Here is a 104,692-nt window from a genome sequence, read left to right as displayed (position 1 = left end):
AACCCTTCCTGGTCACTGTGTAACCCCTTCCTGGTCACCTGTACTAACCCTTCCTGGTACATGTTACTAACCCTTCCTGGTCACCTAAGCGTCTTGTCACCTGTACTAACCCTTCCTGGCTCAACCTGTACTAACCCTTCCTGTCTCTGTGCTGACCCTGTCACCTTGCTACCTCTTCCTCGGTCACCTGTACTAACCCTTCCTGGTAACCTGTAGCTAACCCTTCCATGGTCACCTGTAGCTAACCCTCCTGGTCCACCTGTACTAACCCTTCCTGGTCACCTGTTAACTAACCCTTCCTGGTCCCTGTACTAACCCTTCCTGGTCCCCTGTAACTACCCTTCCTGGTCACCTGTACTAACCTTCCCTGGTCACCTGGTACTAACCCTTACCTGGTCACCTAGTACTAACCCTTCCTGGCAGTCACCTGTGCTACACCCTTCCTGTCACCTGTACGAACCCTTCCTGGTCACCGTGTACTAACCCTTCCTGTTCACCTGTAGCTAACGCCTTCCTTGGTCACCTGTAGCTAAGCCCTTCACTGGTCACCTGTAATAACCCTGTCCTGGTCACCATGTAGCTTAACCCCTTCCTGGTCACCTGTAACTAACCCTTCCTGGTCACCTGTGCTATCCCTTCCTGGTCACCTGTCTAACCCTTACGATGGTCACCTGTACTAACCCTTCCTGGTCACCTGTACTACCCTTCCTGGTAACTGTACTAACCCTTCCTGGATCACCTGTACTAACCCTTTCCTGGTCACCTGTACTAACCCTTCCTGGTCAGCCTGTACTAACCCTACCTGGTCACCTGTATACCCTTCCTGGTCACACTGTAGGCTAAACCCTTCCTGGTCACCTGTACTAACCCTTCCTGGTCACCTGTGCTAACCCTTCCTGGTCACCTGTACTAACCCTTCCTGGTCACCTGTACTAACCCTTCCTGGTCACCTGTACTAAGCCTTCTTGGTCACCTGTACTAACCCTTCCTGGTCACCTGTACTAACCCTTCCTGGTTACCATTACTTACCCTTCCTGGTCACCTGTACTAACCCTTCCTGGTCACCTGTGCTAACCCTTCCTGGTCACCTGTGCTAACCCTTCCTGGTCACCTGTACTAACCCTTCCTGGTCACCTGTACTAACCCTTCCTGGTCACCTGTACTAACCCTTCCTGGTCACCTGTACTAACCCTTCCTGGTCACCTGTACTAACCCTTCCTGGTCACCTGTACTAACCCTACCTGGTCACCTGTACTAACCCTTCCTGGTCACCTGTACTAACCCTTCCTGGTCACCTGTACTAACCCTTCCTGGTCACCTGTACTAACCCTTCCTGGTCACCTGTACTAACCCTTCCTGGTCACCTGTACTAACCCTTCCTGGTCACCTGTACTAACCCTTCCTGGTCACCTGTACTAACCCTTCCTGGTCACCTGTACTAACCCTTCCTGGTCACCTGTACTCACCCTTCCTGGTCACCTGTACTAACCCTTCCTGGTCACCTGTGTTAACCCTTCCTGGTCACCTGTACTAACCTCTGGTCCTGTACTAACCCTTCCTGGTCACCTGTACTAACCCTTCCTTGTCACCTGTACTAACCCTTCCTGGTCACCTGTGTTAACCCTTCCTGGTCACCTGTACTAACCCTTCCTGGTCACCTGTACTAACCCTTCCTGGTCACCTGTACTAACCCTTCCTGGTCACCTGTGTTAACCCTTCCTGGTCACCTGTACTAACCCTTCCTGGTCACCTGTACTAACCCTTCCTGGTCACCTGTACTAACCCTTCCTGGTCACCTGTACTAACCCTTCCTGGTCACCTGTACTAACCCTTCCTGGTCACCTGTACTAACCCTTCCTGGTCACCTGTGCTAACCCTTCCTGGTCACCTGTACTAACCCTTCCTGGTCACCTGTACTAACCCTTCCTGGTCACCTGTGTTAACCCTTCCTGGTCACCTGTACTAACCCTTCCTGGTCACCTGTGCTAACCCTTCCTGGTCACCTGTGCTAACCCTTCCTGGTCACCTGTGCTAACCCTTCCTGGTCACCTGTGATAACCCTTCCTGGTCACCTGTACTAACCCTTCCTGGTCACCTGTACTAACCCTTCCTGGTCACCTGTAATAACCCTTCCTGGTCACCTGTACTAACCCTTCCTGGTCACCTGTACTAACCCTTCCTGGTCACCTGTACTAACCCTTCCTGGATACCTGTGCTAACCCTTCCTGGTCACCTGTAATAACCCTTCCTGGTCACCTATACTAACCCTTCCTGATCACCTGTACTCACCCTTCCTGGTCACTTGTGTTAACCCTTCCTGGTCACCTGTACTAACCCTTCCTGGTCACCTGTACTAACCCTTCCTGGTCACCTGTGTTAACCCTTCCTGGTCACCTGTACTAACCCTTCCTGGTTACCTGTCCTAACCCTTCCTGGTCACCTGTACTAACCCTTCCTGGTCACCTGTACTAACCCTTCCTGGTTACCTGTACTAACCCTTCCTGGTTACCATTACTTACCCTTCCTTGTTACCATTACTTACCCTTCCTGGTCACCTGTGTTAACCCTTCCTGGTCACCTGTGCTAACCCTTCCTGGTCACCTGTGTTAACCCTTCCTGGTCACCTGTGTTAACCCTTCCTGGTCACCTGTACTAACCCTTCCTGGTCACCTGTACTAACCCTTCCTGGTCACCTGTACTAACCCTTCCTGGTCACCTATACTAACCCTTCCTGGTCACCTGTACTAACCCTTCCTGGTCACCTATACTAACCCTTCCTGGTCACCTGTACTAACCCTTCCTGTTCACCTGTACTAACCCTTCCTAGTCACCTATACTAACCCTTCCTGGTCACAGGTACTAACCCTTCCTGGTCACCTATACTAACCCTTCCTGGTCACCTGTACTAACCCTTCCTGGTCACCTGTACTAACCCTTCCTAGTCACCTATACTAACCCTTCCTGGTCACAGGTACTAACCCTTCCTGGTCACCTATACTAACCCTTCCTGGTCACCTGTACTAACCCTTCCTGGTCACCTGTACTAACCCTTCCTGGTCACCTGTACTAACCCTTCCTGGTCACCTATACTAACTCTTCCTGGTCACCTGTACTAACCCTTCCTAGTCACCTATACTAACCCTTCCTGGTCACAGGTACTAACCCTTCCTGGTCACCTATACTAACCCTTCCTGGTCACCTGTACTAACCCTTCCTGGTCACCTGTACTAACCCTTCCTGGTCACCTGTACTAACCCTTCCTGGTCACCTGTACTAACCCTTCCTGGTCACCTGTACTAACCCTTCCTGGTCACCTATACTAACTCTTCCTGGTCACCTGTACTAACCCTTCCTAGTCACCTATACTAACCCTTCCTGGTCACAGGTACTAACCCTTCCTGGTCACCTATACTAACCCTTCCTGGTCACCTGTACTAACCCTTCCTGGTCACCTGTACTAACCCTTCCTGGTCACCTGTACTAACCCTTCCTAGTCACCTATACTAACCCTTCCTGGTCACAGGTACTAACCCTTCCTGGTCACCTATACTAACCCTTCCTGGTCACCTGTACTAACCCTTCCTGGTCACCTGTACTAACCCTTCCTGGTCACCTGTACTAACCCTTCCTGGTCACCTGTACTAACCCTTCCTAGTCACCTATACTAACCCTTCCTGGTCACCTATACTAACCCTTCCTGGTCACCTATACTAACCCTTCGTGGTCACCTGTACTAACCCTTCCTGGTCACCTGTGTTAACCCTTCCTGGTCACCTGTACTAACCCTTCCTGGTCACCTGTACTAACCCTTCCTGGTCACCTGTACTAACCCTTCCTGGTCACCTGTACTAACCCTTCCTGGTCACCTGTACTAACCCTTCCTGGTCACCTATACTAACCCTTCCTGGTCACCTGTACAAACCCTTCCTGGTCACCTGTACTAACCCTTCCTGGTCACCTATACTAACCCTTCCTGGTCACCTATACTAACTCTTCCTGGTCACCTGTACTAACCCTTCCTGGTCACCTATACTAACCCTTCCTGGTCACCTGTACTAACCCTTCCTGGTCACCTATACTAACCCTTCCTGGTCACAGGTACTAACCCTTCCTGGTCACCTGTGCTAACCCTTCCTGGTCACCTGTACTAACGCTTCCTGGTCACCTGTACTAACCCTTCCTGGTCACCTGTACTAACCCTTCCTGGTCACCTGTACTAACCCTTCCTGGTCACCTGTACTAACCCTTCCTGGTCACCTGTACTAACGCTTCCTGGTCACGTGTGTTAACCCTTCCTGGTCACCTGTACTAACCCTTCCTGGTCACCTGTACTAACCCTTCCTGGTCACCTGTACTAACCCTTCCTGGTCACCTGTACTAACCCTTCCTGGTCACCTGTACTAACCCTTCCTGGTCACCTGTGCTAACCCTTCCTGGTCACCTGTACTAACGCTTCTTGGTCACCTGTGCTAACGCTTCCTGGTCACTTGTGTTAACCCTTCCTGGTCACCTGTACTAACCCTTCCTGGTCACCTGTACTAACCCTTCCTGGTCACCTGTACTAACCCTTCCTGGTCACCTGTGCTACCAATATACACACACATATGTGACCAGTGACCCATGACCCCAACATTATAGTGACCCCCCTCTAGTGTACAAAACAAGTAAAAACAACCCTTGACAGACAACACATACACAAAACATATTTATTTTATTATAGGCAAGTCAGTTAAGAACAAATTCTTATATACAATGACGGCCTACTGGGGAACAGTGGGATAACTGCCTTGTTCGGGGGCAGAACAACATATTTTTACCTTGTCAGCTCGGGGATTCGATCTCACAACCTTTATGGTTACTGGCCCAACGCTCTAACCACAAGGCTAACTGCCGCTCCATAAACAGACCAAAACAGCTCCTCCCCTCCCCCCTACTGCGATGCTATTGGTGCTCCTCGGAGTTGGTCATATTAGGAGATGTGAATCTGGATTGGCTATCCCCGGCCTCAGATCAATTGAAGAGTATATGGATTGATTTTAATCTGACTCAATTGATCTCAGAACCCACACGGCTAAATGTGAAAAACCCTCTTCACTCCTCATTGATTGATTCAATACTTACTAATAACCCCCATACATATTTGTCTAGTGGAGTACTTGCATGTGATCTCAGTGATCATTGTCCCATAGTGTGCATTAGAGATTAGAAACAGCAAAATACTAATCCTCATTTCATTAAGAAGATAACTTTTTAAAATGTTTTCTCCTCAAAGGGTTTTGACATGACCTGTTCTACTGTGATTTAGCCTCCTAAATCAGTTAAGGAATTTAGTCTCCTGTATTCCTGACCCTGACTTGGCTCTAGAATCCATATTTATACCTCTGGCAGATAAACATGCCCCTTTTAAAAGATAGATCTAACCCTTGGTTTTCTTCGGGAGCTATCTGAGCTCAGTCAGATGAGAAATCAGGCCTGGGCCAAAGCAAGGAAAACTGACTGTAATGGAACTGGCAATCTTTCTGACAATTGAGAATCAGATGTACTATCTTGATTAGGAAAGCTAAATCAAGATATTTGTATTTTTTAAGCTCTCTGACTCTGCTGCTGATCCTTCTAAATGTTTGGAAAACAGTAAATGCACTGAAACGTATAAATTCCTCTTCCTCCCTTCCTGAGCAACTTCTGTCTGACTCTGGCACCATAACTGAGAAGAATGCAATAAGTGATGTTTTTAATGACAATTGTATGGTGGCAGGCTTTTTATTTGAGAGAAGCGGTGGTTTAATTGACCCTGGTCAGTCAATCTACTGGTCTTTCCACTGCCAGCCTCTAAGCTGACTCAACGGTTTAACCCGTCAACTTCTAGTGAATCTTTGTTTTCATTTCAACTATTTAATATCTGTGATGTGCCTCATGCCTTGATTAAGATTTATGTTTAAAAAACAATCCACTGGGGAGGATATGCTTGATCCATTTTTGCTGCAGCTCTCTGCCCCCGATTGCTGAATCATTAGCCCATGTTTTTTACCTGATGATTATATCTGCTGCTATCCCCAAGGTTTGGAAGGCGGCCCGAGGTGGTGAACCTTGTGACCTAAATAATTCATCTCCCTAGTTCTTTCTTGCCTCGCTAAAATATAAAAATTCTTCATAGATTCTCTAAGATCTTTCTTATCTTTGAAATGTATTATAGTCAGGTTTTAGACCAGGTCATAGCACTATCTCTGCTGCATCCCCAGTTATAAATGATGTGGTTAACTGTATGGATAAAAGGCAACATTGACCTGTCAATGGCTTTCAACACTGTTGATCACTCACTGCTAATTCAGAGGCTTTTCTCAATGGGCCATAGACCAGGCTGCATGTAACTGGTTTAAAAATGACTTGACATATAGAACTCAATGTGTATCTACTGACGAATTGAAATCAGGTTTCCTGGATATTACAAAAGGTATCCCGCAGGGGTCAGTTCTGGGTCCTGTACATTTTAGTGTTTACATTAACAATATCGACTTGTCTTTAAAAAAAATGTAACCTGCACTTGTATGCCGATGATACTGTTGTGTATACTGTCGCCCCCACGGTTGACCAGGCTCTATCTGATCTACAGTCTGCCTTCATTGTATTACAGAAAAAAATGTATAGACCTGAAATTAGTATTGAATGCAGGTAAAACTAAGTATATGTTGTTCTCTAGAGTGCATAAAAATAACTCTGATTTCAGCATATGTACTTTGGATGGTGTCCATAATGATGGTGTCCATAATGATGGTGTCCCTGCTTACAAATATCTGGACATCTGGATAGATGAAAAACTTAGTAAAGAAGCGGAGAATAAAAATGGGCTTCTTCTATAGAAATAGGTCCTGCCTCTCGCTACATAGTAGTAAACAGATTATTCAGTCGGCGTTCCTATCGGTCCTAGACTATGGCCAATCAGAATGAGTTTTTCCAGACAAAAGGGCGTTATTTCAGACATAAATACTCGTCAGCTTCATCAGCTGTCCGGGTGGCCGGTCTCAGACGATCCCGCAGGTGAAGAAGCCTGATGTGGAGGTCCTGAACTCATAGTGCACTGCGCTTTATTATGGGTAACAATTCTAGTACTCATCCCTGCATTCTCTACCAGAAAGTTGGTTGGCCCTCTGTGATGTCATCCCTGCATTCTCTACCAGAAAGTTGGTTGTCCCTCTGTGATGTCATCCCTGCATTCTCTACCAGAAAGTTGGTTGTCCCTCTGTGATGTCATCCCTGCATTCTCTACCAGAAAGTTGGTTGGCCCTCTGTGATGTCATCCCTGCATTCTCTACCAGAAAGTTGGTTGGCCCTCTGTGATGTCATCCCTGCATTCTCTACCAGAAAGTTGGTTGGCCCTCTGTGATGTCATCCCTGCATTCTCTACCAGAAAGTTGGTTGGCCCTCTGTGATTTCATCCCTGCATTATGTACCAGAAAGTTGGTTGGCCCTCTGTGATGTCATCACTGCATTCTCTACCAGAAAGTTGGATGTCCCTCTGTGATGTCATCCCTGCATTATGTACCAGAAAGTTGGTTGGCCCTCTGTGATGTCATCCCTGCATTCTCTACCAGAAAGTTGGATGTCCCTCTGTGATGTCATCCCTGCATTCTCTACCAGAAAGTTGGTTGGCCCTCTGTGATGTCATCCCTGCATTCTCTACCAGAAAGTTGGTTGGCCCTCTGTGATGTCATCCCTGCATTCTCTACCAGAAAGTGGGTTGTCCCTCTGTGATGTCATCATTGCATTCTCTACCAGAAAGTTGGTTGTCCCTCTGTGATGTCATCACTGCATTCTCTACCAGAAAGTTGGTTGGACCTCTGTGATGTCATCCCTGCATTCTCTACCAGAAAGTTGGTTGGACCTCTGTGATGTCATCCCTGCATTCTCTACCAGAAAGTTGGTTAAATCAGATTTCAATTTTCTTGCACCTTATTTGTGGAACTATCTTCAAAATGTTCTGAAATGTGATGTTCTGGTGTCTCTAGGTGAATTCAGAAAGATGGTTGAGGTCCGTATTACTGATAAATGTGATGTTCTGGTGTCTCTAGGTGAATTCAGAAAGATGGTTGAGGTCCGTATTACTGATAAATGTGATGTTCTGGTGACTCTTGGTGAATTCAGAAAGATGGTTGAGGTCCGTATTACTGATAAATGTGATGTTCTGGTGTCTCTTGGTGAATTCAGAAAGCTGATTGAGGTCCGTATTACTGATGAATGTGACGTTCTGGTGCCTCTTGGTGAATTCAGAAAGATGAGGTCCTTATGTTCTGTGTGCATTTTGTATTTATATTGATGTGTGTATTTTCTGTCATTCAGGGCTCATTTGTAAAAGACACATTGGTCTCAGTACGACCCCCTAATAAAATAAATGTCCAATTTAAAAAAATCTAATAAATTATATTTCTATGGCTAGGCCTGTGTCATGAAATGTATCATGCTCATATTGCTAAATAGTCCAATAAAACATGTGTTAATGTAATCATTTGCAATTCATCTTAATAAACAAATATCCCTCAAGTCAAAGAGGGACGGTGGCCTCCAGAGCTCATCTCACGATGTGGGCCGATATAAAAACGCTGGAGGGAGTCTGAATATACTGACACCCTGCGGCATCATCGCCAGCTCTGAGGAAACAGACAGATGTATAGCACCGGCTGCAGACAGACGGGGTGTCAGAGCTTCTCTGGAGGAGAACAGTCTATTCTGAAGACCACTAATGTCTTGACTCTCATATTCTGCATGGAAAAATGGCTCAATGTAATGAGCATAAAACTGAATAGCTGAATCACAACTGGTAATGAGAGCACTTATCCAACAGTAGTCTAAAGGATGGACATTTATTTTTGGAAACTATATATACACACACACACACACACACACACACACAAACACTGTAGTGACACGAAACGTCGCTGATCTCCCAAATGTTACTTCCTGTCTAGGAAGCTATACTGACACACACACACACACACACACACTGTAGTGACACGAAACGTTGCTGATCTCCCAAAATGTTACTTCCTGTCTAGGAAGCCACACACACACACACACACACACACACACACTGTAGTGACACGAAACATCGCTGATCTCCCAAAATGTTACTTCCTGTCTAGGAAGCTATACTGACACACACACCCACACACTGTAGTGACACGAAACGTCACTGATCTCCCAAATGTTACTTCCTGTCTAGGAAGCCACACACACACACACACACACTGTAGTGACACGAAACGTCGCTGATCTCCCAAAATGTTACTTCTTGTCTAGGAAGCTATACTGACACACACACACTGTAGTGACACGAAACGTCACTGATCTCCCAAATGTTACTTCCTGTCTAGGAAGCCACACACACACACACACACTGTAGTGACACGAAACGTCGCTGATCTCCCAAAATGTTACTTCTTGTCTAGGAAGCTATACTGACACACACACACACACACACACTGTAGTGACACGAAACGTCACTGATCTCCCAAATGTTACTTCCTGTCTAGGAAGCCACACACACACACACACACACACTGTAGTGACACGAAACGTCTGTGATCTCCCAAAATGTTACTTCCTGTATAGGGAGCCACACACACACACACACTGTAGTGACACGAAACGTCTCTGATCTCCCAAAATGTTACTTCCTGTCCAGGAAGCTATACTGACACACACACACTGTAGTGACACGAAACGTCTCTGATCTCCCAAATGTTACTTCCTGTCTAGGAAGCTATTTGAGCTTATGGCATCTTTATTAATTGCCATTATTTAATCATGGATCTGCACTGCAATTTAGGATTTAAAAACAGTAGAAATTCCACCATTTTGGACAAGATTCCTTCCTAAAAACAATCTAAACAAACAATGAAAAACGCATACAAAGATGGGATACATAGTGGAACAGATCTGCATTACAATATTTCCCCCTGACATAGCATCAGGCCCAGTCACAACATGTTGTTGGGTTATTGGACGGACTAAATGAGTGCTCCACCTGGTGGTTGATCTAAGCAATTACACATTGGTGTTTCCATCAGCGTCTAACCACATTATAAACACCTATTAACATCTAACAGCATCTCTCTCTGTCAGCAGTCACTAACAGGCAGCATCTCTCTCTGTCAGCAGTCACTAACAGGCAGCATCTCTCTCTGTCAGCAGTCACTAACAGGCAGCATCTCTCTCTGTCAACAGTCACTAACAGGCAGCATCTCTCTGTCAGCAGTCACTAACAGACAGCATCTCTCTGTCAGCAGTCACTAACAGACAGCATCTCTCTCTGTCAGCAGTCACTAACAGGCAGCATCTCTCTCTGTCAGCAGTCACTAACAGGCAGCATCTCTCTGTCAGCAGTCACTAACAGGCAGCATCTCTCTGTCAGCAGTCACTAACAGGCAGCATCTCTCTGTCAGCAGTCACTAACAGGCAGCATCTCTCTGTCAGCAGTCACTAACAGGCAGCATCTCTCTCTGTCAGCAGTCACTAACAGGCAGCATCTCTCTCTGTCAGCAGTCACTAACAGGCAGCATCTCTCTCTGTCAGCAGTCACTAACAGGCAGCATCTCTCTGTCAGCAGTCACTAACAGGCAGCATCTCTCTGTCAGCAGTCACTAACAGGCAGCATCTCTCTCTGTCAGCAGTCACTACAGGCAGCATCTCTCTCTGTCAGCAGTCACTAACAGGCAGCATCTCTCTGTCAGCAGTCACTAACAGGCAGCATCTCTCTGTCAGCAGTCACTAACAGGCAGCATCTCTCTGTCAGCAGTCACTAACAGGCAGCATCTCTCTGTCAGCAGTCACTAACAGGCAGCATCTCTCTCTGTCAGCAGTCACTAACAGGCAGCATCTCTCTCTGTCAGCAGTCACTAACAGGCAGCATCTCTCTGTCAGCAGTCACTAACAGGCAGCATCTCTCTGTCAGCAGTCACTAACAGGCAGCATCTCTCTGTCAGCAGTCACTAACAGGCAGCATCTCTCTGTCAGCAGTCACTAACAGGCAGCATCTCTCTGTCAGCAGTCACTAACAGGCAGCATCTCTCTGTCAGCAGTCACTAACAGGCAGCATCTCTCTGTCAGCAGTCACTAACAGGCAGCATCTCTCTGTCAGCAGTCACTAACAGGCAGCATCTCTCTGTCAGCAGTCACTAACAGGCAGCATCTCTCTGTCAGCAGTCACTAACAGGCAGCATCTCTCTGTCAGCAGTCACTAACAGGCAGCATCTCTCTGTCAGCAGTCACTAACAGGCAGCATCTCTCTCTGTCAGCAGTCACTAACAGGCAGCATCTCTCTCTGTCAACAGTCACTAACAGGCAGCATCTCTCTCTGTCAGCAGTCACTAACAGGCAGCATCTCTCTCTGTCAACAGTCACTAACAGGCATCATCTCTCTCTGTCAGCAGTCACTAACAGGCAGCATCTCTCTGTCAGCAGTCACTAACAGGCAGCATCTCTCTCTGTCAGCAGTCACTAACAGGCAGCATCTCTCTCTGTCAGCAGTCACTAACAGGCAGCATCTCTCTCTGTCAGCAGTCACTAACAGGCAGCATCTCTCTCTGTCAGCAGTCACTAACAGGCAGCATCTCTCTGTCAGCAGTCACTAACAGGCAGCATCTCTCTGTCAGCAGTCACTAACAGGCAGCATCTCTCTGTCAGCAGTCACTAACAGGCAGCATCTCTCTGTCAGCAGTCACTAACAGGCAGCATCTCTCTGTCAGCAGTCACTAACAGGCAGCATCTCTCTGTCAGCAGTCACTAACAGGCAGCATCTCTCTGTCAGCAGTCACTAACAGACAGCATCTCTCTCTGTCAGCAGTCACTAACAGGCAGCATCTCTCTGTCAGCAGTCACTAACAGGCAGCATCTCTCTGTCAGCAGTCACTAACAGGCAGCATCTCTCTCTGTCAACAGTCACTAACAGGCAGCATCTCTCTGTCAGCAGTCACTAACAGGCAGCATCTCTCTGTCAGCAGTCACTAACAGGCAGCATCTCTCTGTCAGCAGTCACTAACAGGCAGCATCTCTCTGTCAGCAGTCACTAACAGGCAGCATCTCTCTGTCAGCAGTCACTAACAGGCAGCATCTCTCTGTCAGCAGTCACTAACAGGCAGCATCTCTCTGTCAGCAGTCACTAACAGACAGCATCTCTCTGTCAGCAGTCACTAACAGGCAGCATCTCTCTCTGTCAGCAGTCACTAACAGGCAGCATCTCTCTGTCAGCAGTCACTAACAGACAGCATCTCTCTGTCAGCAGTCACTAACAGGCAGCATCTCTCTCTGTCAGCAGTCACTAACAGGCAGCATCTCTCTGTCAGCAGTCACTAACAGGCAGCATCTCTCTCTGTCAGCAGTCACTAACAGGCAGCATCTCTCTCTGTCAACAGTCACTAACAGGCAGCATCTCTCTCTGTCAACAGTCACTAACAGGCAGCATCTCTCTGTCAGCAGTCACTAACAGGCAGCATCTCTCTCTGTCAACAGTCACTAACAGGCAGCATCTCTCTCTGTCAGCAGTCACTAACAGACAGCATCTCTCTCTGTCAGCAGTCACTAACAGGCATCATCTCTCTCTGTCAGCAGTCACTAACAGACAGCATCTCTCTCTGTCAACAGTCACTAACAGGCAGCATCTCTCTCTGTCAGCAGTCACTAACAGGCAGCATCTCTCTCTGTCAGCAGTCACTAACAGGCAGCATCTCTCTCTGTCAGCAGTCACTAACAGGCAGCATCTCTCTCTGTCAACAGTCACTAACAGGCAGCATCTCTCTCTGTCAACAGTCACTAACAGGCAGCATCTCTCTCTGTCAGCAGTCACTAACAGGCAGCATCTCTCTCTGTCAGCAGTCACTAACAGGCAGCATCTCTCTGTCAGCAGTCACTAACAGGCAGCATCTCTCTGTCAGCAGTCACTAACAGGCAGCATCTCTCTGTCAGCAGTCACTAACAGGCAGCATCTCTCTGTCAGCAGTCACTAACAGGCAGCATCTCTCTGTCAGCAGTCACTAACAGGCAGCATCTCTCTGTCAGCAGTCACTAACAGGCAGCATCTCTCTGTCAGCAGTCACTAACAGGCAGCATCTCTCTGTCAGCAGTCACTAACAGGCAGCATCTCTCTGTCAGCAGTCACTAACAGGCAGCATCTCTCTGTCAGCAGTCACTAACAGGCAGCATCTCTCTCTGTCAGCAGTCACTAACAGGCAGCATCTCTCTCTGTCAACAGTCACTAACAGGCAGCATCTCTCTCTGTCAGCAGTCACTAACAGGCAGCATCTCTCTCTGTCAACAGTCACTAACAGGCATCATCTCTCTCTGTCAGCAGTCACTAACAGGCAGCATCTCTCTGTCAGCAGTCACTAACAGGCAGCATCTCTCTGTCAGCAGTCACTAACAGGCAGCATCTCTCTCTGTCAGCAGTCACTAACAGGCAGCATCTCTCTCTGTCAGCAGTCACTAACAGGCAGCATCTCTCTCTGTCAGCAGTCACTAACAGGCAGCATCTCTCTCTGTCAGCAGTCACTAACAGGCAGCATCTCTCTGTCAGCAGTCACTAACAGGCAGCATCTCTCTGTCAGCAGTCACTAACAGGCAGCATCTCTCTGTCAGCAGTCACTAACAGGCAGCATCTCTCTGTCAGCAGTCACTAACAGGCAGCATCTCTCTCTGTCAGCAGTCACTAACAGGCAGCATCTCTCTGTCAGCAGTCACTAACAGGCAGCATCTCTCTGTCAGCAGTCACTAACAGACAGCATCTCTCTCTGTCAGCAGTCACTAACAGGCAGCATCTCTCTGTCAGCAGTCACTAACAGGCAGCATCTCTCTGTCAGCAGTCACTAACAGGCAGCATCTCTCTCTGTCAACAGTCACTAACAGGCAGCATCTCTCTGTCAGCAGTCACTAACAGGCAGCATCTCTCTGTCAGCAGTCACTAACAGGCAGCATCTCTCTGTCAGCAGTCACTAACAGACAGCATCTCTCTGTCAGCAGTCACTAACAGGCAGCATCTCTCTCTGTCAGCAGTCACTAACAGGCAGCATCTCTCTGTCAGCAGTCACTAACAGACAGCATCTCTCTGTCAGCAGTCACTAACAGGCAGCATCTCTCTCTGTCAGCAGTCACTAACAGGCAGCATCTCTCTGTCAGCAGTCACTAACAGGCAGCATCTCTCTCTGTCAGCAGTCACTAACAGGCAGCATCTCTCTCTGTCAACAGTCACTAACAGGCAGCATCTCTCTCTGTCAACAGTCACTAACAGGCAGCATCTCTCTGTCAGCAGTCACTAACAGGCAGCATCTCTCTCTGTCAACAGTCACTAACAGGCAGCATCTCTCTCTGTCAGCAGTCACTAACAGACAGCATCTCTCTCTGTCAGCAGTCACTAACAGGCATCATCTCTCTCTGTCAGCAGTCACTAACAGACAGCATCTCTCTCTGTCAACAGTCACTAACAGGCAGCATCTCTCTCTGTCAGCAGTCACTAACAGGCAGCATCTCTCTCTGTCAGCAGTCACTAACAGGCAGCATCTCTCTCTGTCAGCAGTCACTAACAGGCAGCATCTCTCTCTGTCAACAGTCACTAACAGGCAGCATCTCTCTCTGTCAACAGTCACTAACAGGCAGCATCTCTCTGTCAGCAGTCACTAACAGGCAGCATCTCTCTCTGTCAGCAGTCACTAACAGGCAGCATCTCTCTCTGTCAGCAGTCACTAACAGGCAGCATCTCTCTCTGTCAGCAGTCACTAACAGGATTCCTCACTAACTGGAGTAACAGCATGGCAATCTGAGTGATTTGGTGGAGAGGAGACAGTCCTCCTGAACACAGTAGTGTGGAGAGAGGATGTGTGTGTGTGTGTGTGTGTGTGTGTGTGTGTGTGTGTGTGTGTGTGTGTGTGTATCAGGTGAGGTGAGCACACGGACACCCGGCTCACCACCGTCAATTAATATGAATGCTTTGTTGACTCCGGTGTGCAGAGCACCGACCGACCCACCGACCGACACACACTTCATTACCCAGACACACTGGCAGTGGGTCTCACTCTGGATAAATGAGTGGTGTGCAGAGCACCGACCGACCCACCAACCGACACACACTTCATTACCCAGACACACTGGCAGTGGGTCTCACTCTGGATAAATGAGCGGTGTGCAGAGCACCGACCGACCCACCGACCGACACACACTTCATTACCCAGACACACTGGCAGTGGGTCTCACTCTGGATAAATGAGCGGTGTGCAGAGCACCGACCGACCCACCGACCGACACACACTTCATTACCCAGACGCTGTGGCAGTGGGTCTCACTCTGGATAAATGAGTGCCCTGCCTTTCCAGCATATGTCTACATGTAACAGTCCATTCTGTACTAAGTGATTGTGCATGCTTAAATAAATGAAGGTTAAATAAATAAAAGTGTGAATAAATAAAGGTTAAATAGAGGTTAAATAAAAGTTAAAGAAAGGTTGAATAAATAAAGGTTGAATAAATAAAGAATGAATAAATAAAGAATGAATAAATAAAGGTTGAATAAATAAAGGTTGAATAAATAAAAGGTTGAATAAATAAAAGGTTGATAAATAAAGGATGAATAAATAAAGGATGAATAAATAAAAGATGAATAAATAAAAGATGAATAAATAAAAGGTTGATAAATAAAGGATGAATAAATAAAGGTTGAATAAATAAAGAATGAATAAATAAAGGTTGAATAAATAAAAGGTTGAATAAATAAAAGGTTGATAAATAAAGGATGAATAAATAAAAGGTTGATAAATAAAGGATGAATAAATAAAGGATGAATAAATAAAAGATGAATAAATAAAAGGTTGATAAATAAAGGATGAATAAATAAAGGTTGAATAAATAAAGAATGAATAAATAAAAGATGAATAAATAAAAGATGAATAAATAAAAGATGAATAAATAAAGGTTGATAAATAAAGGTTGCTCTGACTGCGGTGTTCTCTAAGGTTCTAGTTCTTTGCTCTGACTGCTGTGTTCTCTAAGGTTCTAGTTCTTTGCTCTGACTGCTGTGTTCTCTAAGGTTCTAGTTCTTTGCTCTGACTGCTGTGTTCTAAGGTTCTAGTTCTTTGCTCTGACTGCTGTGTTCTCTAAGGTTCTAGTTCTTTGCTCTGACTGCTGTGTTCTCTAAGGTTCTAGTTCTTTGCTCTGACTGCTGTGTTCTAAGGTTCTAGTTCTTTGCTCTGACTGCTGTGTTCTAAGGTTCTAGTTCTTTGCTCTGACTGCTGTGTTCTAAGGTTCTAGTTCTTTGCTCTGACTGCTGTGTTCTCTAAGGTTCTAGTTATTTGCTCTGACTGTGTTCTCTAAGGTTCTAGTTCTTTGCTCTGACTGCTGTGTTCTCTAAGGTTCTAGTTCTTTGCTCTGACTGCTGTGTTCTAAGGTTCTAGTTCTTTGCTCTGACTGCTGTGTTCTAAGGTTCTAGTTCTTTGCTCTGACTGCTGTGTTCTCTAAGGTTCTAGTTCTTTGCTCTGACTGCTGTGTTCTCTAAGGTTCTAGTTCTTTGCTCTGACTGCTGTGTTCTCTAAGGTTCTAGTTCTTTGCTCTGACTGCTGTGTTCTCTAAGGTTCTAGTTCTTTGCTCTGACTGCTGTGTTCTCTAAGGTTCTAGTTCTTTGCTCTGACTGTGTTCTCTAAGGTTCTAGTTCTTTGCTCTGACTGCTGTGTTCTCTAAGGTTCTAGTTCTTTGCTCTGACTGCTCTGTTCTCTAAGGTTCTAGTTCTTTGCTCTGACTGCTGTGTTCTAAGGTTCTAGTTCTTTGCTCTGACTGCTCTGTTCTCTAAGGTTCTAGTTCTTTGCTCTGACTGCTGTGTTCTAAGGTTCTAGTTCTTTGCTCTGACTGCTGTGTTCTCTAAGGTTCTAGTTCTTTGCTCTGACTGCTGTGTTCTCTAAGGTTCTAGTTCTTTGCTCTGACTGCGGTGTTCTCTAAGGTTCTAGTTCTTTGCTCTGACTGCTGTGTTCTAAGGTTCTAGTTCTTTGCTCTGACTGCTGTGTTCTCTAAGGTTCTAGTTCTTTGCTCTGACTGCTGTGTTCTAAGGTTCTAGTTCTTTGCTCTGACTGCTGTGTTCTAAGGTTCTAAAGACAAATAAGGAAAACAGTCAGGTAGCATCATGGATGACTTTATTATATGTGCAGCTGGTGGTGGAAAAATGCACTTTGATCAATCGGGTTTATTTGGACACCTGTGCTATGTTCAGAAATCAATGGATGGATAAAATACGACTTATTTCATCCCTTGTGCCTCAGACTGCATTCACTGTGACCTTGTTGGCTTTAAGTGGGAGGTTAAGGAAGTTCTAAGGTGGTAGAGGGGAAGAGAAGAGGGTAGAGGGGAAGAGAAGAGGGTAGAGAAGAGGGTAGAGGGGAAGAGAAGAGGGTAGAGGGGAAGATAAGAGGGTAGAGAAGAGGGTAGAGGGGAAGAGAAGAGGGTAGAGGGGAAGAGAAGAGGGTAGAGGGGAAGAGAAGAGGGTAGAGAAGAGGGTAGAGGGGAAGAGAAGAGGGTAGAGGGGAAGAGAAGAGGGTAGAGGGGGGAAGAGGGTAGAGGGGAAGAGAAGAGGTTAGAGGGGAAGAGAAGAGGGTAGAGGGGAAGAGAAGAGGGTAGAGAAGAGGGTAGAGGGGAAGAGAAGAGGGTAGAGGGGAAGAGAAGAGGGTAGAGGGGGGAAGAGGGTAGAGGGGAAGAGAAGAGGTTAGAGGGGAAGAGAAGAGGGTAGAGGGGAAGAGAAGAGTGCAGTAGTCCATAGCTTATTCCCATCACAGTACCAGTGCTGCAGGAATCTAGCATTCACCCCTCAGGACAGAAGAAAGGTCTCCACTCTCTTTAAGCTCCTGTAAAAACACAGAAAACATGTCAATACAGGTCTGATCTTCATACCAGCTGATACATGAGACAATAACAGCCTACTGGACCTGTCATGTAAGTCCCGTTCCAACAGGATCCAGAAACAAATATTCTATTGATGCACAATAACTATGTATATAGATAAAGAGAACTCCTGTCTCATGAAACGAACTATGTATAGATACACAGAGAGAACTCCTGTCATGTTATCACAATGCAGTCCTTAAAAGAACAGTGATTGACAGGTGATCTATTAAAACTGAACTCCAGCTGACTTCAATCACTAGCCACTGGTTGGGCAATACGCTGCTTTAAACCCACCCGGACTACAGGCCTAGTTTATGCAAAGCAAGGCTCTTGGTGAAATAAGTAGGTATATCTAACCGAGGATTACTGTGAGACACACCCTGGGGACTTTACTATCTCAATGTTGTGTCACCTCCCTTAGCATGGTTTAATGTAGTTCACTAAGAAACCTTGGTGTTTACATTACACCAATCTTTTCCTCTGTGCTTTTTACTACCGATGACCCCCCCCCCCCCCCCCCCCCCTTCATGCCGCATGTCTGACTGCACATGGATGAGGACATTAAGCAGGCGAAGCTAACAGAACACGGTGCTTTAGTGACACCTGGTGGAGAGTCTGCGGTACTGCTGTTGCCTCTGTCTGTGACACTGTGACATGCCTGGCTGATCCTGTAAGAGTTGGTTTCCCCAGACACAGATTGAGCCTAGTTTAGGACTAAAAAGCTATTTTAAATGGACAATCTCCATTGTGAACGGTTTATAGACATATTAAGACTAGTCCAGGACTAAGTGGAGGTAATAAGTGTAATTATGGTCTGAGGTGTAAAACAAAAATCACTTCTCACTTTCACAATGTCCAGCCCGCCAATGAGTTCCCCCTTGACATATAGCTGAGGGTACGTTGGCCAGTTTGAGTAGGTCTTCAGCCCCTGTCTAACCTGGACATTGGAAGATAAATGAAGAAAACAATGTTAACATGTAGAATAACATCTTTAGGTTTCACCAACATAGTTTTGTGACAATAATGACAATATACAATCTGCTTTTCTGAATATCACTGCTGAGAAAAAAAAGACTTCACTTAAAATAATCTAAAGCAAGTGTCATAGCCAGATACAGCCTCTTTTACCTCCTCATTTTCCAGGATATCAAAGGTACTATATTCCACTCTGCAAACAGAAAACACAGACATGATATTAACCATCACATCATATTATATTATAAACACAGACATATTAACCATCACATCATATTATATTATAAACACAGGCATATTAACCATCACATCATATTATATTATAAACACAGACATATTAACCATCACATCATATTATATTATAAACACAGGCATATTAACCATCACATCATATTATATTATAAACACAGACATATTAACCATCACATCATATTATAAACACAGACATATTAACCATCACATCATATTATATTATAAACACAGACATATTAACCATCACATCATATTATAAACACAGACATATTAACCATCACATCATATTATATTATAAACACAGACATATTAACCATCACATCATATTATAAACACAGGCATATTAACCATCACATCATATTATAAACACAGACATATTAACCATCACATCATATTATAAACACAGACATATTAACCATCACATCATATTATATTATAAACACAGACATATTAACCATCACATCATATTATAAACACAGACATATTAACCATCACATCATATTATAAACACAGACATATTAACCATCACATCATATTATAAACACAGACATATTAACCATCACATCATATTATATTATAAACACAGACATATTAACCATCACATCATATTATAAACACAGGCATATTAACCATCACATCATATTATATTATAAACACAGACATATTAACCATCATATTATATTATAAACACAGACATATTAACCATCACATCATATTATATTATAAACACAGACATATTAACCATCACATCATATTATATTATAAACACAGACATATTAACCATCACATCATATTATAAACACAGACATATTAACCATCACATCATATTATAAACACAGACATATTAACCATCACATCATATTATAAACACAGACATATTAACCATCACATCATATTATAAACACAGACATATTAACCATCACATCATATTATAAACACAGACATATTAACCATCACATCATATTATAAACACAGACATATTAACCATCACATCATATTATATTATAAACACAGACATATTAACCATCACATCATATTATAAACACAGACATATTAACCATCACATCATATTATAAACACAGACATATTAACCATCACATCATATTATATTATAAACACAGACATATTAACCATCACATCATATTATATTATAAACACAGACATATTAACCATCACATCATATTATAAACACAGACATATTAACCATCACATCATATTATAAACACAGACATATTAACCATCACATCATATTATAAACACAGGCATATTAACCATCACATCATATTATATTATAAACACAGACATATTAACCATCACATCATATTATAAACACAGACATATTAACCATCACATCATATTATAAACACAGACATATTAACCATCACATCATATTATAAACACAGGCATATTAACCATCACATCATATTATATTATAAACACAGACATATTAACCATCACATCATATTATAAACACAGACATATTAACCATCACATCATATTATATTATAAACACAGACATATTAACCATCACATCATATTATAAACACAGACATATTAACCATCACATCATATTATATTATAAACACAGACATATTAACCATCACATCATATTATATTATAAACACAGACATATTAACCATCACATCATATTATAAACACAGACATGATATTAACCATCACATCATATTATAAACACAGACATATTAACCATCACATCATACTATAAACAGCCTTTTCTCCGTCTCCATTCATTCCCTTAAGATCTGTACTCCTCAGCAGTGAACACTAAGGAATATCCCACTGGAGTTAACATGTGATTGAAATTTATCTGAATCTATATGAATAATTAACACTAAATATAACATCAAGTCATCTTATCTAAATAAATCAACAACAACATGATACAGTGGTGTTATTTTACCCTGGGCTGTTCATTATCATGATATAGTGGTGTTACCTCACCCTGCGCTGTTCATTATCATGATATAGTGGTGTTACCTCACCCTGCGCTGTTCAGTATCATGATATAGTGGTGTTACCTCACCCTGCGCTGTTCATTATCATGATATAGTGGTGTTATTTTACCCTGCGCTGTTCAGTATCATGATATAGTGGTGTTATTTTACCCTGCGCTGTTCAGTATCATGATATAGTGGTGTTATTTTACCCTGCGCTGTCCAGTATCATGATATAGTGGTGTTATTTTACCCTGCGCTGTTCAGTATCATGATATAGTGGTGTTATTTTACCCTGCGCTGTTCAGTATCATGATATAGTGGTGTTATTTTACCCTGCGCTGTTCAGTATCATGATATAGTGGTGTAATTTTACCCTGCGCTGTTCATTATCATGATATAGTGGTGTTATTTTACCCTGAGCTGTTCATTATCATGATACAGTGGTGTTACCTCACCCTGCGCTGTTCAGTATCATGATATAGTGGTGTTATTTTACCCTGCGCTGTTCATTATCATGATATAGTGGTGTTATTTTACCCTGCGCTGTTCAGTATCATGATATAGTGGTGTTATTTTACCCTGCGCTGTCCAGTATCATGATATAGTGGTGTTATTTTACCCTGCGCTGTTCAGTATCATGATATAGTGGTGTTATTTTACCCTGCGCTGTTCAGTATCATGATATAGTGGTGTTATTTTACCCTGCGCTGTTCAGTATCATGATATAGTGGTGTTATTTTACCCTGCGCTGTTCAGTATCATGATATAGTGGTGTTATTTTACCCTGCGCTGTCCAGTATCATGATATAGTGGTGTTATTTTACCCTGCGCTGTTCAGTATCATGATATAGGGCTGTTATTTTACCCTGCGCTGTCCAGTATCATGATATAGTGGTGTTATTTTACCCTGCGCTGTTCAGTATCATGATATAGTGGTGTTATTATACCCTGCGCTGTTCATTATCATGATATAGTGGTGTTATTTTACCCTGCGCTGTTCATTATCATGATATAGTGGTGTTATTTTACCCTGCGCTGTTCATTATGATATAGTGGGATCGTACCCTGTGCTGTTCAGTATCATGGTATAGTGGTGTTATTTTACCCTGAGCTGTTCATTATCATGATATAGGGGTGTTATTTTACCCTGAGCTGTTCATTATCATGATATAGTGGTGCTATTTTACCCTGAGCTGTTCATTATCATGATATAGTGGTGTTATTTTACCCTGCGCTGTTCAGTATCATGATAAAGTGGTGCTATTTTACCCTGAGCTGTTCATTATCATGATATAGTGGTGTTATTTTACCCTGCGCTGTTCAGTATCATGATATAGTGGTGTTATTTTACCCTGAGCTGTTCAGTATCATGATATAGTGGTGTTATTTTACCCTGCGCTGTTCAGTATCATGATATAGTGGTGTTATTTTACCCTGAGCTGTTCATTATCATGATATAGTGGTGTTATTTTACCCTGCGCTGTTCAGTATCATGATATAGTGGGATCGTACACTGCGCTGTTCAGTATCATGATATAGTGGTGTTATTTTACCCTGAGCTGTTCAGTATCATGATATAGTGGTGTTATTTTACCCTGAGCTGTTCAGTATCATGATATAGTGGTGTTATTTTACCCTGAGCTGTTCAGTATCATGATATAGTGGTGTTATTTTACCCTGAGCTGTTCAGTATCATGATATAGTGGTGTTATTTTACCCTGCGCTGTTCAGTATCATGATATAGGGGTGTTATTTTATCCTGAGCTGTTCATTATCATGATATAGTGGTGTTATTTTACCCTGAGCTGTTCAGTATCATGATATAGTGGTGTTATTTTACCCTGAGCTGTTCATTATCATGATATAGTGGTGTTATTTTACCCTGAGCTGTTCAGTATCATGATATAGTGGGATCGTACCCTGCGCTGTTCAGTATCATGATATAGTGGTGTTATTTTACCCTGAGCTGTTCATTATCATGATATGGTGGTGTTATTTTACCCTGAGCTGTTCATTATCATGATATAGTGGTTTATTGCCAGCAGCATACCACCCTGCATACCACTGCTGGCTTGCTTCTGAAGCTAAGCAGGGTTGGTCCTGGTCAGTCCCTGGATGGGAGACCAGATGCTGCTGGAAGTGGTGTTGGAGGGCCAGTAGGAGGCACTCTTTCCTCTGGTCTAAACAAAGATCCCAATGCCCCAGGGCAGTGATTGGGGACACTGCTCTGTGTAGGGTGCTGTCTTTCGGATGGGACGTTAAACGGGTGTCCTGACTCTCTGAGGTCATTAAATATCCCATGGCACTTGTCGTGAGAGTAGGGGTGTTAACCCCGGTGTCCTGGCTAAATTCCCAATCTGGCCCTCAACCATCACGGTCACCTAATAATCCCCAGTTTACAATTGGCTCATTCATCCCCCTCCTCTCCCCTGTAACTATTCCCCAGGTCGTTGCTGTCAATGAGAATGTGTTCTCAGTCAACTTACCTGGTAGAATAAAGGATAAAAAAAAAAAAAAAGTGGTGTTATCTTACCCTGCGCTGTGCATTATCTCCAGTATCATGATATAGTGGTGTTATCTCACCCTGCGCTGTTCATTATCTCCAGTATCATGATATAGTGGTGTTATCTCACCCTGCGCTGTTCATTATCTCCAGTATCATGATATAGTGGTGTTATCTCACCCTGCGCTGTTCATTATCTCCAGTATCATGATATAGTGGTGTTATCTCACCCTGCGCTGTTCATTATCTCCAGTATCATGATATAGTGGTGTTATCTCACCCTGCGCTGTTCATTATCTCCAGTATCATGATATAGTGGTGCTATCTTACCCTGCGCTGTTCATTATCTCCAGTATCATGATATAGTGGTGTTATCTCACCCTGCGCTGTGCATTATCTCCAGTATCATGATATAGTGGTGTTATCTTACCCTGCGCTGTGCATTATCTCCAGTATCATGATATAGTGGTGTTATCTTACCCTGCGCTGTGCATTATCTCCAGTATCATGATATAGTGGTGCTATCTCACCCTGCGCTGTGCATTATCTCCAGTATCATGATATAGTGGTGTTATCTCACCCTGCGCTGTTCATTATCTCCAGTATCATGATATAGTGGTGTTATCTCACCCTGCGCTGTGCATTATCTCCAGTATCATGATATAGTGGTGTTATCTTACCCTGCGCTGTGCATTATCTCCAGTATCATGATATAGTGGTGTTATCTCACCCTGCGCTGTGCATTATCTCCAGTATCATGATATAGTGGTGTTATCTCACCCTGCGCTGTGCATTATCTCCAGTATCATGATATAGTGGTGTTATCTTACCCTGCGCTGTGCATTATCTCCAGTATCATGATATAGTGGTGTTATCTTACCCTGCGCTGTTCATTATCTCCAGTATCATGATATAGTGGTGTTATCTTACCCTGCGCTGTGCATTATCTCCAGTATCATGATATAGTGGTGTTATCTTACCCTGCGCTGTGCATTATCTCCAGTATCATGATATAGTGGTGTTATCTTACCCTGCGCTGTTCATTATCTCCAGGATCATGATATAGTGGTGTTATCTTACCCTGCGCTGTTCATTATCTCCAGTATCATGATATAGTGGTGTTATCTTACCCTGCGCTGTGCATTATCTCCAGTATCATGATATAGTGGTGTTATCTCACCCTGCGCTGTGCATTATCTCCAGTATCATGATATAGTGGTGTTATCTCACCCTGCGCTGTGCATTATCTCCAGTATCATGATATAGTGGTGTTATCTCACCCTGCGCTGTGCATTATCTCCAGTATCATGATATAGTGGTGTTATCTTACCCTGCGCTGTGCATTATCTCCAGTATCATGATATAGTGGTGTTATCTTACCCTGCGCTGTTCATTATCTCCAGTATCATGATATAGTGGTGTTATCTTACCCTGCGCTGTTCATTATCTCCAGTATCATGATATAGTGGTGTTATCTCACCCTGCGCTGTTCATTATCTCCAGTATCGTGATATAGTGGTGTTATCTTACCCTGCGCTGTTCATTATCTCCAGTATCATGATATAGTGGTGTTCTCACCCTGCGCTGTGCATTATCTCCAGTATCATGATATAGTGGTGTTATCTTACCCTGCGCTGTGCATTATCTCCAGTATCATGATATAGTGGTGCTATCTCACCCTGCGCTGTTCATTATCTCCAGTATCGTGATATAGTGGTGTTATCTTACCCTGCGCTGTTCATTATCTCCAGTATCATGATATAGTGGTGTTATCTCACCCTGCGCTGTGCATTATCTCCAGTATCATGATATAGTGGTGTTATCTTACCCTGCGCTGTGCATTATCTCCAGTATCATGATATAGTGGTGTTATCTCACCCTGCGCTGTTCATTATCTCCAGTATCATGATATAGTGGTGTTATCTTACCCTGCGCTGTTCATTATCTCCAGTATCATGATATAGTGGTGTTACCTCACCCTGCGCTGTGCATTATCTCCAGTATCATGATATAGTGGTGTTATCTTACCCTGCGCTGTTCATTATCTCCAGTATCGTGATATAGTGGTGTTATCTTACCCTGCGCTGTTCATTATCTCCAGTATCGTGATATAGTGGTGCTATCTCACCCTGCGCTGTTCATTATCTCCAGTATCATGATATAGTGGTGTTATCTTACCCTGCGCTGTTCATTATCTCCAGTATCGTGATATAGTGGTGTTACCTCACCCTGCGCTGTTCATTATCTCCAGTATCATGATATAGTGGTGTTCTCACCCTGCGCTGTTCATTATCTCCAGTATCATGATATAGTGGTGTTCTCACCCTGCGCTGTGCATTATCTCCAGTATCATGATATAGTGGTGTTATCTCACCCTGCGCTGTTCATTATCTCCAGTATCGTGATATAGTGGTGTTATCTCACCCTGCGCTGTTCATTATCTCCAGTATCATGATATAGTGGTGTTCTCACCCTGCGCTGTTCATTATCTCCAGTATCATGATATAGTGGTGTTATCTTACCCTGCGCTGTTCATTATCTCCAGTATCATGATATAGTGGTGTTATCTCACCCTGCGCTGTGCATTATCTCCAGTATCATGATATAGTGGTGTTCTCACCCTGCGCTGTTCATTATCTCCAGTATCATGATATAGTGGTGTTATCTCACCCTGCGCTGTTCATTATCTCCAGTATCGTGATATAGTGGTGTTATCTTACCCTGCGCTGTTCATTATCTCCAGTATCATGATATAGTGGTGTTATCTTACCCTGCGCTGTTCATTATCTCCAGTATCATGATATAGTGGTGTTATCTTACCCTGCGCTGTTCAGTATCATGGTATAGTGGTGTTATTTTACCCTGAGCTATTCAGTATCATGATATAGTGGTGTTATTTTACCCTGAGCTGTTCATTATCATGATATAGTGGTGTTATTTTACCCTGAGCAGTTCATTATCATGATATAGTGGTGTTATTTTACCCTGAGCAGTTCATTATCATGATATAGGGCTGTTATTTTACTCTGAGCTGTTCAGTATCATGGTATAGTGGTGTTATTTTACCCTGAGCTGTTCATTATCATGATATAGTGGTGTTATTTTACCCTGAGCAGTTCATTATCATGATATAGTGGTGTTATTTTACTCTGAGCTGTTCAGTATCATGATATAGTGGTGCTCTCACCCTGAGCTGCTCATTATCTCCAGTATCGTGATATAGTGGTGTTCTCACCCTGAGCTGTTCATTATCTCCAGTATCATGATATAGTGGTGCTATCTCACCCTGAGCTGCTCATTATCTCCAGTATCGTGATATAGTGGTGTTCTCACCCTGAGCTGTTCATTATCTCCAGTATCATGATATAGTGGTGTTATCTTACCCTGCGCTGTTCATTATCTCCAGTATCATGATATAGTGGTGTTATCTTACCCTGCGCTGTGCATTATCTCCAGTATCATGATATAGTGGTGTTACCTCACCCTGCGCTGTTCATTATCTCCAGTATCATGATATAGTGGTGTTATCTCACCCTGCGCTGTGCATTATCTCCAGTATCGTGATATAGTGGTGTTATCTTACCCTGCGCTGTGCATTATATCCAGTATCATGATATAGTGGTGTTCTCACCCTGCGCTGTGCATTATCTCCAGTATCATGATATAGTGGTGTTATCTTACCCTGCGCTGTTCATTATCTCCAGTATCATGATATAGTGGTGTTATCTCACCCTGCGCTGTGCATTATCTCCAGTATCATGATATAGTGGTGTTATCTTACCCTGCGCTGTTCATTATATCCAGTATCATGATATAGTGGTGTTATCTCACCCTGCGCTGTGCATTATCTCCAGTATCGTGATATAGTGGTGTTATCTTACCCTGCGCTGTGCATTATCTCCAGTATCATGATATAGTGGTGTTACCTCACCCTGCGCTGTGCATTATCTCCAGTATCATGATATAGTGGTGTTATCTCACCCTGCGCTGTTCATTATCTCCAGTATCATGATATAGTGGTGTTATCTTACCCTGCGCTGTTCATTATCTCCAGTATCGTGATATAGTGGTGTTATCTCACCCTGCGCTGTTCATTATCTCCAGTATCGTGATATAGTGGTGTTATCTTACCCTGCGCTGTTCATTATCTCCAGTATCATGATATAGTGGTGTTATCTTACCCTGCGCTGTGCATTATCTCCAGTATCGTGATATAGTGGTGTTATCTTACCCTGCGCTGTTCATTATCTCCAGTATCTGAAGACTGAATCCACATTTGGCTTGCTACAGATACAGGAAGAAAAACAGACTTTAGAAATAAAACAGATAACTTAATCATACCCATGTATCTTAATAACAAAGAACATACACGTTATAATCAACATATTAACTCATTTCAGATCCTCCAACAGGTGAGTCCAACACGAAACCATTTTATTGCAGAACAAAATCACAGGAAGCAATGTTTCTGGTCATCAATTATTATTTTTTAAAGACAAAGATCATTTCAAATAGCTAATATAAAAATGGTGCTTTCTGAGTGAGTAGGAGAAATGCTTTCAAGATAACACATGGTTAAGTGGCGGCAGGTAGTCTAGTGGTTAGAGTGTTGCGCCAGTAACCAAAAGGTTGCTGGATCGAATCCCCGAGCTGACAAGGTAAACATCTGTCGTTCTGCCCCTGAACAAGGCAGTTTAACCCACTGTTCCTAGGCCGTCATTGTAAATAAGAATTTGTTCTTAACTGACTTGCCTAGTTAAATAAAATAATTAAAATAAATAAAAAGTACTACTCTGAAGCAGGAGAAGTTGGGACTTCTTCACTCCAGAATGAAAAGCACCAAACTAAAGCTTTCATTGAGCAAGTTTCAACTGCTATTGGGTTTCACAGGACCCACTTAGAAACGGTCTTTTAAGAAATGGAGGCAAAACGAATAAAAGATCCATATCTAAAAATAAAAACCCAGTGAGTGAAAAGGGAGAGACGGGATTCACAGGGGACCTGGTTTAAAGTACTCTGAAGATATCTGTTCATCTGTGAGCAGCAGCAATCAATAGGTGTATGAAGAGGTAGGAGGGGGGTACTCCTGAACCATTAGTGTGTGTGTGTGTCTCTCTGTGTGCGTGTGTGTGTGTGTGTGTGTGTGTGTGTGTGTGTGTGTGTGTGTGTGTGTGTGTGAGTCTCTATCTGTGTGTGTGTGTGTGTGTGTGTGTGTCTCTGTGTGTGTGTGTGTGTGTGTGTGTGTGTGTGTGTGTGTGTGTGTGTGTCTGTGTGTGTCTGGGGGGGAAATCGCTCTGCGCAGAACATTATTGATTTCAGATTAGCCTCATCTCTGTTGACATGTATGCAATACCAATTGTCCTTATCTACTAGATTGGCAGAGTATATAGGCCAACTGTTACCTCTTGAAGTAATGTACTGGAGTTATATTAGAATAGTATTATATAGTATTATATAGGCCGACTGTTACCTCTTGAAGTAATGTACTGGAGTTATATTAGAATAGTATTATATAGTATTATATAGGCCGACTGTTACCTCTTGAAGTAATGTACTGGAGTTATATTAGAATAGTATTATATAGTATTATATAGGCCAAACTCTTGACGTAATGTACTGGAGTTATATTAGAATAGTATTATATAGTAATATACTGGAGTTATATTAGAAAAGTATTATATAGTATTATATAGTAATGTACTGGAGTTATATTAGAATAGTATTATATAGTATTATATAGTAATGTACTGGAGTTATATTAGAATAGTATTATATAGTAATGTACTGGAGTTATATTAGAATAGTATTATATAGTATTATATAGTAATGTACTGGAGCTATATTAGAATAGTATTATATAGTATTATATAGTAATGTACTGGAGCTATATTAGAATAGTATTATATAGTATTATATAGTAATGTACTGGAGTTATATTAGAATAGTATTATATAGTAGTATATAGTAATGTACTGGAGTTATATTAGAGTAGTATTATATAGAATTATATAGTAATGTACTGGAGTTATATTAGAGTAGTATTATATAGTAATGTACTGGAGTTATATTAGAATAGTATTATATAGTATTATATAGTAATGTACTGGAGTTATATTAGAGTAGTATTATATAGTATTATATAGTAATGTACTGGAGTTATATTAGAATAGTATTATATAGTATTGTACTGGAGTTATATTAGAATAGTATTATATAGTATTATATAGTAATGTACTGGAGTTATATTAGAATAGTATTATATAGTATTATATAGGCCAACCTCTTCATGTAATGGAGTTATATTAGAATAGTATTATATAGTATTATATAGGCCAACCTCTTGAAGTAATGTACTGGAGTTATATTAGAATAGTATTATATAGTATTATTTAGGCCAACCTCTTGAAGTAATGTACTGGAGTTATATTAGAATAGTATTATATAGAACAAACACAAGCCTCAGTTTATTGTCCATCTATGTTTATGCATAGTATTTATTTACAATTAGCTGCAATTATATTCAAGTCCTAGTCTCCTTTCCTTTTCCATTTAAAAAAAAAGAATCTTTATTTAACTAGACAAGTCAGTTAAGAACAAATTCTTATTTTCAATGACGTCCTAGTGGGTTAACTGCCTTGTTCAGGGGCAGAATGACAGACTTTTACCTTGTCAGCTCAGGGATTCGATCCAGCAACCTTTTGGTTGTGATATAGTGATATATAGTGACCACTATGTACCTCTTTATTGCCCTGTTATGATATAGTGACACCTACGTACCTCTTTATTGCCCTGTTATGATATAGTGACCACTACGTACCTCTTATTGCCCTGTTATGATATAGTGAACACTACGTACCTCTTTATTGCCCTGTTATGATATAGTGAACACTACGTACCTCTTTATTGCCCTGTTATGATAAAGTGACACCTACGTACCTCTTTATTGCCCTGTTATAATATAGTGAACACTACGTACCTCTTTACTGCCCTGTTATAATATAGTGACACCTACGTACCTCTTTATTGCCCTGTTATGATATAGTGACACCTACGTACCTCTTTATTGCCCTGTTATGATATAGTGACACCTACGTACCTCTTTATTGCCCTGTTATAATATAGTGACACCTACGTACCTCTTTATTGCCCTGTTATGATATAGTGACACCTACGTACCTCTTTATTGCCCTGTTATGATATAGTGATACCTACGTACCTCTTTATTGCCCTGTTATAATATAGTGACACCTACGTACCTCTTTATTGCCCTGTTATGATATAGTGACACCTACGTACCTCTTTACTGCCCTGTTATGATATAGTGACACCTACGTACCTCTTTACTGCCCTGTTATAATATAGTGACACCTACGTACCTCTTTATTGCCCTGTTATGATATAGTGACACCTACGTACCTCTTTATTGCCCTGTTATAATATAGTGACACCTACGTACCTCTTTATTGCCCTGTTATGATATAGTGACACCTACGTACCTCTTTATTGCCCTGTTATAATATAGTGACACCTACGTACCTCTTTATTGCCCTGTTATAATATAGTGACACCTACGTACCTCTTTATTGCCCTGTTATGATATAGTGACACCTACGTACCTCTTTGATGCCCTGTTATAATATAGTGAACACTACGTACCTCTTTATTGCCCTGTTATGATATAGTGAACACTACGTACCTCTTTATTGCCCTGTTATGATATAGTGACCACTACGTACCTCTTTATTGCCCTGTTATGATATAGTGACACCTACGTACTTCTTTATTGCCCTGTTATGATATAGTGACCACTACGTACCTCTTTATTGCCCTGTTATGATATAGTGACACCTACGTACCTCTTTATTGCCCTGTTATGATATAGTGACACCTAGGTACCTCTTTATTGCCCTGTTATGATATAGTGAACACTACGTACCTCTTTATTGCCCTGTTATGATATAGTGAACACTACGTACCTCTTTATTGCCCTGTTATGATAAAGTGACACCTACGTACCTCTTTGCTGCCCTGTTATGATATAGTGAACACTACGTACCTCTTTATTGCCCTGTTATGATATAGTGACACCTACGTACCTCTTTATTGCCCTGTTATAATATAGTGAACACTACGTACCTCTTTACTGCCCTGTTATAATATAGTGACACCTACGTACCTCTTTATTGCCCTGTTATGATATAGTGACACCTACGTACCTCTTTATTGCCCTGTTATGATATAGTGACACCTACGTACCTCTTTATTGCCCTGTTATGATATAGTGACACCTACGTACCTCTTTATTGCCCTGTTATGATATAGTGACACCTACGTACCTCTTTATTGCCCTGTTATAATATAGTGACACCTACGTACCTCTTTATTGCCCTGTTATGATATAGTGACACCTACGTACCTCTTTATTGCCCTGTTATAATATAGTGACACCTACGTACCTCTTTACTGCCCTGTTATGATATAGTGAACACTACGTACCTCTTTACTGCCCTGTTATAATATAGTGACACCTACGTACCTCTTTATTGCCCTGTTATAATATAGTGACACCTACGTACCTCTTTACTGCCCTGTTATAATATAGTGACACCTACGTACCTCTTTATTGCCCTGTTATAATATAGTGACACCTACGTACCTCTTTATTGCCCTGTTATAATATAGTGACACCTACGTACCTCTTTATTGCCCTGTTATAATATAGTGACACCTACGTACCTCTTTATTGCCCTTCATGAACAGCATGACTGGACTCCTGTTGATGGTCGACTTCAACCTGGAGGTTATAAGGACAGTCCATAAGTCACACAATACAACGAGCCATCTTCAACGCGCGTGTGAGCGTGTGCGTGTGTATAAAGGTGTGTTTTACCTGTGCTACAGTGTGTGTGTGTGTATATAAAGGTGTGTTTTACCTGTGCTCCAGTGTGTGTGTGTATATAAAGGTGTGTTTTACCTGTGCTCCAGTGTGTGTGTGTATATAAAGGTGTGTTTTACCTGTGCTACAGTGTGTGTGTGTATATAAAGGTGTGTTTTACCTGTGCTCCAGTGTGCGTGTGTATATAAAGGTGTGTTTTACCTGTGCTCCAGTGTGTGTGTGTATATAAAGGTGTGTTTTACCTGTGCTCCAGTGTGTGTGTGTATATAAAGGTGTGTTTTACCTGTGCTAAAGTGTGTGTGTGTATATAAAGGTGTATTTTACCTGTGTTCCAGTGTGACAGCCTTGGGACAGGTATTCTGTAGCTCTCCAGATTCAGCTAGTTCCTACAACAGGTATCAACACTGAGATGGGTCACTGCAGAGGCCCTTTGTTCTACTGTACCTACACACTAACACACACACCTACAGTCTGAATCACACTAACACACACACACCTACAGTTTGTATCACACTAACACACACACCTAGTCTGAATTACACTAAAACACACACACCTACAGTCTGAATTACACTAACACACATACACTACCGTTCAAAAGTTTGTGGTCACTTAAACATGTCCTTGGTTTTGAAAGAAAAGCTATTTTTTTGTCCATTTAAAATAACATCAAATTGATCAGAAATACAGTGTAGACATTGTTAATGTTGTAAATGACTATTGTAGCTGGAAACGGCAGATTTTTTTATTGAATATCTACATAGGTGTACAGAGGCCCATTATCAGCAACCATCACTCCTGTGTTCCAATGGCACGTTGTGTTAGTTAATCCAAGTTTATTATTTTAAAAGGATAATCGATCATTAAAAAACCCTTTTGCAATTATGTTAGCACAGCTGAAAACTGTTGTCCTGATTAAAGAAGCAATAGAACTGGCCTTCTTTAGACTAGTTGAGTATCTGGAGCATCAGCATTTGTCGGTTCGATTACAGGCTCAAAATGACCAGAAACAAATTCTTTCTTCTGAAACTCATCAAGCTATTCAATGCGAGAAATTGCCAAGAAACTGAAGATCTCGTACAACGCTGTGTACTACTCCCTTCACAGGACAGCACAAACTGGCCCTAACCAGAATAGAAAGAGGAGTGGGAGGCCCCGGGGCACAACTGAGCAAGAGGACAAGTACATCAGAGTGTCTAGTTTGACGCCTCACAAGTCCTCAACTAGCAGCTTCATTAAATAGTACCCGCAAAACACCAGTCTCAACATCAACAGTGAAGAGGCGACTCCGGGATGCTGGCCTTCTAGGCAGAACGCCAGTCTCAACGTCAACAGTGAAGAGGCGACTCCGGGATGCTGGCCTTCTAGGCAGAACACCAGTCTCAACGTCAACAGTGAAGAGGCGACTCCGGGATGCTGGCCTTCTAGGCAGAACGCCAGTCTCAACGTCAACAGTGAAGAGGCGACTCCGGGATGCTGGCCTTCTAGGCAGAACGCCAGTCTCAACGTCAACAGTGAAGAGGCGACTCCGGGATGCTGGCCTTCTAGGCAGAACGCCAGTCTCAACGTCAACAGTGAAGAGGCGACTCCGGGATGCTGGCCTTCAAGGCAGAACGCCAGTCTCAACGTCAACAGTGAAGAGGCGACTCCGGGATGCTGGCCTTCTAGGCAGAACACCAGTCTCAACGTCAACAGTGAAGAGGCGACTCCGGGATGCTGGCCTTCTAGGCAGAACGCCAGTCTCAACGTCAACAGTGAAGAGGCGACTCCGGGATGCTGGCCTTCTAGGCAGAACGCCAGTCTCAACGTCAACAGTGAAGAGGTGACTCCGGGATGCTGGCCTTCTAGGCAGAACGCCAGTCTCAACGTCAACAGTGAAGAGGCGACTCCGGGATGCTGGCCTTCAAGGCAGAACGCCAGTCTCAACGTCAACAGTGAAGAGGCGACTCCGGGATGCTGGCCTTCTAGGCAGAACACCAGTCTCAACGTCAACAGTGAAGAGGCGACTCCGGGATGCTGGCCTTCTAGGCAGAACGCCAGTCTCAACGTCAACAGTGAAGAGGCGACTCCGGGATGCTGGCCTAATGTCTATAGACTCGTTACAACTTCAACTCGCTACAAGTGGTTTTGTCCGTCTGTGACCACAAGAAAGTGGTCTTGTCAATTCTACGAAATAGTTTTGTAATTTTTCCTGTGGAGCACTTTAAATCCACCTGAGACCATCACAGTGAGATGAAACTGTTATTGTTGCGTCCGCTGGAATCTCCCGTTTCATATGCGCCACTGCAAGCACAGCGACGAGGTTCACAGACACAGGAAATCCTTTCTTTGTCTGGATAGGCCAGAAAACGTCACGTGTCGCTCCCCATGCAAATGGCCGATTTCCTGTGTCTGTAAACCTCACAGCTGCACTTGTAATAGTGCATATGAAAAAAATATATATATATATATATATATATATATATATATATATACACAAAAAAGAAATTATTTATTTTATTTATTTATATAAAAATCGGGAAAACCAGCGCTTTTAGGGAGTGTAAAGTGATTGATGTTACGCCGTTCACAGAGCCCACTGTACTCAGTCCCCCCAATTTATTTTTTTATTTTTTTTATTTTTACAAATCGAATGATTCGCTTCGCCATTGCAGTAGTTGGGATTCTGTTCGATCGCGGTGAATCAAATGATTCGCTTCGCCATTTGCAGTAGTTGGGATTCGGTTTGATCGCGGTGAATCAAATCCTGGGAATTAAAATAATATTTTGTGAGTCGCGAACAGTAATAGGAAAACATTTTAGTAGCTTCCCTTTTTGGATTATGTTGCTGTAGAACTTGTTTGGTAGATACATCAGGTTGATCATGTATTTAAATGGGACACTGCAACTTCATAGCTGCTAGTCAGCCTGCAGTGAACACATCTAAAGGGTAAGAAAAATATGACTCAAGAAGTACACTTCCTGAAGACAATGTGATTTGATTTGTGCTTTTGCGTCAGCTATCTAAATATATTTACATGCTAGATTGTGTTAAATGTAGAATTCAAGCTGAATAGAAGCTGAAGCAGATCAATACAGTAAAGATGGGGGTCTGATTACTTTAATAGAATTCTATACATAGAACATCCATTATGAAGAATGACAGAAGTTCATTAGGAGGGTATCCTGACCAGGGCTCAAAACCCTGGTCACGGTCATTCTAAAACCATTACACCAAAAGGCTCAAATCTCTTGGTGAGGTCTCTAGGTGTTATACCAAGGTTATTTAGTATTTTTACAAGGGTTCAATTTTTTATTTTATTGTTGTCCACGTTTGTTTTGTTTTTGGCTCGCCTCACTTCTCTGGAAAATAAAAATGTGTAGGGCTAAATGTGTGTTTAACATTACTCACCTTGACAATGTCCAGTCCCCCTACGAGTTCTCCGTTAATGTAAACCTGAGGGTAGGTGGGCCAGTTGGAGAAGGTCTTCAGCCCCCCTCTCACTTCCTCGTCTGACAGGATGTCAAAACTGCTGAACTGGATAGCGTGGTCCTTGAAAAGCGCCACAATCTGACGGCTGAAACCTGGGTGATGAGGAGAACACAGTGTGTTTGTAAACCTGGTATAAGACAGGTACACGGCTGTTATGCTGGATAGCGTGGTCCTTGAAAAGCGCCACAATCTGACGGCTGAAACCTGGGTGATGAGGAGAACACAGTGTGTTTGTAAACCTGGTATAAGACAGGTACACGGCTGTTATGCTAGATAGCATGGTACTGAAATAGAACTACAATCTGAAGGCTGAAACACTGAGGAGAAATCAACGAGTTGTTAGTTACATGTTATTGTATGTTAACAGGAACAACAGAGTCAGGATATTAATCAGGTTAGTTACATGTTATTGTATGTTAACAGGAACAACAGAGTCAGGATATTAATCAGGTTAGTTACATGTTATTGTATGTTAACAGGAACAACAGAGTCAGGATATTAATCTGGATGTTAGTTACATGTTATTGTATGTTAACAGGAACATCAGAGTCAGGATATTAATCAGGTTAGTTAAATGTTATTGTATGTTAACAGGAACAACAGAGTCAGGATATTAATCAGGTTAGTTACATGTTATTGTATGTTAACAGGAACAACAGAGTCAGGATATTAATCAGGTTAGTTACATGTTATTGTATGTTAACAGGAACAACAGAGTCAGGATATTAATCAGGATGTTAGTTACATGTTATTGTATGTTAACAGGAACAACAGAGTCAGGATATTAATCAGGTTAGTTACATGTTATTGTATGTTAACAGGAACAACAGAGTCAGGATATTAATCTGGATGTTAGTTACATGTTATTGTATGTTAACAGGAACAACAGAGTCAGGATATTAATCAGGTTAGTTACATGTTATTGTATGTTAACAGGAACAACAGAGTCAGGATATTAATCTGGATGTTAGTTACATGTTATTGTATGTTTACAGGAACAACAGAGTCAGGATATTAATCTGGATGTTAGTTACATGTTATTGTATGTTAACAGGAACAACAGAGTCAGGATATTAATCAGGTTAGTTACATGTTATTGTATGTTAACAGGAACAACAGAGTCAGGATATTAATCAGGTTAGTTACATGTTATTGTATGTTAACAGGAACAACAGAGTCAGGATATTAATCAGGTTAGTTACATGTTATTGTATGTTAACAGGAACAACAGAGTCAGGATATTAATCAGGTTAGTTACATGTTATTGTATGTTAACAGGAACAACAGAGTCAGGATATTAATCAGGTTAGTTACATGTTATTGTATGTTAACAGGAACAACAGAGTCAGGATATTAATCAGGTTAGTTACATGTTATTGTATGTTAACAGGAACAACAGAGTCAGGATATTAATCAGGTTAGTTACATGTTATTGTATGTTAACAGGAACATCAGAGTCAGGATATTAATCTGGATGTTAGTTACATGTTATTGTATGTTAACAGGAACATCAGAGTCAGGATATTAATCAGGTTAGTTACATGTTATTGTATGTTAACAGGAACAACAGAGTCAGGATATTAATCTGGATGTTAGTTACATGTTATTGTATGTTAACAGGAACATCAGAGTCAGGATATTAATCAGGTTAGTTAAATGTTATTGTATGTTAACAGGAACAACAGAGTCAGGATATTAATCAGGATGTTAGTTACATGTTATTGTATGTTAACAGGAACAACAGAGTCAGGATATTAATCAGGTTAGTTACATGTTATTGTATGTTAACAGGAACAACAGAGTCAGGATATTAATCAGGATGTTAGTTACATGTTATTGTATGTTAACAGGAACAACAGAGTCAGGATATTAATCAGGTTAGTTACATGTTATTGTATGTTAACAGGAACAACAGAGTCAGGATATTAATCTGGATGTTAGTTACATGTTATTGTATGTTAACAGGAACAACAGAGTCAGGATATTAATCAGGTTAGTTACATGTTATTGTATGTTAACAGGAACAACAGAGTCAGGATATTAATCTGGATGTTAGTTACATGTTATTGTATGTTTACAGGAACAACAGAGTCAGGATATTAATCTGGATGTTAGTTACATGTTATTGTATGTTAACAGGAACAACAGAGTCAGGATATTAATCAGGTTAGTTACATGTTATTGTATGTTAACAGGAACAACAGAGTCAGGATATTAATCAGGTTAGTTACATGTTATTGTATGTTAACAGGAACAACAGAGTCAGGATATTAATCAGGTTAGTTACATGTTATTGTATGTTAACAGGAACAACAGAGTCAGGATATTAATCAGGTTAGTTACATGTTATTGTATGTTAACAGGAACAACAGAGTCAGGATATTAATCAGGTTAGTTACATGTTATTGTATGTTAACAGGAACAACAGAGTCAGGATATTAATCAGGTTAGTTACATGTTATTGTATGTTAACAGGAACAACAGAGTCAGGATATTAATCAGGTTAGTTACATGTTATTGTATGTTAACAGGAACATCAGAGTCAGGATATTAATCTGGATGTTAGTTACATGTTATTGTATGTTAACAGGAACATCAGAGTCAGGATATTAATCAGGTTAGTTACATGTTATTGTATGTTAACAGGAACAACAGAGTCAGGATATTAATCAGGTTAGTTACATGTTATTGTATGTTTACAGGAACAACAGAGTCAGGATATTAATCAGGTTAGTTACATGTTATTGTATGTTAACAGGAACAACAGAGTCAGGATATTAATCAGGATGTTAGTTACATGTTATTGTATGTTAACAGGAACAACAGAGTCAGGATATTAATCAGGTTAGTTACATGTTATTGTATGTTAACAGGAACAACAGAGTCAGGATATTAATCTGGATGTTAGTTACATGTTATTGTATGTTAACAGGAACAACAGAGTCAGGATATTAATCAGGTTAGTTACATGTTATTGTATGTTAACAGGAACAACAGAGTCAGGATATTAATCAGGTTAGTTACATGTTATTGTATGTTAACAGGAACATCAGAGTCAGGATATTAATCAGGTTAGTTACATGTTATTGTATGTTAACAGGAACATCAGAGTCAGGATATTAATCAGGTTAGTTACATGTTATTGTATGTTAACAGGAACAACAGAGTCAGGATATTAATCAGGTTAGTTACATGTTATTGTATGTTAACAGGAACATCAGTCAGGATATTAATCAGGTTAGTTACATGTTATTGTATGTTAAGAGGAACATCAGAGTCAGGATATTAATCAGGTTAGTTACATGTTATTGTATGTTAACAGGAACAACAGAGTCAGGATATTAATCAGGTTAGTTACATGTTATTGTATGTTAACAGGAACAACAGAGTCAGGATATTAATCAGGTTAGTTACATGTTATTGTATGTTAACAGGAACAACAGAGTCAGGATATTAATCAGGTTAGTTACATGTTATTGTATGTTAACAGGAACAACAGAGTCAGGATATTAATCTGGTTAGTTACATGTTATTGTATGTTAACAGGAACAACAGAGTCAGGATATTAATCTGGATGTTAGTTACATGTTATTGTATGTTAACAGGAACAGAGTCAGGATATTAATCTGGTTAGTTACATGTTATTGTATGTTAACAGGAACAACAGAGTCAGGATATTAATCTGGATGTTAGTTACATGTTATTGTATGTTAACAGGAACAACAGAGTCAGGATATTAAATCAGGACATAATTGCAGATGAGTTTGGTCAGCAGCATGTTTGTTACCCTCATATTATAGGGGTCATTTGGAAACAAATGAACAAGACATGAAGTTAAAAGGTCAAATAAAGATGGTCCCAAACCCTAGCCTGGTATCATCACATTCATTTTAAGTAATACGTGTAACACTGATAAAAGTGTATATATATATATTCATTTTTATTTGAACAGTGTTACACATATTACTTAAAATGATTGTCATATACACACACACACACACACACACACACACACACACACACACACACACACACACACACACACACACACACACACACACACACACCTTTCGGAAAGTATTCAGACCCCTTGACTTTTTCCACATTTTGTTACAGCCTTATTCTAAAATGGATGTAAAAAAAAATCCTCAATCTACACACAATACCTCATAATCACAAAGCGAAAACAAGTTTTTTGATTTTGCAAATGTAATAAAATTAATGTAAAAAAATACATTATTTACATAAGTATTCACCCTTTGCTATGAGACTCGAAATTGAGCTCAGGTGCATCCTGTTTCCATTGATCATCCTTGAGATGTTTCTACAACTTGATTGGAATCCACCTGTGATCAATTCAATTGATTGGACATGATTTGGAAAGGCACGTACCTGTCTATATAAGGAGGACCCACAGTTGACAGTGCATGTCAGAGCAAAAACCAATCCATGAGGTTGAAGGAATTGTCTGTAGAGCTCCGAGACAGGATTGTGTCGAGGCACAGATCTGGGGAAGGGTACCAAAACATTTCTGCAGCATTGAAGGTACCAAGAACACAGCGGCCTCCATCATTCTTAAATGGAAGAAGTTTGGAACCACCAACACTCTTCCTAGAGCTGGCCGCCCGGGTCAAACTGAGCAATCGGGGGAGAAGGGCCTTGGTCAGGGAGGTGACCAAGAACCCAATGGTCAATCTGACAGAGCTCCTCTGTGGAGATGGGAGAACCTTCCAGAAGGACAACTATCTCTACAGCACTCCACCAATCAGGCCTTTATTGTAGAGTGACCAGACTAAAGCCACTCCTCAGTAAAAGGCACATGACAGCCCGCTTGGAATTTGCCAAAAGGCATCTAAAGACTCTCAGACCATGAGAAACAAGATTCTCTGGTCTGATGAAACCAAGATTGAACTCTTTGGCCTGAAAGCCAAGCACCACGTCTGGAAGAAACCTGGCACCATCCCTACGGTAAAGCATGGTGGTGGCAGCATCATGCTTTGGGGATGTTTTTCAGCGGCAGGGACTGGGAGACTAGTCAGGATTGAGGGAAAGATGACAGGAGCAAAGTACAGAGAGATCCTTCATAAAAACCTGCTCCAGAGCGCTCAGGACCTCAGATTGGGGCGAAGGTTCACCTTCCAACAGGACAACGACCCTAAGCACACAGCCAAGACAACACAGAAGTAGCTTCGGGACAAGTTTTTGAATGTTCTTGAGTGACCCAGCAAGAGCCCGGACTTGAACCCGATCGAACATCTCTGGAGAGACCTGAATGTAGCTGTGCAGCGACGCTCCCCATACAACCTGACAGAGCTTGAGAGGATCTGCAGAGAGAATTGGATAAACTCCCCAAATACAGGTGTGCCAAGCTTGTAGCGTCATACCAAATAAGACTTGAGGATGTAATTGCTGCCAAAAGTGCTTCAACAAAGTACTGAGTAAAGGGTCTGAATACTTATGTAAATGTGATCAGTGTTTTTGTTTAATAAATTAGCAAAAAAAAAAGAGAGGAGCGCGAGAGATCAAGAAAGAAAGAGGGGAGAGCGAGTGAAAGACAGCAAGAGAGCGGAGAAAGAGAGGGAGAGAGGAGAAAGAGAGGGAGAGAGGAGAAAGAGGGAGAGAGAGCGAGTGAAAGACAGCAAGAGAGCGAGTGAAAGACAGCAAGAGAGAGGAGAAAGAGAGGGAGAGAGGAGAAAGAGAGGGAGAGAGGAGAAAGAGGGAGAGAGAGCGAGTGAAAGACAGCAAGAGAGCGAGTGAAAGACAGCAAGAGAGAGGAGAAAGAGAGGGAGAGAGGAGAAAGAGAGGGAGAGAGGAGAAAGAGGGAGAGAGAGCGAGTGAAAGACAGCAAGAGAGCGAGTGAAAGACAGCAAGAGAGAGGAGAAAGAGAGGGAGAGAGGAGAAAGAGAGGGAGAGAGGAGAAAGAGGGAGAGAGAGCGAGTGAAAGACAGCAAGAGAGCGAGTGAAAGACAGCAAGAGAGAGGAGAAAGAGAGGGAGAGAGGAGAAAGAGAGGGAGAGAGGAGAAAGAGGGAGAGAGAGCGAGTGAAAGACAGCAAGAGAGCGAGTGAAAGACAGCAAGAGAGAGGAGAAAGAGAGGGAGAGAGGAGAAAGAGAGGGAGAGAGGAGAAAGAGGGAGAGGGGGAGAAAGAAAGGGAGAAAGAGGGAGAGAGGAGAAAGAGAGGGAGAGAGAGAGAGCGAGTGAAAGACAGCGAGAGAGAGGGAGAGAGGAGAAAGAGGGAGAGGGGGAGAGAGGAGAAAGAGAGGAGAAAGAGGGAGAGAGGAGAAAGAGAGGGAGAGGAGAGCGAGAGGAGAAAGAGGGAGAGAGGAGAAAGAGAGGGAGAGGAGAGCGAGAGGAGAAAGAGGGAGAGAGGGGGAGAGAGGAGAAAGAGAGGGAGAAAGAGGGAGAGAGGAGAAAGAGAGGGAGAGGAGAGCGAGAGGAGAAAGAGGGAGAGAGGAGAAAGAGGGAGAGGGGGAGAGAGGAGAAAGAGAGGGAGAAAGAGGGAGAGAGGAGAAAGAGAGGGAGAGAGAGAGGAGAGCGAGCGATCATAAAAGAAAGTGAGAGGCAGAGAAAAAGAGAAGGAAACAGAGAGGGAACAGGAGTGGGAGGAGGGGAGGGGTGATATGTTGCCTGCATGTAGAGCCTGCAGTGAAACTCTCATTCTGATACTTCATTCATTCATGGGGGAATTCATTATAAAACAGCTAGAGGCCCCTAACTAATGGTTATTCAGCTACATGCCACTATATTAACTTGTTTCTACTACACCAGGCCCAGCTGCTTTCTCTGGCTAGAGGCTCTCTATCCTAGACCCAGACACGCACGATTGATTGGCGAGAGGTTGTTCCCCCTCTCTCCTTCTCCTAAAGGGTCAGGGGGATCGCGCTCCGCAGACAGACGATACAGCTCCAGGAAAAAGGGAACATAAAATGCTGATTTCTTATTTCAAGGAAAGTTAGGTTATTATGCACACACACACACACAGACACACACAAAGAGCGTGTAATGTGTTAGGAACATGTGTTTTACATGGTGTATGAGTGTGTAACCTTTAAATTCAGGTTTAGAGGGCTTCTTTAAAGAAGTAGCGAGGTCGTAGTCACAGCATCGCGCGGCTTGGTGGGGATTCAACTAGAGTTCAAACACTACGACTTGGCTTCTTTACAGATTAAAAATATTTACAGATACATTTCAGGATGAGGTGAAAAGTGACACGTGTGGGTTTAGATTTTAAACTAAACTAAAATGTAACGTTAGACGTTTGGCAAACTGCCTTGAACCTAATACTGATACTTATAATCAGCGGCGTGGTTAGAGTGGAACCTCAACCCTGTACAGTGTAATGTCCTCCTCCACCACCAGGCCTGCCTCTCCTCCTCCACCACCACCAGGCCTGCCTCTCCTCCTCCACCACCACCAGGCCTGCCTCTCCTCCTCCACCACCACCAGGCCTGCCTCTCCTCCTCCACCACCACCAGGCCTGCCTCTCCTCCTCCACCACCACCAGGCCTGCCTCTCCTCCTCCACCACCACCAGGCCTGCCTCTCCTCCTCCACCACCACCAGGCCTGCCTCTCCTCCTCCTCCACCACCAGGCCTGCCTCTCCTCCTCCTCCACCACCACCAGGCCTGCCTCTCCTACTCCACCACCAGGCCTGCCTCTCCTACTCCACCACCACCAGGCCTGCCTCTCCTCCTCCTCCTCCACCACCAGGCCTGCCTCTCCTACTCCACCACCAGGCCTGCCTCTCCTACTCCACCACCACCAGGCCTGCCTCTCCTCCTCCTCCACCACCACCAGGCCTGCCTCTCCTCCTCCTCCACCACCACCAGGCCTGCCTCTCCTCCTCCTCCACCACCACCAGGCCTGCCTCTCCTCCTCCTCCACCACCACCAGGCCTGCCTCTCCTCCTCCTCCACCACCACCAGGCCTGCCTCTCCTCCTCCTCCACCACCACCAGGCCTGCCTCTCCTCCTCCTCCACCACCACCAGGCCTGCCTCTCCTCCTCCTCCACCACCACCAGGCCTGCCTCTCCTCCTCCTCCACCACCACCAGGCCTGCCTCTCCTCCTCCTCCACCACCACCAGGCCTGCCTCTCCTCCTCCACCACCACCACCAGGCCTGCCTCTCCTCCTCCACCACCACCACCAGGCCTGCCTCTCCTCCTCCACCACCACCACCAGGCCTGCCTCTCCTCCTCCACCACCACCACCAGGCCTGCCTCTCCTCCTCCACCACCACCACCAGGCCTGCCTCTCCTCCTCCACCACCACCACCAGGCCTGCCTCTCCTCCTCCACCACCACCACCAGGCCTGCCTCTCCTCCTCCACCACCACCACCAGGCCTGCCTCTCCTCCTCCACCACCACCACCAGGCCTGCCTCTCCTCCTCCACCACCACCACCAGGCCTGCCTCTCCTCCTCCACCACCACCACCAGGCCTGCCTCTCCTCCTCCACCACCACCAGGCCTGCCTCTCCTGCTCCACCACCACCACCAGGCCTGCCTCTACTACTCCACCACCACCAGGCCTACCTCTCCTACTCCACCACCACCAGGCCTACCTCTCCTACTCCACCACCACCAGGCCTGCCTCTCCTACTCCACCACCACCAGGCCTACCTCTCCTACTCCACCACCACCAGGCCTACCTCTCCTCCTCCACCACCACCAGGCCTACCTCTCCTCCTCCACCACCACCAGGCCTGCCTCTCCTCCTCCACCACCACCAGGCCTGCCTCTCCTCCTCCACCACCACCAGGCCTGCCTCTCCTCCTCCACCACCACCAGGCCTGCCTCTCCTCCTCCACCACCAGGCCTGCCTCTCCTCCTCCACCACCACCAGGCCTGCCTCTCCTCCTCCACCACCACCAGGCCTGCCTCTCCTCCTCCTCCACCACCACCAGGCCTGCCTCTCCTCCTCCTCCACCACCACCAGGCCTGCCTCTCCTCCTCCTCCACCACCACCAGGCCTGCCTCTCCTCCTCCTCCACCACCACCAGGCCTGCCTCTCCTCCTCCTCCACCACCACCAGGCCTGCCTCTCCTCCTCCTCCACCACCACCAGGCCTGCCTCTCCTCCTCCACCACCACCAGGCCTGCCTCTCCTCCTCCACCACCACCAGGCCTACCTCTCCTCCTCCACCACCACCAGGCCTACCTCTCCTCCTCCACCACCACCAGGCCTACCTCTCCTCCTCCACCACCAGGCCTGCATCTCCTTCTCCTCCTCCACCACCACCAGGCCTGCCTCTCCTCCTCCACCACCACCAGGCCTGCCTCTCCTCCTCCACCACCACCAGGCCTGCCTCTCCTCCTCCTCCACCACCACCAGGCCTGCCTCTCCTCCTCCTCCACCACCACCAGGCCTGCCTCTCCTCCTCCACCACCACCAGGCCTGCCTCTCCTCCTCCACCACCACCAGGCCTACCTCTCCTCCTCCACCACCACCAGGCCTACCTCTCCTCCTCCACCACCACCAGGCCTACCTCTCCTCCTCCACCACCACCAGGCCTGCCTCTCCTCCTCCACCACCACCACCAGGCCTACCTCTCCTCCTCCTCCTCCACCACCAACCCCCCTCTGTCTTTCTCTAATTACCAGGCCTGGCCCCTATGTGTTTTCCACAGCGGGAGCCTGTTCATGAAGACCACACACACACACACACTCTCTCTCTCTCTTTACCGCAGCGGGGTTCCTGGGGGGATCCCTTCATGAAGAGCATGCAGGGTGCTGCGTTGATCAGTCTCTTCAGACGCTCATTAAGGTCCTCTTTAGGGGGCTCCGGCCCTGGCCCGCCCAGCCCCCCCGAGCTGACCGACAGCCTCTGGACCTTATTGGTCAGCTCTGGGGCATGAGCTCCGTCCAGCCTGTCAATCTTCTGGCCACCCTGAGACCCACCAGAGGATGGGGGAGAAAGAAAAATAACATTAATATTTTAACGCAATGGTTTTTCTTTTTGTTTGTATTATTCCAGAGGAGGAGGGTTGAGAGAGAGAGATCAAGAAAGAGAGAGAGGCCGAGAAAAAGAGAGCGAGAAAGAGAAAAAAAGAGAGACAGAGAGAGATTGAGATTCAAGGACAGGAGTCCTCTCCCAGTTGAATGTTTGGCATGTTAAATCATCAGTGAAGGCCTGACAGAAGGCCTGATAGTACTAACTGTGGAGAAGCTCTAAACTAGGTTATATTCTCCTATTGATCCTGACATCCAGTGTGTGTTACCTCTCCTAACAGACAAGCACTTACCAGCAGCCTCTAAGGCTGATATAGGCATCCTAACTTACCAGCAGCCTCTAAGGCTGATATAGGCATCCTAACTTACCAGCAGCCTCTAAGGCTGATATAGGCATCCTAACTTACCAGCAGCCTCTAAGGCTGATATAGGCATCCTAAGGGCAGCATGTTACTTTCCATACTGTACAAAAATGAATAAAAGGACTAAAGAACTTGACACGGTAAATGTGGATTTCAAACACAGTTTTTTTTCTTCCAGTTTTCCGTTATAAACGACAAGACAAATTCATAAAATTCCACATGAATTCACAACAAATGCAGCTGTGCTGCTGCCAGCAGAGGTTTGGGCGTCACAGTGCGTCCCGGTGCGTCACGGTGCATCTCGATGCGTCTCGGTGCGTCACGGTGCGTCTCGGTGCGTCACGGTGCGTCACGGTGCGTCTCGGTGCGTCCCGGTGCGTCTCGGTGCGTCCCTTTCAGATGGTGAAGCCTTGTACCTGCTCTACTATTACTGTACCTCAGTTCCACCTCACAAAGTCTGCACTTCCTTCTCATTCAACTTCTCAAAGTATTGTCATACAGTATTGCTGTCGCTGGCCTTTCTCTGCCATTTTTCCAACTGTTAACGACGATGACGTAGTGGTGAAGAGTCGAATCCAAAATAATTTGATTCCTTGACTCCTTGCACGTCGACTCCCGGTGTCGACTCCCATTTCGGAGTGTCAAGATTCAATTCCGCCAGGAATCGACTCCTAATATTCAGCATTTTTGGAATGGAGGAGACTGATTAGTTGTCGTAATTCCGAGAACACAAACACTTGCATCTTTCATAGCGAGCTAGTGAGGGACGGAGAGAGAGAGGGCAGACAGGCCTAGTGTTCGGTTCTGACTCTATCAGCAATCCAAAGTTGTAGCTCGCAACGGAATGCTGTAGATCACAATTTCTTGGCTTGCAATGTCTCGCAACTTCAGTAAAGCAAATGATCAGGATACGTGGGAACTCCTTCAAGACTGTTGGAAAAGCATTCCACGTGAAGCTGGTTGAGAGAATGCCAAGAGTGCGCAAAGCTGTCATCAAGGCAAAGGGTGGCTACTTTGAATAATCTCAAATATAAAATATATTTTGATTGTTTATCACTTTTTTGGTTACTACATGATTCCATATGTGTTATTTCATCTTTTTGATGTCTTCACTATTATTCTACATTGTAGAAAATAGTAAAAATAAAGAAAAACCCTGGAATGAATAGGTGTGTCCAAACTTTTGACTGGTACTGTATATATATATACATATATATGTATATATATATAAACTCAGCAAAAAAAGAAACGTCCTCTCACTGTCAATTGCGTTTATTTTCAGCAAACTTAACATGCGTAAATATTTGTATGAACATAACACGATTCAACAACTGAGACATAAACTGAACAAGTTCCACAGACATGTGACGAACAGAAATTGAATAATGTGTCCCTGAACAAAGGGGGGGTCAAAATCAAAAGTAACAGTCAGTATCTGGTGGCCACCAGCTGCATTAAGTACTGCAGTGCATCTCCTCCTCATGGACTGAACCAGATTTGCCAGTTCTTGCTGTGAGATGTTACCACACTCTTCTACCAAGGCACCTGCAAGATCCTGGACATTTCTTGGGGGAATGGCCCTGGCCCCTCACCCTCCGATCCAACAGGTCCCAGACGTGCTCAATGGGATTGAGATCCGGGCTCTTCACTGGCCATGGCAGAACACTGACATTCCTGTCTTGCAGGAAATCACGCACAGAACGAGCAGTATGGCTGGTGGCATTGTCATGCTGGAGGGTCATGTCAGGATGAGCCTGCAGGAAGGGTACCACATGAGGGAGGAGGATGTCTTCCCTGTAACGCACAGCGTTGAGATTGCCTGCAATGACAACAAGCTCAGTCCGATGATGCTGTGACACACCGCCCCAGACCATGACGGACCCTCCACCTCCAAAACGATCCCGCTCCAGAGAACAGGCCTCAGTGTAATGCTCATTCCTTCGATGATAAACGCAAATCCGACCATCACCCCTGGTGAGACAAAACCACGACTCGTCAGTGAAGAGCACTTTTTGCCGGTCCTGTCTTGGTCCAGCGACGGTGGGTTTGTGCCTATAGGCAACGTTGTTGCCGGTGACGTCTGGTGAGGACCTGCCTTACAACAGGCCTACAAGCCCTCAGTCCAGCTTCTCTCAGCCTATTGCAGACAGTCTGAGCACTGATGGAGGGATTGTGCATTCCTGGTGTAACTCGGGCAGTTGTTGTTGCCATCCTGTCCGGCAGGTGTGATATTCGGATATACCGATTCTGTGCAGGTGTTGTTACACGTGGTCTGCCACTGCGAGGACGATCAGCTGTCCGTCATGTCTCCATGTAGCTCTGTCTTCAGCGTCTCACAGTACGGACATTGCAATTTATTGCCCTGGCCACATCTGCAGTCCTCATTCCTCCTTGCAGCATGCCTAAGGCACGTTCACGCCGATGAGCAGAGACCCTGGGCATTTTTCTTTTGGTGTTTTTCAGAGTCAGTAGAAAGGCCTCTTTAGTGTCCAAAGTTTTCACAACTGTGACTTAATTGCCTACCTTCTGTAAGATGTTAGTGTCTTAACGACCGTTCCACAGGTGCATGTTCATTAAGTGTTTATGGTTCATTGAACAAGCATGGGAAACAGTGTTTAAACCCTTCACAATGAAGATCTGTGAAGTTATTTGGATTTTTCACGAATTATCTTTGAAAGACAGGGTCCTGAAAAAGGGACATTTCTTTTTTTGCTGAGTTTATACACACACACACTCACAAAATACATGACCAAAGGTATGTTGACACCTGCTCGTCGAACATCTCATTCCAAAATCATGGCCATAATATGGAGTTGGTCCCCCCCTTTGCTGCTATAACAGCCTCCACTCTTCTGGGAAGGCTTTCCACTAGATATTGGATCATTACTGCGGGGCTTCCATTCACCCACAAGAGCATTAGTGAGGTCGGGCACTGATGTTGGGCCATTAGTCCTGGCTCGCAGTCGGTGTTCCAATTCATCCCAAAGGTGTTTGATGGGGTTGAGGTCAGGGCTCTGTGCAGGCCAGTCAAGTACTTCCACACCGATCTCGACAAACCATTTCTGTATGGACCTCGCTTTGTGCACAGGGGCATTGTCATGCTGAAACAGGAAAGGGCCTTCCCCAAACTGTTGCCACAAAGTTGGAAGCACAGAATCGTATGGAATGTCATTGTATGCTGTAGCGTTAAGATTTCCCTTTACTGGAACTAAAGGGCCCAAACTATGAAAAACATCCCCAGACCATGATTCCTCCTCCACCAAACAGTTGGCACTATGCATTGGGACAGGTAGCGTTCTCCTGGCATTCGCCAAACCCAGGTTCGTCCATCGGACTGCCAGATAGTGAAGCGTGATTCATAACTCCAGAAAAACGCGTTTCCACTGCACTGCTTTACACCACTCCAGAGTCCAATGGTGGTGAGCTTTACACCACTCCAGCTGACCCTTGGCATTTCGCATGGTGATCTTAGGCTTGTGTGCGGCTGCTCGACCACGGAAACCCATTTCATGAGGCTCCTGACAAACAGTTATTGTGCTGACGTTGCCTCCAGAGGCAGTTTGGAACCCGGTAGTGAGTGTTCCAACCGAGGACAGACGATTTCTAAGTGCTACAGCACTCAACAGTCCCGTTCCGTGAGCTTGTGTGGCCTACCACTTCGCGGCTGAGCCGCTGTTGCTCCTAGACATTTCCATTTCTCAATAACAGCACTTACAGTTAACCGGGGAAGCTCTAGCAGAGAAGAAATTTGACCAACTGATTTGTGGGAAAGGTGGCATCCTATGACAGTGCCACGTTGAAAACACTTTTGGCCAAGTAGTGTAAATTAGTTTTTTACACTACTTGACTCACCTTAAAGAAGAGGAAGGTTGGGACTGAGGTAATAAGACTCACCTTAAAGAAGAGGAAGGTAGGGACTGAGGCAATAAGACTCACCTTAAAGAAGAGGAAGGTCGGGACTGAGGTAATAAGACTCACCTTAAAGAAGAGGAAGGTCGGGACTGAGGTAATAAGACTCACCTTAAAGAAGAGGAAGGTCGGGACTGAGGCAATAAGACTCACCTTAAAGAAGAGGAAGGTCGGGACTGAGGCAATAAGACTCACCTTAAAGAAGAGGAAGGTAGGGACTGAGGCGATCTCATATTTCTCTGATACCTCTGGCACTGCTTCTGCCTCCAGCTGTAAGACAGAGAGGAGGGAAGGGATGGAGGAAGGGATGGAGGGAGAAAGGGAGGAAGGGATGGAGGGAAGGAGGGTGGAAGGGATGGAGGGAGAGAGAGAGAAGTGAAGGAGGGAGGAAGGGATGGAGGGAGAGAGAGAGAAGTGAAGGAGGGAGGAAGGGATGGATGGAGGGAGAGAGAGAGAAGTGAAGGAGGGAGGAAGGGATGGAGGGAGAGAGAGCAGGGAAGGAGAGAGGGAGTAAGGGATGGAGGGAGAGAGAGGACAAAGCAAGGGAAGAGGAAGGGAGAAAGAGATGGAGTGAATGAGGGATCATCCACACAATGTTGATACCCCTTTGTTCCCTTTCCAAGCCATCAAACAATGTCTGCATCCACACATGAAGAACCCCACTGAATCTCCCCTCAACATGAGGTTTATTTAGCCAGCAGGCATCACCCTTCAGGGAGAAAATAAAGCACACATTCACCACTTTGATATGTCTAACAAGCAAAGACAAATGAGAGAGCAGAGCAGCACCACCTCCTGCTCTGCTCGGGGTGCTGTGAGCTGTGATTGGTGAGCTGGGATTGGTGAGCTGTGATCTGTGATTGGTGATGGACGGTTGCTTTGTTCTTGACAGTGCTATGGCAATCCACCAGGACCAAATTAAAGGAACGAGTGTGACCACACACACCTCAAACTAACAGAGGAATAAAATAGTTCCAAGTTTGCCATTTACTTTAAAATCATAAAAAAATATATATAATCACATGTTCAAGTCAATTCAATGGGTAAAAACAATAGGCTACATGAGAGGTAACACAATGATGTTTCTGAGTTCAACAGGGGTTACTTTAAAAAGGTCACGTTAGCTACCGTCCAACACTGGACCATCACACAAACAGGGCTTTGAGAAGGTTAGTATTTCACCATGAATTTCCAGAAACCCCCCCACCCACCCCCCCAGGCAGAGGAAAGAAAACCAACATTGGTGCACAAATTGACCCAGAGATTGTTCAATCATATTTAGCTCGCACATATTGAAATCCATAAATCACTGACCCAGGTTGGTCGCAGCCAGCCATTACAGACAGGCGATTACAGACATCACTTACTTCCTGCCTCGAGCAAACTCTGCTGTTTGTGTTCCTGATCCATGAGGCAGGGCATTATGGCTGACAGACACTTACAGGCTGTATGAACACAACCTACATTAATGCAGTCAAATAAAGCTATGAGGATGGCAACATATGGTCACTAAATATTTATAGTAAAATGCTTGTTTCCATGTGACATGGGTAATAACAGTGCTATTGATTGGTTAGAGACAACCTAGACTGGTACAGGAACAGCAGACTCCTATTGGAGAATGTAGGAATATTGTTCATAATTGGGAAAAATAACTTCAAACACAAATTAAGAAAATAGCTCATTTCCAGTGTACAATATATGTAGGATCAAATATCCTACTGCTCGTCCATATATTTATATATTCTTAATTCCATTCCTTTACTTTTGTGTGTGTTGTGTGTATTGTTGTGAAATTGTTAGATATTACTGCACTGTTGGAGCTAGAAACACAAGCATTTCGCTACACCCGCAATAACATCTGCTAAACACGTGTATATGTGACCAATAACATGTGATTTAGAATGGCATCATATTCCCTATACAGCTAGTGTACTACACCATATTCCCTATATAACTAGTGTACTACATCATATTCCCTATATAGCTAGTGTACTACACCATATTCCCTATATAACTAGTGTACTACACCATATTCCCTATATAACTAGTGTACTACACCATATTCCCTATATAACTAGTGTACTACACCATATTCCCTATATAGCTAGTGTACTACACCATATTCCCTATATAGCTAGTGTACTACACCATATTCCCTATATAGCTAGTGTACTACACCATATTCCCTATATAGCTAGTGTACTACACCATATTCCTATATAACTAGTGCACTACACCATATTCCCTATATAGCTAGTGTACTACATCATATTCCCTATATAGCTAGTGTACTACATCATATTCCCTATACAGCTAGTGTACTACATCATATTCCCTATATAACTAGTGTACTACATCATATTCCCTATATAACTAGTGTACTACATCATATTCCTATATAACTAGTGTACTACATCATATTCCTATATAACTAGTGTACTACATCATATTCCTATATAACTAGTGTACTACACCATATTCCCTATATAACTAGTGTACTACACCATATTCCCTATATAACTAGTGTACTACATCATATTCCTATATAACTAGTGTACTACATCATATTCCCTATATAGCTAGTGCACTACATCATATTCCCTATATAACTAGTGTACTACATCATATTCCTATATAACTAGTGTACTACACCATATTCCCTATATAACTAGTGTACTACACCATATTCCTATATAACTAGTGTACTACATCATATTCCCTATATAACTAGTGTACTACACCATATTCCTATATAACTAGTGTACTACATCATATTCCTATATAACTAGTGTACTACACCATATTCCCTATATAACTAGTGTACTACACCATATTCCTATATAACTAGTGTACTACATCATATTCCTATATAACTAGTGTACTACACCATATTCCCTATATAACTAGTGTACTACATCATATTCCTATATAACTAGTGTACTACATCATATTCCTATATAACTAGTGTACTACATCATATTCCTATATAACTAGTGTACTACACCATATTCCCTATATAACTAGTGTACTACACCATATTCCCTATATAACTAGTGTACTACACCATATTCCTATATAACTAGTGTACTACATCATATTCCCTATATAACTAGTGTACTACATCATATTCCCTATATAACTAGTGTACTACACCATATTCCTATATAACTAGTGTACTACATCATATTCCCTATATAACTAGTGTACTACACCATATTCCCTATATAACTAGTGTACTACATCATATTCCCTATATAACTAGTGTACTACACCATATTCCCTATATAACTAGTGTACTACACCATATTCCCTATATAACTAGTGTACTACACCATATTCCTATATAACTAGTGTACTACACCATATTCCCTATATAACTAGTGTACTACATCATATTCCTATATAACTAGTGTACTACATCATATTCCTATATAACTAGTGTACTACATCATATTCCTATATAACTAGTGTACTACACCATATTCCCTATATAACTAGTGTACTACACCATATTCCTATATAACTAGTGTACTACATCATATTCCTATATAACTAGTGTACTACACCATATTCCCTATATAACTAGTGTACTACACCATATTCCCTATATAACTAGTGTACTACATCATATTCCTATATAACTAGTGTACTACATCATATTCCTATATAACTAGTGTACTACATCATATTCCCTATATAGCTAGTGCACTACATCATATTCCCTATATAACTAGTGTACTACATCATATTCCTATATAACTAGTGTACTACACCATATTCCCTATATAACTAGTGCACTACATCATATTCCCTATATAACTAGTGTACTACATTGCCCCTGTGGGCTCTGGTCAAAAGCTCTATGAACGTAATGCTACATCTCTTCAGAATACTCTGAAATCTCAGGAGATCAAATTAATGCGGGGGGGGGGGGGGGGGGGGGATAAAAAAAAATAACTTATTGACACGTTCTGGCCTTAGTTCCTTTTTGCAAAGTCTGTCCATGTCCCTGTCCCTGTCCCTGTTCCTGTTCCTGTCCCTGTCCCTGTTCCATGTTCCTGTTCCATGTCCCTGTCCCTGTTCCTGTCCCTGTTCCTGTTCCATGTCCCTGTTCCTGTTCCATGTCCATGTCCCTGTCCCTGTTCCATGTCCCTGTTCCTGTCCCTGTTCCATGTCCATGTTCCTGTCCCTGTTCCTGTTCCATGTCCCTGTTCCTGTCCATGTCCATGTCCCTGTTCCTGTTCCATGTCCCTGTTCCTGTCCATGTTCCTGTTCCTGTTCCATGTCCCTGTTCCTGTCCCATGTCCCTGTTCCTGTCCCTGTTCATGTCCCTGTCCCTGTTCCATGTCCCTGTTCCTGTCCCTGTTCCTGTTCCTGTCCCTGTCATGTCCCTGTCCCTGTTCCTGTTCCTGTCCCTGTCCCTGTTCATGTCCCTGTCCCTGTTCCTGTCCCTGTTCCCTGTCCCTGTCCCCTGTCCCTGTTCCTGTCCCTGTTCATGTCCCTGTCCCTGTTCCTGTCCCTGTCCCTGTTCCATGTCCCTGTCCCTGTCCCTGTTCCTGTCTCTGTTCAGGTCCCTGTTCCTGTCCCTGTCCCTGTTCCTGTTCCATGTCCCATGTCCCTGTTCATGTCCCTGTTCATGTCCCTGTTCCATGTCCCTGTTCCTGTTCCATGTCCCTGTTCCTGTCCCTGTTCATGTCCCTGTTCCTGTTCCTGTCCATGTTCCTGTCCCTGTTCCTGCCCCCTGTTCCTGTCCCTGTTCCATGTCCCTGTTCATGTCCCTGTTCCATGTCCCTGTTCATGTCCCTGTTCATGTCCCTGTTCATGTTCCATGTCCCTGTCCCTGTTCCTGTCCCTGTCCCTGTTCCATGTCCCTGTTCCTGTTCCTGTCCCTGTCCCTGTTCCTGTCCCTGTTCCTGTCCCTGTTCCTGTCCCTGTTCCTGTTCCATGTCCCTGTTCCTGTTCCATGTCCCTGTTCCTGTTCCTGTCCCTGTTCCTGTCCCTGTCCCTGTTCCTGTTCATGTCCCTGTTCATGTCCCTGTTCCTGTCCCTGTTCCTGTCCCTGTTCCTGTTCCTGTCCCTGTTCCTGTCCCTGTTCCTGTCCCTGTTCCTGTCCCTGTTCCTGTTCCTGTCCCTGTTCCTGTCCCTGTTCCATGTCCCTGTTCCTGTCCCTGTCCATTGATAAATGACCCATTCTAAAACGAAACTCATTTAGTATATTACTAAAGAAAAGATTTAAATGGAGAATAGTCTGGTGGGTGAAAATATGACCACTTGATGACAGAACAGCTGTGCAGCCTGAGGCAAGGAACAAGAGCACAAGCTTTTTCCTTCTACTTTCTCAACTCATCAATAGTCTTTTGTCCCATCAGACAGCCCATTTATATGTTTTGATTTCTAAGACGTTGTAAAGTTTGTATCATTCACAACTAAAACTGCTAAATAACTCTGAATCTAGTGTATAAGACCTGTTTCAAATGGTCACTTTTACTCTCAACATAGCCACTTCCTATGCTCACTCGCTCCATAATGAGAAACACATCCTTCCTAATGTATTCAGCTAAGTTCAATTATATTCTTCTTACTATCAAATCATATAATATAAAATAATAGCACAGGACTTATCTTGTCTGCTAAATGAACTAGCTAACTTTGGCATGGAGCATAACCAGATAACATACAGTAGGCCAAATCATATTCTGTTCTTCTGAAATACATTTTCTACAAATAATGTTTATTTAGACCGGACTAAAATAAATAATGGATTTATTGTGATGGTGTAATATTACATTTATTCATTAGACATTTTTAAATGTGATAATCCAATGGTGCGCATCAGTGGCTTGTATGATGGAGGCCTGAAGATGCTAAATGTGTTAAATAACCGGCTGACAAAATGTCATGACTGCCACAGACTTAATAGGAACCAAGACTTAAAAATAACTGATATTGGAGGGAATTTTTGGAACATAACTAACAAAATAACTTGTAACAAAAATGTATGCTTAATTCAGTACAAACTAATGTATAGAATTCATTATACAAGAGACAAAATTAATAAATTCTACAGCACAACGGCAGAGTCATGTCTTAAGAGTAAAACTAACAATGACTCAATAATCCATGCCTTCTGGGAATGCTATAAAGTCCAAAAGTGATGGGCGGAGATAGAAAGTTGGCTGTCAGAAGTATTACAATGTAAATTTACTTTTAATTTGTCTGTCTGCATATTTCAAGACATGTCAGATTAGGGGGCAGTGAAATGCTCGATGGGTTGCACGATACTCTTCTCGTTAGCTATTTTTTTATAAACGTATATTTCAAACCGTGGAAATTAAGCAATACTCCATCGTTAAGACAATGGAAAAATCATATGCTTCATTATCTAAATATTGAAAGAGCGTGGGCGATGGAGAGGAACAAAATGGCAGAGCGTAGAGAACAGGTGGTTCTGGGCAGGGGTGATGTTGTTCATGTTTGTCTATGGCATTATTTAGGATGCTTAAGACAGAAGCTTATACTACACTGAATAAAACACTTTAACAGTGCAGAAAGTGTGGTTTCACATTTTTTTTAAATGTGCCTTCTAACGGGATTCAACCTCACGACATTCAATTACCTGACTGTTACCATAGTTCCCTACTCTACCTGCTACACTACCGGTCAGCTGAAACTATATTTGTAAGTACGGTGTCCAATAGAGGTCAGTGTGTTTGAAAGCAGCTTAGAATAGAAGAAAGCACCGGAACCACGCTGAAATCAGTGTGATCTCACACTCTGCAACACACGGTTTGAAAAAGCAAGTGATCAAACGATGCTTCGGACATTGATGACGTACTTCTGAAAAAAGTAATACACACATCGACACACTGTGCTTCAAAGTTAGCTGCTTAGCGACTTGGACGCATGGCTCGAAGCTCCGGGTATCCAATTCAACATCACTACATGTAACATACATCACAAGGTATAGTATGTGTATCAGGCATCATGTAACATCCATGACAAGGTATAGTATGTACCTTGACAAACATGGTGTGTTTGTTCTCTTTGGCCAGCTCTCCCATCACATCGTTCATCTGACTGCACTGAGGGGCCCATGCTGCCTGGAAGTGGACCACCGTCAAGAACCTGGTGGAACAGAGAAGTCACATTAGATTGGAATGGGTGTAAGTCCATAGGTGCACCGGTGAGGCTCAAGGAAGAGACAGGTGTCAGATCTCAGCATAGCAATAGGTCTAAAACAGCACAACTTTATAGTGACACACAGATTCATATGCTAAAGATGTGGGACATGCATGCACACTCGCCAACTACTGTCTACCATCAATAGGCCGAGCTAATTGACATTGTTGACATCCATTAATTCTTACTTCCCATACACTGATGATCATGCAGGAGATCACTGACCAACTGAACATCACATGACTAGGACACTGGATCATAACATGTTTTCTGGAATGAAACATTATTTTATAGCCTACTTGTAATGATGGATTTAAAAAGCACAATAACTGAATAGACCTAGTTAGCTACCTAATTCTGAAATGGGCAGGCACCTGGTCATGTCTGATAAAGGGGGTTAATCTCTCCCTCTCCCTCCCATATAAGAGCTAGACCTAACGTTACATTATCAGGAATATAATATAATGTCTGCCTAATAGAAAGGCTCGCCTAGCCCTGCCATATCGTGATAAGAATTCCACATGAGTTCAAGACACAGAGCCTGACTGTTTATATCAGGTAAACACATCAGCATGTACAATGATCAACTACATTCACACCATGTACAATAAACATGTATGTTATTAGCTAGCTAGATGTTCCAAGTTCGTTGTCGTCCGACGACATGCTAAAGCAAATATCCGCTAAAATAGCTAGCTAGTTAGTTGCACTTTCATTTGGAGCAGCTAGATAACGTTAGCTAGTTAACGTTCCCTAACATGGTGAAGCTACATCACGCTAACGTTAGCTAGCTAGATTTCGATATAACAGAAAAGTAGCTATCATAGCAAGCTAAATATCATATGACGCACATTTGAATGAAAACCATTCAATGGCTAATTGCTTAAATGTCATGTTATGAAATTATGCACATACTTGCCAGCCTTTGATAGCAAGTCCTCAAACTGCTGCGAGGATGTTGCCTCCACAAAATTCGCCATGTTTTCAGACATGTGTAATCGCTTACCGAGCGATTGTGTTCTATGTGGATTGCCAGAAGACACAAACCTTACTGTTCTGCTTGTTTACACTGAGCTGAACGGGGTCGGAACGCATCATGGTTATATTAAAACACAGTGAACCCTGCGCTAGATATGGGTCTGAAAACGTACCTCCATGCAGGGATGGGATATGCCACTGTACTCCAAAATGTGGACTACAGTGGCATATCACATCCATGAATTTAGGTACATTTTCACCTGGCTCCAATGTTAATTTAACGATGATTTTGGTCCGACTCCAGTGCAGCTCAGTGTAAACAAGCTAATGGTAGAGTCGGTATAGCAACTATATGGATGGAACAAGACATAACTACCTACACAGAGTCGGTATATGACTGATCTATGAACTAAAATGAATAACTAACATGTAAAATACTATATTACTGTTTAATTGCACAATATTGTTATAATTCTAATGGAGAAAATGTGTTGAGCATGCATTTGGTAGCGGGGGGGGAAAGTAATTTGTCCTCATATTCCACAAACAAATTAAATCAATCGTATTTAATAAAGCGCTTTTATTTTACATCGGCAACTGTCACAAAGTGCTATACAGATAGCCCCCGCCCCCGCTACTTGAAATCGATTCTGATTGGCTGGAAGTCAAGCGGGGACGACACTTTGAAAAGTCAGCAGCAGAGAAATCAACAGGACGGTTGTCGTGTCCTTGCGGTAGAAAAGCGAACTGAAAGTGAAGGAGCTAGCCAGCTAGCAAGGTAGCCAGAGATTGAACCGGTTTGTAGCCACTACTAGTTGCAATTTCATTGATTTTGATATCGCAGCCGGACGTTTCTGAAAAGACCTCGTTAGTATTAACTAGTTAGCTTACACTGGACGTGTTGCATTTGTTTGCTTGCCAGCTATCTAACGTTACTGTTACCTTTGACATTTTGTTATTAAATTCAGTCGATAGATACTAAAAATAGGTATAATTTTCTACAACCATGGAATATATGACACCCCTCCAGAATAAGAGACGCCACGAAGGGGACCTTCAAAACTGGAAAGATTGCCAAGCGGTATGACCTTAACCGCCCTTAGCTAGTTTATTGCCTTGAAACCCGACGTTGAATTGCATTGAACGATTAACGATGAAATACAATTATATTCAACAACATTCTGGATTGTAGAGGAAGAGGAAACTTCCCTGATTCAAGCGCACATTTCTGTCCGACGAAGAATTCAATGCAATTCAACGTCGGGTTTCCAGACAATAACGTTAACAGTAGCCTATTGCTTTAGTGAGAACATTGTTGCTATTGGTGTGTTTATAGTTTAACTAACACCAGTCTAGCTAACTGGCTATTGAAATAGCTATCCAGTTGGCGTGTTGCTATTTTTAGGCTAAATCAGTTAATAGTGATTTATTGGTTATCACGTGTGCATGTATTTGTATTGCTACTAGTTTAGCTAACCTTGCATGCATATTTGGTTGTATGGGAGCTAGCTAGCTAAGCTAACGCATAGAGAACTAACTTTAGCCGGTGTTTACAAAATGTAAAAAGCACGTGTAACTATGACTACGTGCTACCACAGTTTCTCATGAAGAAACGTTCTCTTAGTACATTAGCTAAGTGAATGCATGCCTATAACCATTTAACTAACTAGATCAATCATTACCTGTCATGTTATACAACTATGCTGCATTGTTTGAATCCTCAGAAACGACTGTGCAACGGAGTGGGAGTCTGCATCCAGGTTGAACATGGCGGGATGGTGACTGACAGTGCCATGGATACATGGGATGCCAGCATGCAACAGCAGGGTGTCCCAAACAGCAACAGCGGTGTCAGCATCAACCACCCAGCTTCTAACATGGTAGATATGCGTATTCAACTATTTTGGAGTCTTTGTTGCTACAGTCGAGGCCTATATCCCAAAGGAGTTAGCCTCCCACATGCATTGCAGGAGTGTTTTTATGGTCCATGTTTTCCTCCTGGATGACGATGATGCTGCTGTAGTAGTAATAAAGGTTCATAGGTCAAGCAGTAAGGGACACTAGGCGTACCCATGACAACATGCTTCCTCAACATCTGATCTCTAAGGTGTAGCCTTAGCTATCTTTATGACAGGTTTTCTCAATGCTGGTGATGTCAAGGAAGCTTGGGAAATTGTTTCTCATCCTTACCCAAGGAATGTGGCTAGTGCCACAATGTTGATATAATATTTGTATATCGTTTCACTCCACTGTGAAATTGTCCTTCTGTCATAATCAGTATACTTTGAATAGTCTTGTCTTCTATGCAGTGTTCATCCTCAAATGTTTATTTGCAGAATTACAATGTGACAATCCATTAAATAATCAAGTGTAATTCTTGCCGTAAATAACCCTCCAGGCTCGTGTTTTCTCTTGTACAGGTCTATGCAGTCCAAGGCAGCCAACGTTGTAATCGGTGCCTGGCAGGGGAGCCTGTAAGTAGTGTCCTGATTTTTACCTGAACATCCCCCAGTAGTGTGGATGACTGATATCATGTGTCCGTGTGTAGGCCTAACCCAGCATGTTGTACAAGTCATCCAGAAACACCAAAACAAATGTATCATCAGTGGCAATGGGATTTAACAGCTATAGCACATTATAATCAAACATTCCTTATGCTAATATGGGATATTATGTCTCTTACTTTGGGGACAATTGTTGCACCTACAAAATCAACATAATAAAATATGCCCTTTTTAAAGGGTTGGCCCTCAGGCTATAAAACCTACCATATTGACCATGGACCGCTTTGCTCTTCATGTTCACCTTGGGCCGAGTCAGCATTCTGGACTTTCTAATGTCAAAAGGGTTAATCAGTCCCTCCAGGTTTCTGCAATGACTTTTTTGTTGTTGCTAAATCAATAATTCCCTGCGTATTATGCGAGAGCTTGTAAATTTGACCAATCACTGCACTCTTTCCACGTGCAACAGTCAAATCATCGCAATATTGTCACATTAACCAGGCCCATCACCGCAGTACAAAAATAGGGCTTGCAATTTCAACCAATCGGAGTACATTTACTGCATAATATAGTTAACTTCTTCTGGCTGCAAGCCCGACGTCGGTACACTTATGACAACAGCCAGGTCAAGTGCAGGGCGCGAAATTCAAAATATATTTTTTAGAAATATTTAACTTTCACACATTAACAAGTCCAATACAGCAATTGAAAGATAAACATCTTGTGAATCCAGCCAACATGTCCGATTTTTAAAATGTTTTACAGCAAAACACCACGTATATTTATGTTAGCTCACCACCAAATACAAAAAAGGACAGACATTTTTCACAGCACGGGTAGCATGCACAAAACCAACCTAACTAACCAAGAACCAACCAAACTAACCAAGAAACAACTTCATCAGATGACAGTCTTATAACATGTTATACAATAAATCTGTTTTGTTCGAAAAATGTGCATATTTGAGGTATAAATCAGTTTTACATTGCAGCTACCATCACAGTTACCGTCACAAATAGCACCGAAGCAGCCAGAGTAATTACAGACACCAACGTGGAATACCTAAATACTCATCATAAAACATTTCTGAAAAATACATGGTGTACAGCAAATTAAAGACAAACATCTTGTGAATCCAGCCAATATTTCAGATTTCTTGAGTGTTTTACAGCGAAAACACAATATAGCATTATATTAGCTTACCACAATAGCCAGAAACACAAGCCATTTACCAGCAGCAAAAGTTAGCGATCGTAACAAACCAGCAAAAGATATATAATTTTTGACTAACCTTGATAAGCTTCATCAGATGACAGTCCTATAACATCAGGTTATACATACACTTATGTTTTGTTCGAAAATGTGCATATTTAGAGCTGAAATCAGTGGTTATACATTGTGCTAACGTAGCATCTTTTTCCCACAACGTCCGGATATTTTTCTGACACACACATTCTGACCAAATAACTATTCATAAACGTTACTAAAAAATACATGTTGTATAGGAAATGATAGATACACTAGTTCTTAATGCAATCGCCGTGTTAGAATTCTAAAAATAACTTCATTACGAAATCCAGCTTACGTTATAGCGAGAGAGTGCCCAAAATCTGGGCGCAAACTACTAGTACACATGTTCGACAGATATATGAAATAACATCATAAAATGGGTCCTACTTTTGATGATCTTCCATCAGAATGTTGTACAAGGGGTCCTTTGTCGGGAACAATCGTTGTTTGGTTTTAGAATGGCATTTTTCCCTCTTGAATTAGCAAGCACACTAGCTAAGTGGCGCGAAGCTCTCCATCGTCAACAAACACAGAACGCAACACGCCTAACATCCCGAAAAAAATTCAATAATCTAATAAAACTATATTGAAAAAACATACTTTACGATGATATTGTCACATTTATCAAATAAAATCAAAGCCGGAGATATTAGTCGTCTATAACGACAGCTTTTCAGAAGGCAATACCGGGTCCCTTCTCGCGCGTTCCAGGAAACAGGAAATTGGTGTCATGCCAAGAGCTTTTATTCGACCTCAGATCAAGTTATACACTCCATTTCTTCTCTCACTGCCTGTTGACATCTAGTGGAAGGCGTATGAAGTGCATGTATACTAATACGTATCAAGCACATTTATAGGCAGGCCCTAGAACAGAGCATCGATTTTAGATTTTCCACTTCCTGTCATGAAGTTTGCTGCAAAATGAGTTCTGTTTTACTCACAGATATAATTCAAACGGTTTTAGAAACTAGAGTGTTTTCTATCCAATAGTAATAATAATATGCATATTGTACGAGCAAGAATAGAGTACGAGGCCGTTTGAAATGGGCACCTTTTATCCGGGCTACTCAATACTGCCCCTGCAGCCCAAAGAAGTTAAATGAAGTAACACATCAACAAACCCCCCCTCCCCCCGTCAGCACAGTTTCACGACAAATTGGACTAAATCATAGCATATTGCCATGCAAAATGTCAGGATTGCAGCAGCAAAATCAAGCCGTTTGCCCTGCAAAAATCCCATCAAAATGCTGGAGGGACTGGTTAATGAACATGACATGGGTTCAGTCCCAAATGGCACCCTATTCCTGATTATAGTGCACTACCCTATTCCCCACATAGTGCACTATATAGTGGAGAGGGTGCCATTTGGGATGCTCCCATCATGTAAATGGTTTGTTCCATAAAGATTACCTGTCACATAATGAGTCTCTTCTCAGGGGCACATTAACCACATCATGGGCTATTGATCGGTTATCGTCATGATCAGAGATCGTTTGAAGAACTGAAGGATCCTTGAGGATGAAGAGAATGATTGATTGATTGATTGATTGATTGATTGATCAAGCCATTGTGGCTGTGAACGTTTTATCAGTGTGCCTTTTCTCTCGCTTTTAACCACAAGCACTGTATGCTTCATGTATAGCCTCACATGTTTACACTACCTAACACTGTTATTGGGAAAATGGCTACTAACCAGACAGTAGACATGTTCATTTCATACCGTCTTACTAACGTTCTGTTTGAATGGAAAGATAACCACTACAGTGTAGTCCACATACAACCATAAGGAATGAGCCATCAAGCCACAATTAATACTGTAACTTTACAATGTAATGTGGATACTCACTTAAAGTCAATGGATGTATTTTTAAAAATTACTTATTGTCCCAGTATCAAGACTGCTTCTAAAGCTGCCAGAAAATATACATGTAAATAATAATATTGATAAGTAAAAACTTTTAAAGTTATATAATTGTTAACCTTTTTGAAATGGATAATCCTGTCTGCAAATATATTTTTGTGAAATACATATTTTATATATTTTTCTAAAATGTAATTGGCTGAATAATAAAATAAGAAGTTTGTAACAATATTTGTGCTAATCATTTAATTTTTGGAATGTGTCCTGAATTTAGTGTTAATCTCATTAACATTTTCATCCAGTTTTCAATAGTTTGATCTACACTTGAAATGTAGAGCCGTTTGACAATGATTTGCCTATTTCCCACTAGATCTGGTTTTGTGTTGTCTTACAGTGATTTGTCTATTTCCCACTAGATCTGATTTTGTGTTGTCTTACAGTGATTTGAAGCCAGTTTCCACCTTGCCAAGCAGTGATTTTTATGCAAGGAATAGACAATAGTCGATGCTGTTAAATTTCAGGTTATGACTCAATGTAATAGTTTTTATTTTTAGTACAAGGAAAAACAACTTTCAATAAAGTATGATTTGATGAACAATGTGTGGACGTTTAGATGTGTTTTTGTGACTATTGTTTCTTCACTGTTATTCAATAGCTTTTTAATATGAAGTTTATTTCCAGATGTCATCTGTTCACGGGCTTCTGCTGCCTGCTGTCCATTGTGGAGCTTTACCATTAGGCAGTCTGGTATGTTTACTAGTGGATTATATGTGAACAGCATTTATTCTGTTTCATTTTAGTCTCTTGTTTGAGGATATGTTCCATATTACTGCTAGCTGTGTTTGTCAGGAGGTAGCTTCTACTGTAGCTATCATCACCATTCTTATCCATGGAGTTGAACTAGATCACACATTTTCAGGCCACTTCTCTATTCCAGTATTTTTCAACTCCCCTGCCTTCTAGAACGTTAGCATAGTCCGTATCCTATCCTTCTAGAACGTTAGCATAGTCCGTATCCTATCCTTCTAGAACGTTAGCATGCTCCGTATCCTATCCTTCTAGAACGTTAGCATGCTCCGTATCCTATCCTTCTAGAACGTTAGCATGCTCCGTATCCTATCCTTCTAGAACGTTAGCATGCTCCGTATCCTATCCTTCTAGAACGTTAGCATAGTCCGTATCCTATCCTTCTAGAACGTTAGCATAGTCCGTATCCTATCCTTCTAGAACGTTAGCATGCTCCGTATCCTATCCTTCTAGAACGTTAGCATAGTCCGTATCCTATCCTTCTAGAACGTTAGCATAGTCCGTATCCTATCCTTCTAGAACGTTAGCATAGTCCGTATCCTATCCTTCTAGAACGTTAGCATAGTCCGTATCCTATCCTTCTAGAACATTAGCATAGTCCGTATCCTATCCTTCTAGAACATTAGCATAGTCCGTATCCTATCCTTCTAGAACGTTACAATGCTCCGTATCCTATCCTTCTAGAACGTTAGCATAGTCCTTATCCTACCCTTCTAGAACGTTAGCATGCTCCGTATCCTACCTTCTAGAACGTTACAATGCTCCGTATCCTACCCTTCTAGAACGTTACCATTCTCATTTGGGTGTTGTATCCTAACCTTTATGATAGTTTCCAGTCCACCTCATATGATACGAAGTGATTGGCAGTTATAATGCCGCGATGAATAATATATTCATAGATGTCAGGGTATCAACATTATGGCTCAACAGCTGCAATAGGGGAGGGCTAAAGTTTTGAGGAAAGTCAACCAGGATGGATTAATGCGTATTACCCTTACAATCTCCCCTGTCCTCCCCCAGTACAGCCCAGTGTACTAGCAGTAGAAATACGTGTGTTCTCACACAAAGCTAGACCTGGGGGAAATGGCTCTGAGGGCCTAGATTTTCAATAATGTAAGACAACAAAGCATAAGCTTGAAACCTGCTGCAATATGCTACAAGTGTAAAGAGCTTAGCTGCTAATAAAATGGAAAAGAGAAATACCCGCCAACTCATATTGGGAGATCAAGTATGCCCCAGAAGAGCCCTTCATGAAGACGTAATGAGCAGGGTGATGATATAGGGATGCGTCCAAAATGGCACCCTACATAGTGCACTACTTTGAACCAGGGCCCATAGGGCTATGGTCCAAAGTAGTGTACTATGTAGGATATAGGGTGCCATTTGGGATGGATGCAGACCAACCCTGACAAGTATCATTTTATGGATGTGGAATTATTTTGATTTCCTTAGGGATGTTTTGGACAATTGCACTTTTCATGTTCCCTTTCGGCCCCCTCTATTTTCTCCTGATCATCTGACTGGTCTGACTGCTACTGACACCCTGATCTGACTGGTCTGACTGCTACTGACACCCTGATCTGACTGGCCTGACTGCTACTGACACCCTGATCTGACTGGTCTGACTGCTACTGACACCCTGATCTGACTGGCCTGACTGCTACTGACACCCTGATCTGACTGGTCTGACTGCTACTGACACCCTGATCTGACTGGCCTGACTGCTACTGACACCCTGATCTGACTGGCCTGACTGCTACTGACACCGTGATCTGACTGGCCTGACTGCTACTGACACCCTGATCTGACTGGCCTGACTGCTACTGACACCCTGGTCTGACTGCTACTGACACCCTCGTCTGACTGCTACTGACACCCTGGTCTGACTGCTACTGACACCCTGGTCTGGCTGAGTTAGGGAACCAGACAGATGTAATGGTTTCTCTGCTGAACAGCACTAGGTCAGACTCCTGGAATCTGACCTGCTTCTCCACAGGGAACCAGACAGATGTAATGGTTTCTCTGCTGAACAGCACTAGGTCAGACTCCTGGAATCTGACCTGCTTCTCCACAGGGAACCAGACAGATGTAATGGTTACTCTGCTGAACAGCACTAGGCCAGACTCCTGGAATCTGACCTGCTTCTCCACAGGGAACCAGACAGATGTAATGGTTTCTCTTCTGAACAGCACTAGGTCAGACTCCTGGAATCTGACCTGCTTCTCCACAGGGAACCAGACAGATGTAATGGTTTCTCTGCTGAACAGCACTAGGCCAGACTCCTGGAATCTGACCTGCTTCTCCACAGTGAACCAGACAGATGTAATGGTTTCTCTGCTGAACAGCACTAGGTCAGACTCCTGGAATCTGGCCTGCTTCTCCACAGGGACCCAGACAGATGTAATGGTTACTCTGCTGAACAGCACTAGGCCAGACTCCTGGAATCTGACCTGCTTCTCCACAGGGAACCAGACAGATGTAATGGTTTCTCTGCTGAACAGCACTAGGCCAGACTCCTGGAATCTGACCTGCTTCTCCACAGGGAACCAGACAGATGTAATGGTTTCTCTGCTGAACATCACTAGGTCAGACTCCTGGAATCTGACCTGCTTCTCCACAGGGAACCAGACAGATGTAATGGTTTCTCTGCTGAACAGCACTAGGTCAGACTCCTGGAATCTGACCTGCTTCTCCACAGGGAACCAGACAGATGTAATGGTTTCTCTGCTGAACAGCCTAGGCCAGACTCCTGGAATCTGACCTGCTTCTCCACAGGGAACCAGACAGATGTAATCGTTTCTCTGCTGAATAGCACTAGGTCAGACTCCTGGAATCTGACCTGCTTCTCCACAGGGAACCAGACAGATGTAATGGTTTCTCTACTGAACAGCACTAGGCCAGACTCCTGGAATCTGACCTGCTTCTCCACAGGGAACCAGACAGATCTAATGGTTTCTCTGCTGAACCGCACTAGGTCAGACTCCTGGAATCTGACCTGCTTCTCCACAGGGAACCAGACAGGTATAATGGTTTCTCTACTGAACAGCACTAGGTCAGACTCCTGGAATCTAACCTGCTTCTCCACAGGGAACCAGACAGATGTAATGGTTTCTCTGCTGAACAGCACTAGGCCAGACTCCTGGAATCTGACCTGCTTCTCCACAGGGAACCAGACAGATGTAATGGTTTCTCTGCTGAACAGCACTAGGCCAGACTCCTGGAATCTGACCTGCTTCTCCACAGGGAACCAGACAGATGTAATGGTTTCTCTGCTGAACATCACTAGGTCAGACTCCTGGAATCTGACCTGCTTCTCCACAGGGAACCAGACAGATGTAATGGTTTCTCTGCTGAACAGCACTAGGTCAGACTCCTGGAATCTGACCTGCTTCTCCACAGGGAACCAGACAGATGTAATGGTTTCTCTGCTGAACAGCACTAGGTCAGACTCCTGGAATCTGACCTGCTTCTCCACAGGGAACCAGACAGATATAATGGTTTCTCTGCTGAACAGCACTAGGTCAGACTCCTGGAATCTGACCTGCTTCTCCACAGGGAACCAGACAGATGTAATGGTTTCTCTGCTGAACAGCACTAGGTCAGACTCCTGGAATCTGACCTGCTTCTCCACAGGGAACCAGACAGATGTAATGGTTTCTCTGCTGAACAGCACTAGGTCAGACTCCTGGAATCTGACCTGCTTCTCCACAGGGAACCAGACAGATGTAATGGTTTCTCTGCTGAACAGCACTAGGTCAGACTCCTTGAATCTCGTCAGCTGATGAACAAATCATCATGGACTAACTTTGTAGTACATTAACATTGTATTGCTTATTTTATTGCCTTTGAGTATTAGTTTTCAATATTTTTTTATCTGTGTTTTAGATTCAGTGAATCATTAAAGAATAAGAGATGCTAAGAAAGGTGACAGTTTCTCGTTCTGCTCTTTGTTAAACTCTGACCTTTAACCTTTATGAATGTGTCCTTCACTGGATCCCATCTAACAGCATGTTCACCTACTTTGGTTCAGGCTTTGATCCACAATATTGCATTTAAAGTTCCACCCATGTAGTGCAAGGTGACCCCGCTCTCCATTGTTCCCAATGGGAACTCTATACTCGTGGAGCCCTTTCTTGTCCCTCCTCAAAAAGTAGTCCCCTTCAGTAACAAGAGTTCTACAGAGATGCAGAACAAAAGGTCATGCACAAAGACAGCCTTTTTCTACAGTCTTGGTGGGATGGTGCTCTGTTGAACTGTTACAAATTGCTGATCAGTGTTTTGAAGCAAGGCGAAGAGAACCAATAACTAACTGCTGTATTAATAATTCATAGTGCCGAGCGATTAGTGCTTTTTGAAGCCTGTTTAAGTTCGATAATGAAAATATAATTCGTTTTCAATTTCGATTTCGGAAAAATGTATTTTTTTTTACGTTAAATGCACTATGCATTATGTGGGTTGAATGCTGTAACATAAAACAATGAATATAAGTCCCATGATGGTAGGGGACTGCCCATTACTGCTGATCACCCATTAACCATTATATATTCACATTACTTTAATAAAATATTTCAGTGTTTGTGTATATTAAATGTTTTATTTAATGACTTTATTTAATTCTAAATCATCTCATCTCTGTAGCGCTGCTGCCCATGCTTTCTGACAAAATCACTATTTTAGTAGTTCTTCAAAGTAATTAAGGCATACTTTTATCACTGCTGAATACCAACTATCAATCACTAAGATCATGTATTTTCAGGTAGAGATACCTCCCGAAGAAACTGCATTCTCTTATGTGACAGGTGGACAAGTAGGCGCACAATGGATTATGGTCATTGTAGTTAATTACCACGATTTCTGCGTTAAACTATGTAGAGTATTGGCCTGTTGGAAACTACAACTCCCAACTACAGCACACAGTTCGGGCTGGATCTGTTTTATCTCTACAGAAACTGCAATGTGCATATTGAGCTCACAGGGGAAAAAAACAGAAGGAAATGGAATTCTAATAATTGAACCGACAGTTGGTCAATTAAATTATAAAAAAAATAAAAATACCCCAAAAGTAGGTTAATCGCTCAGCACTAGTAATTAAAAAACATACAATAGCTAACAGTGCATTGTGAATGATATTGTTCCGTCCGACAACAAATTGAACAAAGTAAATATTCCCAATGCGAAGTGTAAAATGACTTCAATTACTGAGACAATTTGTTCTAATTCACTATTGTTTACAAACACTTAACCCTGTCATGGTCATTCCTATATAATGAGTGTTCGAAGTACACCTTGAATTCCCCTCTTATTTGACGTGAACCCATAACCAAGGGGCAAACAGTTTACAGCGAATTCCAAGGTCATAAACTGTTAATTGGCCAGCTAAAAGACAACAGAACATTGAAGCTAAATTCCAAGGTCATAAACTGTTAAATGGCCAGCTAAAAGACAACAGAACATTGAAGCTAAATTCTTAGTTGCTACATCTATTTTTGGACATAAATTTATGATATAAACTCATCGATGCTTAAAGAATAGAACTTATAAATGAGTGTAGTTCAACTGTCGTACTCCATCAGAGGCCAAAATATAGGATTGTTTTACTCCAATGTCTGTAAACAACATAAATGTAAAGATATATATATACAGTTGAAGTGGGAAGTTTACATACACTAAGGTTGGAGTCATTAAAACTAGTTTTTCTACCACTCCACAAATTTCTTGTTAACAAACTATAGTTTTGGCAAGTCAGTTCGGAAATCTACTTTGTGCATGACAAGTAATTTTTTCAACAATTGTTTACAGACAGATTATTTCACTTATAATTCAATGTATCACAATTCCAGTGGGTCAGAAGTTTACATACACTAAGTTGACTGTGCCTTTAAACAGCTTTGAAAATTCCAGAAAATTATGTCATGGCTTTAGAAGCTTCTGATAGGCTAATTAAAATGATTTGAGTCAATTGGAGGTGTACCTGTGGATGTATTTCAAGGCCTACCTTCAAACTCAGTGCCTCTTTGCTTGACATCATGGGAAAATCAAAAGAAATCAGCCAAGACCTCAGAAAAAAAATTGCAGACCTCCACAAGACTGGTTCATCCTAGGGAGCAATTTCCAAACGCCAGAAGGTACCACGTTCATCTGTACAAACAATAGTACGCAAGTATAAACACCATAGGACCACGCAGCAATCATACCGCTCAGGAAGGAGACGTGTTCTGTCTCCTAGAGATGAAAGTAATTTGGTGTGAAAAGTGCAAATCAATCCCAGAACAACAGCAAAAGACCTTGTGAAGATGCTGGAGGAAACAGGTACAAAAGTATCTATATCCACAGTAAAACGAGTCCTGTATCGACATAACCTGAAAGGCCGGTCAGCAAGGAAGAAGCCACTGCTCATAAACCGCCAAAAAAGCCAGACTATGGTTTTCAACTGCACGTGGGGAAAAATATTGTACTTTTTGGAGAAATGTCCTCTGGTCTGATGAAACAAAAATAGAACTGTTGGCCATAATGACCATCGTTATGTTTGGAGGAAAAAGGGGGAGGCTTGCAAGCCGAAGAACACCATCCCAACCGTGAAGCACGGGGGTGGCAGCATCATGTTGTGGGGGTGCTTTGCTGCAGGAGGGTCTGGTGCACTTCACAAAATAGATGGCATCATGAGGCAGGAAAATGATGTGGATATATTGAAGCAACATCAAGACATCAGTCAGGAAATTAAAGCTTGGTCGCAAATGGGTCTTCCAAATGGACAATGACCCCAAGCATACTTCCAAAGTTGTGGCAAAATGGCTTAAGGACAACAAAGTCAAGGTATTGGAGTGGCCATCACAAAGCCATGACCTCAATCCTATAGGAAATTTGTGGGCAGAACTGAAAAAGCATGTGCAAGCAAGGAGGCCTACAAACCTGACTCAGCTGCACCAGCTCTGTTAGGAGGAATGGACCAAAATTCACCCAACTTATTGTGGGAAGCTTGTGGAAGGCTACCCGAAACGTTTGACCCAAGTTAAACAATTTCAAGGCAATGCTACCAAATACTAATTGAGTGTATGTAAACTTCTGACCCACTGGGAATGTGATGAAAGAAATAAAATCTGAAAGAAATAATTCTCTCTACTATTATTCTGACGTTTCACATTCTTAAAATGAAGTGGTGATCCTAACTGACCTAAGAGAGGGAATTTTTACTCGAATTAAATGTCAGGAATTGCGAAAAACTGAGTTTAAATGTATTTGGCTAAGGTGTATGTAAACGTCCGACTTCAACTGTATATAAATATATATCCATATATATGGTCTCGAGCCTTGTTAAAACTATAGTTCTGATATCAGTACATTTCTCTAGGCACATCCCTCTGCTTTTTACCAAAACAATGGTGGGTTGTCTGCTTTGTTATTGTTATTGTTTTCAACTGCAGATTCGAGCTTTAAAGCAATAATTTTTTATTGTGTTTTATGAATTAAAGGGTGACAGTTTTATTTGTATACTACTGCAACTCCCCAGTTTTTTATTATTCTTCAGAACATCCCCATCCCCCATCCCTCCAGGAAATAAAACCATACAAACATGGATACTGTTTTATGTTAAAGGTTATGTACTGAAATCACTTTTGTCTCTTGCTGTGCTCTTGACAGTAGCTCCCATTACTCCTTGTGCCCAAAGGAATCCCTCAAGACTTCCTGCAACATACACGGTACCATGAAACTATTTAAGTGGCGTGCCTGTGTCGACCTGTCAGTCACCACCAGTCACATACGACTAACGGCGGAGCTGCTGGAAGGGTTACCAAACACATGAAAGAACAGGACTCCTTTCAGAGAGATATCTTAATGTCAGGCTGAGTGTCAGGACAGGAATAGGTACTGTAGTTTGAACAAAGCTTCAGAGAGGTAAGGCCAAACAGTGGAGGAGGGGAGAGTAGAGACAGAGACTGTTAATGCATAATGTTTTATCTGATCCCAAGGCCCCCCATAACGAATAATAAATATATTATGAATTAACAATGACTTGTGGTGTTCACCTCTGCTCTGCATGCGTTCGGTGGCTTGTTTGCCTCTGAGCATAACCTCTGCTTGTACATTTGTTTGGAGGTGTTTGCAGAGGATTGGCGGCGGTGCACCTTGCTGTTGTTTAAATGTTAAATCCGATCTGTGTCAACGAGGGGAGATGCTGCGTGCACGTTGGGGTCCCTGGGGACGGGTGAGAAGTTAAAGGGCGTTAAGATTCTGCTCTCTGGGGGAGAGATGTTTTATCACACCACCTGTTATTCCTCACGTGTCTAACGAACCACATTCACCATCTCGTCTGCTGTTGCTTCATTTACTTCCTTTATTCACCTGCTTCAGTGGCCATTTTAGCGTGTGGCTGAAAATATGCAGCCCGAAGTCAATCGAGAGCGGATATACAAACGTAAGTCCAAAAAAGTAAATGTTCATTGCTTTAACTAAATTATGACAAAATGTTGAGAACATGTTGAGCAATGTAATACAAAACAAGTTATTTTTTTAAGTGTACAGTGACAGAATTCAGTATTCTCCGTGTACACCAAGTCAGAACCATAGGGTATATAAGGGGGCATATAAGCAGACAATGAAAGATCTTACAATATTCAATGAATACATTTCTCTAAAACAGGCTATGGGCTACATGTGCACCTCCATGTCAAAACAGTAGGGGAAATTATGAGGGGAAAAGTGACCTAATTATTAGGGTAAGACACATGGGCTACTAACAGCTTACTACACAACATACACTTAGTATTACTTTCTTAGCTACAGTATACATATCTCCCTGGAATATAACAATTTATGCAAAAGCATACAAGACATTTTTGGACTCACTTTGTTGTGCTTTGCTCACTAGAACAGGTAGGTGGCGCTGCGGTCCTTTGTGAGAACATTTTGTCATCCAACATTGTCATCAAAGTCTGGCATTCTCTGGATTTATGGTGTTTTCAAGACAGCTCGGAACTCTGGGGAAAAAACAAGGTTGAATCATGACATCAGTGATCTTCAGGTCGGAGCTCTAGAAAGAGGCCCGAGTTCCCGACTTGGAATTCCAAGTTGGATGACCGTTCAAAACGTATTTTCCCAGTCGGAGCTTGTTTTTTCCAGTTCCGAGTTTCCAGGTGTTTTGATCGCGGCAGAAGTCATGCTGGATTGACAGCATGGCCAATGTTGAATGTTTGTTATTTTAAGCTTAGAAAAGAGACCTTTAAACCCAGACTTGGACCACACACCCACTCCACTTGAATAGCAGGCTAGTGATAGCTTTGCAATGCTTGCAGTTAGCCACTGATTCCTTCCAAACCACTCATTGTTGAGTTTGCGGTTTCCAACTTGTTGTGTGATGTTTATGTCCAATGGCTGATGAGCACAGATACGTTTTATCTATATTTTCTCTTCATAATTTCTCTTCATACGAGAATGATTGATATTTTCCAGTAGATTGTCAACTTCATGATAATGACTGATAACTTGCTAGCTAAGCTACGGTAGATATAACATGATTTGACGTCATTTTATCTGTGGCCAGATAAAAGCCTTCTTGGATGGGCAGTTCTAATGTAACTCTATGGTAGCACACGAGGAGCTTGAATTGTTCGAGCTATACCTGTAAATGTAGTGGTGACATAGTGTCCCCATGAGTGAGAGAACACTGAGCCAATCACGGTGCAACTAGAGAACATTACCAACCCCTATGCTCCGTATTTTCCGCTGGCTGCCCAGCGCACCACCACAGAAAGCACTGAGCTAGGCTGAAACACTTTGAAACATTTTGGTGCTGCCTTCCTCAAGAAAGCAAAAAAGAGACCATGTTTGTATGCAGCTTTATTAACTCATATGTATTTTTTTTATACATTGTTTGCAAACTGATATGTGACACGTATTATAATGCCAAAATAACATGCAAAACAGGCAACAACAACAACAAAAATAAATCATTTTTTAAATGAATGGTTTTAGCTAAACAGGTGAGGCTCAAAACAGAGGCCCATCTGCCCTGAATGACTGGTCACCACTGACCTGCTTTACTTCCCAGAGATGACAATTCTGACTGGCTGACTGCTGCTGCTGCTGATGCTGATGGTCAAATATTCATTAGTACACACAAACACACAACTGTTACCCCTTTTTAATAGAGGAACACAGTGTTTTCTCTGGGAGGGACAAATGATCAACAAACAAGAACTGGCTGTGATGTTCTGCATGTCTCTTATGTAATTAGAATACAAACTCTTCAGCTAAACTCCACTATGTGTTTAAATCTGTAGGAATATTCCTCATGAATAGTCTTGCAGGAAACAACAGAGATGTTGTGTCTGTCCCAAATGGCCCCCTATTCCCTATTTAGTGCACTACTATGGCACCCTATTCCCTACTTAGTGCACTACTTTTGACCAGGGTCTATAGGGTGCAATTTGGGATGTTGCAGGGGATTATCTGATCAAAGCTTTGGTTTCTTAATCTGCCCAATGAATCTATTTATTGCCATGGTTCTAATGAAGATGTGGTCCATATGCCAGTCTCTTTCTCTCTGTCTCTCTGCCATGCTTCTCTTCCTCCCCCCAATATGGCTGCAGAAAGTAGGACAAGTCACCACAAGGGGGTTTTGTTTACAGTAATTATGTCTCTGTTTGTTTTGAGAGATTTCAACAGTGCAGAGATATTTAATGTACAGCTGCACACATTATTAGACTATAACCAGGTTTCCATCCGTTTTTATGCGAGTAAAGTAAATGTCGGATAAAAAAAAGAAAAAGAAAAACAGGCCTAATGGAAATAGCAAATTTGTCAGTCAACTTTCCAAATGTCGACAAAACAAAACACGGTAGACAAGCTGGGATCGTTTTGTATTTGTAATATTAATTAGGCTATGTGAGAAATGGCGGTGGAAACGCTTTCGATGCGCAAATATTGATATAATAACCTTCATATGGAAGTAAAGTTGGAGTCAGGTGGTGACACACTGTGTGGTCCTCCCACTATGACTCATGGGGAAGTGGCAAATGTTCCCACAAGGGAGAATTTTCCTTGTTTTTACCATCCTTGTGGGGACATTTGGGAATTCTAGGTCCCCATGAGGATAGAAGACCACACAGGCACAGACACAGACACAGACACAGACACAGACACAGACACAGACACAGACACAGACACCGACACCGACACAGACACAGACACAGACACAGACACAGACACCGACACAGACACAGACACCGACACCGACACCGACACCGACACCGACACCGACACAGACACCGACACAGACACAGACACAGACACAGACACCGACACCGACACCGACACAGACACAGACACAGACACAGACACAGACACAGACACCGACACAGACACAGACACAGACACAGACACAGACACAGACACAGACACCGACACCGACACCGACACAGACACAGACACCGACACCGACACAGACACCGACACAGACACAGACACAGACACAGACACAGACACAGACACAGACACAGACACCGACACAGACACAGACACCGACACCGACACCGACACAGACACCGACACCGACACAGACACAGACACAGACACAGACACAGACACAGACACCGACACAGACACAGACACAGACACCGACACCGACACCGACACCGACACCGACACAGACACAGACACAGACACAGACACAGACACCGACACAGACACCGACACAGACACCGACACCGACACCGACACCGACACCGACACCGACACAGACACCGACACCGACACCGACACAGACACAGACACAGACACCGACACCGACACCGACACCGACACCGACACCGACACCGACACCGACACAGACACCGACACCGACACCGACACCGACACCGACACAGACACAGACACCGACACCGACACCGACACCGACACCGACACAGACACAGACACCGACACCGACACCGACACCGACACAGACACAGACACAGACACCGACACCGACACAGACACCGACACCGACACCGACACCGACACCGACACCGACACCGACACAGACACAGACACAGACACAGACACCGACACCGACACCGACACCGACACAGACACCGACACCGACACCGACACCGACACCGACACAGACACCGACACCGACACCGACACCGACACCGACACCGACACCGACACCGACACCGACACCGACACCGACACCGACACCGACACCGACACCGACACAGACACAGACACCGACACCGACACCGACACAGACACAGACACAGACACAGACACAGACACAGACACAGACACAGACACCGACACCGACACAGACACAGACACCGACAAAGGGAAATTAAATATGTTGCAAATGATGAGTGAGGCTGTTGAACTCTGATGATGAATCAGGAAGTGTTTCCTCTGCTTTACCACTTAGCCACCTCTAAAGGTCCCTCCCCCCTCCTCTTTGTCATTAATGGAAAGGGGGATACCTAGTCAGTTGTACAACTGAATGCATTCAACTGAAATGTGTCTTCTGCATTTAACCCCACTCCTCTGAATCAGAGAGGTGGGGGGGGGGGCTGCCATCATCGACATCCACGTCTTCGGCGCCTGGGGAACAGCGGGTTAACTGCCTTGCTCAGGGGCAGAACGACAGATTTTTACCTTGTCAGCTCGGGGATTCGATCCAGTAACCTTTCGGGTTACTGGCCCAGCACTCCTACCCGCCAGTTATGGGGTATTGTTTGTAGATTGTTAAGGAAAAATGTAATCCATTTTAGAATAGGGTTGTAACGTAACAAAATTTGTAAAAAGGGGAAGGTGATCAGAATACTTTCTGTATGCGGTGAATTTTCTAAACTTTTAGTACAAAAGTCTAAACTGGTAACATTTATGGTGCAGCATGTTTTCCATTAAAAACCTTTTCTTGTGTTTTGTTTGGAGATATCTTTCACCACACAACCAATCCAAAAATATGTTTACTGTGAAATATCATGAGAACATTGATTTAATCACTAAAATCATAACACAATGACATCTTTAAATGTAGTTATTTTAACAACTAGTTTAACCAATAACAATCAAAATTTACTTAAAATCCAATTTCCTTAATTTCTATCCCAATGTGTGATCATTGAAGACATCTTTCACAATCATTGATGCAAGAAAATAAATGTATTGTTCATCTATAATGACACTATAGGTGTAACGGCTGTCGTAGTCGTTCTCCTCCTCAGACGAGGAGGAGCATGGATCGGACCAAGATGCGGATTGGTAAGTATTCATATTTTAATGGGAAAACAACAAACACTACAAAATACAACAACCAACAAACGTGACTAACCTTAAACAGTCCTGTGTGGCCCAAACACTGACACAGGAACAAACACCCACAAAACACAAGTGAAACCCTGGCTGCCTTTGTATGATTCTCAATCAGGGACAACGATTCACAGCTGTCTCTGATTGAGAATCATACCAGGCCGAACACAAAATCCCAACATAGTAAATCAAACCTAGACCAACCCACCCAACTCACGCCCTGACCAACTAAAACAAATACATGACAAAGGAAAACAGGTCAGGAACGTGACAGAACCCCCCCCTTAAGGTGCGAACTCCGGGCGCACCAGCACAAAGTCTAGGGGAGGGTCTGGGTGGGCGTCTGTCCACGGTGGCGGCTCTGGCGCTGGTCGTGGTCCCCACCCCACCATAGTCAACCCCCGCTTCCGTGGCCTCCTCCCAATATTCACCCTCCATGTCAATCCCACTATTCCAAAGGGCAGTAACAGACTGAGGGGTAGCACCTGACTGAGGGGTAGCACCTGACCGAGGGGTAGCACCTGACCGAGGGGTAGCACCTGACCGAGGGGTAGCACCTGACTAAGGGGCAGCACCGGACTAAGGGGCAGCACCAGGATAAGGGGCAGCACCAGGATAAGGGGCAGCACCAGGATAAGGGGCAGCACCAGGATAAGGGGCAGCTCCGGACTGAGGGACGGCAGCTCCGGACTGGGTGGCAGCTCCGGACTGGGTGGCAGCTCCGGACTGGAGGGCAGCTCATGACTGGAGGGCAGCTCATGACTGGAGGGCAGCTCATGACTGGAGGGCAGCTCATGACTGTAGGGCAGCTCATGACTGTAGGGCAGCTCATGACTGTAGGGCAGCTCATGACTGTAGGGCAGCTCCTGACTGTAGGGCAGCTCCTGACTGTCTGGCGGCTCTGGCAGCTCCTGACTGGCTGGCGGCTCTGGCAGCTCCTGACTGGCTGGCGGCTCTGGCAGCTCCTGACTGGCTGGCGGCTCTGGCAGCTCCTGACTGGCTGGCGTCTCTGGCAGCTCCTGACTGGCTGGCGTCTCTGGCAGCTCCTGACTGGCTGGCGTCTCTGGCAGCTCCTGACTGGCTGGCGGCTCTGGCAGCTCCTGACTGGCTGGCGGCTCTGGCAGCTCCTGACTGACGGACGGCTCTAGCGGCTCCTGACTGACGGACGGCTCTAATGGCTCGGGACAGACGGGCGGCTCTAATGGCTTGTGGCAGACGGATGGCTCAGACGGCGCTGGGCAGACGGATGGCTCAGACGGCGCTGGGCAGACGGATGGCTCAGACGGCGCTGGGCAGGCGGATGGCTCAGACGGCGCTGGGCAGACGGATGGCTCAGACGGCGCTGGGCAGACGGATGGCTCAGACGGCGCTGGGCAGACGGATGGCTCAGACGGCGCTGGGCAGACGGATGGCTCAGACGGCGCTGGACAGACGAGCAGTGCAGGCGGCGTTGGGCAGACGGACGACTCTGACCCGCTGAGGCGCACAGTAGGCCTGGTGCGTGGTGCCGGAACTGGTGGTACCGGACTGGAGACACGCACCTCAAGGCTAGTGCGGGGAGCAGGAACAGGGCACACTGGACTCTCGATGCGCACTATAGGCATGGTGCGTGGTACCGGCACTGGTGGTACCGGGCTGAGGGCACGCACCTCAGGGCGAGTGCGGGGAGAAGGAACAGTGCGTACAGGGCTCTCAGGACGCACAGGAGGCTTGGTGCGTGGTGCCGGAACTGGAGGCACTGGGCTGGAGACACGCACCACAGGGAGAGTGCGTGGAGGAGGAACAGGGCTCTGGAAACGCACTGGAAGCCTGGTGCGTGGAGTAGGCACTGGTGGTACTGGGCTGGGGCGGGGAGGTGGCGCCGGAAATACCGGACCGTGAAGGAGGACACGCGCTCTTGAGCACCGAGCCTCCCCAACCCTACCAGGTTGAATGGTCCCCGTAGCCCTGCCAGTGCGGCGAGGTGGAATAGCCCGCACTGGGCTATGCAGACGAACCGGGGACACCACCTGTAAGGCTGGTGCCATGTACGCCGGCCCGAGGAGACGTACTGGAGGCCAGATACGTTGGGCCGGCTTCATGACATCCGGCTCGATGCCCAACCTAGCCCTCCCAGTGCGGCAAGGTGGAATAGCCCGCACTGGGCTAAGCACGCGTACTGGGGACACCGTGCGCTCCACCGCATAACACGGTGTCTGACCAGTACGACGCCCTCTCACTCCACGGTAAGCCCGGGGAGTTGGCTCAGGTATCCAACCCGGCTTCGCCACACTCCCCTTTAGCCCCCCCCCCCCAAGAAATTTTTGGGTGAGCCTCTCGGGCTTCCAGCCTCTCTTACGTGCTGCCTCCTCAATCCACCGCTCCTGGGCTGTGGCTGCCTCCTTCTCCTCCCGAGAGCGGCGATTCTCTCCAACCTTTGCCCAGGGTCCTCTCCCGTCTAGGATTTCCTCCCATGTCCATTCCTCTTCTTTCCATTGCTGTTCTTCTTGCCTTCCTTCTCCAATCCGCTTGGTCCTGTTTTGGTGGGTGTTTCTGTAACGGCTGTCGTAGTCGTTCTCCTCCTCAGACGAGGAGGAGCATGGATCGGACCAAGATGCGGATTGGTAAGTATTCATATTTTAATGGGAAAACAACAAACACTACAAAATACAACAACCAACAAACGTGACTAACCTGAAACAGTCCTGTGTGGCCCAAACACTGACACAGGAACAAACACCCACAAAACACAAGTGAAACCCTGGCTGCCTTAGTATGATTCTCAATCAGGGACAACGATTCACAGCTGTCTCTGATTGAGAATCATACCAGGCCGAACACAAAATCCCAACATAGAAAATCAAACCTAGACCAACCCACCCAACTCACGCCCTGACCAACTAAAACAAATACATGACAAAGGAAAACAGGTCAGGAACGTGACAATAGGTGTAATGAAATGAAACACATTAAATGAATGAAAGAAACATAACATGTAGCAGGTGCTAGTTAGCATCAAGCCTGTCTGGAGCATTTGACCAGAGGGCTCATCCATATCAGAGTAAATGTCCTCGTTGTTCATACACCTGGGGAAAAACTGTTGGTTAATCCAAGACGGATACATACAGTACGAGTCAAAAGTTTGGACACACCTACTCATTCAACCAAGCTGGTTGAGAGAATGCCAAGAGTGTGCAAAGCTGTCATCAAGGCAAAGGGTGGCTACTTTGAAGAATCTCAAATCTCAAATATATTTTGATCTGTTTAACACTTTTCTGGTTACTACATGATTCCATATGTGTCATTTCATAGTTTTGATGTCTTCTCTATTATTCTAGAATGTAGAAAATAGTAAAAAACAATAAATGAAGAAAAACCCTTGAATGAGTAGTTGTGTCCAAACTTTTGACTGGTAGTGTAGGTCTGGGTTGATGTCATTGCATGCCTCATCCATGGCCTGAAGGAAGGTGGTACGCTCATGGGCATGGCTATCATGCACTGTCCACATGTACTGTAATCATGTATAGTACTTCTTTATTGTTGTCAGGCCCTGAACATACAGAGCCCTTGGTTCTCTATGGTATTGTAGATCAGGGCGTGACTAGGGGGGTGTTCTAGTTTTCCTATTTCTATGTTGGTGTACTTGGTATGGTTTCCAATTAGAGGCAGCTGATTATCGTTGTCTCTAATTGGGGATCATGTTTAAGTTCTCCATTGTTCCCACCTGTGGTTGTGGGATATTGTTTGTGTGAGTGTTTCTTGTGCACCTCGACTTTCACGTTTCGTTGTTCGTTTCTTTTTTTGTTGAAGTTTCACGGTGAATAAAGATGTGCAACTCTACGCACGCTGCGCCTTGGTCCGTCTTTAATCACGAGCGTGACAATTGTGGTGGTCCTTTGTGGCTCAGTTAGTAAGCACATGGCACGAGCAACATTTGAGTTGTAGGTTGGATTCCTGCTGGGGTCACATACAAAAATGTATGGACTCACTGTTGTCACTTTGGATTAAAACGGCAGCTACGTAAATGGCATATATTACAGTATTACAGTACTCTATTGGCATATATTACAGTATTACAGCACTTTATTGGCATATATTACAGTATTACAGTACTTTATTGGCATATATTACAGTAATACAGTACTTTATTGGCATATATTACAGTATTACAGCACTTTATTGGCATATATTACAGTAATACAGTACTTTATTGGCATATATTACAGTATTACAGTACTCTATTGGCATATATTACAGTATTACAGCACTTTATTGGCATATATTACAGTAATACAGTACTTTATTGGCATATATTACAGTATTACAGTACTCTATTGGCATATATTACAGTATTACAGTACTCTATTGGCATATATTACAGTATTACAGTACTCTATTGGCATATATTACAGTATTACAGTACTCTATTGGTATATGTTACTGTATTACAATACTCTATTGGCATATATTACAGTATTACAATACTCTATTGGCATATATTACAGTATTACAGTACTCTATTGGCATATATTACAGTATTACAGTACTCTATTGGCATATATTACAGTATTACAGTACTCTATTGGCATATATTACAGTATTACAGTACTCTATTGGCATATATTACAGTATTACAGTACTCTATTGGCATATATTACAGTATTACAGTACTCTATTGGCATATATTACAGTATTACAGTACTCTATTGGCATATATTACAGTATTACAGTACTCTAGTGGCATATATTACAGTATTACAGTACTCTATTGGCATATATTATAGTATTGCTGTACTCTATTGGCATATATTACTGTATTACAATACTATATTGGCATATATTACAGTATTACAGTACTCTATTGGCATATATTACAGTAATACAGTACTCTATTGGCATATATTACAGTATTACAGTACTCTATTGGCATATATTACAGTATTACAGTACTCTATTGGCATATATTACAGTATTACAGTACTCTATTGGCATATATTACATTATTCCAGTACTCTATTGGCATATATTACAGTATTACAATACTCTATTGCCATATATTAAGTTATTACAGTACTCTATTGGCATATATTACAGTATTACAGTACTCTATTGGTATATGTTACTGTATTACAATACTCTATTGGCATATATTACAGTATTACAATACTCTATTGGCATATATTACAGTATTACAGTACTCTATTGGTATATGTTACTGTATTACAATACTCTATTGGCATATATTACAGTATTACAGTACTCTGTTGGCATATATTACAGTATTACAGTTTTATTTTGTATTTTATTTAACTATGTAATATAATGTATGTAATTTAACTAAGCAAGTCAGTTAAGAACAAATTAATATTTACAATGATGGCCTACCAAAAGGCAAAAGGCCTCCTGTGGAGACAGGGGGCTGGGATAAAAAAAAATATATATAAATATAGGACAAAACACACATCCCGACACGAGAGACAACACAACACTACATAAAGAGATACCTAAGACAACAACATAGCAAGGCAGCAACACATGACAACACAGCATGGTAGCAACACAACATGGTAGCAGCACGAAACATGGCACAAACATTATTGGGCAACATTACAGTACTCTATTGGCCAACATGATCTTGCCAATATCACATTTTTTTCAATTAATGAATAAAATCATAAGTCATTATCGTAATAGTACGTTACACTATCAAACATTATGTTTCTACTTTACACTATCAAACATTATGTTTCTACTTTACACTATCAAACATTATGTTTCTACTTTACACTATCAAACATTATGTTTCTACTTTACACTATCAAACATTATGTTTCTACTTTACACTATCAAACGTTATGTTTCTACTTTACACTATCAAACATTATGTTTCTACTTTACACTATCAAACATTATGTTTCTACTTTACACTATCAAACATTATGTTTCTACTTTACACTATCAAACGATATGTTTCTACTTTACACTATCAAACATTATGTTTCTACTTTACACTATCAAACGTTATGTTTCTACTTTACACTATCAAACATTATGTTTCTACTTTACACTATCAAACGTTATGTTTCTACTTTACACTATCAAACATTATGTTTCTACTTTACACTATCAAACATTATGTTTCTACTTTACACTATCAAACATTATGTTTCTACTTTACACTATCAAACATTATGTTTCTACTTTACACTATCAAACATTATGTTTCTACTTTACAAACATAAATGTTTATTATGTAATTATCAAACATTATGTTTCTACTTTACAAACATAAATGTTTATTATGTAATTATCAAACGTTATGTTTCTACTTTACAAACATAAATGTTTATTATGTCCAACTCTGTTGTAGACAAAACAGTTTGAAAACTAAGAACAGTCGGATTAAAGTAATAGTCAAATGTATTTGAACAAATTAAAAGACAATCATATCAAGCATTGCATTGCGGAAAGCAATTTAATTTTATATGAAAATGTATTTCAATGTGAAACATGTATTTCTAAATGAAACACTGATTAAAAGTTTGGTGAAAAAAAGTGACCGCATGATTTGTTGTGTGTGTTGTACTCAGTCAATTGAAAATGTGCTTAGAGTTTTGAAACAACTGTCTTTTGAATGATGCGTTTTGTGTTCAATTAACCCCACAGCTGTGAAAACTGCTCCAATAACCACACAATAATGATTATGTCACCATTTTGACTTAGTTGACCGTGTGCATAATTATTAGGTTACTCGCATGAGACCTATTAAGTGTAGACTGAGTTGAATGATTTAACTATGTATGCCTGTAGGTGGGGCACTGTCACCGTGGAATGGCGTTTCTTCAGACGGGTAAATGCTGGCTGTCGCTGTCAAACTGAGGTCGCTATCGCCTATGGCCTGAGCTGTGGTTCTACGTTTAAGTTCTCAAATGCTACGTGATTTGAAAAATTGCCCCCAATCAACTATTACCAATTTGAGCAATTTACGAGAGAAACAATGAATCAAATGGTATGGATTAATCTGATAGAGAAAGACATAATGTGAGGCCATTTTATCTGAAGCACAAATAGTCTACATTATATCTGACCTATATGTGATTATATCAGAGATGATCACTTGTGAAGGTGGCAGGTGCACATCTGCAAATCTTTAATTATGGAAGTCAACTGTTTTATTCAATAGGATCCAAACGAATATATTTCTTATTCTGAAAAGGGGAGCGGTTGACCCAACCACTCTCGGTTCACTCTCGATTTCCACTGGATATTTTACATGTTAATTGCCTAGAATAGGTCTCGGTTTCTTTATTCATTTTTTCCCCCCTCCTTCTTTATATGACTATCGCCCCGGGCTGTGCCGCTGGCGAGCCGCACAGCATCTCTCTCTTCATTTTAGCACCAGAGTGAAAATGCTAATTATACAGCAACTCGGGTAGGCCGCTTGACATAACTCAACCATCTCACATGTTCTTCTGCACTGTTCATCAAGACATTGTTTAAAATCATTTAAATCAGTAGTATTGTATTACAGCCTAATATACTGCCATTAGTAGACTAGTGCTGACCTGTTATAGTCGTATACCCTCGTTTAATATCTATAATACTGATAGCATCATTTAGGCATTATCGCTATCATCAGAATCATTATTTGACACTAATCACTGTCACATCGCGATGATTAAGGGGACAAACGTTGAATTAAAGGATTAGGCACAGTCAACAGTAAGATCACATTGTTCTACTGTTAATCTTTAGTCTTAATAAACTGTGCAGTTGAAACTGGATTGTAGGCAATAATCATCAGTCAAGCGGATAAGGAGTGAGGTAGGCTAGGTGCAGCTGTTTATAACGGTTGGTAGGCTAGGTGCAGCTGTTTATAACGGTTGGTAGGCTAGGAGCAGTGGTTTATAACGGTTGGTAGGCTAGGAGCAGTGGTTTATAACGGTTGGTAGGCTAGGAGCAGCGGTTTATAACGGTTGGTAGGCTAGGAGCAGTGGTTTATAACGGTTGGTAGGCTAGGAGCAGTGGTTTATAACGGTTGGTAGGCTAGGAGCAGTGGTTTGTAACGGTTGGTAGGCTAGGAGCAGTGGTTTATAGCGGTTGGTAGGTTAGGTGCAGTGGTTTATAACGGTTGGTAGGCTAGGAGCAGTGGTTTATAACGGTTGGTAGGCTAGGAGCAGCGGTTTATAACGGTTGGTAGGCTAGGAGCAGCTGTTTATAACGGTTGGTAGGCTAGGAGCAGTGGTTTATAACGGTTGGTAGGCTAGGAGCAGTGGTTTATAACGGTTGGTAGGCTAGGAGCAGCGGTTTATAACGGTTGGTAGGCTAGGAGCAGTGGTTTATAACGGTTGGTAGGCTAGGAGCAACTGTTTATAACGGTTGGTAGGCTAAGAGCAGCTGTTTAAAACGGTTGGTAGGCTAGGAGCAGTGGTTTATAACGGTTTGTAGGCTAGGAGCAGCGGTTTATAACGGTTGGTAGGCTAGGAGCAGCTGTTTATAACGGTTGGTAGGCTAGGAGCAGCGGTTTATAACGGTTGGTAGGCTAGGAGCAGCTGTTTATAACGGTTGGTAGGCTAGGAGCAGTGGTTTATAACGGTTGGTAGGCTAGGAGCAGCGGTTTATAACGGTTGGAGGCTAGGAGCAGTGGTTTATAACGGTTGGTAGGCTAGGAGCAGTGGTTTATAACGGTTGGTAGGCTAGGAGCAGCGGTTTATAACGGTTGGTAGGCTAGGAGCAGCGGTTTATAACGGTTGGTAGGCTAGGAGCAGCGGTTTATAACGGTTGGTAGGCTAGGAGCAGTGGTTTATAACGGTTGGTAGGCTAGGAGCAGCGGTTTGTAACGGTTGGTAGGCTAGGAGCAGCTGTTTGTAACGGTTGGTAGGCTAGGAGCAGCGGTTTATAACGGTTGGTAGGCTAGGAGCAGCTGTTTGTAACGGTTGGTAGGCTAGGAGCAGTGGTTTGTAGCAGCGGTTTGTAATCTCAACAATCACTCTCCAATCTGCCCTATTACCAAAATCTTCCCCTTTCGCATTTTCAACATTTATAAAGGCTATGCTCGTTTATTAGATTAAAATTGTTTTAAGTAAAATACTCATTTAAAGCTTGCTTTTAAATAAAACAGTTCAACTTTTAATTGAAGGCTGATCTGTGTTAGGACATCTGGACAGTATGAAAGCTGACACCGACTCAACGTCCCAGCGGTTGCACATATTTCAGAGTTAATTATCCCGATACATGTTTCATTAAAGCCAATTACAATATCTGGAGTTAGCTAATCGAACCCTGTTTCCGTAATGAAGGTGCCCCCCTTGACATTAGAACCTTTGAAACAGATATATTTATAATGTTCAGAATGCATTTTATATTAGCCGATAGTTTATCAGGGTCTATCGCTATGCTTTCTTTGCATTGAAATTGCGATGCCCACAGCACGCTGTTAATTGATGCCTTGTTTATTGTACGGAAACAACCGGATTTCTAACTGGCAAACAACCCGGATTGTAAAGCACGTGAATTAGGTTCTGTTTTTTTAATCAAGTCTATTTTAAATTAATTTATAATTTCCGGCAACTAATCAAAACTGTAAATCTTTCCTTGACTGATTTTATGACCATCAACTATTAGATAGCATTTGTATTTATTATATGAAATATTTTCCCTCGAGCGACACCAAAGCACGCCTAAATAAGACATGAATGTTCTGAAAATCACATATACATTAAAACAACATAGGTTGTTAGACGTTAACTCTATACACTAATTAGATCACGTGTTACATTCTAAAGGGTCAACAATCTATTGACAAACGTAACGGTTCTGTGACGCGCTGAAGTTTGCCTGGAAATCTACCAATCGGAGGTGGTGGTCTTTAAAATGACCAAAAGGAGGCGCTCTTCATCAAATTTAGAGCCAAACGAGCAACGAGCAACGCTTTCCGTTAAGGTTCCAGATGCTGGATTGCCTTTGACAATTAAACGTTGCCTTCCTTTTTACTGTATATTCAGCAAACCGGACTATTGTTTTGACTTGTGAACTTCTGTATTGAGATATAAGCCTACATACACATGCGAAACAATATGTCGACATTATGAAATATTATTCCGCATGTGTTTTTCTATGTACAGAGCCTTCAGAAAGTTTTCACACGCCTGGACTTTTTACACATGTTGTTGTGTTACAGTCTGATTTTAAAATGGATTACATTTAGATTGTGTGTCACTGGCCTACACACAATACCCCATAATGTCAGAGTGGACTTATATTTTTAGAAATGGTTCCAAATGTATTAAAAATAAAAAGCTGAAATGTCTTGAGTCAATAAGTATTCAACCCCTTTGTCATGGCAACGCCTAAATAAATGTAGGAGTAAAGATGTGCTTAACAAGTCACATGATCATTTGCATGGACAAACTCTGTGTACAATAATAGTGTTTAACATGATTTTTGAATGACTACCTAACCTCTGTACCCTACGCATACAATTATCTGTATGGTCCCTCAGTTGAGCAGTGAATTTCAAACACAGATTCAACCACAAAGACCAGAGAGCTTTTCCAATGCCTCGCAAAGAAGGGCACCTATTGGTAGATGGGTAAAGAATAAAAAATAAACAGATATTGAATAGCCCTTTGAGCATGGTGAAGTTATTAATTACACTTTGGATGGTGTATCAATACACCCAGTCACTATGACGATGCAGGCCTCCTTAACCCTAACTCAGTTGCCGGAGAGGAAAGAAACTGCTCAGGGATTTCACCATGAGGCCAATGGTGACTTTAATACAGTTACAGACTTTAATGGCTGTGGTAGGAGAAAACTAAAAACATTGTGGTTACTCCAAAATACTAACCTAAGTGACAGAGTGAACAGAAGGAAGCCTGTATAGAATAAATATGTTCCAAAACCTTCATCCTGTTTGCAATCAGGCACTAAAGTTAAACTGCAAATAATTTGTCAAAGAAATAAACTTCATATCCTGAGTACACCACAAAGCATTATGTTTGGAGCAAATCCAACACAACACATCACTGAGTACCACTCTTCATATTTCAAGCATGGTTGGTGGCTGCATCATGTTATGGGTATGTTTTTCATTGGCAAGGACTAGGGAGTTTATTTTAGGGATAAAAATAAATGGAATAGAGCTAAGAACAGGCAGAATCCTAGAGGAAAACCTGGTTCAATCTGCTTTCCACCAGGCACTGGGAGATGAATTCACCTTTCAGAAGGACAATAACCTAAAACACAAGGCCAAATATACACTGGAGTTGCTTACCAAGATGATGTTGAATGTTCCTGATTGGCCTAATTACAGTTTTGACTTAAATCGGCTTGAAAATCTATGGCAAGACTTGAAAATCATTGTCTAGCATTGTCAACCAACTTGATAGAGATTAAATCGTTTTTTAAAGAATAATGTGCAAATATTGTACAATCCAGGTGTGAAGCTCTTAGAGACTTACCCAGAAAGACTCACAGCTGTAATCACTGTCAAATGTGATTCTAACTTGTATTGATTCAGGGGGTTGAATACTTATGTAAATTAGATATTTCTGTATTTAATTTTCAATAAATTAGCAAAAAAATCTAAAAACAAGTTTTCACTTTGTCATTATTATTGTGTGTCGATGGGGGTGAGAAAAAAATATATTTAATTCAGTTTGAATTCAGGCTGTAACAGAACAAAATGTAGAATAAGTCAAGAGGTATGAATACTTTCAGAGGCCATATTAAGTGCTCGTGATTTTGCCAATACTAATGTTTGATTTGCTGTAATCATTAACAACATTGAATTTAAAACAAGCCACGGGAAAAAAGACGCTGTGCTTATAAAGCAGAGGCGACTCTTTGTTTATGTGTTGAGTTACGAGCGGCATATTTACCGTTATTCAAACAAATTACAAGCATGTTGTTTTGCCATAAATATTAAGAACATTTTATGAGTAAGAAATATGATTTTCGTTTTAAAATAAGATTCCATCTGACATGCACGTTGTTGAGGGACTTGCCTATATATTTTAACTTCATGTGCTATCTAACAGTTAATTATGTCATTTAGTATGTGATGATTAGGGCGTGGAATGATAATCTATGCAACTGAAAAACTGTCATAGGTGCAGTTGAGTGTTTTTGATGCGCAGTCACTCAGCTCTGACATTTGGTTGATGATGGTGCAGTAGGCCTACTACGAACACACACACACACACACACAAACACACACACAAACACACACACTAGAGAGAGCGAGAGAGAGGAAGCTGTAAAAGTGAAATATAGGAAAGTGCTGAATTTCGATATTTGTCTGAAGTGAAAGAGGACTCTTTCAACTATATCTGAAAATATTTTATATATAGATGATTCAACTGCATCTAAAAGAAGTTTCCTTTATGTTATACCACGTTTCTAAAAGCCACACAAAGCTTTCAAGTTCATTTGTGCTCTAAACGTGAAAGCAGGACCCCTATATTACCCAACCTGCCATCAATCACAAGCTGACATGCATATTATGTCTGCAGAGAAATGGACATTTATGGGATAAAAGATTAGCCTAACTAATGTCTCAGTTTGAGACAGTCCTGTGTTCAATATTTTTGCATTGTCAATTAGTCTCTTATTTTATTTCATGTCCATGTCATGCCAATAAAACTCTCTGTCGCTACTTATTGTGAGCTTCCGCATCACAGGCTGGCTTTAAGAAATATGTGGACTATCTAGCAAAGTAATGAAACCATGTCCTGTTGAAAACAATAATATAATCGCGTATTGTTGGATATTTTTTCTTCTAGCTATGTTCCCTCACTCAGTGAAGTCTGTTCATTTTTCTGCTGCCACAGCATCGGGCTATAAAGCCTACTGTACAGTCAGTAACACCACACACACGCTGCTTTAGCGATCGAAGATAAAAACAGGAAAACCTTGGTATATTTAGTCTTTCTCTCTCTGTGCTTTGGTATGATGTTGCGACTGGAGGAGAGGAGAGGACAGCTGGGCTATGGCCATCTCACCGACTTTGCCTTGACATCTGGGAAACCCACTGGTGTGTGGCACGCGAATCGGTTGATGTCGCTATTTAAATGCAAATTTGTGGGGGATCATTGAAGCCTCACCCCGTAAATTCACACAAAAGGAACACTTCACACACAATAAGGAGGAGGGTCGTTTTCTTCCGGAGGTCTTGGCAACACCAAGCAAATCTTATTCAAACCAACACACCTCCTGCATGACTAACATTGTGTGTTTTTTGTTGTCTAGCGTTCACCATTAGCACACTTCTCCAAATGAGATATAACATTAGCGATCTTTTACAACTAAATCCACACACATGGTCGTTATGATTAGAGCAGTATGGGCTACAAGCACAGTTAATGTTGAATACAAAATATGCACAAGCTTTTTAGTGACTTTATACTAGAATATAATATACGTTTTGTTATTAATATTATTATCATTATTATTATAATAATAATAATTATTATTATTATTGTTTATCTTGACTTATTATGCTATTGCTTTGTTATGAGTTGTTATTGCTAAAGAATAATCTATCCGTGCATCCCCATCATGACTTGTTGAGATGTCGCTGCGTGTGTTGCTGATGTCTAAACACGCCACAGAATAAGCACGTGCGAGAAGCACTCATATGTCAAATTGAGACATGATCATAAATTAAAATATGCACTTATATGTCCATCAACGTCCCGTTTTTTTTCCTTTTTTTCTCGTCCTAAGCACCTTGATTAATTTCCGTCTGTCTGACGGAAGCAGTTAGAGAGGAAGTCAAAGTTAAAACTTGGTGGAAATGAAAGAGCGCATTTAGCACGCGCCCAGATGATCCTAGAGAACGAGCTGAAATAGATTCAGGCTCAGCGCCTGTTGTGGCAGCAGCTGATTCTCTATTCCTGTCCAGATGGCTCCCAACACAGATTTGCATTCATTTTCGCCTAATATCGTCCAAAATAGAGGAGCAGCTGCATTTGTTGTCAAATAAGGTTTAAAACTCATTTTTTTTATGACGCGGTCGTTACCTACGTGATGGGGTTGTGGAACTGTCCTAGAACCTCTTTCTCGCCAGTCAACAGTATCCGTTTGAACAGCATCTGTCCTAAAAAACGTACTTTGGTCATCAGATTTAAGGCCCTTTGGTGTATAATCGGCATTAAACATACAGTAGGCTATCATTAGGCTGCTTGGTGCAATATGCAATTTCCAAGACAGAATTATACTGAGATAAAAAAATTACTTAATTTATGACCAATTGAAATAACATATTTAGAGAAAAAAAACGAAAAAGTCAAGTGTACTCTATTTCAACGTTATACCATTTTACTTGCAACGCTGCAAACACGGCATTGGTGACATTGTTCTACGGCACATCAATTTATCGAGCAAATAATAATTTATAAGCAATTTGCATATGAACCCATTAAAATGAACACTTAGTACCATATTACCGGGTTGACCCAATAAATTGTAAATTAATAATTTGTAAATTGTCTAGAAATAGAGTAGCCTAACGATATTATCCTAAAATAGTAATAAAATGCAGTTTTATTATACTTACGTATTTAATTAGGACGTGCAGGACCGGGAAAGGAATGGATTTAGACGATGCAAGAACAACAGCCGCTTTGATAATTCACTTATCTTTGGCAATAGTCATTAACCCCCAACCCCAGCAAAACACATCTCTCTTCCTATCCACGTACACCCATCCCACCCCTTTAGTGCACGGGGCTGTGGGGTCCCCTGATAACCCAAATCGGACTTCACTTTTTTTTTTTTGCCGATTAATTAAAATGTAAAAATATATAGCTTAAAAAAGGTCTACCACTTGGCAACAAGAAAGTATTTCCCTGAAGGAGAAATACCTATTACCGTCATATATTGTTGTAGGCTATTTAAGAGTGTGTCTTTATTATGATAAAATACAGGTCTGTTCTTCAGAAGAGAGAGGTTGGACACCGTGCATCCCCTGAGTCCATTCACTGAATAGAATGATGTACACCCACATTAAACTAAATCAACTATCGTAGTGAACATCCATGTATAGCACACACACATACAGCCTGTGCATTGCATTAGGCTAACACATTGCAATTGATGCCCGTCTGTTTATAAACTTCATGACAGACATGAAGAATGGCACATTGAATCGATACGAGTCCTTACCATGCAAATGGTAGTAGTCTGGGATACAGCTATCTGACGCATTTCCCTTTATATAGATAGTAATACCTAGGCTACTGTCTGCAGCAGAGTTATTTTAGTTTGCCGTGAGAGACGCGTTATATTCCATCACTTGTAACATGGCTGCATTATAATAGCATTGATTAACTTTGACTATATATGCACTGGCGACCTTCTCTATAAAACATGCCAATTTAGATTTGGAAAAGCCTTAACAAATAGTGAAATATATCCTATTGACATTGTATCTAGCTTTGACCAAATGGATTGGAAAATCCTTTATGCTCCTATAGACATGTTATGCGCTTCCCTCAGACTTTTAGTCGATATTTACTCATTAATTGCTGAGAACATGACATAACGGCCTACCTGGGTAAAGTATTTAGTGACAATTCCGACTCCCTTCCCTACAATATGTTGTATCGGCTGGACTCTTGTCCTTTAGGATTTCATGTTTAGTGAATATTAACGTCACAGGATGTGAATTTGAGGGGGGAAATCTCTACATTTGATGGAGGAGAAAGTGGAGCTTGCCTTGCTAGAGCTCTCGGGTTTCAGCCAGGCAGCTATTGCATGTAGGACTCTCCGGAATGAAGCTCGTTCAGGGACAGGACGTGTCACTGTTCCATATATGGTCGAAGCTCCGCCCACCAGCGCGTCATATTCTGACAGCGCGCATCCCGTGGGTTTAGAGTTTTGGCTCCCGGGAAAGGTTCCACTCCTCCGGGATAGAGGGTTGAGTTTTGTATGCTTCCATCCCATTCTGCAAGACGCTAAAGGCCTCTCATCAACCTCTCCCGTGTCCAGGAACACCTCCATAGTAATCATTTCGTTTATTTTGCCTTTTGGAGCTGGAGCGCATTGCCAGAAGTGGTCGATTCAACTGATGCTTTAAAAAAAAAATGCTTGTTGTATGATGACTCCAGCTTGAGGAGACATCACCAAAAACAAAAAGTTTTCTTCAAACGCATTTCGAATAAAAACTTGAATAAAACAGAAGCAACTACAACCATATCCTGCTATTTGAACGACTTCTTCAACGACTAGGATCACGTTCCAAACCAGCTACCGAGATAGACTACAGTAACCCACTCTGTAAATTGTTCATGTCGTGCCAACACAGGACGGGCTCAAGGAGACAGGACTTGTGAACTCAACTGGGACTTTTATTTCGTTCTTACACGTTTTAACTACAACAAACTTATTTGACTGTTATTTTGTCAACCACCGAGAAGGAAAGATTGCTCTTCAACAGCTACCTTCCTATTATTCTCATTTGGCCGGAGCGGGTTTGTACGAAACGGCTTTAATGTTTGGAATTCAGGAAAATATAGGCTTACCTAGAGGAGGGACGACTATGAAAGAGGAACCGCTGGGCAGCGGGATGAACTCGGTCCGCTCGTGGATGCACACATCTGGGGTAGTGGATGCGAACACAGCCGCCCAAAGGTACGTTTTGCCAAACATCCACTTTTTTAATGCATTTCTCAGATTGCCCCTAAATCCCCATATTGCCATGTATCAATTACAATCTCCCTGTGCGCCTCTTCTCTTCAGCTCTTTCTCCAACGCTCATTACATCATATTACTGTTAAAGTGACAAATCAAGAAATCTCTTGTCTCTAAAAAACGTGCCTTTCACCATCACCCAATGTTTCCATCTGATGCTAGCTCCATCTCCAGTGTATCTCTCCATCTAACCGAGGTGCTCCTCTCTCTTCTCCTCGCAGCGGTGTGGGTTTGGCTCGGGCACACTACGAGAAGCAACCGCCGTCCAACCTCAGAAAATCCAACTTTTTCCACTTCGTTCTTGCGCTGTATGACAGGCAAGGGCAGCCCGTGGAGATCGAACGGACAGCTTATGTGGACTTTGTGGAGAAGGACAAAGTAAGCGCAATTTCTTTGGAATATCGTCCCATTTTACGCAAATATTTGTTTTATTTTCACCTACACAGGTCATCATTTTGGTGGTAAAGGCAGGAACACGTCATAGGCGGTGGAGGAGACACGTGCAGTTATGTGGATTTTCTAAATGACTTCGAATGTCACAAAATTATTTTATAAATTTAGTTTTTTTTAAACTCTACATAGATAGATACCCCCCCCCCCCCCCCCCCCTCCACACATACACATTTCCCCATCACTTGACCACTTCATAATAGTCTATTTTGTGACCTCAAAATTACCACACCAAGACAAAATATCATCAAAACACAGTAAATGTATGTGACACTGATTCAATGCTCATTATTTTCAGGAACCAAACAATGAAAAAACTAACAATGGGATACACTACAAACTACAGTTATTGTACAGCAACGGTAAGTGGTATAGCTGCTGATAATGGAAAACTGTGTCTGATTATTATGAAGGGAATAAGTACAAATCACGGATGCATGCTTGGACATGGATTCCGTCAGAGAACGTTGTATGGTGGTAGTTAGTCTGATATTGGGTTACATTTTTAAAGTGGTAAATTGCCTACAGTGTCGGTGTCAGCTAGCATCGTCTATGGTTTATCCACGCTCAGTTAGCGATGCGTGGGAATCAGATATTAATCCCACGTTTTAACCTGACGCTAACCAGATGATGATCATGAAAATCTATTAAGACGATACATGTGTTATATATTAAAAAAATATAACGTGTTTTATTATATTCATTTTATGTCAGTATAAATTGTAAGATATTTTCTAAAATATAATGTGTAAGCAAAATCACAGTGTAAATGACAAGATACTTAAAATATATATATACTTTATTCACAGGTGTCAGAACAGAACAGGATCTTTTCGTACGATTAATCGATTCCATGACAAAACAGGTAAGATTATTTTAAAATATATATAATTATCTGCGATGCCAAATTGTATGCTTATGGTGCTTGATATATAACGTGTGTTGTGGAAACGTGCGTGGTTTTCGAATTGACCCTATTACAGAAGATATATGCTTCAATGATGAGCCTGTAAGTTATTAGGCCATGTGTGGTTGCGTTTTTTTTAATCGTTTATATATATTTCTCTATAAATCAGCTCGCTCTCGGGTTGGAGCGATTGTGTTGTTGTTATTGTTTTTTAAATTTTATACAACTTTTGTGAATCGGCTATAGACATGGACAGTTGTAGCTATCCGATATCTATTTAATTACAATAATAACCTTTAGTGGCCTCTGTTTAATTCGGGTTGTAAGCTCCAGGGGTCTCCCGTATACCCGTGCAAGATCCCCCTAATGTTTATTTAATATGCAGCCTATGCTAAAGTCTTTAATGGGGTCTATTTAATTTACCTTTTTTTTTTTTAAATCGTGATTATACTAGACATGAGATATTATATATATTTTTTGTGAGAATGCTATAAAATATTTTGCTGATATTACGGTTACTGAAATTAATTGGTTTTGTAGGTCTACCGTGCTTTGTGTATTGGCTCGTGAGCGCATTTTTAGTAAATTAACCCCTAATTTTGCTGATGTGCTAATAGATGGGATGTCGTAGCCATCAACAAACATAGGTCTTATCTGCTGTGTGGTAATTGTGCGTTGACAGTCCATCAGTTCAGAAATGTTCAAATAAATATTTATTGTGACAAACAGACGAGACTATTATTGCTAAAAAGAAAGTCTCGGTTCAATAACAAGAGCCTCTTTTTTACTATGAGAGGACACTTGAGTGGACAATGTGGCGCGTTTCCTCAACCTGAATGTTTTCGGAAATCACTCTCGGCTAGCATGGGCTTATTGTTAAGTGCACTCCGCCAAGTTCACTGAATAGCCTCTAGCTTCAGTGTCTCGGGTTAAACAGCATTCTTATTACCGGTTTGTTTATTCATATTTTGTCACCTCTTATTATATATATATAGGAAATATAGGCTAGGTGTTAGATTCGCCCCACTCCTCGTTGACTGTACTTCTGTAGCCTATAGGTCTGTCTATGATCAGAGAGTCAATGACGCTGAACCGTCAGTTTATGGATTTCTGTTTCTTCAGCCGAGACACGGGAAATAAATCACATGATGATAACTGCAATACTCCCCAAATCCCTCACATATAGATGTAGTAGCCGAGGCTATGTGGTACCCCTCTCACCTCCAATGGAACAGAGCTGTTCGATGTGTTTCCAACTATTACCAGAAGCCCCAAAAAACTCTTTAAAATCCCTATCTCATTTTGCTGTGAAATATTTTATGTAGTGATTTTTTTTATTCACCCGCTTATGTCCCGTCTTGCTATAGCAGCGTTGTTATTCATTGTAAATACAATTGTGATAAAGCCCTATAGTGTGTCATGCGTTTTACTTAATTGCTAATTATAAAGAGTTTATCTTTGATTAAAAGCACCGCTTCTTTGGTTTTACATTCATCCAAGATGTAACGGCGGTACGCGCGGGATAGGCAGGCTGCTGTAGCCGTGCATCACAGACCCGGGGCAGAACGAGGGGAGGGAGAGAGACAGACAGAGAGCAGAAAGAACTAAGGCCGAGCGCACCTACAGCTCCGCGCCATCTGTTAAAGCCAATGCTCAAAAATTACTCAACCGAACCCCCTCCGAAACCGCTTTTTTTTTTATCCGAGAAAAATCATTGTTAGCGGCTCAAAATAAACAACAGATTGCCCATTAGCTCCCCCCCCCCTCCCCCCCAAATATCTGTAGATTAGAATGGCGCTGATGTATACGGAAATGAGTATTATTTACATCGCCCATCTGCAGCTGAGAACCCACGTGTGGTTGGTATTATCCTGGGATAATGAATAATATATATATAAAAACAACATATACACATATTAACATATTTGACATTTTTGTTGTGGTCTAGCAAATCAATTAGGCTATTTATTTACATTACAATATATATAAATATATATTTTTAAAGATATTAATTGTTTGGAAATTATCTACGAGAAATGAATTTATATTTTCAATTTACAATATAACCTATAAATCATAAACTATACAATTGTTGTATGTCGACCTATGTGTCAATATTAGTAGGCCAATATATACTTGATGAATTAATAATCAGCAAAATAATGAATTGATCAATTTATGAATTGAATGTTATTGTGGTGTAGTTTAAAGCCTTATATATTCTGTAGCCCACAGAGAACGGCAAATGTGCGACGTGTTATCCAGTTCGATATTTTAATCGTCTGCTTCTGATGTTTTTCTCGCTTTGATTCCAAGGCTATTATCTATGAAGGCCAAGACAAAAACCCAGAGATGTGCCGAGTGCTTCTCACACACGAAATCATGTGCAGGTAAGAGCTTGTCACGGTGATTAACTACATTTCAACGTCCTTTTAATATAAGCTTGTTTTTTGTGTGTTTTTTTAAATATATTTATTTGCTTTGTTATTAAAATGCTGATTCGGGGTTTTTGAGGATAGTCCTTAGTAGATGTATTAACCCATCAACCTCAATCTCTTGTTGCAATGAAAACACGTCGATCCATATCGGCAGACTCATAGCCAATTTTACATAGGCTGCCTATTCTCAGACATAATATTATGCGAAATAGAATATTATATCTGGGGAGGTTGCATTCAATGACCATTAGGAATTACAGGCCAGAATCCCTGTATCGATTTGGCCTACTATAGTTGGGTTTGATTGGTCAACTGACAACAGACACAAAACAGAGATGAGGTCACTGATGACGGTACATTCCTGTGTTCTGTCAACGGGCGTTGACTCGCGCCGGAATAAAAACAGAAATGGACCTTTGATAATCTTGCCCCCCCCCCCCCCCCCTGCGTTAGATAAAGTCACTGCTCTTATGAAGTTGGGTCGAATCCCTGTTTGTCATGAGCTGACCCACACAGCAGCCCACACAGCAGGCGTCATCCTGCTCCAAGAGGGCCGAACTACACCTCATCACCACGCCATAATGTACAAAAGCTATGTTTTCCCTTTAGATGACGGTTTGCATATCAATGAATGTTTCAGAGGTGTGTGTGTGTGTGTGTGTGTGTGTGTGTGTGTGTGTGTGTGTGTGTGTGTGTGTGTGTGTGTGTGTGTGTGTGTGTGTGTGTGTGTGTGTGTGTGTGTGTACACACACTGCTTGTAGTAAAGGCCGTCTCCGTTGAAAACACAGATGTGGCTCGGAGCTCTAGAAGTGGAGGACTGTTAGACTTTGTTTATTCACTTTAACTCTCAGCAGCTAGCTTTAAAGAGCTTCACACACTCCTCACACCATATGGTGTTCACTTAGCTCATCTGGACATGTAACCATCATACAACTAGGATTAAAAAATTAAAAAAAAAGTGGAGAATGAAGCATAACATTTTGGTATAATTTCAACATGACTGTTCCACACAGTATTGGGTCCGGTCCTATCCCCATCGGTAGCTACGGCTAGACCCCAGCACCATAACCAGCACCACCGTCTTAACCGAGACAATGCTACTTCAGTGAAAGATTGATGCAGGGGGCTGCGTGGCTTCTGAGGCGTTCTAGTGAATATCTGGCCTATCACAGAGAGGCTGGTTTGAAGATGGCCGCCTGCATCCTCTCCAGAATTAACAGCTTGACAATTAGAGGGAAACAAAAAGCTGAAACTGGTGGAAAGACGATTCCCCAGCCTCCTGGCATCTTCTGTTCTCAGTTCAGCGCTAGAGACAAACACCACAAACATGTCGTCTCCCTGAGACTAGCAAACGTGCAGCAGCTCGGCAATGCTAGGCGTACATCCCAAACGGCACCCTATTCCCTACGTAGTGCACTACATTTGACCAGAGGTCTATGGGAATAGGGTTCCATTCGGGACACGGACGAGGAGATGTTTACCCGTTTACCCGGCGTGGCGAGACTGTCTAGGTTCCATACCAATCAACAGACAGACAGCTAGCGCCAGGCATACAGGCACAGCTCAGCAACAATCATTATCTGAACACTGTCATGCTTAGATAAATATACAATTAAAGAATTAAAAGAAAATGTTACTAAGTAACAATTAAACATGCGAAGATCCACACTGTGTCAACCTCTTTGGCTGCAGTTTACACATGCAGCCCAAATCTGATTTTTTATTTTTTACCAATCAGATCTGGATCTTTTGCCTATAAAAGGGGCAACAGATCAGAATTGTTCTGCCTGTGTGAACCTGACTTGATAACATCATCATTTCCTCCTCTCTAGTCGGTGTTGTGATAAGAAGAGTTGTGGCAACAGGAACGAGACTCCTTCAGACCCCGTTATCATCGACAGGTAAGACCGCTGTTTGGTACACTTCTTTTCTCTCTTCTGGTGTAGTCGTGTGGCGTGTGCTGTGTGGATGTGCGGAGTGTGATGGTCATGGTTGTTGTAGTCATTCTGGGACTGTTGTTGCAGTCGTTCTTGGGATTCTGTGGTGCCCAACTTCTGTCTCTCTGCATTGTGCTGTCGCTCTCTCTGTCTCTCTGCATTGTGCTGTCTCTCTCTCTGTCTCTCTGCATTGTGCTGTCTCTCTCTCTCTGTCTCTGTGTTTGTTGTTCTCCTGCGTTGTTGCACAGGTGGGTTGACTTGGAAACCTGGAAGTCTCTGTGGGGATTGGGTAATTGCTAGCGAGTTGTCAGGGGAAACAGTTTCCTCGGCCTTTCCTCTCTCTGTGCTCTGCCCTGCTGTGAGGGAGTCAGTTGTTTACGCCCGGAGTACGTCTGGCTTTACATTCAGACATGTATCATTGAGTGGCTGCCTCCTAATTTGCGAACAAGTGTTTTTATTCAGTACTCTGTCATTTATTCCGCTATACTGTATTTCTATGTGAATCTGAGTGCTTGGCTGCCTTCCTAAATGGGCCCACTGTCCAGGAGAGCTTGATATCACGTTAGATGTATTGCTACTGCTACTGGGCTGAGCACAGTTTTCTCAGTCGTAGTTCATTGGATGTGAACAAGTATGTTGGGAGAAGGAAAAAATTATGAGTTAAACCAGGGTGAGATATGGAGAAACCAGGAGATGGAAAGACGATAAGTTAAACCAGGGTGAGATATGGAGAAACCAGGAGAAGGAAAGACGATAAGTTAAACCAGGGTGAGATATGGAGAAACCAGGAGAAGGAAAGACGATGAGTTAAACCAGGGTGAGATATGGAGAAACCAGGAGAAGGAAAGACGATAAGTTAAACCAGGGTGAGATATGGGCCACCAGTGGATAGCAATGCTAATGTTTGAGTTGTTAGAATAGCTGTTTGCTTAGCGGAGAGTATTTGGCATCTGACACAGGGAACATCTCTCTTATTAGTAATCAAATATGGACGGCCAGTTGCTGCCTTCACTCAGTCAGTGAGAGAGTCTATGTGTCAACCAGTGGAACATAGAGCTCACAGACGACTCACATTCTGGGACTGGAGCAACTCTGGCAGAATGTAGGAATGTTTATGGATTCACAATCACGTGTATGATTGCATTTTGGGGATTTATGCATTCATTTTACGCTTTTACACATTATTGTATTATGACTGTATATGTATTTATGTATGTGTGTATTATGACTCTAAATGTGTTTAGGTTATTTTGTTGTTACTTAGAAACATATAACATGTTATTAATGGAATGTTCTTTTGTGGAAATAGGTAGAGGGAAAATGATGCTTTTCAGAACTACTTCAGTTGTACAAATCTATACACGTGTTTCCACGTGTTTCTATATTGCCTCCTATTGGTTGAGAAATGGACATCATTATTTGACGGCGGAATGACAGCGTGTGTGATTTGATGTGTGCGTGTGTGTGTGCGTGTGCGTGTGTGTGTGTGTGTGTGTGTGTGTGTGTGTGTGTGTGTAATGTCATCTGTCCAGTATTAATAATAACATGTTAACAGGGTAGATTTCACTAGTTCTGGGCTTAGCACTGTTATCACTCTGCAATGTTGTTGCTTCATTTTATTAGTATTTTATCACTATTTTATTATTGTTTTATTAGTATTTTGTTAGTATTTTATTAGTATTTTATTATTGTTTTATAAGTATTTTGTTAGTATTTTATTAGTGTTTTATTATTATTTTATTAGTATCTTATTAGTATTTTATTAGTATCTTATTAGTATTTTATTAGTATTGTTTAACTATGTTGAACTTGTGTCTGTGGCGCTGACTGAGAGGGAAGTGACGACGTTGCAGACTGAGTCCAGATAATCCATAGAACTGCTACACAACAGATGAGATCTGAGCCGTAATTCAATCACAGGTTAAAGAGAAGAAGAAAACGCTGTGTCTCACATAACCTCGAGACGGCGCTCTGTAAGTCTCACAGCGAGCCGGTTTGTTATGGTGTGAAGCAGTGGAAACGTGTAGCTTAGCCGGTCCCCTCCCTGTCCCTCTCCCTTGCCTGCTATGATCCCTGGGAAGGCAGAGGAAACATGAGGTCTTTTCACTTGTCGTGCCGGTGATATTGTGTATTCGGGGCTTCAAAGTCAGGCCAGCACTTTTAAACAGGGCGTCTCTGACACAGTGAGCGCTAGTTGCTCTTCCCATAAACTGCTTGACTTTGTATTGTGACTTAAACACAGTTAAAAAGGGATCCAGTGTCTCCGCACTTTGTGCTTCAATCTCACCCAACAATGTGAGTGTAACAGAAGTCCAATAGGAACATTGGACAGAGAAGGAGGGGGGGGGGGGGAGAGTGGATGGAATCCCATGACTGAGACAAGAGAAGCAAAACATGAGGATACTGTAACGGAAGTTCAAACAAGCGGATTAAAAAGCTTCACATTTTCATTGTGATGTGTGTGAATGGGTCTGGGGTGTGGGTTTCATAGAGGAGGGAGTAGATCCGTCCTGTGGAATCACTAAAGCAGATGGATGTCATTAGGCTCTGCTATTGTCTGTAGACGGACTACCCCGAGCCCATGGTTTTATCTTATAGCCCTGTGTACATCCATCCAGACAGAAATCACTGCAACGCTAGTCATCGGTGACTGCAGAGCTCATGTACTGTATATAAAGATCACAAGAGATGAGGAGAAGAGAGAACACAGCTCCATCCATTATGCTCTTGTCTCTGTATGTTTGGGTCTTCTTGCTGTAGCTATGGACATTTAAACGTGTATGAAACGTTTTTATTTTAATTTTAAAAAAAAAAGGTTTTTATTGTTATTGATGTTTCTTATGTTCTGTGTCGAATGGTTTCTTGTAAATGTTGGGTATTGCATGTACATGGACAGAGTGTCCAACTGGGTGAAACTGAAAGGACGGAATGTTGAGGCTGACAAGGGAAGTCCGATTACGTTACTATCAAAACATCTAACTGCAGAGTTCTATAGAGAGAGAAAGAAAGAGACAGAGAGAGAGAGAGAGAGAGAGAGAGAGAGAGAGAGAGAGAGAGAGAGAGAGAGAGAGAGAGAGAGAGAGAGAGAGCGAGAGGTAGGTAGATAGATAGATAGAGAGAGGAGGGAGGGAGCTAGATAGAGAGAGAGAGAGGTAGATATATATATAGAGAGAGAGGAGGGAGGGAGCTAGATAGAGAGAGAGAGAGAGGTAGATATATATATAGAGAGAGAGGAGGGAGGGAGCTAGATAGAGAGAGAGAGAGGTAGATATATATATATAGAGAGAGGAGGGAGGGAGCTAGATAGAGAGAGAGAGAGGTAGATATATATAGAGAGAGAGAGGAGGGAGGGAGCTAGATAGAGAGAGAGAGAGGTAGATATATATATAGAGAGAGAGGAGGGAGGGAGCTAGATAGAGAGAGAGAGAGGTAGATATATATATATAGAGAGAGGAGGGAGGGAGCTAGATAGAGAGAGAGAGAGAAAGAGAAAGAGGAGGGAGGGTTTTGCACTGTTAGGGTATGCTAAGCGGTCCGGTCTCCTGATCCATTATCGATAACGCTCTCAGCAACATTTTCCCAGATGGCAGGGCATGGCAGGGCAGTCATACTGCTAGTTGGCATGATGCAGGACAGTAACTGGCAAACTGGCAGATCTGGCATTTTCACTGGAGTTTAGGAGACTTATCATTCCAAATGTGTCCCATTTTCCTGTAGTCAAGCCAGACATCTGTTTATCCCATTTTCTTTTGGACTTTTGTTACAGCTTTAGGTTTTGTGGAGGAAAAAAATAGAGAAGTTGGTCCGATTTAACAGCTGTTGCAGAATTTCGTCATTTGACCCCGGTGCATCTTTAAACTATTAGAACAATAAGTCAGACACTACTACTCCTATTCTGTACAAGACAGCTACTTGTTATTGACTTAAAGATACATATTTGCTGTAGTTATTTGAATGTTCTACTCTAGTCTGTAGGTCTACAGGACAGCCTCAGTAAACCAACATCCTGGGTATTCTGATCAGTCAGAACACAGGACAGCCTCAGTAAACCAACATCCTGGGTATTCTGATCAGTCAGAACACAGGACCGCCTCAGTAAACCAACATCCTGGGTATTCTGATCAGTCAGAACACAGGACCGCCTCAGTAAACCAACATCCTGGGTATTCTGATCAGTCAGAACACAGGACAGCCTCTGTAAACCAACATCCTGGGTAT

General features: G+C 42.6%; 3 protein-coding genes across 4 annotated transcripts; 2 read left to right on the top strand and 1 right to left on the bottom strand.

The window, feature by feature from the left end:
* Positions 1 to 17,652: 17,652 nt before the first annotated feature.
* On the bottom strand, positions 17,653 to 58,400 carry glrx3 (glutaredoxin 3). 2 transcript variants are annotated; one of them, XM_038992456.1, is made up of 11 exons: positions 58,269 to 58,400; positions 57,191 to 57,299; positions 50,367 to 50,441; positions 45,634 to 45,838; positions 35,873 to 36,045; positions 32,806 to 32,867; positions 32,322 to 32,379; positions 27,817 to 27,869; positions 19,026 to 19,065; positions 18,742 to 18,834; positions 17,653 to 17,857 (listed from the first exon to the last, which is right to left on the bottom strand). In XM_038992456.1, the coding sequence occupies exons 1-11, from the start codon at positions 58,343 to 58,345 to the stop codon at positions 17,807 to 17,809; spliced, it is 996 nt and encodes a 331-aa protein (XP_038848384.1). In that variant the 5' UTR covers positions 58,346 to 58,400; the 3' UTR covers positions 17,653 to 17,806. The 2 variants fall into 2 exon arrangements, with proteins under 2 accessions (XP_038848384.1, XP_038848385.1); XM_038992457.1 differs by lacking the exons at positions 50,367 to 50,441; positions 57,191 to 57,299; positions 58,269 to 58,400 and adding an exon at positions 50,157 to 50,181.
* A 637-nt stretch (positions 58,401 to 59,037) lies between these two features.
* On the top strand, positions 59,038 to 64,583 carry si:ch211-221j21.3. The gene is made up of 4 exons (XM_038990690.1): positions 59,038 to 59,412; positions 60,056 to 60,211; positions 60,752 to 60,805; positions 63,559 to 64,583. Exons 1-4 carry the CDS (start codon positions 59,338 to 59,340, stop codon positions 63,586 to 63,588), a joined length of 315 nt encoding a protein of 104 aa, XP_038846618.1. The 5' UTR covers positions 59,038 to 59,337; the 3' UTR covers positions 63,589 to 64,583.
* A 30,007-nt stretch (positions 64,584 to 94,590) lies between these two features.
* LOC120046035 (transcription factor COE3-like) lies at positions 94,591 to 100,520 on the top strand. Its single transcript, XM_038990946.1, has 7 exons — positions 94,591 to 94,682; positions 94,964 to 95,120; positions 95,491 to 95,554; positions 96,002 to 96,057; positions 98,416 to 98,489; positions 100,370 to 100,438; positions 100,484 to 100,520. Exons 1-7 carry the CDS (start codon positions 94,591 to 94,593, stop codon positions 100,518 to 100,520), a joined length of 549 nt encoding a protein of 182 aa, XP_038846874.1.
* Positions 100,521 to 104,692: the final 4,172 nt, after the last annotated feature.

Source organism: Salvelinus namaycush, chromosome 4, assembly GCF_016432855.1.
Source record: "Salvelinus namaycush isolate Seneca chromosome 4, SaNama_1.0, whole genome shotgun sequence".
Lineage (NCBI taxonomy): Eukaryota > Metazoa > Chordata > Actinopteri > Salmoniformes > Salmonidae > Salvelinus > Salvelinus namaycush.
Note: the sequence above shows the minus strand (reverse complement) of the source record. Positions and strands in the feature narration are given on the sequence as shown.

What these genes read in the sequence shown, in the direction of transcription:
- glrx3 (XM_038992456.1), bottom strand. Translation starts at nt 58,345, where the DNA reads ATGTCTGAAAACATGGCGAATTTTGTGGAGGCAACATCCTCGCAGCAG. An exon ending in CTACCTTCCTCTTCTTTAAG is followed by an intron (nt 45,839 to 50,366) that starts GTGAGTCTTATT and finishes GGTGGGTCTCAG; the next exon opens with GGTGGCCAGAAGATTGACAG. An exon ending in GAGATAATGAACAGCGCAGG is followed by an intron (nt 19,066 to 27,816) that starts GTAAGATAACAC and finishes TTCTGTTTGCAG; the next exon opens with AGTGGAATATAGTACCTTTG.
- si:ch211-221j21.3 (XM_038990690.1), top strand. Translation starts at nt 59,338, where the DNA reads ATGGAATATATGACACCCCTCCAGAATAAGAGACGCCACGAAGGGGAC. An exon ending in ACCACCCAGCTTCTAACATG is followed by an intron (nt 60,212 to 60,751) that starts GTAGATATGCGT and finishes TCTCTTGTACAG; the next exon opens with GTCTATGCAGTCCAAGGCAG. An exon ending in GGTGCCTGGCAGGGGAGCCT is followed by an intron (nt 60,806 to 63,558) that starts GTAAGTAGTGTC and finishes GTCTCTTCTCAG; the next exon opens with GGGCACATTAACCACATCAT.
- LOC120046035 (XM_038990946.1), top strand. Translation starts at nt 94,591, where the DNA reads ATGAAAGAGGAACCGCTGGGCAGCGGGATGAACTCGGTCCGCTCGTGG. An exon ending in GCGAACACAGCCGCCCAAAG is followed by an intron (nt 94,683 to 94,963) that starts GTACGTTTTGCC and finishes TTCTCCTCGCAG; the next exon opens with CGGTGTGGGTTTGGCTCGGG. An exon ending in TCGATTCCATGACAAAACAG is followed by an intron (nt 96,058 to 98,415) that starts GTAAGATTATTT and finishes TTTGATTCCAAG; the next exon opens with GCTATTATCTATGAAGGCCA.